Source organism: Candoia aspera, chromosome 2 (genome assembly GCF_035149785.1).
Source record: "Candoia aspera isolate rCanAsp1 chromosome 2, rCanAsp1.hap2, whole genome shotgun sequence".
Lineage (NCBI taxonomy): Eukaryota > Metazoa > Chordata > Lepidosauria > Squamata > Boidae > Candoia > Candoia aspera.
Window position 1 is genome coordinate 172,695,754 of NC_086154.1, and position 144,179 is coordinate 172,839,932.

Consider the following 144,179-nt stretch of genomic DNA (forward strand, 5'->3'; position numbering starts at 1 on the left):
TGTACCCTTCCTTTTTTCTGTCCATTTATACATGCACAAGCAGCTCTGGAAAGGAATCTAGAGAGAAGGAACATTTTAAAAAAGTGTGCCTTTCCTGCATTTCAGTGTTATGTGATAGAACTTTCTTTGATTGTTCTTTGGGTTGACTGTATTTATCCCGAGATCTGTCCTTCTGTGTTAACTTCCCTTTGGATTGCACTAATGTGTCTTTCTTTATGTTATGAAATATTGCTGTTACTTGTGTAGACTGCGTTGACAGTTGGAATGCATTGTGCTGCCTTTAAAAAATTTAAAGCTGCTTTTTCACACTCTTGTAAGTATCTGCTTGTTCTGCTGTAGATTTCCCTTTATATTGAGGCAGACGTAGGGAATGCGGCACTATGGGAGAAAACCTGGGGGAATATTGTTTAGTGATTATGTTTGTGTCACTGCTGTTAAGTTTACCATCTCACTGGTGGAGATGAAGCTTTTTAAAGAGTTGGTCAGTTTTTTTGGAAGAACTGCTTTGAGGAGATGGAAGGTGGTAAGCTAGCCTCACTCCCATTAAGCCTCATTGCAGGTTTACAGGTTTACAATTTGATCAACATAATGGTTCTCAGTTGAAGCTATTCAGGAGGTAGGATTTGTCCTTGAGTCCCTCAGCTGCTGGCTTCTGTTTTTAAGCCATAAGAAATTATCTACCTACATATTCAAGTGAATATGAAGGAGTGCTTAGTATTGAGTGGTTTAAATAGGAGAGTGTTGCTGTTGTGAAACTTGATATGGTCCTTCCATCTGCAGAGGGAAAGGTGTAGAGATGCGAAACTTAGAATGGGTGGCTTGGAGCATGGCTGAAGAGAGATCATTGGCAGTTCCAGTCCCTTACTATTTTAGATAAATTGATTGTATCCTAGATTGTCATTCAGAGTCATAGGTAAGGAGGAGTAAAACCAATTCTGAGTAGTATGGGTAGCTCTGGCTAGCCTTATCTACCAACCAGACTGAGGCAGTACTGCAGCAGTGGCTCAACAGAAAGGGGCTGGTGTGGGAAAGTGAGGCCAAAATGGAATGTTTGTCCTCCTGCAACTTCAGACTGTAGAGGCGAGTCAATTCATGATTGTGTGGATTCATTTGGAGGGCTGTGATATACGACACTTAAGAAAGTATACCGCTGGAATAACTTGAGTTGTTGCAGGTATGTACTGTAGATGATACTAGGAAAAGATGCTTGGCTGGACCTGACAATTGAGAAGTCAGTTCTGGAAATCTGGCTTTCAACATTGTCAGTCTTCTGAGCTGTTTTGGTAGCAGTGCCATGAAAATGAAATTACCATTGTCTCACAATAGAGTGGCCTTCCTTATTCAGATACCTCCACTTACAAAACAATATATCCTGCTATCTTGGCTCCCCTACATATTCTTGTCTGTACTGTATTAGCTCCTTGGAAGGACTTGCTTTATAGTTGTTTGGTGAGTTGCTTGGTGTTTTGGCCTGATCTTAAAATTTGTGCTTGGGGTTGGGAGCATTTTTGTATCATGCCTAAATTTTTGTGTTTTCTTTCGCCTACAAAAATGTTTATTTTAGACTACCAGATAAGGGAAAAGAATATAAATTTTGCTTTTAACCTCCATTAGGCAACATTGTCTACTTATAATGATTTGAGCTTTCTTTATCATTATTATGATGCAGCTGCCACTTTCTGAGATCCTAAGCATGTGTTCAACATATCCGTTACCATGTGTTTCAATAACAACTTGTTTGACTGTCCTGAGCTACCAAAATTACTTGTTTGTCACATTGCCAATGATATGTATTTTTTTTCTGTAAGAATACATTTCCAGGATTACTAGATATTAATTTCCCCAAACTATGATTTCTCACCATACTGCCATTGTAGTGATTTTAAAACCTATCTGTATGTAGATAAACAAGATAATAATGGTTATAAGTTCAGGTATCTTTTGGGGGGAGAGGGTTGGGATGTTTCCTCTCGGTCCGGAAGATGCTTCCAAGGCTACAAAACCAGTGTACAGTTGTTAAACAAGTTGTAAATAAAGGCTTCTATAAAATGTGTGGTGCTTTTTATTATAGGAGACCATTTATTACGTCACAACTAGCAGTCTTCTAAAGACCCTTTCCTATTTTTCTTTAGAAGAGTTCTCTGAGGAAGATAAGACAGCCAGTTGTCCAGAACAGCTTAATTTCCAGTACGGAATTTGAATTCCAGTTTGCTTTGGTTAAGTCCAGCACTATCAAATATGCTATCCTGTGTATTTGTATCAGAAGTTGTTCTTGGATCCACATTAAAGGCTGCTGTTGTACTTAATAAAAACCCTCAGAACGTATGTACAGGAACTCAAAGCCTACTTACAGGGGCTCTTGTAGGTATTATAGCAGATTTCTTTAAAGAAAATCACAAAGAAACTCTCCTTTCAGGGAGGAGCAAAGAAATGAGTGACAGTGAATACTGGGTCTTTATATTCCCTAGGATTTCTAATCAGTTTGGTGCAGGTATGTTCATAACATTCCTAGGACTCCCCAGCTACTATAATGGCAGGGAGTGGAAGTCTTGGTGTGGTAAGTGTTGGAAGGAAGCCAGCGATGCACTCTTTTGGGGTGGCAAAGCTTTGGGCTTCACTTGCTTTCTCGGCTACCTTCAAAGTGGCCTGCTGTAAGCATTTGCTCTCTTCTGTTAATGGAACAGAATGCTTCCATGCTGATCCTGCCAAGGCATTGAGAGCTGTGTGGCTCTAGGCAGTATGGCCACAAGGCTGGCCCTACCATTATGTCCTGCAGTTAGGGCAAGTTGAAATCTCACAATGAATGGGTGCAAAGCTGACAGAAGAACTGGCTCAATCTTTTCAGGAGTGGGTCCCAAGATGACAAAAGCGTTGCTCTGTAGCCTGCCTATCTCTGATAATATATCTCATTGTTTCACCCTGCTTCTTTGCCTCTCCTAACACTGAATATGGTGACAGAGACATAGCCAATTCCTGGCAGTGACAAGGGGGCCAAACGTGCCAACCAGCTATGACAGAAGCCTAGAAAACCTAATAAGCAGAGGCAGCAAAACTGCTCCACCTGGGAGGGGTGAATGAATTTTCCGTCTTGTCCAGAAGAGGTCATGTTTTCCCAGCAGCACCTCTTCAACTAGGCACTCTCAAGGCCGGTGAGTTATATTAGGCCGCCTACACCCATCAAATGGGCTCTTTGCAAGACAATTTGGAGGCTGTTATGCTGTCCTTTCTTCATCTCTCCTATTGATGCCCTAAAAAATATATGGGGTTATTTTAATTTGGGGGGAGGGCTAGAAACACCCTTGAAATTATCCAGCTGAAATGTAGCGCTAAAGGTTATTTTCATCACATTCAGCACCTTTAGGTTTTTGGATTTTTTTTTCCCTATTACAGCCTATGGATAAAACTTTTGAAATCAAATCTTGAATCTCAAGAGCAATTTTAACCAGGTTGCCATTAAACCTTGAATTTTAATCTCAAAACAGATCTTCAAATTTCCAATCTGAATTGAAGCAGAGCTGATTCACACAACCCACCATATACAGGTTTAATCCGATTGCCAAATATGCGGGAGTTTTAAAATGTTTATGGTGGCCGCACATAATTTACAAAACTAAATTCTGATTTAACTGTTCATTCCCATCTTATCAAGTTGTGAAATTACCAGTGCAAAATCCATGTCAGGCTTAAAATGCTTGTCTAAAAGCATTTGTTCCAAAAAAGCTGGACACCTGACAATGCAGGAAGTGAATTCTTTGGCCCTCAGTCAGGATTCAGGCTTGGATATGGGAATGAGAAAGCACTGACTGTACTCCTGGGTGACCTCTGGTGGGTGGTACATCTGTCCTTGCTCTTGCTGACCCTTAGCTGCTTTTGATACCATCAATCATGGTATCCTTCTGGACCAGCGTTGGGGGTGGGTGGTGCTATGTTGTGCTGGTTCTCTTCCTTCCTCCAGGCCTAGTTCCAGTCAGTATCAATAGGGGAGGCATGCCTAGCCCACAGCCCCTGCTTTGTGGAGTACAAAGCTTGGTACTCTTTCACCCAGCTCGATCAACATGAAGCCGCTGGGTGAGATGATCTGTCAATTCAGGGAGAGGTATTGTCAGTATGCAGATGATAGCTTTATGTCTCCACACTGGGCTGTTTGATGCCATGGAGGTCTCATCTCAGTGTCAAGAGGCCGTGGGGAGCCTGATGGGGAACAACAGGCTTTAACTCAACCCAAGCAAAACAGTGGTTCTGGGTTTTAGGACCCCTGGCTCTGGGGACCTTCCATCAAGTTCTGGATGGGGTTGCACAGCTACATGCTGTGCACCAATTGCACTGATTCCTGGACCAGGAGGCCCTGCTTAGTCACTCATGCCTTGGTCACCCCCCAATTAGACTTCTGAAACACGCTCTACATAGGGCTGCCTTTGAAGTGTATTTGGAAGCTTCAGCTGGTGCAAAATGCAGTGGTGTGGGATGGGTTCCTGTCATTCAGCACATGTGACAACTCTGCTCTGTGAAATGTAGTAGTTGCCAGTATGCCTCCGATTTCAGTTCAAAGTGCTGCCAAATTTTAAGCTTTAATGTGAAAAAAGGGAGAAATTTAAATAAAAATAAATAGTAACCTTATGTTCTGGCTACACCTACTCTTTGCTGTACATCACTGGTGCGTTATACAAAGAATGGTCCTTAACCGGAAATTTCCTTTGTTTCATGGCACAGGCTTGTAACTTCGGAGGCTTAATCCTACCCTTAAAGATGTCCAAATGGATTCAGATTATCTGTTCCTTGTGTACAAGATGTGAAGCCACTATCCTCATCACAAGAGAGAAGCTATTTGAAAGGCAGTGTAGGACAGAAATGAAGAATTAAGATTTGAACATGTTTACAATAGTGTTATGTACTCCTAACTGAAAAGCACAGATAAGAGCAAACAAGGCAAACTACCAACCTGAAGCCAGTATGAAATTAGAAAATATTTTCCATAGTAGGCAAAGTTCTAAAGAACAATGCAAAACCCATTTTCTTACTAAATTCATTCTATTTGAAATTGCCTTGCCAAATATGGATGGCAAATACATAAAATTATTATGAAAAACTAAATGGCCTTATCTTTGTAAATGGTCGGTGCACTCTTCTACATTACCTATGGCAACACCATGTTTTATTCATATTGCTTTGTAATGGTTGACTTAGGGCCAGTTACTCTACCTCACAGGGTTGACACCATGGGGGACAATAGCAGAAAGGGCTATATACACCAGTTTGCACTCTTGAATGAAAGGCAGGGCATAAATGTAACAAATAAGCAATCTTAATGGAATTTCAGAGATGCAAAACTAATGTGGTAGGTAACATGCTCCCAATTTACATCTTCAAAAGCATTTGATCTAAATTATTTGAGACAGCACTATACAATCACAAAGTATAGGTAAGATTTTTCTCTGCTTTCCATACATAGAAGTCATCCAAGGCTAGACAGATGTTGCTTTTGTAGGATGCTGCTGCTGCTGCTGCTGCTGGGGAGAACAAAACAAAAACTTGTGTTTGGTTGTAACTGAATCCTGTTGAAACCCACCATGTGCAAGGAGCTTAATTCACATATAATCTCTCTTGGGCCAATAAGATCAAAATAGAAGCTGCCAAAAGAGGAAATTATTACTTGCATTAAATGAAGATTAAAAAAAAAAAGGTCTTTTAACTTGCATTACTAGATTTTCTCTTATGCAGAATAGCAACATTTCTGAACCATTTTGTAAATAAAATCTATTTTAAAAAGTAACCCAGAGTCCTAAGGCTTCCCTTATACAGGTAAAAGCAAAAAGCTGTACTTTTAAGCAGAAAATAGTATGTATATCTAAACTGTGAAAAGTCATAGTAATTATGACAACCTTGCTTTGTGTAAAATTTTAAGTTGGTTAAATATTTTAACTGTCAAATATCAGATCAGTCTGAAATGAGGCATCAGACAGTATTGTACAGAACTGTCAAAAATAGGTGCCATTCATGGTGGTAATAGACAATAGAACCAACCACAGACCCAGTGTATAACCTAAGGATGTGTTAAACTCAATGAGTTCCTGTTAATTAAAAGTGAGCAGCTGAGCTTTTTCACATCTTTCCAATATGAGAATTTTACTTGCCCAATTTCTGCATGGCAAGCTACAATTAAAAAAAAACCACTAATAACCTGATAAAGTCAGTAGGATCTTTTGTGCCTTGTAACTCTCTAGAATTTGTTGAATGGCTCTGAGCCAATTCAAATCAGAAGAGCATCCAGTTAATTTTAGAGTAAACACCATCAGTGTCATGAATCAGCCCATTCATGATTTGAAGTTAGACAATACTGACTGATGGCTTTAAGTATAGCTCCGCATTTCTGAAACCCTCCTCAGGGAGAGTTACCTGGGGTTGACACTTAAGGCTTTTGCTTGGTATTCCAAGATTTCCCAATAAGCAAGACCCAATGTTACGCTACTTTGGTGAGGCTTTTATTGCCATTTCACTCTTTTTAAGAAACTGATTTTGACTGCATTCCAAAACAGGATACTAACTTATTTACAAAATTTTATGAAATAAAAGCCCCTAAACACTGAAACCTCCTGACCATTTAAGCTCCTACAACTTAGAAACACTTTAAATGAGCATATGGTGTTCATGTAGCATCCTAGTTTCAGTGTTATCTAGTGACTAAAGAAATAATGAAGCATTTGTGGTAAAAAACACCACTCCTCCATGGTCAGCAAGCCAGCCTCAACAAATTGTGTACCATCTTTTTTAATTATGTATTTTCCAATCTGTAACCAAGGTTTGAAATGAAGGTGTGTGTTCAGAGCGAGCCAGCAAGAGCACCAAGAAGTTCTCCAGTGTGAGCCTCATTAAAGCATCACTGCAGAGACCTGCCTAGAATCAATTTGTTTTGATAACACAGCAACATCAAAGAATCAACTGAACAAACAGTCTTGAAAATGCTTTATTGAACTGTGGGTCTTACTGTAATGTGCAGGTGTGTTTGAAAAGACTACAGCTTGAAAACTGGTTTTTAAAATCCTCAACATATTTTTAAAAAAAAAAAACCCTACTGGGTTAAACACCCAAGTTAACCAGAGGGCCGCTATAGCATTCCCCCCTTAGAACATTCAGTTTCAAAGAGTAAAGAGAAAAACCAATCTAGTACTGTATTTTATAAAGAAATAATTGGAGTCAAAATTGACAGCTGTCAATAGATTTTACCATTTTAGAGTAGCATCCATGTCAAGATTCTATCCTGCTATTTGAATCTGGATTTTTTATTCTAAAAAGCTTGTAACGTGGCAGAAGTGGAAGAATATACAGGCAAAAGAGGGGTGAAGGGAGAGAACCAGGCAGAAACATGATTGTGGTCTAAGCCTAGTTTAGATTTAACCAAAAGCGGTGTGCAATTTTGTCTTTATTGTCTAACTTTACATTCCCTTTCTCACCATCCCACCCTCCACCCCCCAAACCACAATACCCCCACCTGTCCCTGCCTTGGGGCTATTATGAAAGTCTATGCACAAAACACTGTACATTTTATACATACAGGATTAATAGTATAGGCATGTAGGTGGCATGATTCCATTAAAAGGCTTTTTAAAAAAAGGTTTTATGCCAGAAAAAAAATGAAGAAATAATAAATTAAAAGGTGCTGGAATTAGCATTAAGAATGCAGTTGCAATATACTGACAAAAGTCTGGGAATCATCTCAAGCTCTCCTGATACTGACAAGTCTCTGCAACTAGGAAGCAAATACATAAATAACTAAGCATATGACCAAGAGTGTGAATGTTTTAAAACGAAGACATCATCATCCAGGTTAACTTTTACTTTAAGACAGTGAATAAATGAACCATCTACACCTGAATAAAACATGGGTTAACAGTTTGAATTTTTTTTAAAAAACAACCATAAAAAGAAGGAAAAAAAAACCTTTAAACAAAGCTGAACAAGTATGCTGATTGTAGGGTACACAAAAGTTCCTGTTGCCAAGCTTGGCAGTGGTCTTACTTTTGTGTCTCCCAGCGATGCATAAAAACGAGGCTGATTTATTCCATACGTAAGTTTGGTGGTTAAAGAGGGCAACGCTAAGGGACACACCGAGCAAAATGCCACACCCTGAAAAACAACAAGCGGTCCCACTGCAGAGCTTGCATGATGTGCCAACAGCACACGAAAAAAGGTGGTTCCAATATACATTATTCAAAAGCTACTTGATGGTCACACGTCACTAAATGAGCACTAACGTCTTCGTCTTGTAACCTTTGAATAATAGGAAAGCTTTGGGGGAGGGAGTTGTTTGCAGTTTTACTCCTTGTATTTAAAAGTGTTTTTAAATGACAAGGTCACTAAAACTCATGCACGCTGCAAAAAACCTCATGCAGTAAAGGTAAACCATCCAAGCAGTTTTTATTCATTAATATTCATAAATACACACAGCAGCTTCATTAGAGATTTCGGTTTTTTTTCCTCTTCAGTTTGAATGTGAAGTATTAGGAGAGCCTTTTGCATGTCAAAAGTACAGAGCACAGAGGATTCCCCTCTGCACTGAAACCTACATTTACCTGCTAGAAGTAAAAATTATTTTAAGTGGAAATGATTATCATATATATCTTTTTCTCTTTTCCTTTGAATGTACACAATGTAACAAGAGTGACAGACCTGAAATTACAATCACCAAAACAAACCCAAGATAGTTGTTGTCCACTTTCATTGGCAAATACAGCACAGAGGACATTGTCTGCGAAGTGGGATGTCATCAAAGAGGAGGTGGAGGAGGCTCATTTCCTTTATTACTCTCTTTTAAATTTAGGTTTTCTAAAGCAACATCTAAAGGCATAATATCTACACAGCCCATAGCACCAAAATCGGCAACCTCCCCACGTTCATCCTCATCAGAGGATGAGCTTTCTTCCCGCATCAAAGTGGACAGTAGGAGCTCCTGAACAAACAGGCTGCGGTCAGCCCGCTCACTCTCCATTGACTGACGCTCTACTTCAGACATCTTGGGATCATTCAACCTGTATAAGAAATGGAACAGGATATAGCTGAAAAGGATCACGTGTAGGTAGGACTAGTAATTCTAAAACCCCATGGAAGCCTCCGGCGGTGTTAGAATTGTGGAAGTTTCACATTTGCACGTGTAACTCAAGGAGCCACCCAGAGTTGCGGTTTTAAGATGGACAGCCATACGAGTCTTTTGAATAAATTAAGGGGGATGGAGTCTGGAACAAAAAACAAATCCAAGGTTTATCTCCAGGCCTCTCTTGCATATTATTTCTACAAAGGAAAGGGAGCAACAGTAACCAAGTTAGTTGCTGCTTATGTCTAACACCCAGAGATGCTACGTCTGATCCTGTAAGATGATTACTGCTCAACAGTTGTGGTGCCAGGAGTTGAGGGAGATCTGGAGAAGATGTATTCTTTGGGGGGGGGGGCGCACTCCTTGCCCCTTGCACTTTCAGTACTCTGCTTACATTTCCTTGGCTTTTTCCTTCCAAGGTGAATTCAAGGTATTTATTTTGGTCTTCTTCTGTTTGAAGAAGGCTATCTTTCTATGACCTGAGATGAACTGGAACTCTAACCTTTCAGGCTGTTGGGCAGGATAAGGCTTTCTCATTGCTGGCCCCCTATCTCTGCAACTCCTTTCTTATGGAGATGCTTATGGTTTGCTTTTTAAAAATGTTCTGCATATATATTAATTCCAGACTACATGTAGTACTTAAGAAATGTTCAACTGCATGTTTTTAATTGCAGAACGTAAGAAAATACAATTAAAACTTGTAAATCGTCTTGCATCCCGAAAAACAAGAGATAATGAGCACAGTGGGGAGATACTGGACTTACACTGTAGAAACAAAGATTCAAGTTCCAGCTTAAGCATGGAACTCCCTGCATACTTTAGTTTAGGTGAATCATTCCTGCTCAATCCAACCTAACTCATGGGCTGGCTATTGTGGGGCTAAAGACATCCCACCATGAATGTGTACATCAGAGGCTCCTTGCGGGAATGTGAAAAATAATAATACAAAGAAAGAGGCTCACACACCTTAAAGAGTATACAAGCCTTCACAGCTAGCATTCATTGTGACACAAAGACAAACACACACACACACCTTGTAGAAGAAAAGTATCAGGATCATTCAGATTAAATCCAAAATGTATAGTGGGGGTTAACTGAAGTTTATTGAAAAGTCTGATTCTATTACTTTGAGCCTGAATGGTTATTCTTCGTGGTCTCTGTGCATCACTCATGGGTTTGTGCCTGCACAAACCATCATCCTGGAATGTTCCCCAGCTGAGCTTTTGGTGAAAATGCTGCTTCCTTCTTGCTCTGCACCCTGCACTTGGCTAAACTCCATTAGATCCTTTCTAACTGCTGCTATGGCACCAATTAAGAGAGGTGTCCTCTCTTCCTTTTGACTCCAAATAAGCTTGTTTTCATTTATTTTTATTTCCATTTATATACTTTCTTTCATTCTCCTATCTTAGTGTTTCCATTTTTCTCAGCATGTGTGCTCACTTAGAAAAAAACACTTAACTCTCATCCATTCTTTCCAAAATACAAGATAAACTCTCCTCTACAGATGGCCATTCCCACTGTTTATTGTGTCTTGGAGAGGGAAACAAAGCAAATATTTGTCCAAACTGTCAACAATGTATGCCTCTTACCTTCCAGACATTCTGAAATCAATCGTCCCAATTGAGAGCTTCTCTTTGGGAGCATGCACTAAGACTACAACATTTCTAGTCAAATAATCTAGTGATTCAAATTGGCCGACACTTGGCCTCTAAGATTGCAGCTCTTGAAATATCAAAACTGCAATCAGTATTGGAAGTCTGCACCACTCTCTTGTCAGCAAGGTCATCATCTTCAATTCTGAGACATTTTCTTTAACCAGTATTAATTCCAGTTGCCTCTGAACATGGTTGATCTCTCTCTGCTCTAGCTAGTGAAACATTAAAGTTAAAAAAAAAATTCTAAAGCTACTTCTTAGGAATGTCTTACCTGCCCCTTTCCAATTATTGTCTTCTTGCACTATTTTGTTATCAGCTGACAAACTTACCTGCTCCATCAGCTGTTCATGGTCACTTCACCAGAGCTACAGCAACTTCTGACTGCATTTCCTTGAGGAGTGCTTCTTCTCAACATATGTAGAGTTGCTGGCTTGTCCACACCTTCCATGTTTGTGAAACATTATCAGCTAGATATCCAAGTCAGAGCAGATGCTTATAGTTTTGCTATCATTTTAACACAATGGCAATCTGCCCTCCTCCTAAAGCTATACAAAGCTACCATAAGTTTGATAATGGATAACAACAGACCACATTCCTTTAACTGTAGCTCTTCCACTGATCATCTCTATATTCACAGAACCCATCCTCCTACACGACTGCAGATACCCCTTCCTTCACTGCATGTAGCAGCAGTGGAAATCTAGGAACTGAAGGAATTTAGCAAAGCCAAGGATTGTCTAAATATACATGAGGAGGGCAAGAGTGTCCTGCCAAGAAGCTCAGCTTAAATAGTTTCCCAAAATTCTCTGCATGGAGCAAACCCATGTGTGTGAAAGCACAGATGACCATTAAAAAGAACAAGCATCTTGTTTCTTATTAAAGTCTCAGACTTCATTACTATTGTGACCATCATGGGACTGTTTTCATATATACGAGCCCAACAAGAATTACAGATCACATTTTGACTTGGTTTAGATGGCAGAATAGATTGGGAGTGTGATGCTGGTGGCAGGAGAGGGTAAAGTGACATACTCCATCTTCACTGACAGATCATTCCCTAGTGAGATTTAAGTTGATTGAGCCTAAATCCTATAGAGTGAGTAGATCCATTAGGATAATCTGACCCAGACACTCAGGAAATCTTAAGACATTCCTGAATACTCTGGAGATTTTCCAGATGATGTGGCCAGAGATTCTATTGAGGCCCAAGAAAGCTAAGAGGGGCCACCAACACAACTGCTTCTGAGCATCTGTTGCTGTTATACTATATGGAATCCCTTTGGATTTGGAGGGAGCTTAAGATATTTTAGTAAATATCTAGCATAAGTGATATAAACGTTACAACAAATATGATTGGGCACAAAATGAAGCACGTAATAATTTCCGTTATTTGTTGGCAAAGTTTACTTCTCCAACATCCAAAGGTATCCTTTGCAGAACCTTTACAAGTGGAGGGAGACTGCTTAAATCTAGGAGCATGTCCATCTTATCAAAATAGTCGAAGTACTGTGAGAGTAAAGTCATCCATGTAAATTCCAGATCAGATGTAGTAAATAATACAGTATCTTCTGCATTTATTTATTTAGTCAGAACTGGAGGGCTGAGTTTCAATTAAAGCCAGACAAAGCAGACAAGTAGCTTGTAGGAATTAGGCAGAGTATGTCCTGATACTGATAACACCAGATTCCATTCAGTATGTCAACATAAGTGTATAAAATCTTAAATAATTTAGGACCACAATACTTAAAGTACTGCCACAGTATCAGATTATCTGTGGGTTGAGGCCCAATAGCTCTACTTGCAAATTTAAGATGATAGGTTTGTGAAAAATACCAATTTTCAGATTAATAGTAGAAATGTTTAAAAATGAAATATTTTCCTACTTGTTTCTGTATTATGAAATTCGTGATATTACATTTGATTCTTCATACTTGTCACTGAGACTGGTCTGTTTCCCTCCATAAAACACAAGTATTGCTAACAGGTGGTAGCATCTGGGCCCTTGATGCTGTTCTTAAATCCTGTAAAGTTGCTGTCCAAATAGATAAGGGACAGTAATTCACATATAGATTTGCTGCAGAGTATGATGCATCCCATACAGGTAATGCCTGTATCATTCTGATTATTGCTGTTGTATATAAAATAGTTGTCACATGCTATTTTTTAAATTTTATTATCATTTGACTCTACTTACAATTTTTTCTACACACACACACATATGCATGTGTACATGTTGAAATTTACTCTAATCCACAGAAGTTTACTCTTTAAAGTTGTTTTAGATGCTTCCATTCATATTACAAAAGGCTGTAAAACTCTGTGTGTGTGTGTGTGCACACGTGTTTCTCTTTCTCTTACATTGATCCCCAAATTTAGAAAGTGAGAAGTAAGGGGCAGATAACTGTTTTTTCTTAGATTTTCTAGATTTTAAAAAAAATAATACACAATACAACCGCAAAATTTACTATAAGTTGACACTGATACAGATCAATGAATATACCAATTCTTAAAAAAACATGCTACAGTAAACAAATGATTCGTATTTTGCACTTGTAATAGTATCTCCACAATATAAAGCATTCATACGTGTTTGTGTGTGGGCTTATTTGGTATATTTTGATCAATAACAACTACACACCCACAAAACCAAGCTGAATGAAATTCAAAGCGCAGCTTCACACAACTGCCAAACCTTTCATGTAAAATAGCCTTCAGACTGCTCAGTAATTCTCAAGACATATGTTCAGCCTCTAGTGTTACATTATAGTTTAAGCCATTTGCTGCTCTCTGGAATATAAGCACGCGCTCTCTCTCTATCACATACAAATAGTAACAGGAAAAGCACTCTCTCCATGTTAGCTAGTTCCATGCCGAACAAAAAGCAAGTTTCTGGGGGAAAGGATACCCAATATTACAATATACAAACTGCAAAAGCAGCTCTGAATGCATGGAGCAAAACAGAATCAAAAAGAATAATGACCATTTCTCTAGAATACATTACCTTGTAAGGAGAAATTGAGAGTTCTGGATAGCCTGCTGATTATTTTCTGCATTTGACGTGTTGGTTGTTGCTGTAGATTGTGTAACTGTGGTGGTGACACTGCTAGTATTCGTGCGCCTTGTTGCATTGCGTGCTGTCTCCAGTTGTTGCCTTGCTGCCTGTGCATGTTGTCTTTCTAACTGCAGCTGCATCTGCAGCTGCTGTAACTGAGACGCGGAAGGACCAGAGGAATTGAGCTGTCCCCCTGCAGAACGCCTTACACCAGACAGCTGAGATAAAAGCTCTGCCAACAAAAAAAGGGAAAAGAGCCTAAAATCTACTATAAAAAAATCAAGGCCTTGGCCAGTACCCAGAAAACACCTTTCCATTAACTTTTGATTTTACTACTAACGTATAAAACAGTCCTAAATACTGATAATCTTCAAGACATGGGCCCTCTTAGTAACTAATAATTTTAACGAACAATATTGAATACGACTGTTCCACAAGGTGCAGTAACACCGTATCACTAATATCCTTGGTTTATTAGAAAACAGTTTTGCTTGTTTCAAAACATGCCAATATGCAAGAAAAAGGTAATATGCAAACAATCATAACCCTTACCAGCTATAGGATCCATGGCTTCTCTATTGCTTGGAGAATACGAACTCTGTGATGATGAAAATCCACCAGTGGAACTGCTAGTAAAGTGCATGTTTGATCTACGTGCGCGAGGGCCACCCAATCCTCGACCTGGGTGAAACATTCTACGTACATGCCGAACACCGCTGGATTCATCGTCACCAGTGAGTTAAAGAAAAAGTGTCAACACACCGAGTTGCAAGCAAAGAAAACCTTCATGCTTCCCCCCCTGCCCAAAGTACTGTAAAGATCAGAAGGAAACCTATTTAAATGTTATTTCATAGATTCATTTTTAATTTACAGTTATACAATTAGACGGATCCTCAGACTAAGGCAGACCTATGCGATAAATAATTCTAATGAAATAGCAGATCAAACAGAGCCCCACCTTTATGTTTATAATACATCAAGCGTTCCATGGCCAATGACTTGACTTCCATGGCCCATATAAAATAGCCCTACTTACATCATGATAACATCACATACAAATTAAAGTTTGGGGGTGACATTCTGCTGTACTGTGCTCTTAAATACCTTGAAGTGCGACCAAGGAACATTCATTAACAACAAAGCCATAAAATTATCCTTACAGTTGAACAACTAGGCATCTTTATCTGAAGATCTCTCGATTAAACAATTGCTTTGTGTGCTTAAACAATATTCAGTAAATTAAACCACAGCAGTCAGATCGTTGTTGTTTCCTGTACCAAGAGCATGTTAACAATAGACATTTATTATAGTACACCTAGTTTAGATAATTATAACTAAACTGCAACACCACTTATTGGAAACTATTCACCTGAACAGCTCCCTAGGAACAATACTTCAAATAGGAATGTAGTAGTACACGTATACAGGTATTTCTCGACTTATGACCATTTCTTGAGCACTCGTTCAAAGTTACATCAACTCCCCCCCACCTATTTCCCCATCTATCCCCTTTTGACCCCCTGCACTCTGTGACCCCTGCCGCCCCAGCTGACCTTTGCCATCTTCTTGCTCCTGCTGCTCACAAAGCATGCCCAGTCTGGCCCTTTGCGAGGCAGCTGCTGGCTGTACGAGGCTTTCTTTCCAGGATTGCACATGGCGGTTTCCTCATAAGACCTGGGTAAGATGGCCTCACATGGCCAGCAGCTGCCTTGCGAAGGGCCAGGCCAGGCATGCCTTGTAGGCAGTGGGAGCAAGAAGATGGTGAAGGTCAGCTGGGGTGGTGGAGTGCAGGGTGGCAGGGGCCTCGGAGTGCAGGGTGGTGAGGGCGACTGCAGCTGGGACTGGGCTGGGGCAGCTGAGGCTTTGTGCTGTGCTGTTGGGGCTTCTCAGGGCACTGTGGCTTTGCACCATGACGCTGGCGTGGCTGGGGCTTTCTGGGGTGCTGTGGCTTTGCGCTGTGGGTCAGGAGCTGCTTGCCACCCTGCAAGGCAGGGTGCAGGGTGGCCAAAAGGGCAGAGATTGGGGGCGGGGGGAGATAGGTGGGTGGGGGGAGTTGAAGAGGAGGCAGTCCTTTATCTTATTGAGGCTTGGGGCTGGGAGGGACCAAGCCCAAAATGTCTTGGATGGGGGGGATCCTTGGCTAACAACCAATTCGAGTAATGACGGCAATGGGGAGTGTCAGGATTGCCACTGCTAAGCGACACAGTAACGTGACGTTACACTTTATGACTGCCTTGCTTAGCAATGGAAATTCTAGTCCCAATTACCATCGTAACTTGAGGACTACCTGTATTCCATCTTTCTTCTAGAAGTTCAAGATAGATCTCTTAGGAATCTTCCTAATTCCCACAATAATGTTGGGCTGAGAGGCAGTGACTTGCCAAAAGTCACCGAGGGAACAATGTGGTAAACTGGGGATTTTAATACGACTCTCCAATCCCAGTCTAATGCTTTAACCACACCTGTTTTGGTGACAAGTTTCAAAGTCTTTCTTTAAGGGTAAGAAAGTAAATTTATTATTTTATGGCTAACCATTAGTGATCCATTTGACACAAAGTGATCAACCACAGCTTCTTGGACATATCCAGCAACTCAAATCATGTTCACTTGGTCAGTGCCTATATGTTAATAGAATAATTTAGTTCAAAATTAACTCCTTTAATAAGTTCAACAATAATTATTTTGATGTTTCTTCTTGATTTAGGAAAGGATATTAAATCTCTAGGAGCTCTGTGTTCCAGTGTAAGATGAGCTGCGAAGTCATCTGTTACATGATTGGGATCTCCTCCAGGTAATGCTGCACATATTGGACAAATCTGAAAATGATAAAGTTTAGAAAGTCTACCTGCATTATGGTCTTCAACAACAAGAGATCTCTAGCAGAAGCTGCCATATTAAAGAGCACAAAGGACTTACAGTTCTAATCAACATTATTCAACCCCCATTGCAAATCAGGTTGATTGTCAAAACGTACAGACTTTCAGCTGTTTGCAATGAACAAATTTTTATTGTAAACCGCCCAGAGTCCCTCCTTTGAGGGGGAGATGGGCACTGATAAAAAATTGATAAATAAATAAATAAAATAAACAAATCAAACAACAGCAATTGAAATAGATCAACACAACGAATGTTTCAAGTGGTGTCCCCAAAGTCAACTGAAAATGCAACTTATCATGACTTCTCCAGTCTCAAAATTATTCAACCCCTTCATGGCAAGCATCTTCAGTACTTACTAGAGCACCCTTTTGCTGTTATGACCTGCTGCAAACGAGATGCATAGCCAGACACCAGCTTCTGGCAGCATTCCTGGGGAATCTTAGCCCATTCCTCATGAGTGATGGCCTCCAGTTCAGTAATATTCTTGGGTTTGCGTGCTGCAACCGCCTTCTTCAAATCCCATCAGAGATTTTCTATGGGGTTCAAGTCAGGTGACTGTGATGGCCACTGTAGAATCTTCCAGGACTACTTCTGCATCCAAGCCTTAGTGGAATTTGAGGTATGCTTGGGATCATTGTCCTGTTGGAAGCTCCAGTGACACCCAAGCTTCAGCTTCCTTATAGACGGCATGACGTTTTCTCCTAGGATTTCCTGATACTTCAATGAATCCATCTTGCCGTCCACACGCTGCAGGTTTCCAGTGCCAGAGGATGCTAAGCAGCCTCAGAGCATCACCGAGCCACCACCATGCTTAACTGTAGGCAGAGTGTTCTTTTCAGCGCATGTTTCATCCTTCTTCCTCCAGACATACCGCTGATCCATCAGGCCAAAAAGTTCCAGTTTTGTTTCATCGCTCCACAGAACAGAATCCTAAAACTTCTGTGGCTTATTTACATGATTTTGAGCATATTGGAGTCGACTTTTCTTATACTTTTGGGTCAGTAGTGGTGTACATCTTTTGAGTTCTGGCATGGGAACCTTCTGTGTTTAGTAAGCGCCTTACTGTGCTCACTGAAACCTCAGTGCCTGTTGCCACCAAGTCTTGCTGCAGGTCTTCTGCAGTCGCTCGAGGGTTTCTCTCTACCTGCCTTCTCAGAAATCTGGTTGCAGCCATTGACAGCTTCCTTTTTCTGCCCTGTCCAGGTAGTGTAACCACTGTTCCTTTAACTTTGAACTTGCGAACTATGCTTCCAACCATGTCTCAGGAACATTCAGTGCCTTTGCTACCTTTTTGTATCCTGTTCCTTGTTTGTGAAGGGCAATGATCTCTTCTCTTACTTTTTGGTCCATTCTTTTGATTTAGCCATACTGTATTTCTAACATGCAGTCAAATGTGACACTCAACAAACCCCTAGCCACTCAGGTATTTCAAATCAAATCAAATTTATTTGGTCAATGACGAGCAAAATTTAAAAGGAGAAAAGCAAAGTAAAACGAAGAAATACAATAATATACTACAAACTACTAAGATGTATCACATAATATAGCAGTCACTCTGCTCTTACTATATTAATACACGTTACCTTCGTGGGGTGAGCTAAGAAGATTAGGAATTATAAAATAAAAGTAAGAATATATATCCCCTGACAATTTATTAATTAAAATATTTCAAATTTACAAGTGCTTTTTAAAATGGGAGTTATTTCTTTGTCTGGCTTTGTCTTATTTTCATTGCAGCAACACAGAATTTAGCAACTGTACAACTTCAGGTATTTCATGTGTTCCAGCTCAAGCACACCTGGTGCAACTAATGAAGCCCTTGATTAGTTGCATCAGATGTGCTTGAGACAACACCTGTTTTGCGTGCTGTAAGTGTGCTGTTGTGATGGATTCTATTCAGGCAGTTGAATAATTTTGAGGCTAGAGAAGTTGCATTTTCAGTTGACTTTGGGGACATCACTTGAAGCATTCGTTGTGTTGAGCTATTTCAATTGCTTTGTTTGATTTGTTCATTGCAAACAGCTGAAAGTCTGTACATTTTGACAATCAACCTGATTTGCAATGGGGCTTGAATAATTTCAATTACAACTGTAAGTAAATTTGAAAAAAAACAGCACTCCTAAAACTCTATTTCTCCAGTAATAGTAACTAGCAAATCAATCTTGCAAACAATTATGGGGTGGCTATCCTGAACCTTCCTCTCACCCATTATACCTCTCCCACCTATCACCAGAACACATAGAGTTCTGCTTCTATTGACTGTCACAATTTCTTCACACCACAGTTCTATCAGCAGTTGTTTCTTTCCTGATTCCCAAACACAGTTTTAAAATCTTTACTTCTGAGAGGCCAAATATAGACTCCATGTCCTATTACCCTAGGCAAATATAACTGTACTGAATCATCTGATTCTCTGCCCAACTACTTAAAGCAATATTCCATAACATTTGTGCCCTCTAAATGTGTAGACTTCCATTCCCAGCATTCTCAGTAACAGCCATATTGACTGAGACTTCTGGGAGCTAAAGTCTATCCAGACTGGGCAAGTCTACATTTCCTATGGAGACAGTGGAATGTAATTACATGTTTTGATACTTTGGCAAGATATTTTACCTACTATAACAAAATCTTCCCTAAAAACAATACTTTATCAATGTCTACATTTACCTTTACTACATTCAGTAAGCTTCAAAGACTGTTTGTGAAAGACTGCTCAAGTTATGAGTTGGAACACTTTCAGAGATGAGGGGGAAAAAACCCTCAGTGCAAGTCTGAAATTCTGATACAAAGAATGCAAGGCCGCCAGCCTATGAAAGTTCAGTCTGGATCATCTCAACAGGAAAGCAGATATTAAGATGCTCATTATATCAGAAAATAGATTGAACAACATGTGTTGCACCATATACTAACTGGAAGTTTGATTCTGAACAACAGCCATGCTAAAGTTTATATACACATCCAGCTCATGATGGGAAGGAACAAGAAGGGACATGCCAGCCAGCATATTCTCCCTCTCTGTCTTCTGACAAAAAAAATTATCCTCTAGGCATACAGAAAGAAATCCTCCCCTCAACCATGCTTTTAGAATTAAAAGACACAGACACAAAGAGATTTCTGGAATTGCTTGGCCTGTAAAAAAAAAAAACCTTCTGAAAAGGAGCAAAAGAAAGGGCAATTGTACCCAGCAAGTCTTTTGCTATAACATGCAACTGTCATTGAATTAAAAACTAAATTGGGCTTTCACCTTTTACTAAATTTTGTGACAGTCTAGCAAACAGAAAAGCTCAGAATGAGGAAAATAGCCAAACAGAGGCCATGTTCTGCAATAATGTTTGCATTTTTAATTTTAATTAAAAGGTAAAAGGCTGCATTTTATGTGACTGAACATACTTTACTGAACTTCAGTGTATTTTCAAGTTGAATCTATGCAATCAGAAGCACAGCTGGTTTCAGTGGCATACTTCCAAGTAAGTATACAAAGAATATCCAGTCATATCTTACAGGTTTCATTACATAACATTATTTAGTGATTAGTTTTGGATAGCTGTTTTTAAAGGCACTCTTAACCACAGTGTATTAGCTTTCAGTACTAAAAGTTTAGAATACATTACATTTATGTGTGTGTGTGTGTGTGTGTGTGTGTGTATGTATGTAAAATTGTTATATATACCCACCATTTATTATAAGCCTCTCCTTTTCTCTATCCTGCTACAACTTATTTTAGGATTAAATAAAACAATATTGTCTCTGACTGATATGCAACATGAAATTTCATAAGTCTGTATCATTATTAATTATGCACATATTTCCTCGTGCTTTAATAAACTCATCATGGCACACGAGACTCCCATTAAAGTACTACTGATCTGGCTCAGGCCTGCACACTTTCAGCAAAATGCTGCTTCATATGCTTTTTGATTGTAGGTCTATAGAGGTACAACTGACCATTCATAACTAGTAGAAAAACTGGCTAGATGTGACATCATCCTCTTTTAGGCAAAAATAACAGAGTTCCTCATTTAGTGACTTGCATGCAATTTGAGAGAGTTGCATAAACTCTCCAGGAGAATGAATGCTTGATGAAAGGACTCTGGAAACTAACTTCAGTGTTGTTCTTATTTTGATGAAGTCTAACACAACGACTACTCATACTTCTAACAAAAACAGGCTTAAACTGCACATGTCTGAATGATCAGGGGTGGGGGGTGGGATGCTAAATTAAGAAACAAGTAATTGGGTGTGAGGGCAAGGAAGGTTAAAAATTAATGCATGCAAGACTAAATATGTCATATATCTTACTACCAATCTATGCATCAAATCTGATACATAAACTTTTATCCTATTCTGATTTTTTAGGCAAGGATCTAGCTATATTGCCACTCCTCCTGATTTCTGAAGTGACTTTGCTAAAGCATCAATGAACTAAAGTTTGGAACAGAGGAGGGGGAAAAAACCTCAGTAACCATTTATAAACAAACTGTCGGTTTTGCAGAGAATTCTAGATGGCTGTAGGAAAATGTGGCAGCTGCCTCTGACAGTTTCTGGAATGAGCCCATTTCCAATTGGGCTGCATTGTGATCTATTAATTTAGAAGTATGTGAATTTCTATTTTGAAGGAGAACAGAGCACTTGGGTTAGATGTTTTGGTATGATTACTCTTTGACATCACCATGCAGATTTTTATAACATTCAGTAGTTATGAAACATTACTGCCACCGAGTGGAGTCAAGCAAAACTCTTGAAAGCTGCAACTGCATAAACCAATAGATTAAAGATGAATCTGAGGTGGGGCTCAAAAAAAGCACTTGTATTTTTTAAGCATTAATGGTTCTGGTTTGTTTGCTTTTTTAATTTTAGGTTTCTATATATCCATTCATTATTAAGCCAAACAAAATGTTACTGGTACCGCTTTGCTGTGTTGATTGTGTACCTTTTTATTTTTATTTCCAGGGCATATTACAAAGTAAAACGTTAGCCTACACTAATTTCTCCATTTTCATTTTTTAAGAATTTCTCTAGGTTCATACAGGCCTCAGAGGTACTGAGAAAATGGTTGGCTCTTCCAATGTGCCCACCCTTCTGGTTTAAAGTAAATAGATAAAACAATCAAATTGGGAGAATGGCCTCTGTGCCTCCAAAGGGACTCTGTAGGAACTGCCATGCATGCAGACTTTGCATTAGAGACCTCAGGTATACTGTTAAAAAAAGAAATTTCAGAGGGGAAAAATCCCTCCTTAGAATCGCTATGCATGATAGAATCAGGCCTTAAAAGCAGCATTAAGGCTATGCCATTGCCTTTTTACTAAAATGCTCTTACAATAAAGAATGAATCAGGGAAATATTCAAAGGTAATAGCATTACAGAAATGGAAAGCTCAACATTTTTATTGTATTGATTTAATGTCTGTACTGAGAACAATAAAAAACACTATCATAATAAAACCACAGTGCTTAAAAAAAAGTGAATACAAAAATTAAAATCAAGGTAATTTTAAAAAAACCAGAAAAACAAAAGGGAAGCCAATTGCTTGGGTCTAGAATAAATGAAGTTGTACATCTCTCACGACAGAGTTCCATGACTGGTCTGCTGCTGTTGAGAAGGGCCTGTTCCTGGTCACCATGTCATGAGCCAAACCCATCGATGAAAATGATCTTACTGCATAGATAGTCTGGCACTGTGGGAGGCTATTTTTTAAATGCCAGAATCTTAAGCTGTTTAGGGCCTGATAATGTCATGCCCCTAAACTGGACCCTGCAGCACTAGTGTGGTGCCCCCAGGGCTGATATCCTATGAGCCATTTTAGCCATCCAATTTAATAACCGAGCAGCTGTTTTCCATACCAGCTGCACTTTGGGGTATTTCAGCAATCCAATCAAGAAATGATCAGTGCAAGTGTTACTGAGACTAAGCAATCCCAATATGGATAGGGTGGAAGCTGGTGTACCAGTCTAAGCTTGGCATAAGCCCTCCTTGCCATTCAGGCCATTTCTGCCTCTAATGATAGACCTGAATCAAGCAGAGCTTGCAAGCTATGTATCTGCTATTTCAGAAGGAGCACTATCTTGTTAACAGGAGACTTTCCAAATTCCCTGCTCTGAGAATTACCTATACACAGTACTTCTGACTTATCTAGGTTCTGGTTTCTTGCCCTTATCTGGTCCACCATTGCCTCCAGGCAACTTGCAAGCATCTGTACAGCCTTTCCTGGTTCAAATGGAAAGGAGAAATAGAGTTCAGTGCCATCAATATACTGATGACACAGTACTCCAAATCCCTGGATAACTGTTCCCAATGCCTTCATGTAGATATGAGCAGTAGGAGAAAAAGAACAGAATCAAGGCCAAAACATAAATGTCTCACTGCCATTCTCCGGTGGCAGCTCTGCAGATAGGAACACCACCACCTTAACAGATTCCTGTAATTCTCTACACACTGAGCCACACTGGAAATATCCTAACACTTTACTCATGCAGACGCATTAAATGCATGTTTGGGTTACAACAAGAAGATAACTTTCTAAATACCCCCAACAACTGGGACATAGATTAGCTGGTCATGGAAATGACCAGAAGACAGGTAGTCCTAAACTTAATCTACCCATCATCTTGGGTGGCTTTCAAGAAGGATTAGACAAAATCATGGACAATAAAAGCTATCAACAGGTAAGTCAAAATAGTTTTAAATTTCATCCCAGAATCAAAGGCTGTTTCAAATTTCACAAAGTAGAGAACATGTGTGGGAGAATGCTACTGCTCTCATGTCCTGTTTGTTGGCTTTAATGAGGCAGATAAGTGGGCATGATAAGTACAGAATTTTAAACTAGATGGCCTTTGAGCTAATTCAGCAGAGCTGTTCCTATAAGAAAGAAAGATGTTTCTTTCAAATAATGTATGTTATTTTCATAATACACATAGTTATATACAATTAAAAGGAAAGTGATTATTCAAGGAAGTTTTTTTTACTGACTGCCACTCAAATCCAATACTAAATTGTTTATTTGAAACCTGTATCTCTGTAGCACTTACCTATAAAGACTTTTGTTCTACTAAGCTATTTACATGCAAATAGACTGTAATGCGTGCAACACTAATACCTACTATTATTTCATTAGCTTTAACAAGATAAACAGTGTTCTTTTAAGCTCTTGCTTATAATAAAACAAAGAAACTATATGGATCTTAACGTAAACTAAATCAGAGAACCAAAATTTCTTCTGGATGCCCCACTCAAAAAATCACCAAATATTCAAGAACTATCATATATATGCACTATCCTTCTGTAAAGCACACAGTGAAACATGTGAGATGTCTAAATACAATAACATAGGGAAGGATAATATAGGCCTTACAGGATAATTGGAATGCCTAAGATAGCATTGCAAAGATACACACTTAGCTATACAGTAGCACTTTTCCTTATTCGATTTGACTGATTGATGTATCATCAAATTGGTGTTGACTCTTAAGTGACCATGTAGATAGACCTTCTCCATGATGATCCCTTGAGGTCCCCAAAGGTGCATTCACTGCTGGTCATCTTCTCTTTCCTCCCACCTTTCCCAGGATTACAGATTTCTCAAGTGAACTGAATCTTCATATAATGTGTCCAAATATGATAACTTGAGACTTGTCATTTGTGCCTCAAGTGAGAACTCTGCATTGATTTGTTTTGTGATCCATTTATTTGCTTTCTTGGCTATCCATAGTATTCTCAAGAGTCTTCTCCAACATCAATGTTCAAAAGCACAACCTTCTATCCCTGCTTCTTCAAAGTCCAACTTTTGTTTCCATAGAGGGCCACAGGAAAAACTATTGCCTGCATGATTCTGACATTTGCACATAAAAACATGTCATGACACTTGAATATCTTTTCCAAGGCTTTCACTGCTGCCTTACCAAGAGCTAGTCTGCATTTTTCACTGACTGCTCTATTCTAATGATAAACATATTTCCCATAAACTATACATTGTTTTGCACAGTAACAAGCCTTTACCTGGATCTAGAGTTAATTTATATTTTCCCATTTAGAAGCAATAGTTTGCTCCATCTACAGTTTGAGATGAATCAATATATTTTAAATGTAATGTTTGTTACCTATTTTTCTCCTAACAGAATAATATGAAACGTATGAGCTTTATATTGTTTTAAGGCATTTATATCTCATGCAGTATGCAAAGAAATCTGGGCAATTCACAATAAAAATATTAATTTCTGTTATTAATTCAGAAGAACTGCTGTTATATTTACCACTTCTGTTGATGTTTCTGCGTGTTCTGAAGTAACATGTTCTTGAAGAGATGTTTCCGTATAACCCATTTTTCCACAATATGGACAAGTAAAAGATTGTGGCTGCTCTACAGAGAAAGCTTCTCCACCATAGTACAAATCTGAAAATAATAAAGTATGTGAAACTACAGTCAAAACAAATTATCATGTTGGAAATATAGAAAATATTCTTTCTTTAAAAAGTGATGAGCTATTTAACTCAATGTACAATTTAATGGATTGATCTTTCTAAATATAAAATTACTAAAATGTAAGTATTCAAAGGCAAAAGCAAAATAAACCACATTTAATCTCAGCTAGCTAACAGTTATATCATCCTATTTTTTTCCACTCTGGTTACATGTTAGAATCATATCATTTTTAAACTACAAGAATCAAAGCTAATGTTATTTACAACCTGAATTTTTATACTACACAAATTAATCCAAGTAATACTCTGCTGAATAATGGTAGTATCTTAAAACTTCTCTACACTTCCTACATTGAGAGCACATGAATGTCAGCAACTATTAAGACATTCTGAAGTAATAATGTACATCATTATTTCCTCAAATTTTTGTAGCATTTAGACAATTTGACTCCTAGGGAAGTGGCCTTATCTAAACAAAGCCAAATAGAGAAAATTTCAAGCTGAAATATAAATAACTATTCTTCACCATTCTTCAAACTGAAATACTGTAAAACTCTTCTTAAAACATGCTGGGTACATATAAAAACTACTTCTCAATTCAACTCCAAGTAGAATTATTTGCTTTGCTCCTGACAAATGTAACAGTGAAAATTAACATACACCAGTAGTGGGCATTCTGTGGCTTGCCAGCCCTCTGCGGTTCTAAGCCATATTTTTTGCGGACCACAAAACTGCTTCAAATCTCACAATTTTTTTCTTTATCCAGGCTGTTAGTTTCCAGGATCTGCAACATGACTGCTATGTAGGAGAGAATGTATGTGAACCCTTACTGGCTACTAATGTGGCCAAAAAGACTGCCCAACTATAATGGCTTTCATATATCAGCTATATACCTGGTGGTCTGATCTCATGAATGGTAAGGCTACATATCCTCAATTGAAATAAATACAACAATAATTATACAATCAGCTCAATTGAAATAAGTATAATAATAATTATACAATCAACAATAATTCCAATCAACTAAAATTTAAAACCAGGATTATATCTGCTACTATCAAGGAAGAGCTAGGGAACTGGCCACTTTTAGCAGGGTAGAAGCACTGACTGCCTTTGCACAAGGCAAGAATTATTTTAATAATGTTTTATTGAATTAACCAACATCACTCTTGCAAATAGACATAATCATGGTTTGCCACCAGATCTTCATTTGTTTTACTACTACCTGAAGAATAAGCTACAATTCAGTGTATGTATGACACATTGTATCATGCCAGAGTTACATTAAGTAGGTCATCTAACCCTCCTTAGGCCCAATACTGTAATTAAGATTCTCTGTTGCAACCACAGTCAGGAATCATGGCTTACAGTTAGTTGTTATTCTGCATGCTATCCAAACTATGGAATTAAAAAATGATTAACTCTTGCTTCCTGCTGCTGGACCTTAGGTTAAGTGCTAGGAACAGATCCAAAAGAGAATCAATCTCTGCCCAGTATTTCCACTGCTTCCAGTTCTGATTAGCCATCTCTCTCACACTCACCCATGTACAATGGCTCTAGTCCCAATCAGGCCATCTGCCTATTTTTATATATAATCCCCTGCTGGTCAATCATAAGAGTTTCTGGGGTATCACGGGTGGGGGGAGGGGAAAATAGATGGAAACTATTATCAACAATGGTCTGCCTGAATCATTTTCTGAGTGTCTCATGATTAGCCAAAGCCAAGCACAGATGTACTGTGCACAAGTACCCAGTAGCAGGCTAGTGTTAAGATAATTTTTTAATGACACCATCATTAAAAAACAACAACAGTAAATTGTGGTTTCAAACTACACTGTTTTGCCAAATAATAAATGAAGATTTGATTTTGGTATGGCTTCACAGATTGTGCTAAGCCAAAAACAACCAATTATATTTCTACATGCCCACAGTACAAATCTGAAATCTTTTAATCATGTTGAAAAGTATTCATAAAATGGCTACAAGAAAGATTAAAGATAGAAAGAGATCAGTTGCTTTTTAAATTACAATCAGCCTTCCTTCCAGAATCAGTTGTTCTCTCAGTTTAACAGAACTGCAAGATTATTTTGGCCTCCACAGAAGCCATCAAAAACGGAACATTAAGCAATGTGTTTCCTATCTTCACATCGCTAACAGTTATTTATTGAAAGTGCTGAACTGACAATCATACTGTGAATTACAACAAAGACCCTAGATAAGCATATCAATAGCAGTAAACTGTGATACTCATAACAGTAAGGTAATAGCTCTCTCTATATATACAGCATGAGAAAGAGGTGCTGCTACGGCTAGAGCACTGAACGTAAGTCTAGAGGACCACAGGCATGTTCTCTCTCCACATTTTTTAAATTCGGCAAACGTCCTGCCCTTCCTAAAAACTCCTTAAAAATATAAACATGCTGGACACAGCTAAAACTTTGCTGTCTAAGATGCCTAATGTCTTTTAAAGTTTGCCTTTGGCTCATGCTGGGCCACCATCCAAACTGCCACCTCTTCCTTTCACATATAGGGAAGGCATGGCTGACAGAATTGAGAAACACCCTAGCTAGGCAGACACAGACCCTGCATTATGACAGGAACATTGTACATGGACAGCAAGAAGCATAATGACATTTGCAGTTATGAGTTGCACTGGAAGAACAAAACAAAACAAATTCTATTGGACTTGAGGTAGTGAGCTGGACAAATGCAGATTTCAATATAAAGTTAAATGAAAAATTAGATGAGATAAAGTAACTGAAAGGACAGTTACAGCTGTGATGAGATGCAAAAAGGTTGCCCATCAAGAAAGATACCCTCTTGCTTGATATGCTGGTTGATGGCATAATAGCAACCCTTAGGAAAATGCAGCCAGGTCCTGGCAGGCTGCCCAGGGCTCAATGGGTGTGTTTAAGTATTCCTTCACTGACTTGGGCAGGTAATGTGCAATGACTGGCTGAATGTCATCCTGGCAGATGGTCTGGCTGCTTCTCTCTCAGTAACTGTGCCTGTGCTCTGCTCCACAAACCCAATACCTTCAGCCAAGTTGCCCTGCTGGGAATACCATGAGGAGGATTGGGCCTTTCTTCTCCTCCCTTCTTGGCATTTCTTTGTCTGTTTCCCTTATTTTCTTTACAAACATGGTTCAGCAGGGTACTTTTTCTAATTTTCTGAACTACCTGCTCTGTAGTAATGGGATTTCTAGAAGGATTTTCTTTCACAGAACAGTAGGTATCCCATTCAATTTGATTACAAATTGAATGAGATAAATTCTATACAGCAGGACTAGACATTATTACAAAAGACTGGAAATAATTTAAAAATACAATTATGAATCGTTATGTAAAATCAAGGTGGAATTAAAAACACAACAACAAAGAGACTGTATGATCCACTGGTTAAAGCACTGGACCAGAAGTGGAGAGACCCAAGTTCTATTCCTGTTTTAAGCACAGACCAGCTGGGCAACTTCAGGCCAATCACTCTGCCTAGGAAGAAGGCAATGGAAAACCGCTTCTGAAAATGTTGCCAAGAAAACTACATGGACTTGTCCATGTAGTTTCCAGGAGTCAAAATTGACTCAAAGGAAAAAAGTCCTATCATTATTAGGAAAGACAGCAGTAATTAAAATGACTATCCTTCCAACATTTTTGCTTGTTTTACAAACACTCCCACCCTTTTAATATCAATGCTCAATATGAAATGACACTTTTTTCTAGTCATAAACTTAAAAAATAAATACTACACTAAGACAAGTCATCCAATATAAACGAGAGAGAGAGAGAAAGGCTTAGGAATAACACATTGTATATTTTTGAAGTAATTCAACACAGACAATTAATATTATTAGAAAGTTTAAATGTGTACAGAGGATATCAACCAAACCACCACCTTCTTTGGTTACAGCTAAATCATTTCAATGGATAGTAAGAAATTAATGAAAATGAACCCCCTACTTATACTCTCTAATTCAACTTCTCTTACCCCATTTTTTAAAAACCATCTACTATTAAAATATGAAGATAAATTCAACCAGTTCAAGAGATGGAAGGGTAGATGACTTTATCAAGTTAATTATCTAATTACAGCGAATAAAGTCATCACTATGGAATGCTGTATATACTGCAAAGGGAGTGAAAACAAGCCCCAAGCCCATTTCAGATCCAGGAAGTTCTAGTTTAGCGACTGCCTCATTTAGCAACCAATCGCAGTTATGATGGTGATGAAAAAGTAGCTTTGCAACCAGTCCTTGCATTTATGGCCTTTGCAAGTGTATAAAGCAAAGGAAAGCTGAAGTAAGATCATAAACACAGTTGCAGTTTCACTTAGTGACCACTTCACTTACTGATCGAGTTGCTGGTCCCAACTGTGGTCGCTAAACAAGGACTACCTGTACTGTCTTGTCTTCAAAAACATCATATAGGTCATATCTGATGAGTTTGCGGCAAGTATTTGAGAAGTAGTGCATCTTTCATTATTTTACTAGCAAAGGTACAGGTAGTTCTCGACTTATGACAGCAACTGGGACAGGAATTAAAGCCGGACTGCATCGCTTAGCGACAGCAATCCCTGTAGTCCCAGTTGCCATCGTCAACTGAGTCCCAGGATCATTAGGCGAAGCAACTTCCTGCCAGCTTCCCACAACCACAGTCAGTAGGGAAGTCAGTAGGAAGCTGTCAGTCCCAGGCCAGCAGGCAGGTAAGTACCCCACCTTGAGATGACTATGAAGATAGAGACACAGAGACAGAGAGAGAGAGAATAAAAATCTAATAATAAGGATGATAATAATAATAATAATGCTCTAATAAAATTAAATGCATTAATTGTAATCTTTCTTATGTAGGAAAAGGTATAGTAAAGCTGCAAACTGCTAATATTTGGTCTCTTCTGGGGTGACACAGAATCACTGCCTAAATTCCCACTATTACATCATCACAAGCCTAGAGGGCTTTTAAGGAGAAACATTTGTCTTCCGTTCCTCGCACAGAAGCACTGCTACCATCTCCTCTAAGGGAATAGTAGAGCTTTGAAAAGATCTCTGTGTGCTAGGCCACTGTATCATCAAACTCCCGAATATCTTTTTTGGTTCTTTTAGGTGAAACGTTCTCGCCTTTCCCCTCCAATGTCACTGCCAGGGTTTCTGTCCTTTTTCCCGGATCCCCTACAAAAAAAAAAAAAGAGTCCTCTTTGCAGGGAAGAGGTTTGTTACCCAACTCTTCAGAACTAGTGAGACCTTGTCATTTCTTCTCCTGTTTGTAAACAGTAAGAGTGTTATGTGCTCTTCAAAGTGCTTAAGCAAATTTAGTAAGAAACATATCACAGGGAATATATACTGAGAGGACGATGATGTAGGTAATTACAGCGATACAATATCGGCAGATATGCACACACTCATTAAGTAAAAGAACTGAAAATCTAGGGCAGAATTTGATACAAGATCAAAGTAACCCAATGAAGAGAGAAAAATCATGGTAAGGGTGTTTATATTGCTTATATAATTACATTCTAAAGAGGCACAAAATACAGGAATAGTAACAACAAATGAAACCTAATCTGAGGAAAGATTAGAAAGATTTCAAAAAGCAGAGTAAGGACTGACTGGAAAAATAAGAAAATTAGGAAGGTAAGTCACAAAATCCTCTGATTCTAAAATGCATTATACTTTCTTGTTCAGATGAGAGAACTGCAAAAACACGTTTAAAATAGCATTATGCGAAACACTTTTCCTCCCCAAAGCAGTATGATACAAAAGTCTCAATTAACCTTTTTCCTGCAACTAGAAAAAGGATTTTTCAAACACTCAAATCTTTCCTGTACATACACACCTAATTTTTATTACAGTCCAAGACCAGTACAAAAATAGTACCATGAATTAAATTTAATCGGTGTCTTAAGAAAAACCCCACAGACACTCCTAATACAATTTTCTGACAAAACATAGACTGAAGGCATCCACAGAACTACTGTTAAGCATCACACTAATCCATTGGAAGAGGCTCCTAGTTGCCATATTCTGCATATGCCTCAAAGGCCTTCAGGCTGGACAACTACAAACTTTTCTGTGTTTAATTAAAATTGATAGGTATACATTTTGTTGTGCTTTGTATCAAGGACTCTCAATGTCTCATTGCCATTTCCCATTGTGTTCTTGACCTGGAAAATAAAAAGAAAAGCTAATTTTAAGCTTACTGGGTGACTTTGAGCCAGTCACCTTCACCCAGCTATCCCCCAAGGTTGCTATTACAGGGAAAAACAGGAGAGAGAACTGTATACACCACCTTCAGCTTCTATACAAAAGGCAGGATATAATTCAAATAAATACATACATACATACATATTTTCCGCCAGTCTTCCCATATCTAGCACTTTCCACAAGTATTGAACTACATCTTCCAATTAACTCTTGCCAAGTGTTTTAAAACACGCCCATACTCCTCACTGATTTAATCAGGTTTAGCTACACCTTTCAATGTTCTTTTCAATGCCTTTAAGGAATAGGTATATTATAAGTGTATGTGTATATGTGTGTATATGTGTATGTAAGAGAGCCAGTTTGGTATAGTGGTTAGGGCATTGGGCTAGAAAACTGGAGACTGGGAGTTCTAGTCCTGCCTTAGGCATGAAGCCAGCTGGGTGACCTTAGGCCAGTCACTTTCTCTCGGCCCTGGGAAGGAGGCAATGGCAAACCACCTCTGAAAAACCTTGCCAAGAAAACTGCAGGGACTTGTTTGTGTAGTCTGTAGCAGTAAGGCTAACTCGAAGGTGCATCTGTGCACCTGCATTCATACAGAAATGTGTATGCATATATTTGTGTTTTATGTGTGTATATAGAGAGAAAGAGAAAGAAACAGTTTTGGAAGCTGTGTTTCATGGGGAGCCCACATTTTCTAATTAAAACAAGTTCCTAATGTCAAAAAATATGTATTTCTTCATAGGAGGCAAATTCTCACAGCCACATTGAATTAGTATTTGTGACATAACTTTTCTTGCCCTTCATTCTTGACTTTTTAAAAAAAAATCAAAATGACTACATCAGTTTAGATATTATAGGACACTGAAGCACAAATAGTGTGCTCTATCTGGATATCAACATTCCATTTTAGGAATTATAGAAAACACACATAGAAAAAGTGAAACAGGTATTTTTACACAAACTTTTTCCCAAAAAAGGAAAAGAAAAAGATATTATCAGATGGAAAAGAAAATGAAACAGGGTATGAAATACCTGCAATGAGTACGTAAACGCCATTTCTCAAGGAGAAGTTGTCTCTGGCTGATTAAAACATAGTGGCATTTTGTACTTTCTGAGAATTCACTGTTCCTTAATTAATTAATTAATTAATTTTATTTATTTTATTTATAGTTCAAATTTAGTCACCACCCATCTCACTCAGAGAGAGACTCTGGGCGGTTTACAATAAAATAATAAAACCTAATTAATTAGGTTGGTGGTATTATTCCCATTTCACAGAAGAAAGAATGTAACAATATGACATTGTAACAGGTGAGACTACTGTTATCAGCTTATCTACAAACATTAGACGAGCTCATGGCTGACATGACATTTGAACTGATCAGTTTCTGGCTTCAAAATTTAGGTATTTTTGAGCAATGCAGCAGTTGTAGCATGGTGCTCATGTATAAATGCTTTGACTGAGATCTTTAAACAGCAGTTGCCCATCACTTGAGGCACTACATTCATCTTAGACTTTCCTACCAATTAGCAACACTGACTTGTTGATTTTCCATGCAAACTCAGAAAGGTGACAAATAATACAATAGCTCAAGAAACCTGATATGCAGCAACCAGTAGTTTTTTAAAAAATTAGATACAAACCCTCTTAGATTGTTATAACATGTCCAATTCTGTGGCTAAGACTTGCAAGAGAAGTCAAGGTGCAATGGACACTTAACAAGAAAAAAGATAAAGCAAGCAAAGAAAGGCAGGGGTTTCACAGATGAAAGAGAAGGAAGGAAGGAAGGAAGGAAGGAAGGAAGGAAGATGTGAATGCATAGAAAAATGCACTGTAACATTTCATGGAAAAACAGAGGCACCATTTTCTTCTTTCTTTAAGCCCTTTTACAGTGAATTTTCTCCTAAAGAATTGGAAAAATAAAAAGTGGATGAGTTTTTTAAAAAAAATGGTAACTAATACAAGGTATTCTTATGCTGAAACACTTTACTCCTCACAAACAATCTCCAAAAACTGTGATAGGATGATTTTTTTGAAGACAGTCAATATAATTCTGATGTTGAAAGACAAGCAATTCTTGCAAGAGCAAAACGCATTTCTTGCTCCTGGGGCACTGGTGTTTCACAAGAGAAAGGACTCAGTACCTTCTTTGCTTGTGAACATTTCTAATTACTCTGTGGTGAATCTCTTTCCGAATTCCTCCCAGCCTGATTACGCCTCAAATTACTGGAAGAACAATGGTGTAGGCATCATTTATTTTGGATTACATTAGAAACAAGAAACTGATAACTTTGCTTTTATTTTTATCCTTTTATCCATTGTACCTTCACTTCTCTCGCAAGTCTTAGCCATAGAATTGAACAGAGCAAGTCTAAAAAATTTAAAGTTGGAAGAAACTCCTTTTGACCTTGAGATATATAAAAGAAACAGCATTGTATATTCTAAACTCAACATACTAACACACAACTCTACTGTGGCTAAAAAAGGTGTAGCAATTTTCCAAATCTACCTCCTTCCTATCCGTACCCTAAAAAAACATGTACAGTTATAATCGAAATTATTCAACCCCCATTGCAAATCAGGTTGATTGTCAAAATTTACAGACTTTCAGCTGTTTGCAATGAAAAAATCAAACAAAAGCAATTGAAATAGCTCAATACAATGAACACTTCAATTGGTGTCCACAAAGTCAACTGAAAATGCAACTTATAATGACTTCTCTAGTCTCAAAATTATTCAACCCCCTGAATAGAATCTGTCACAACAGCACACATGCAGTACACAAAACAGGTGTTCTCTCAAGCACACCTGATGCAACTAATCAAGGGCTTCATTAGCTGCACCAGGTGTGCTTGAGCTGGAATACATGAAATGCCTGAATGGGCTAGGGTTTTGTTGAGTGTCACACTTGACTGCATGTTAGAAATACAGTATGGCTAAGTCAAAAGAATGGTCCAAAAAGGTAAGAGAAGAGATCATTGCCCTTCACAAACAAGGAACAGGATACAAAAAGGTAGCGAAGGCATTGAATATTCCTAGAGACACCGTTGGAAGCATAGTTCGCAAGTTCAAAGTTAAAGGAACAGTGGTAACACTACCCGGACGGGGCAGAAAAAGGAAGCTGTCAATGGCTGCAACCAGATTTCTGAGAAGGCAGGTAGAGAGAAACCCTTGAGTGACTGCGGAAGACCTGCAGCAAGACTTGGTGGCAACAGGCACAGTGAGCACAGTAAGGCGCGTACTAAACACAGGAAGTTCTCATGCCAGAACTCCAAGACATACACCACTACTGACCAAAAGCACAAGAAAAGTTGGCTCCAATACGCTCAAAATCATGTAAATAAGCCACAGAAGTTTTAGGATTCTGTTCTGTGGAGTAATGAAACAAAACTGGAACTTTTTGGCCCAATGGATCAGCGGTATGTCTGGAGGAAGAAGGATGAGGCATATGCTGAAAAGAACACTCTGCCTACAGTTAAGCATGGTGGTGGCTCAGTGATGCTCTGAGGCTGCTTTGCATCCTCTGGCACTGGAAATCTGCAGCGTGTGGATGGCAAGATGGATTCATTGAAGTATCAGGAAATCCTAGGAGAAAACGTCATGCCATCTGTAAGGAAGCTGAAGCTTGGGCGTCACTGGACCTTCCAACAGGACAATGATCCCAAGCATACCTCAAATTCTACTAAGGCTTGGATGCAGAAGTAGTCCTGGAAGAGTCTACAGTGGCCATCACAGTCACCTGACTTGAACCCCATAGAAAATCTCTGGTGGGATTTGAAGGAGGAGGTTGCAGCACACAAACTCAAGAATATTACTGAACTGGAGGCCATTGCTCATGAGGAATGGGCTAAGATTCCTCAGGTACTCTGCCAGAAGCTGGTGTCTGGCTATGCATCTCATTTGCAGCAGGTCATAACAGCAAATGGGTGCTCTACTAAGTACTGAAGATGCTCACCATGAAGGGGTTGAATAATTTTGAGGCTAGAGAAGTTGCATTTTCAGTTGACTTTGGGGACACCACTTGAAGCATTCGTTGTGTTGAGCTACTTCAATTGCTTTTGTTTGATTTGTGCATTGCAAACAGCTGAAAGTCTGTACATTTTTACAATCAACCTGATTTGCAATGTGGGTTGGATAATTTCGATTACAACTGTATTTCTGAAGCTCAAGAACTCCATAAATTTTGCAACTCTAGGCAAGGAGATTGATTTTTAAAAAAGCAGCAGGAAACAAAATCATGGATGTGTTTCTACTGGTGGAATTTTTCTCCAGGAATTAAAGAATATTGCATGTACGATGTATAAAAGCCAAGTGAAGTCTGAAATAGGTGGCCAGGCAGGGACTATACTTTGGTCAACTTCACCCACTGTGGAAGACTGTCCAGACTATTAAAGGGACCACATCTGATTTTGTGGTCTCAGGGTCTGCTGGGGATTCCTCTCTGAATGGACGATTGCAAGGCTATGCTTCTCAGTTGGGAGGGCCATGGATATGAAATCACTGACTATGGAATATTTATTACAGGTACACTACTTTTCAGATCTGAAGCTGAAAGAGTGCTTAAGAGTTGTGCTTGATAGATCTATCGGCATCATCTTAAAGCAACTGTGTGGAAAGCTGTGCGAGCCCACGTAAATATGTGTTTGAAGTAAGGAGGCACTGACAACACACTCACATCTGCTTTGAAGCACCTTATAGCACCTGCCAGCATCTCCTTAATGTAAATGTGTATTTTCCTGGGATCACCATGCAAGCCCTAGAAAAGATGCAGCTCCTTAATGAGGTGCAGACTAACGTAACACGTGTGCCCATGCCTGCTCTGAAGCATATCTCTGTCTTCAGACCCAAAACACAGCATATCCCTACTTCTCATCCAAGTCCTCCACTACATATTTCACTGATCAAAAGCTGGAAATAGTTATATTCCAACCACATTTTATCTTCACAAAATCTGAACTCAGAGAAGTTGATTGGCTGAAGTTCACCTATCAAACTTTATGGAAATTTGAATCTAGGTCTTCCTATTTCTTGTTTCGTGATAACAATCTAGCACAGCACAAAATCATTCTTTCAGTAAGGGATAACAGAAAGACAGGAATATATTCATTGAACTTGCTGCAGAACACAAATCTATGTGCGTATGTATGTGTCATAAAGATGGCCCTAACCAATACCGTACAACCTTGATGCATGTCATATTTTTTCACATGACGTGAATAGAAATGTTTTGATATTAATGTGAGAGCCATCAAGCAGAGAATTAGCAAGCAGAATGCGAGCTATTTGCAGTAGCGACAATCCCTCTATTATCTACAATTCAAGAAATATTTGAAATAAAATAGTGTAAGCGCTATACAAATACCAAAGCCAATAATGAAATCTATCTCACAGCAATCCGTGTTGAATGTTCATTCTACTAATACATTTTCAAATTTGTTTCTATCATACTACTACTTTCTTTTTTAAATGGCACAATACTAATTTCTCACTTGTTCTTCCTTCTAATTTTAAACCACAAAAGCCCTAAGCAAATTTACAACTCAAACAGTAGAAGAAAAATACCCATCAACTTATATGGGATCATACATTTTTACTTAAGTGCATTGTTTTTTAAAGTATTGTGTATTGTTGACAAGTTGCTCTATCTTGCCCCTAACCTTTAGATGTAACTCTATGCATGTCTCCCTTGATTGTGTTCAAGAAGCCACACTCACAAATTAAGCTATAATGTTGTTTCTTTGGGTTTTGCTTAGCTTGTTGTATAAACTATAGTTCCTAAACCATTATTATGACAAAGAACAATGTTGTGAACAACACTAGTTCTGGATTACAATTAGAGCATGTATTAAGTTATTTGTGGACTTCTAGCCAACTTGGGTCAGTTTTCCTCCCTTTCAGATGATCTTGCTATGGAGAGGATAGAATCTGAAGCCACAAGCCAAAACAATATAAAACCCAAACAAACCAAAATCTGAAACAAACCATGCATCCCTGCTAACAAATCACACCAAGTTGCAGCTGCTATCTTTGAGTAAACACATACTATATATTAAGACATGCTTTCCCACTTTAAAACAAATCAAGCACTGATTCACATTATACTAAGTCACCCTCCCTCATATAATGTGCAACCTGAATCCCAGAGTCTAATTAGGTTGATTCCCAATTAAACGATATGGCAGCTTTAAATCATAAGTTGGCTAGAAGGACCTTAGTTTTAATTATTTTTGCAAAGATCTGTTTGTTGGTATATTGTTAGCACTAAACAAACTTCAAAAGTAAACCCTTTTTTCAAAACTGGGAAATCGAAGTCATCACGCAAATGCTGCCTTTACATACTTGCCTCCTGACATCCAACACAAGAACGCAAATCACAGCATTTGCATAATGGCGCAATCACGCACACATTCTCATCTGCCTTGCCTCCTATGTTCTCCCTGGGGATGCCAATGAATAAGAACAAACCCCGTGATGGGGCATACATCAGTCTACAACAAATTCAAGTTAGTCTGATAGAAGTTTAAAGTTACAGTCTGCAAAATCATAATATATGCATGATATTGGATTCTTGCATTTTTATTAGCTTTTATGTTTATTCTGTTTTTCTGTTTCTCTGTTTGCTTTGTGGTAAAATGCCGGAAGAAATTTTTGTTGAACCTATAAATACAGGAAAGTAGGTAGGTAGGTAGGTAGGTAGGTAGATAATAGACAGACAAGAATCATTTACCAAAATCTACCCTTGTTAGTATGCACTGCATTGGATGGTCAGTTGTATGCCTTGTTGTCGTTGCACCACTTTCATAACACGATGCACACAGATCGTAATCGTAGCAAATTAAACACTTGTATCTGCGACCTCGGAAATTTCCTTTTAAACATGCATCGCAGCTGACACCTGCAAACAAATAAATAGAAAACCATTAGCTATAAGTTATACATTTACATAAATATTGTACACCTGTGCAATTTTACTGAAATACCCGTGTTCTGAATTATTATCAGTTCAATTATCTTGTTCTTAACTGAAAATTAATAACATTCATGATCTCGTAATTATTCAAAGTATCCTGAACATGCTTCTCGTATTATAACAATCCACTAAAATACTGACTCTTCATGTTCTCAAGCAGGAGTCTCAAATGTGAGGCCAAGTCAATTTTATGGCCCATAACAATACTGACAAAGAGTAAGACCTCCAAAGCATGCTTATCAGATCAACCTCAAAAGAAGATTCTTGCCCATTTCAATGGCTGTAACATGTGAGACAACATCAAGAGAGAGGGAGATAGACTGACAGAGACTAGAAGGGATGGAAAAAGACAGTGCAAGCTTGCCTGCTGCCCAGAACAGAGAGCACCTCATTCATGGACCACAGCAAAACAGGAACTGCCAAAATCTTTAACCCTAATTCTAACCCTCCTCATCCCTGGAAACACTAGGAGACTAATGGAAATGGAATTCACCAGGTTTATCACAGAAACTGAGGCCCACAGCTGTACACTGGACAGAAAGCATTGGCCGCTGTCCAGGACAGAACAGGGCAGGCTGAAGGATGGCTGCATGTCTCGCCTCCTACTGATGTGCTATCAGAGCCAAGCTCAGCACTGAAGCCTGCTCTTTCCATTTGCCCGTTCCCTGCAACACTGCTGCAGCGCTTTCTTGTTATCAGCAGCTGCTGTCCAGAAACTCCTGTAGTGACTACAGGAGTTTATATCAACATACAAAGGTTTCAAAGTTGCAGCCCTCAAACTAATAAACTAGTCTTTCCTATGAAGAACTTGTGACGATTTGAGTTCGAGACCCTTGTTCTAAAGCCCAAAAACTTCCTACAGCCCATTATTTCACAGTTCACACTACCAAAGAAAAAAAGCAACTCTATACAAACCAGCAGATATAATTCTTGCAAGACATTTTATTCTGACCAGGGCATACTGACATAATACCCTTGTTTAATAAATGTGCCCTAACTACAAGCACTGTAAGTTAAAAAAAAAGAAAGAAAGAACAGAGACTGAGATTACTACTAAGCCTTGGTATGAAAGGAATCTGAACTAGTTGGTTCTAGTTATATGTCACTAAAGTTATCACTGGTTTGTCTATTAAAAGCTTATTGTTTAAAGCTGCCTAGGAAAGCAACGATAAAATATCTCAAGCACAGATTACTAAGAGCATAATATCAGATCTGAAGCAGATAAGGTATGGTATGAAAATCATACTGTGTATAAAAATATCCACATTAGCTTTGCAAATATTTCAAATAAAAAATTGAAAATGTTCTTGAATTTCAAAATCTTCAAAATCTTATTTTCTACTAATAAAAGCAGCTGATTTTTTTTTCCTTCTTCAAAAGCAGCTGAATTGAAGTATTTTATTGGAGGGGAAACCAAAGGTGTATTTACAATTTAATATATGTACGCTTACTCATTTCCTCAAATGTGAGTTTATTTGGGTTCAACAATACTCATTCTAAAGTACTTAACCCCTCCATTTAGGATTGCAATCTTGGTATGCTTAAAAGAGAATCATGGAATTGTAAGAACTGGAAGGGACCATTTAGAAACACCAAGACCACAACACACTTAATGCAAAAATTCAAATTAATCCCCCCCCCACTCAATCCAAAAATCTTCTGCTTGAAAGTATCCCACTACCTCTCTGAATAACTGGTGCCATTGCTGGGTTTTCTTCTTTAAAAAAAGAATTCAATCAAAATCTATTTTCCTGTAATTTAAATCCATTATTCCATGTTCTTAAATCCATTATTCCATGTTCTGAACTCCAGAACAATAGAGAACAGTTTTGATCTTCTATGTGACGTTTCAGGTGTTTGAACAGTGCTGTTCCCCATTCAGTTCTCCTTTCTCAATAAGACATACCCAGTTCCCTCAATCTTTCTTTTAGAATTTACTAGTCCTCTGTTCATCCTCACTGCCTTTCTCTGAACTTGTTCCAATTTCTCTGAATCCTTCTTGAATACTGCCCAGAACAGAATACTCAATCTAACCAAAGCAGAATAAAGTAGAACTGCCTGCTGTGATTTGCAAATTGTATCTGTTGATGCGGTCTAAAATTGTATTTGCCTTTTGCAGCCACACTGCACTTCTAATACTCTGTTTCCAGTCAACTACTATTCAAAGATCTCTTTTACAACTACCATTACCATCTTATACCCATAATTTGATCTTTGTTTCCTAGGTGAAAAACTTCGTGTTTTATTGTTATTTTCTCTGATCTGCAAAGATTACTTTGATTTTTTTATGTAATCTGCAAATCTCATTAGTATCTCCAGTTATTCATGCAACGCTAAAATTATTGTAAAACTCAGAAATTAGTATCAGCTACTCAAAGATGTCACTGTGTTTACAGATTCAATTTCAGAAGATGATCAAGAAAACAAATAACTGTGTACCGATTTGCAAGTGTGCACACCTTTCCTGACTGAAACTGGGCACTGGATTAAAGTTACAAATTTGCTCATCAATATGTTGTCATTTATCACCGTCTCTCTTAAGAGAGTATGGAGTTCAAATATTTGTTTATTTAATACCTTTATATGGCTGCTCCGCTCATTATATATATATATGATTGATTGATTGATTGATTCTGGGTGGCTAACAATTAAAAACAGAGTAAAAACATAACCAAAGTTGTAAAAACATAAATGGTATAAAATAGCAGTGATCAATAGAACCTCATCAATATGTTGTCATTTATCACTGTCTCTCTTAAGCGAGTATGGAGTTCAAATATTTGTTTATTTAATACCTTTATATGGCCGCTCCGCTCATTATATATATATATATATATATATATATGAATGAATGATTGATTGATTGATTGATTCTGGGTGGCTAACAATTAAAAACAGAGTAAAAACATAACCAAAGTTGTAAAAACATAAATGGTATAAAATAGCAGTGATCAATAGAACCAGGAAACGGGCTTACCCATCCTATCAGGCCCCCAGAATAACTGCTTGAATAGTAGTTATTCAACCAAATTGCTACTGGACAGATATAAAAGGAAATTATTTATTTGTGTATAAGAGCCTTCCAATAGAAGTGTGGAAATTCTCTCACAGTGAAAAGTAAACGTTATACCAGATCAGGTCTTTGCCAAAACAAGGAAAGATGGAAACTGTACCTCACCTCCAAAAGATATTGGCTTGTAACTTTTTTCATAGAATGGGTGGAAGAAAAAGGCACCAACAATTTGAATACTGATGTTATAAACAAAGTTCACATTTGATAAACAGCAGTCACTGGAATTATTTTGGTAATAGCTTCATAGTGCTGCTGCAATAAATCTGCTTATCTGAGCTTTCGTGTCCTGAAAATTTATTCTACAATGTTTTGCCTTGCCAGCCAAGATATGCCTGAAAAAAATGTTAAGCCTAACTCTATAATATTTGAAATGCTCTGCCCAATGTTCAGAACTGACTTTACAAAGTTACAATGCTGTTATGTAATAAATGCTGCAATCCTAATTATATATTTCATTTATATTATACTTTGCAGTATTTAATTTTCAGGATAGATTATCTCAATAATTTTACAAAAACTTTTTAGGTATGTCAGTATTTTCTTGTACTACAGGTAGTCCTCACTTAACGACTGATCGCTTAATAACCAAAGTTATGACGGCTTTGGAAAGGGTGCTTTACAGCCCATAAAGCACTTCGGGCTGTTGTGAAATGTCATGCCACCCCCGTGATCACATGACCGCATTTCAGGTGTTTGGCAACTGGGTCTCATTTATGACTGGTTGCCATGCACCCCGCCATCATGTGATCGCCACTGAATCTTCTCTGCCGGCTTCCCCAGAACGTCAATGGGGAAGCCAGCAGGGAAGGTCGCAAGTGGAGGGGACAGAACTCTTTGGAGCTCCTAAGAGGAGGCACGGTTGGCTTTGCGCTGCGCAGAGGAGGGGAAAAAAGGCAGCTTTCGGCTCTTTCCCCCTTCTTCAGAGCAAAAGCCCTCTTTGGAGCTCCTTACCTTACGTGTTGCCTCTCTGCTCAGGGGCTGAGAATCTTGGCTCTCAAGGCTGTTTCAAGAGCTCCCTGCCAAAGGATTCTCAGCCCCTGAGCAGAGAGGTGCGATAAGTAAGTAAGGAGCATGTGGTGCCTCCAGGGGTAGGTGGAATCCTTCGGCACCCCACACTCCTTACCTGGGACTCCGTCTGCTTAACGACCCGCAAGACTGCTTAATGACTGCAACTGGGAGAGCTGATATTGCGGTCGCTGAGCGAAGCAGTCATGTGCCATCTCACTTAATGACAGCTTCGCTCAACAACTGAGATTCTGGTCCCAATTGTGGTCTCTATACAGGTCGTATAGAGAACATGCACTGAGAAAATGTAGAAGTTTGCTATGCAGGGAACTTATAATGGAAAGGCATTATATATCTTGTTTTTAATGCCAACATAATTACACCTAGTAAATTATTGATAAATGATATATGAATGTCCATTAGTGACAACTCAATATAACTGCATTTGAAATCTGAGTTACACGAACCTTTTCATCTAATGCTCTTTCATCTTAATGGAAGCCTATAATACACATGAATGGTATGTTGTAAATAAAATTTACAACCAAGCCTTGAACCAATTTCTAAGGTTATTTTATACCTTCTTGTGCCCTCCCCGCTTATTACCCCAACAGTGTTGAAATGTCAATAGAAACAGGACACAATCTTTGAACATTATGACGTTAGAGAGTAGAATAGTAAGGATAAAAATGGCTCACCCTAATTTTGAAAATGTTGCTTCCCCAGGATGTTCTCACCTTTCTTGTGCTTCTGACTTCATATATGCATTTTTAAAAATTTAACACAGTATTCTTATATCCAGAAATGACAAGATAAAATAATTACAAACAAACTTACATTTATTTTCAGATAGGACATAAAGGCAAGCTTTCTGACAACCAAGGCCTGCAGGTAGCTTATTGCAATGCATAAATTGCATTATTTAAATTTTGTTAATCAGAGGTATGGAGCAGCAATTAATTTCATGGTTTTTTTTTGCCTTAACCTATTACAGTACTTCTATATTTTGGGGAAAAAAAGCATTAATATAATACGTCACAGAGACTACAGGGATGTGACACATATGAGCAGACAGACCTCCCTCACTGTATGGATAAGTCTTACACGGCTTATATTTCAAAAGGATTTTTTGGAATGAAGGGATATGCACAAAACGTAAAACTGTTTTTTTATTTCAAGTACAGAACAAAACAGTCCCACTCAAATGAATTCTATTGAAACATTTCAAGTTGGCTGTATTCCCTCAGAATAAAACTTGAAATGGCTTGAGTGTTCTCTGAGAACAAAACACAAAATATTTCAAGTGCACAGACCAACAATGAAGATTCAGGATCAGCTGCGTTCCCTTGTTTTTCATTCTAGGTCTGCAAAAGTGAAATGATACTCCATACTGAATGCACCCACCACCCAAACTGCAGAAAGTTTAACCAAGGGCATCATTGTTTAGATTAGTATGTTACAATTTATATTTACAATATAAATCCTCTTCAACAGAAAGAACAGACAGGTGTTTTTTCATTTTCTTTAAATAAACTCCAAGTTGCTCAGCTATCACATAATAGGACAAAAAGAGCAATTAAATTATTTAACATTCCTTTCAATTAGTACATCAAACTTAATGAGGTTTTCTCTTTCTCTCTTTGACCAATTTTCTATAGCCAACCTATCTATATAAAACAAATAAAAATTTGCTGTCTGTTTGCCAGGTGCAAAATCAACTATGTTATTCTTCCCCAATGCTGCTACTTGTGGAAAAGAGTAGCTGAAAGGAAAAAAACCCGCTGATGCTTCTTAACAGCATGAATAACATAAATATTACAAAACATAAGAGCACACACAGGCAGCATATAAACATTCATTCCCATGCAGTACCTGTCTGCAACATTCGTAGAACCCACCTATCTACTTGCATGAATTCTAATGTTTGTTGAAACAACAAAGTTTTATTTCGTCCTTGGAGCAAAAATGCTATTTTGTTTTATGCTCAGCAAACTAAAAAAGAATGAATACTTTGCAGTTGAAGTGTTCTACACATCTCAAGGGATGAACACATCTCAAGGGATGATCAAAATATTCTAAGCGGGAAATATTATTCTGTGCACTTTGAACATAAAACAGAACACCCATGCTGTGATAGCTTTACCCTGACCTCAAAACAAAATACACTGTTTTATTCTAAGAATCCTGTGATTGGCTTTAAAAAAAAATCCAGAATTGCAAATAAAATAGCATGGACAAGTCCAATCCTGTTACTACGGGCCAAGACTAAGCAAGGAGAGAAGCAGGTGGAGACTGTGATTAGGAAGAAATAGCAATTGTTTAAGGGTGTAAGAGGTAGAAGCAGAATATGATACTGTTCCTGGACCCCAGTCACTGAAATATCCAAATAAAACACTGTATCATATGTCAGGAATCAATCAATCGGTCAGGCTACACATTTTGGGTTCAGATGATGGTTTATCAGAGCAAAGACAATTCAGAAGACTCAACTCAAAAGTAAGCTTTGTAATCCTGGATTTTGTCTAGATGCTCCTAGTAATGAAAGAAGCCTCTAAATCAGAGTTTTTCAGCCTTACCAATTTTTAAGATGAGTGGACTTTAACTCCCAGAATTCCCTGGCCAGCCATGCTGGCTGAGGAAGTCTGGGAGTTGAAATCTACTCATCTTAAAGTTGCTAAGGTTGAAAAACCCTGCTCTAAATACAAGCACACTGCCCATTACATTCTAGCTATACATATGTATTCTGAAAGCAAAGAGAGACCAGGTAAGAACCTGGAGTCTCATGTTATTTGTGATTTTATCGCAGTATCAATTTGCCTGGAGGGGAAATGACAATGTCCCAACCCAAAACAAGCTTAGGGTTTAGTAAATGCATTTTCTTGAATGAATTTAAAACTTTAGGACCAGAAGAAATACAACCCAAGTTACTGAAAGAACTAACTGGTGGACCGGACATACACCAGAAATCCTGGAGAACTGGTGAAGTGCCTGATAGATGACTGGAATAGAGCAAATGTATCTCTCTTCAGAAAGAGGGGAAAGGAAGAACTACAGACTGATCAGTCTGACAGAGAAACCAACAGCCCAGAAAAGTGGTAGACTCCCCTTCATCAGATATATTCAAGCATCTGTCTAGGATGCAACAATTTGGGCTCCTGTACTAAGTAAGGGGTTGGATTTGAGGGCCTTAAATGTCCTCTTCCAACTCTATGATTCAAATGGAATATTTTCAAGAGAGAAAAAAAACACAATCTCATATACCAAGATAAATTATTTCTTAATTTTAGTTAATAAATCCGGTAGTGTCATCTTTTATATAGCTCCCTGTGATACCAAAAGCATGTATCAGAGGTTGGAAAAGTTATGCATAGAAAAAAGAAAAGCTAAATCTAGACAGAATTTAATCTTCCATAAAGTATTTGCTGTAATGCTAGCAAGATTTCCATAGTTCCATAAATAAGATCAAAGATCAAATGGAGTCACATTGTATCTTTAGAACGAAAGACAGACGAAATAGTATTTGCCTCCTTTCCTCAGCATATAACTTTCTCTGTATCTATATGCGATATTGAACAAGACACTGCAGAAGCCATTTGTTCCATTCAAATCCTGTCTCAACTGATTGAAGGAATGTACGCTTGAATCTAAAAGCTCAGCAATAGCCAAACACAACATTGCTGAGTTGCTCGGTAACATCAACATTCAATGCAGTATCTAAACTACAACAAAAGCACAACACGGCTGAAAAACCAATAAGCAAAAAATATGCTTATTCATTTCAAGGCTTTGTAAACAAGAATATTGTGAAATCTTTGATTCCACATTAATTTATGGGATTATTTTACTCCATTTCCAGATCATTTTCTTCTTTCATTGTTATACACTTGTCTTCAAAATTCTTTTTGAAATAATGGAAAATCAAGTTGAACAAATTGACTGGTGTCAAACTGATGCCAAGAAAATCTAGCTATCAACATTTGGTCATAATTCATTACTTTGGAAAAGAGTTTATATTATACAACTTCGTGATTTTTTTTAATATTGAGGTTATTGTGCCCTTCAATTTATCTACATGCAGAGTATTTTTAATCCACAGGCTCAGGAAAATACATGATTAAGTTAAGGAGGTGCTGACAACATGAAACTGCCTTCTGAACTTGAACACATATTTTCCTGACCCTATCCAGCTACTTTATAAGCCCAGGAAAAGGCACAGCCCCTTTGAAGAGCAGCCAACAGGTACCCTATTTCAAATCTTTATGAACAGAGGCTTTGGATAAAAGAGTAGCTATGTGCCATCATTTCCTAGTTGTAAGCTTCCTAAAGGCAACTGGTCACTACTTACATAGATGGGATACAGTCCAACTAGTATTCAAAGCATGTAGCACTAATAATGGTGCTTATTTTCAGCAAACATTAAATATAGTATCAAGAGCCTACCTGTTTCTTCCCAATTGCATATTTGAAAAAGAGCATCTCATTTTAGAAGTTAGTAGGGGAAACTGATTAAGGAAGAATATCAATACCCACTGCAGTAGCAAAAGATCTGCTACTGAGTACAGTACTTGCAGCAGCTCACAAGCATATTGGAGTTAAAAATCCATACCTGTTAGTAAAGGTTGTACATGGAAATTATATCCACCTGTTCTACTTGTCTCCCAAGATTCTACACACATGTAAAATACATTGTTTACCGTAGTATCTTGAAATGATAAAATATAGCAATGTTTTAAAAAAGAACTCTAAAATGCTTAATTTGTATTAGAGGCAGTCCTTGGCATTCAGTAAAATAGGCATTAGTAAGTACATTTAATCAAAACAGATGTTTAGTCTGAAAGGAGAAAGTAATTTAACTGGTTGTGCTAACCAGAATGTGGTACATTTGGTTTTAGCATGTTTCATGAATCCAGCTACTGTGGTTTATAATCCATGGTTAATGGATTAGTGTATTGCGTAATATTGGTTGAGTCAATAAATTACCATTAAGCATGTATGATCTCCTATCTTGGTCAAAATTCTTCAGACTCACTCAACCAATTCAGTTTACTAGTGCAATTCGCATGAAATGTAATTCTAAACTGAAATGCCAACTTTAATGGCAGGTGTTTTATCCATGTCTTTTAAAATAATAATATATGAATGTACAGTGCATTCAGAAAGTATTCAGACCCCCTTCACTTTTTTCAATTTTGTTATGTTGCAGCCTGATACAATTGTTCAAATTCATTTTTTTTCTCATTAATCTACACTCAGTACCCCATAATGACGAAGTGAAAACAGAATTTTAGAAATGTCTGTAAATTTATTAAAAAGGAAAAACTGAAATATCACATGTACGTAAGTATTCAGATCCTTTACTCAGTACTTTGTTGAAGCACCTTTGGCAGCAATTACAGCCTCGACTCTTTTTCGGTATGACGCGACAAGCTTTGCACACCTGGATTGAGGGATTTTCTGCCATTCTTCTTTGCAAATCCTCTCAAGCTCAATCAGGTTGGATGGGGACCGTTGGTGGACAGCCATTTTCAGGTATCTCCAGAGATGTTCAATAGGGTTCAGGTCAGGGGTCTGGATGGGCCACTCTAGGACATCCACAGAGTTGTCCCTAAGCCATTCCTGTGTTGTCTTGGCTGTGTGCTTAGGATCATTGCTGTGTTGGAAGGTGAACCTTTGGCCTAGTCTGAGGTCCTGAGCACTGTGGAACAGGTTTTCATTGAGGAGATCTCTGTACTTTGCTCCATTCAGCTTTCCCTCAACCCTGACCAGTCTCCCAGTCCCTGCTGCTGAAAAACACCCCCACAGCATGATGCTGCCACCACTATGCTTCACTGTTGGGATGGTATTGGGCAGGTGATGAGCAGTGCCTGGTGTCCTCCAGACATAATGTTTAGAATTGAGGCCAAACAGTTCAATCTTGGTTTCATCAGACTAGAGAACCTTGGTTTCATCAGACTAGAGAACCTTGTTCCTCACAGTCTGAGAGTCCTTTAGGTGTTTTGCAAACTCCAAGCGGGCTTTCATGTGTTTTGCACCGAGGAGAGGCTTCTGTCTAGCCACTCTGCCATGAAGCCCAGATCAGTGGAAGCTGCCCTTCTGGAACTTTGTCCCATGTCCACACAGGATCTCTGGAGCTCAGTCAGAGTGACCATCGGGTCTTGGTCATCTTACTAGGGCTCTTCTCACCTGATTGCTCAGTTTGGCCAGGTGACCAGCTCTTGGAAGGGTCCTGGTTGTGCCAAACTTCTTCCATTTGAGAATTATGGAGGCCACTGTGCTCTTGGGAACCTTCAGTGCAGCAAAAAAAATATTTGTATCCTTCCTCAGATCTGTGCCTTGCAATAATCCTGTCCCTGAGCTCTGCAGGCAGTTCCTCTGACCTCACAGCTTTTGCTCTGATACAGTATGCATTGTCAGCTGCAAGGCCTTCTATAGAGAGGTGTGTGCCTTTCCAAATCATGTCCAATCAATTTAATTTACCACAGGTAGACTCCAATCAAGGTGTAGAAACAGCTCAGCAACGATCAAGAGAAATGGGTGGCGCCTGAGCAAAATTTCAAGTGTTGTTGCAAAGGGTCTGAATACTTACGTACATGTGATATTTCAGTTTTTCCTTTTTAATAAATTTACAGACATTTCTAAAATTCTGTTTTCAGTTTGTCATTATGGGGTACTGAGTGTAGATTAATGAGAAAAAAATGAATTTGAACTATTGTAGTATCAGGCTGCAACATAACAAAATTGAAAAAAGTGAAGGGGATCTGAATACTTTCCGAATGCACTGCATATAATATATGTATGCCTAAACCCAATGAAGTGTGCTGAAAAAGTCCATTAAAACATGTTTGGTATTTCAGTTTCATAAGTTCCTTAACTTTAATTAATGGATATCAATTCCAAATAAACTATCAGATTATTAGCCACTGGAAACATTTCTGCTGCCTGAGTGTCCAGTTGAGGATCTACAGAGTTTTCATTAACTGCTTAATTTCCTTCTTATGACATTGGACCTTTGGATTAGCCTGGTTATATCTGGGATTTGCTGTTGTTTCTCCTGAATAGCTGCAAGGAATTCACCCTTTTTCCTATTGGAAGGCAGCAGGGTGACAGAGGCAAGAGACTTTCCAAATGAGACAGACAAGAGAGAGTCCTGGTGCAGATGTCACTCATAGCAGCTAACAATGTTCCCACCTGCTCGAGCAAAGTAATAAATCGGGGCCCAGCCAGAATGATAAAGCTCTAGGGCAGAGAAAGAGCAATTCCACTGACTTTTGGAATGGCTGTGTTAGCTGCGATGCTTGAAGGCTTAGTGAAGGAATTCATGGCGGCTTTTTCTTTTTCTCAACCTTCCAGATAATGAGCGCTCAACAGGTTGGGTGAGACATCTCAGGTTTGCATGAAGGACCTGCAATGCATTTCTGAGGCACCGATAGACTTTAGGTAGCACGCAGGAAGAGTAAGCAATGATTACATGGCATAACCACATTAGTACTTCAGAGTGAGTTGAAAAAGGACAGTGGAGGGACCCATCTTGACTCCAGATGAGCGCAGCTTGTCTGCTGCTCCACAAAGTGCTCAGTTGATCACTTCTGAGGGAGAAAAGACAGTCCACCATCGTAAGTGTTCATGCTTTTGAAGCCTGCCAGCATGCTGGGGTCTGGATGTCTGCTATCAGAATCCCAGCTATCAGAGAGGTCCTCCAACATAACTATTTCACAGGAGTAAGAAGAAAGTACATAGGAGAAACGAAATAAAAGCAAAGAAGGCATGAGGTCACAGAGATCTCAGTGGTATGTACATAATGGAGCCAACCACGGCCACAAGGACAACTAAAAGTTTGGTCCTACCTACCAGAGTGAATCAGAGGAATAACCCACAGTTGGATGTCCTTCCTCTGCCATATAAAATCTATGAATCAAAATATTTGTAATGCAAACAGTTTTCTATGCAAAATAACTTAAATTGCATAGGAAAAGAATCAGTTCAACATTTTCCAAACAAGATTGCATTAGTACTATAGCCTGCAATTATTAAATACTACTGACAGCATTTTAAAATAAATTATTAAAAATCTGATGGACAAGCAAACAAGTTAGCCTAATCCTTATTTCAAAATGGTTTTATAAGGTTAAGCTACATTTAGCTTATTAGTAGTTCAACTTAACAAGGAAAAACAGTAACAAGGTGCTTTGACGTTCCCTTTACATAAGCTAAAATGAAATACTTGGGGGTTTGGGGCTAAAGGGGGGAACAAAATAGTAACATGCCTGCTAAAAGATCAGTTCACATATTAATTCATTAGGTTAATAAACAAATACAATGATCATCCAAACAAGGCATGGATTTCTAGATCCCAAAATAGTTTTTACTACCCCACATTTTATACGTTACATTTTAACCAATATATTACTATCACCGCAATCATATTTATACATATATTTATACATATATAGTTTCAAGCTAGAAATAGTCAAGTAATTTTTGTTTCAGGCTGAATTTGCAATCAGGGTTGGAAGCTACTTTCAAGTCCTGGTTAACTGGAAAGAATACTTAGTATTAATAGTTAACATTTTCCTAACCCTTGAGATTAACATATCTGCACCAGCACAGTGCCTACTAATAGTTACTCTGAACTAATAAAAATTAGTGACATTGAAGGAAAAAAACATTCTTAATTTAGAGTGCTTGTACAATTAATTACACAAAAGCTGGAAATCAGATGTGACCACTTCTTGTATAGTTATTTTTAGTTTGGAAAATGTAAAAGATTGCTTATATATTTCAAGGACTGGATCTAATCTGTACATGTGCTCTTTCATAAGTGAGGATCAAAGTCTTCCAATGAAATGAAACAGTCAAGCAACTATGTATGAGCCCCATGCAAACAGAGACCATGTATTTATGTATTTAAGAATGTAAACTTAGCTAAAATGTCATAGTTGCTTGCAAGAACTGACAGAGTTACAGTAATGGTATTTTCACTGATATACCATCCAGTATCAAAGGTTTTTTTGTGTGTGTGTGCTTGTGCTTTCAAGTCATTCTTGATTCCTAGCAACTGCCTGGCAATTTTATATAGTTTGCTTGGTAACATTTTGGAAGTACTTAAGCATTTTATTTGTTTTAATACAATTTATGGTATTAATTCCCAAACAGTATACTGGAGCACATCTGCATTCTGAAAGAAAACTAATAACCTACTACAATATTATACAATTAAAGGTACTTGGGAGCCCAACGTGTTGTCCTCAAAGGTGTTTACTCATTTTACCAGAATGATTTTCTATTGAAGTGGATAAGTCTTCCTGCTCTCTTCATTCATCCCAATTAAGTCATTCAATACATCCCAAATAAATATATCAGAATAACCCACCCTCAGAGTCTGCCTATTGCAACTCTACATGAATCACTGAGCTGGACTGATCTCTTTTCACTCACAGTAGTTAACCCTTACATACTCTGAGATTTAACACTTTAAATTTAAGGCCTGATTACAAGAATTCTCTAGACAGCATACAGTCTGAAAAACCATTAAAAGAAACCACAACAGTAAGATCCCAGAATACATTAAGACTCAAACATACAGTATGGGTTTACATGTTATGCTAAGTCTGGTCTGTTAAATAAACCAGTAATAGCTGGATTTATTCTCTGTAAGTGAAACACTAGCTTCATGCATGGAACAAGACACATTCCTCTATAGTTCAGAACAGCGGTCCCCAACCTTTCTGGCACCAGGGACCAGTTTCGTGGAAGACAATTTTTCCACGGACCAGGTGTGGGGGATGGTTTTGGGATGATTCAAGCGCATTAGATTTATTGTGCACTTTATTTCTGCCGTTGCTGCAGAGCTCAGCACTTTTCCCGCCGCTGCTGCAAAACTCAGACTGCATTCTAACAGAGCATCTAATGCTACCACTGATCCGACAGGAGGCAGAGCTCAGGCGGTAACGCGAGCGATGGGGAGCGGCTGTAAATACAGATGAAGCTTGCCCACCACTCACCTCCTGCTGTGCGGCCCGGCTCCTAACAGGCCATGGACCGGTACCGGTCCACGGCCCAGGGGTTGTGGGCCCCTGGTTTAGAATATACGAACCCACTAAAATGGAGCAAAACATGCTAATCAAAGGCTCAAAAGTAAGATGTTAAAATATTACAATTATATTTAAACACATTGAAATATTTGGAAAAAAGGTAATTGTTGTCTGATGCTTGAAATAATGAGAGCAACAAGCAAGCTGTTCAAAGGTCCATCAATGACAAGATTCTCGTGTTTTATTTTTCAGCAATACAGGTAGTCCTTGCTTAGTGACCACAATTGGAACTGGAAACTCCATTACTAAGTGGAACATCACATGACAGTGACAGACTTACATCACTTTGTCTTTGGTTGTTAACGAGCCACCAGTTGTTAATTGAAACATCACATGACCACAGCCTGCAATTTTACTTCTGCGTTCTCCATTAACTCTGCTTGTCGCAAGCCAGTTGGAAAGCATGCAAATGGTGATCATGTGACTGGGAGATGCTGTGACGGTCATAAATGTGTGCTGGTTGCAAAGCAACTGAATGGCAATCACATGACCATGGGATACTGCAATGGTTGTAAATGTGAGGATTGGTCACAAAGCTTGGGTATTTTTACACCGGCATAACTTCAAATGGTCGCTAAGTGAGGCAGTCGGCAAGTGAGGACTACCTGTGTTAACTCAACAGTAGAGTAATTTAGTGGACTGCCGGTGTTAGTTCACATATAAATATTTTATTTATTTTTGTTTATCAAATTTTTATCACCGCCCATCTCCCCCAGATGGGGGACTCTGGGCAGTTCACAATAAAAACAATTAAAAATTCCATAAAATCATAAATATAGCCATTAATCAATCAGAATAAAATGCAGTAAAATCCAAGCCATGGCGGATCTAATTCAAACCATAAGGGCATAAAACTGGTCCCCACAGCACTAGGGAATCAGCCAGCCCCAAGAATGGCTCTTCCCCTCCCTATTCCAGGCAAGGCAGCAAAACCAGGTCTTCAGCTGTTTTCTGAGGTCCTGGAGGGAGGGGGCTAACCTCACTTCTGGGGGAAGGGTGTTCCAAAGGGCGGGAGCTGTTACAGAGAAGGCCCGCCTCCTGGACCCCGCCAGATGGAATTCTCTTGCAGATGGGGTCCGCAACATGCCCTCTCTGCACCATTGGGTGGGACGGGCTGATGTAATGGGGATAAGACGGTCCCTTAGGTAACCTGGACCCGTGCCATGTAGGGCTTTAAAGGTGATAACCAACATCTTGAATTGGACCCAGAAGCATACTGGCGACCAATGCAGCTCGCGCAGTAGGGGTGTTACGTGTGCTGATCTCGGAGCACTCATCACTGTTTGCGCGGCCGCATTTTGAACCAACTGCAGCTTCCTGATAGTCTTCAAGGGTAGCCCCATGTAGAGCGCATTGCAGTAGTCTATCTGGGAGATGACCAGGGCTTGAGTGACCGTTCGAAGGGCCTCTCGCTCCAGGAAGGGGTGTAACTGGCGCACAACACGAAGTTGTGCAAAGGACCTTCTGGCCATGGCTGCCACCTGCTCTTTGAGCAGGAGTCGTGAGTCCAAGAGGACCCCCAAGTTATGCACCAAATCTGAATGGGGCAGTGCAACCCCATCCAGAACTAAAGATGGCAAGTTCCTAGGAGCTGAGGGGCTGTTAACCCATAGCCACTCCATCTTACTAGGGTTCAGCTGAAGCCTGTTGTTCCCCATCCAGACCCCAACAGCCCCCAGGCATCTGGAAAGGACAGCTACAGCACCACTTACTTCCCCTGGGATGGAAATGTATAGCTGAGTATCATCAGCATACTGATGATACCTCACCCCATGGGGACGGATGATCTCACCCAGCGGTTTCATGTAGATGTTAAATAGGAGGGGAGAGAGTACTGAACCCTGTGGCACCCCACAGAGGAGGGGCCGTGGGCCCAACCTCTCCTCCCCTACTAACACTGACTGGGACTGGCCCTGGAGGAAGGAGGTGAACCAGTGTAAGACTACCCCACCCACCCCCAACTCCCTGAGCCGCCCCAAAAGGATACCATGGTCGATGATATCTAAAGCCGCTGAGAGATCAAGGAGAGCTAGGATGGATGTGCTGCCTCCATCCTGCTCCCGCCAGAGATCATCCGTAAGTGCGACCAATGCCGTTTCTGTTCCATATCTGGGCCTGAATCCTGACTGAAAGGGGTCTAGATAATCCGTTTCCTCCAAGAACTTCCGGAGCTGCAATGCCACCACCTTCTCAACCATCTTCCCCATAAAGGGGAGGTGGGAGACTGGACGAAAATTATCCAGTATAGTAGGATATGCCTCTGATATATCAGAAGATTAGGATGTATTACTTCCAAGGCCTATGCAGACATGAAAAGTAGCCTACAGTTTAACTATGTATGACGTATACAACACAACATACAACTTTGAAGTAGTATTATTCCTGCTAAAATAGTAAGACTTTCAAATTTAATTATCAGGTAATTATCAAATTAAACATCAACAGTCATGATTATGAAATAATTATAGTATTTATAAAGACTATTAAAATGGATCAAATTTTATTTTATACTTCAGTTCAAAAGTCAACAATGCATAATTTTGTGTGACAAAGTACAATGGCTAAAAATGATCACAGCCAGCTTACCTACTGTATCAGAGCAGCTCATATAACTAGGCTTTTAACTCTAGCTCAGGAATAAAATCTTTAGAAGCAGCAAAGACGCAACAAAATCAGCATCTTAAGTATAACAAACTGTTCTGTAGAGATCATTACGCTGTCCACCATGCTACTCCCCACTTCAATAGGCATTCATCAAACATAATGGTTCAGCTATAATGCATTATATTAAGTTACTGAGAAATAAAAACTCATTAGTACTCTGTTGCTAATCAAAATTCTTTCAGTGAGGTGATGTCAACAGATAAATTGTATGGATTTCAGTAGGTAGAATATATACACATTTTTTGCTGCAACATTTATAATAAAAATACAAAAAGCTTGAAAACCTACTACTAAATATTTTATGACTTGCTACACCAATAATTGTGAAAAAGAATGACTATAACCTGCTCTCAAATATGTGGGCTTGACCCCAAAGAGTAGGCACACCTGCCATATACAAAGCAAAGAATCAGAGATCCCTTTTGTAATACAAAAGGTCAAATTCGCATATAAACCACATTAGAATAATGAAGATTTTTGACTTACTCAGAAAATAGCTGGTGCATGGGTGGCTGGCTATTCATGGTTTCTTTAGTTTCATGTAATAACTAGGAATTCTGCCCTGCTTCTTACCTAAAAAGTCAGAATCATCTACCATGTTTTTTTCTTCTATTGGAATGTTTCCAATAAGCCAAGCCAAGCCAAGCTTAATAAAAATACTAGAAACTAGTAAAGTCAAGAAACTAGTCAGTGTGGCTTCAGGACTAAAATACAGCAGAGGTATAAAAGGCGTATTGAAGAAACTATAGACAAGCTAAATAAATGATCCGTATTAACGTTCACTCCACAGGATACTAGAAAATTTTCAAACAATGCATCTACAGAATGTTAAAAATATATTCAAAGATGAGGTTTCAGAAATTACCTTTTAAAAATTCTACAAGCTAGGATTAATTTAATTCAGTAGCTCTTTAATAATTAAAATGTGAAATGGTTCTCATTAACAACTGTAAGTTGTTGACTTTATCAAAAGATCTGAGAATATCTAATGTAATGTGAATCTAAAAAATATTTGTGAGGCAAACTTAAAATGTATCAGGTAAACTAGTGGCAAGTAAAATGAAGATCATAATTTTTAATGATAGTTAATCAAGGTTTTGCTGAAGGAATCAAAGGAGTGCCTGCAAAGAGAAATCTTGCTTCCAAAGCCTTTTAGGATTCTATTTCATTAAAAAAACAACTAATGCTCGCTCTCAAAAAGACTGACAGAGTTCCTTACCAAAGACTTCTAAAGAAACCAGGCCATTACCCAATAAAAGAATGGGTTATCTTAAGAATCACTATGTGTTTTTAAACAGGTAGAACTACAAAGTAAAACTAAATGTACACTTTTCAAAATGATATGGGCGCCCACCCAATCTATACTAGAGTGGTGGTCATTTACATTATTTTAAACTGAAACAAAAAAACTCAAACTTTAAAAGTATACAGAAACTGCCAACTTTAGAAAGACCAAATAAGAGGAAAAAAATGTTAGAACTATGGACAAAGTTCACTGAGAAATATCTCAGTATTTTAAAATAATAATTAAAAAAATGAAATTCATTGTTAGAAGCTGAAAATCAAAAGTGTATCATGGTTTAGCCACCACCACCCCGCCAAACAGAAAGAAATTATACTGGGTTGAAACTAATCCACTGTAGATGTATTATCTACATGGACAGAAAGGTCCGTGTAGAAAGCACTGGAACTCAAATTCTCTCTTCCCCCAAAAGCCCAAATTCAGGATCATGTATTCCTGGAGTGAGGCACAGGCACATTATTGGGATGAGAGGCTTCCCATCAAATCTGCCCCATTCCCAAATCTCTCCTGGAATTTTCAACTATGGTATCCTTCTAAGACATGATGGGATATAAATAGACACGCACACACTATAATGAAGTAGTTGTGCTCATTTCTGGAGGATCAAGCCCAAGACATGATGCTGGGAAACTGCAATATTAGCCAAAGTCTAAAAGGATTCACAAGGTTCCAAGTTACTGTTTCGTATTTTTCAATATTCATGGTTTCAAGGAAGCAAAGGATAAAATAAACCAGTGCTAAAAATCAGTTTAGGAGCTGATGAAGGTAAACAATTAACAATCCAGTTAAGACAGAGATACCGCTGATCAGAGATTTCAGACCCATTACTTTCTTATGGGGGAAAAAGGAGATTGCAACAAGGAGTATCTTTCACCAGCTTTATCTGTCTTGTTGATAGCAGAACTCTTGAAAGAAAATGGAGTTGATTATCCATGCGCTAGTTACTTCCAGATTGGGCTACCACAATCTCTTATATGTGGATCTATTTTTTTTTAAGCTAGAGATTTCATTATCTGAAAATACTGGTGCCAGATTGCTGGCTGGCAGTCTTGGGTCAATGTATACAGCATCTCATCTGCACTGTTTTCCTATTTGCTCCCAGATTCAAACTAAAGTGCCAGTAAAAATAAAGTCTCTTGAAGCTGAGCTCAACTCCTAGTTAACTTCATAGACTCATAGTTTCCAGGTTGGGTGTTTTAGCAAATCATCCATCCATCCATCCATCCGCATACTTCCTTTCTTCACTGAGATGCAGTCCTCAACCAAGTGGAAGAAGAGAATTTATAGGACACGTGTTCACAAATACTTTCAAAGGAAGCAAAAGAAAGTATTTGTGAACACGTGTCCTATAAATCTTGATGTCTTTCTTCGCTCCAGGATTAATATAAACATACCTTCAAAGTTATCTACACCTTTCTCTTCTATATTGCTGCTCTTAAATATTAATATAAGGATATAAAATTCTTATATACTTATGTATCCCTGTCTCTTACCTTTGTTCATTAAGAATTACTACCTCAGCACAGCAAAACTGTTTTTCCTAAATGGATTTATGCTACCTCTTATACCTGGAAATGCCTTCCATAATACCTGTGTAGTGTTTCTCCCTTCACATTTTTCCTTCTTAAAACCATTTTTTCTGTGAAAACTTTGGTATAATATTTAGTTCCTATATTTCACTATTTCTCTCTAATAAACAATAAATCATGTAAATGTTTCATTTTCTCTCCATTCTCTGATACATTGCAAGCTCTTGATTTAGCACTTTATGAAAGATGACAATTCCCTAAGTATACATATTAATAACACAGGTTTCTTACTTCTTGAAACAGTGTTCTTTTAGCTATGTTCACAAAAAATAAGCTACTTTCTTAATTATTGTTTATTGAATAAGTCACAACTGCCTGGGTTCAGACAACATACTAAACCATGATTTATAAATCACAATAGCTAGGTACACACAAACTTCTAAACCAAACCAAACCAAACCACATTATGGCTTACTATATTTTGTGGATGTAGCCACTGAGTGCTTATTAGGACCAGATCATAACAGAACCATGCTCTGTTATGCACAGTTCCTAATGGGCTTAAGCTGTTTCTCTTTTAGTGTATTAGAACTTAAAGTTAGCCAAGCAGAAGAAATTTATTGCTTCAAGATACAGAACCCTCAAGGTTAATGACATTAAGAACAGGCTTACTAGCTTTCAATGAATACTAAGTCAGAGAATTAAAAATGGAATTTGGTAACCCAAGATAATAAGCCATTGAGTACTGTAAGAGGCACATGTCCATCATGCTCTGTTTATGAATTTCCCATGGTCATCACATTAGGTGCCATTCAAAACAAATAACCAAATTAGATGGATATTGACTGATCCTGTAAGGATGTTCTCAACATGTAGATATAGCAGATATTGAAGCAGGACATAATGAATACAACAGCTGGAACAATATACAAAAAAGCAGTATGGTAATTCAGTGGTTCAACTTTACGTATCTGTGGATCTCTGCACCTCAGGAGAATACCATATTTTTAACCTGCTTATCTCTGAGGCTGTACTGTACAGTAATGTTTTGAAAACTTTGAGCTAAACATTGTTTTAAAAGTGTAGAATTCAGATAGGTAAAGGCTACTCCTAGCTCAAACTTCAGTCACTGGAGATTGATATTCAAAGTGTTATAGGGAGATAGAGAATAGTTCACAGTGAAAGGAACTGTCAACACCAGAACTTCTATAGACCCAAGATCTCAGTATGAATTATATATGTAAATGTCAGACAAATTGCAGTATTTTCTTCCTCCCAATGGATGTCCCTATAAGCTCTTGGCCAGGACCAATACTACTATAACCCAAAGAAGTCCATCAGATCTTGGCCCAGAAATGGAACTATTAAACAAGTACAATAAAAAGAGTAGCCAATGTAGGTGAAGCACAGATGTTAATCAGTTTTCCTGAGAAAAGAATAAAGCCAGTTGCAGCACAACGGCTTCATCTGGATAAACTCCAGCAAAGATCTCAGCAGCCAGAATATATAAAGAGGTTGTTATACTAATACAGAATTCAGATGCTTTGCTGCCTGTAAGCAACCCTGAACAATGTGGCCCTGATAGCCTGTGGCCTACAAGATTATCAACTGCTGGCTCTCTGCCTCCCATTCCCTATGTTAGCTGTCAAACAACAAAAACAATCAACTTTGAAAGATGCATTTCCACCAACAATATTACTTGCTTGCTGATGATAACTGTCTAAAACATAAGGACCAGACATTTATTTAAGGGAATCAGCTTCTAAAATCAATGTTTCTAAGAGAATTTTGCGACACAGATTCTCCAGCAGATAGAGTATTGTTGAATACATTGAAAATAGCAGCACAGCTATGTTTGCATCATGGCTTCAATAATCTTTCTCTTATGAATTGCTGAGGTTAAGAACCTCAATCGAAATTATTTACATAAAAAACCCTAAGCAAATATCAACACTTCGTAAAAATGTTCAGAACAACATTTTCTCCACCACCAAAATCTACTGAAGCTAATACACTAACTTTAAGATTGCAGTCTCTTGAACACTGACTTGGCACCTCTGAATTAATAAGCATAGGATTCAGCTGCAAAACTAAAGACATTTACAAATTACAAAAGCAATTTCAAATTGTTTTTCCACTTTATTGTATGCTTACAATGTCTCCAAGATCTCACTATCAAGCTTTTTTTAAAAAAAGAAAAATCCACTATTATTGCTGTTTATAGAGAAAGCTCTCAGATGTTGAAGAACTGGTATCAACAGGATATATACAAACCTCACAAGTACTTGGCATCTCTCCTTTATAATTTTAATCAGCATAGCTATAATGGAGCTTTATTCTACTAGCATGTTTTAAATCTGCATATAACTTGATTGCAGCCCTTAAAAACAATTTAAACACCATTCCTCCAAAAGACGACAGTAGGGTAACTTACTACTCATTTTACTAAGAACAGCTTTACTGAAACAGACCAAGAATTTAACTACTGTAGTCCAGTATCACTTCCAGCAGTGACCAGACAAAAGCTCCCATGAAAATTAAAAGAGGAGGGCAATAGTCCTCTGTTATCATTTGGCTCCAAGTAAATTGTATTCAATGGTATTTTGCTTTTGAACATGGAAGTTCCATTAACCTATAATGGCTAATAATTATGATAGCGCTGCCTTTCATGAATTCCCTTATTAAGCTATTTAAACTATGAAGGATAACTATATTTTTGTATGAAATTCCATCAACTGATGGAATTCCAACTATGAAAAGGCAATAACCAAAGCAAAAGATTGAAAATCTTTGTTCAAATACATAGCTAACATCTTCAATTACCTTTAAACATAGAAGTGCTGTTTTGTCATTGCTACTTCATTACGCAGTACGAATACCTGATGTGTATTTCTACAACAATATTTCAGACCCATTGGCAATTAAGTGTGTACTTTGCTTTCCCTAATATTGAACTTGCCGAAATCTGGCCAAAAGTTGTTTGAATAAGTAATTTCTCCTGATTCACTCTCATCTTAAAAATATGAGGACAATGATCCATCAGTCATGCATATAGTTTTTCTTCTTCTTAGGGATATTCTTTTTCAAATTCTCCTTATTTCAAAAATGAAAATACAGAGAAAACTGAACTATCACTTTTGTAAGTAAAGTGAAGGATAGCATTATATTCTATCAACAGAAAGATTTTTAAGGATCCATTCTTATTTAAAAAAAAATTACTTGCCAATATGTATAAAGTACCAGAAGATCCAAGGATGCTTGATGAGGTAAGTACTTAAAAGAGTGGAAATTCATTACTAGACAAATGGCTATCTATAAAACTTTAAGCTTGCTGGAAATCATTTAAAAACTCCCAAACTCAACTTGCATTCTCAGCCAATTGAGTATTCCACATATACATCCATCGATAGTTACATATTGCACTTGATCTGTCTCTCTCTCATGTATCTTTCTCAATTTGAAATTATTTTCCACTCTTCATGGCTATTATGCCTTTTTCTGGAATTCAAGAAAGTGTGCATTCCCTGAAATATGTGAACTTTATGCAAGTTCAGTATCAACTTCCTCTTCGAAACTCACATGTTCATGTGCACACACTGAACCTTAGTACAACTGTCTCTGAACACACTTTTTCCTTAAGGACACAAGGTACACTCCCCACTTTTCGGGCCTATGATCTCTGACCGTTAACCTCCCTCCCCAATATGCATTTCCAGTAGCCCTGCTGCAAGTCGTTCTCCACCCTAGCTTGTCTCTTTCCCCAACTCACAGCTTTAACCGGCTACGGGAGGGGTTTTTTTCCCGGTTACCCATTCCCCTCCAGCAAATACAACGTCAGCTAGTACCTTAGCCCTCACATCTTTCCCAACATCTGCCCTTCGTACACATTCACATTTGCCCAGGAAACTTTTCCTTCTATGTGGCCTACCAAGCTGTAACCCCTCCGATGTAATTCGGCAACACTCTCCGCCGTTAACCCTTCAAATCTAGGCACGTCATTCCCACGTGCCCCATAACAACCCTCAACTCTGACCAATATGCGAGCCACCCCGAAGCCCATCCTTTCTACCCGAGTCATTTCTACCCCTGCCATCTGGCTCTTGCCGATTCAGAGCCCCTTCCCTCCTCTATCAATGACGCCCACCCTAAATGCAGAGCTCGTCCCGGAAACCGGGGAAACCTTCGCCCCGTAACTATTCCCTAGGGTGGGGCCGGGGCCGGCCCGGAGGCTCCTAGAACGGCCTCGGCCCGGTTTTTAGGCCGCACCTCAGACCACTCGTGGATCGGGGCGAAAGAGTTGTTGTAACGGACATAGGCCCCATGACAATGCAAAGCGGGGCCGGCCCGCCCTTCTGCCGCTGTGGCTCGCCGCCTCGGACGGGCTCGACTACCAGCTTCTTCCCAGCCGACTTACTACTCCCATCACCACTCCTAGTGCAGCGTCGGCGGCGCCATGATGAGCCACCACTGCCTCGCTCCTCTCCCCCTTCCCGGCTCGTATCGCCCAGGCCCGGCCTGCTCCGGCCTCGCACTCACCTTCATGTCGGGACATCCTAGTTCAGAGGAGAAGAAGGCGGCAGCGGCCTGTCCCGGCCCAGCCCAGGCCCGTCCCGGGCTCCAGTTCCCCCCTCCCTCCCACCCCCCGCTCTTGGCTGCTCGGCGCCCGCTCTGCAGCCTGGGCCCGGCCCGTCTTGGCCTAGCCTGGGCCCCCAAGTCGCCCCTCCGTGTGCACGTCTCGGGAGGGCTCGCTGGGGCGCGCGCGGAGGGAGGAGACTCGGTTCCGGTGGCGGCGGCGGAGACGAAGGCGGCGATGGTGGCAGCAGCGGCGAGGCCTTTCCGGGTAAGAGAAGCGGCGGCGGCGGCAGTTTTCCCCCCTTCCCCAGCAGCAGCAATGAGGCAGGCGGGCGGGCGGGTGCCGCCGCCGTGACACGGTGACTTCGTAAGCTCGCTCAGCCCCAGGCCAGCTTCTAGCGCCGCCCCCCCGCTCGACCACGACAGCGGCGGCGGCTCTCGTCGGCCTCTCCCGCCTTAGTCCCCTCCCCGCGCCATCCGCGCGCGCGCGCGCGCGCTCACACACGCGCGCGCTCACACACACGGGGAGAGCGAGAGAAAGAGAGAGTGTGTGAGGCTTTCGGCAATAACAGCGCTACCGCGACCTTCTCCTCCAGCCCAACCCAGCCTTCCTCCCTCCCCTTCTTTCTCTCCCGCGGAGAGGAAGTGGAAATCACCCAGCGGGAGCGAGGGAGAGGGAGAAAAGAACCGGCCGGCTGAGCAGCGCCGGGAAGGCCCCTTCTCTCGGTCTCTCTCTTCCAGCCCCACAAACTCCGGTCTCCTTGGTCGTCGTTTTCCCGCTCACCCCGAGGACAAGCTAGGATCGTGGGAACAGAGAAAGGCGAGGCCTCGCCCTCCGCCCTTAAGTCGGTGTTAGAAGAGGTGCCTCTGTAGGATTAACCGATTGTCTGAACTCTGATAAAGCACCGATTTTTTTTCTCTCTCTCTCTCTCTTTCTCTGTCTCCTCCATCATGGAATTTTTGGAGCCTAGCGGCATAGCTCTGCCCTAACTTGCTACTACAGTATTCATATTTTCAGGTGAGGAAGGTTTTTGAACACACCAGATTGGAGCTAAATTGGGCACACACGACTACATGTGGGAAGCTTCATAGTCTTTCTTCCCATCGTCTTCAATCCAGTTTCAGAATTTCCTGTTGTACAAACATTACTGGTGGTTACCCGCATTTTTAATTTCCTGGCTTTCTTGGGACTGTAAGGTACACTGAAAATAGTATTTTTCCTCATTATATACCCAGTTCTCCAAAATTCTCTTAAAATCCTGGCCAACTTTTCTGAACTCCCTATGGTATACTGAAATTCCACATTAGCACAAGTATTTAAGCTGGATAGTCCTGTACTGTAAGAACACAATACTGTACTGTATGGATGTGTTCTAGTAATGAGCAATGGTAGGGAGGATCAAAGATGTGGGCAGAATTGTGTAATTGCTGCTCAGAGGCTGCCTTGTATCACTTCCTCCTCGAGCAATTTTCCTGCAGAAGCAGGCTGTTTCATCAACATTGGTAGGTTCAAGATTTCACTGAGAAGGGCTTGACTGCCTAAAGGAAAGTGATAGTGGAACAGATACACATTACAAGTTCTCTCCTTCCTGGAAGAGAAAAGAGAATATTGTCTGTAAAGATGCCCCCGTCCCTCTTTTAATGGTTACACGTAAGGAAACTAGATTTCCAAAGTGCATTTTGAAGAGCCAATACAGTGGGGGAAAAACGGCTTGTGCTGCTTAATTATTTATATTTAATCTTCATCAACTACTGAAGGTTCAGAGTCTAAATCGGCATCCTTGTGGGTTTATTATGTCTATGAATTAACATTTTAGTGAAAGAAGTGAGGAAAACTGGTAATAGAACTTTTGGAACCACCTCTTATTTTTCAAAAAGTTCCTCCATAAAAACTAGCTACAGACAAAGGACACAGCATTTCTTCATCTTTTTTGTCTCTAAATTAATGGCCACTGCAGGATTTGGACTGCTATAAAGTACTTTAAGAATAGAAAATTTGAAATCGCTAAGTCAGTGATTGCTGATTTTTCTATGCTACTGCACCGTTTATTTTATATACAATAGAAAATCACTCCTCCTCTCCTTGAGCAGCAATAACACAAAATGGGTTTCTTTCCCCCCTAAGGCAAATTATTAAATTGGGAGAGAGAGAATGGTGGTGATCCACCACAGCTTTTGACAGCGCCTTACACTTGGTTGTTGCTATCGTTATTTGGCACCAGAGATGCTTCCGAGGAGGAGAAGAGCAACTAAACAAAACTAAGTGAACATTTGCTGCCTTTTAAATAAAGGGGCTCCCATTGTTTTGGGGTAGAGGGCACATTTGGAATTTTGAAAAGGCGTTGTGGGTGCTATCATAAAATGGCTGCACTGTGGGAGAGCCCATTCATAGCTATCATAATGATTGCTGTTATTCTTTAAAATGCCTTTCCATAGAAAGGCAAATAGTGAATGTAAAAGATAAGTAATTCTTCAAATCCTGAATAAAATGCACAAATGGTGTCAGACGTTCATAAGGCAAGCTCCCTCTGAATTCACAATTCTCAACTCCAGTAAAACTCTAATAGCCTATTTTATCGTGCCAGCTAGGTGACCTTGAGTAATCTTGAAAAGCCAAGCAGGGACAGGCTTGATAATTCTTGGACAGGAGACTGCCCGGAAATTCTGTGGATTTTCTCATCTTTTACTCCCAGTGTACAACCTCATTTCATTTCATGTTAGCTCTTTAAGAAACACTCCTCCCACATTGCCATACACATCCAAAGCACACATTCCATACAAGTCCATTTTATTTTGTCTCGCCTTTACTTTGCCCCCCTGCCCTGCTCTCCGCAACTATCCATACCCTAAGTCTTCTTCCTGTGGTTTGGGCCGTCTGCAGCCCTCATCCACCACCACTTTATTTTAAAGGAGCTAGGAATCTCCTGTCCATGATTGCCAAACATTAGCAGTGTGCTCTTTCACAATTTTGGTTAAGAAACAAAAATTAGAGTGTACATCCTAAAATAGGCTTATCTTTTTTAAAAAGAAAAATCAAGGGCTACCCAATCTAGAAAAAAATGGAAAATCCGGATTTGTCCACTTTGCATCATGTTCCATCCAATGTGGCTCTCAGCCCACGCAAAAATGTCCACCCACAGAAGGTTAATTAAGGACAAAAAAGAGATGGTAGGATTAAATTGCAATCTTTTCTTCACTAGTAGCCTAGACAAGGTAGATTGTCAGAATAGAGCTATGGATACAAGTTCATTTCTGCTGGTGGGAGAATTTTATGAACTCGTTTCTGCTCATTGGCTACTCTGATTTTCAGAAAAAACACAAAAGTGTCCTTTCTGTTTCCTGTTTTCATTGCAGCCCTCTCCCCTCTGTGTTAAAATACTTCTGGAATTACAGTAGATCAGCAAAAGTCACCGCCTCCTGCATTCATTACTGAGATCCTCTGCTGGATTAAAGTCTTTGTCTGAGGGAATGAAGAACCAAACCCCACTTTTTGTACCCAAGTGTACACATTTGTAGAGTAATCTGCAACCTGTAGATTAGATAACTCTACTTGTTTTTCCTTGAATGGATAAGTTTCTCCTAACTCTGATAGTAGGATATAATTTTTAAGTATTTTTTTTTCTTAAGCTGAATGCCAGATACAAGAACAAAAAAAAATTCCCTTAATATTAAAAGCACTCTGAAAGAAAACAATTAAGACTGCTGTTACAGTGATCTGTCTTTCCTTTCCCATATCCCTGCAGAGAAGAAGGAAGAAAATGAAGAGTTCCAAAGATGAAGAATTTTTAAAAGGGGAGAATGAGAGAAAACCTCTAGCCTTTTCCTATGAAGTGGTTGGTTTTTTCTGGCTTTCAGGGGGTACTTTATACCTAACAAATGCTTCAACTTCTACATTTATTTATTAAACACATTTACTGAGAAGTAAACCCCATTGATTTCATTGGGGCTTGTATCCAAGGGTTTTGGATAGGATTTAGGATTGCAACTTTAATAAAGTTTTATGTAATTTCCTTGGAAACTCTTTAGAACCAAATGATACAATTCAATTTGTTAATATAACAGGATAGATGTCCTACGTACCATTGTGCCATGTGTCCACGGATATAATTTTTCTTCACACTGTAATCTCCAGCTGTGCTATGCATTTCATATATACTTGCATGCTATCTTAACTCAGTTGTATATATTTCTTCACAGTACAATTCCGTTTTTTTCCCATTGTCACCGTACACTGACTGCAATTTTCCACATTACTCCTTTCCTCCCCAATTTCCTGCCTACAGAATCCAGAAAGCAACCATCTTTTCTGAGGGCATTTTTGCTTCTGACTCAAATGGTAATAGTGGTGGCAATCCTTATTGCTGATAGCCAGGCTTTATGCAAAGAATAAATAGAGAGTCGCTATTTTTATTCAGTGGAAGTGTGGGACTGAGAATGATTTGAAGTCATTTTTTTTGGGTAGGAATAAATATTGGGAAAAATAGAAAACATTACATATTAAAAATAATCTAGTATCTCAAATATAGGAAAGATATTTTCTTCAGTCTCATGGTTTTATTACCATAAATAACTGGCTGAGGGAAGCAAGCTGTTTTGTTCAAATGTAAACATACTTTTTTGGAGAATATTCAAATTTATGTTATTTCAGTATGTCCACTTTTTAAAAGAAAAATGTACTATAATGAGCAGAAACTTTGGGATGTATCTTACTAGATTGGAGCAGGGAGGCCTATGAAAGGATAACTGTAGACTTTTATCTTCAAGGTGTTATGAGATTAAAAGTTGAGGCTGTGAGTTCTAGTCCCGCCTTAGGCATGAAAGCCGGCTGGGTGACCTTGAGCCAGTCCCTCTCTCTCAGCCCAACTCACAGGCTTGTTGTTGTGGGGAAAATAGGAGGAGGAAGGAGCACTAGGAATACTTTTATAAGTAACTGCCTTGAGTTACTTATAAAAATAATAAAGGCAGGATACAAATAAATAAGGGGGAAAAAACATGCTTATCTGGGCTTCATGAAATAAGTTTTTGCCTCAAAGGAGAATTATACTATATACAGTGTCACGAGGATACCAGTAATCCAGTTGTTGGCTTAGCTTCTTACATACTAGTCTGGTGCAAATCCAAATAAGAAAGGGAACAGTAATATTCTTTCTTGGTTTGTTAAATATAAGTGAGAGCTCAACTTTATAATACTTTCAATAACCCCATACACTCAGTTTTACTGATCCCATATTGCTTTTTGGGAACTGAGCCTGAAAGATACTGGCTTGCCTAAAAGTTTTGCCATGAGAACAAACTTCCAGGCCTTGTTCCAAAGACTCATATCTGTGCTGAGCATTACACAGAGTAAATGTGCTGCAGGGCTAGAGGGTACCAAGTTTAGGCATTTCTCCCATCTTCAGAACTGGCAAAAGATTCACTTCTACAACACAGTCCACCATTCTTATTTCTTACCATTCTCAAGATGGCCAGGGACAGCACGAGATTTGTGTGGTGTAAGTCCTCTAGAGAATCTATGGAGGGAACCGTGTCTACGAGGCCTCAAACCCCAGATCTGTCACCAATTGATGCTGTTCTTCCTCTTAATTCTCAGTGGACTTAATGTCTTTGTGCCAAGAGTAGGAACTCTACTTTTGAATTCATGACAAAGAAACTCTTGACTTGGCACTTTTTAGCTCATACACCAGCTGCTATGCTGTAGCAGCTTTCATGGAAGAGTTACAGCTGTGTAAATGTTTCATAGAATGAAGATGGGGGGGGGGGCGGTTTATCCACCATTCAGAATTTTCTGACATCACATTAGCTTTCACTCTCAAATATTTGACAATCCGGTAATGAAGTTAGAGCTGCTTTCTTGCGGGCAGCACTCTTTGATTTCCAGAATTGGAATGGTAAAATCTCTTGTACAAGAAATCCATATATAATAATGCTTATTCACTTAAGTGTAAAGGCAGCTCAGGGTTGTCACTGTAAAGTGGCATGCTGAATATTTACTGTATTAAGATCAAAACCAAAGCTAAGAGGTTCCCCAAGTAAAGTAGGTCAATTTCTGCACCAGAAATTTGTCCAAGTTACATACTCATTTATTTTTTATTAAATCATCTATTTAATTATAAACTGATGAAAGGTAAAGTTTAGTTTGTTCAGTTTATTTTTGTTCAGTTTATTTTTTGACAAAAAAATTTGCATGATTCTTCATACACAGGAAGAAAAATGCTTAAGGTTTAAGAATATGAATGGGAAAAAAAGCAAAACTGACAGGTTCATTCACAAACTTTGGTTACTTAGCTTATAGAAGATCATGTTTGAATCCCTGTTGAATTCATCTGGTAAAAATGGATGGAATTTTATGTTTTAAATTGGTTTTACCTTTTTTTAGTGTTCTAAATTTGCAGAACTTTTCAAAAGAAAGAATTAGATTATCTTTTAAAATAAATTTGGACGTAGGGAAAATTAACCAGATTTGGCCATCCTAATTTCAGAAACAGTTGGAAAAAAACTTGAAACAATTACTATGGTATTGGTGAATTGGCTTTAAATATTAACATAAACAACAAAGAAGTAGTGTTTCTGTGCAGATATAGATATATCTGTCTTAAATATATTACAAGGTACCAGTATTCCCCACTTGCAAGAAACCAGCCAGGAAAATAGAGATAAAGACTTAACTATGTCAACTACTGTCAAAGACTATTCATTCTAGGTATACTGTAAAGGTGATTTAATAATCTTTGTATAGTGTATGGGTCTTGGGCCACACTGGAAACCCTCACTCGCCACGGCCCCATTCTGACATCCTTGCTCTAGAAAATAGAACAAAGCCATTAAATTCTTGTACAAGTACAGTATTTATATCTTTATTACAAATTATTGATGGCACTAGTTGGATACAATGAAAACACAGTCAATGTTGCATAGCTGCTCCAATGTACAACTGCATATTTTCCATATTGTAACTTATGTTAAGTTAGCCTGTATGTCCACTATACGGAAGATCTCTGCAGTCCAACCCAATTACATTCAGAGTCTCACATGCACTTACTTTATGAGAAAAAGGGCCACTTTAAAATTTAGGATAGTAAAACTGCTAGTACAGCTTTATTCATATACTGTATAGAAAAACAAGTTTATTTCTTTCTTTCTGGTACAAATCAAGTAATTACGAAGTGTTCTTTAAATGCACAGTGCTTTAGACTACCCCATAGCTAATGTGTGTAGCAGCAATAACCGTGGGTCAGTTTGTTATACAGAACACTTTGCACTCTCAATGTGGTTAGAAGCAATACCTCTGCAATAAATGTATAGTTACAACATATTTTGGAAAGAAGGGGAACACTCTATTAATTGCCAGCCTAGCTTAGAGATTTTGTAAAATACACAGAAGCTGAATGCTGTTATCATTTCTCCTTAGCATGAAGTTAATGCTGATCATTTTCTGTTGGCACATTCTTCTCCTCATTTGGGCTGTGTTTACTTTTAAGGGATCTTCCAATGTATCTCCAGTATTCTTTCCGTATAATGTCTTTTTCCTTAGCGAGGATTTCACACAACTATGAAAAGGAAAATTACAATTTTGCTTATATTTATATTCCCTTCAGTATGCACAGTATTTTACAGAATAACAGGAAGGGAGGGAGGGAATTCTATATTGAGATCTTACAGTAAAGCAGGAGACACTACTGTAAATTATCAGCAGGACTAGAGGTCAAAAGCCAGTGAACAGGGTACCTATATTCACTCTGAATTCTCCATTATTAAATATTCAACCATCTTACTCCAGGCTGAACTTGTATATTTCCAGGTCAGTCCCTTAAACATCTTACAGTGTTTAATTGATTTGGGTCAGGGTGAACAAGATAAAATGTCTATAATGAAAAAGAAGGCACTTAACTACGTTGCTTGAAATATAATATGCTAGAAGATGGCAATTTTTAGATACACAACTAAAGTGAGAACAGTGATTATAAATATTTTATTTGGTGCTGCCAGTGTCAAAATCTGCATACTATTTTATAGTAACAGTATACCCAATCAGCTGCAGTTTTAAGGAATACCCCCCCATCCTATTATTTACCCATGTTCATTTCCCTTCTCTTTCCCTTTTCTCTACATATTTAGCTTGTACACACTTTTAAGTCAGGGATCCGTCTTTTCAAAATATTGATAGCACTGTTCAAATAAATTTTGAGATTGAAAGTATAGTGATTTATCAAAACTTAATGAAGCTTTCAGCTTCTCAGAATGCAGTACTTTCTTCAGATAATTTGGTAGATTAGTCTGACTTTTAAATAAATTCTAAGATCAGGCCTCTTAATGAACACTAAATAAATACAGCTTTCCAACATGGAACTTCCAAAATGACACTTCACCTAGACAGGCAACCAGCTGAAAGACAATCTTCCTAATCCTATCACCTACTGTATGTATTAAGCAATATTGGCAGGCTTGAAGCAGACAGTAACTATTTCTGATACAGGAAGTTACTTTTGAAATGGAAGTACATTGCTTCTTCAAGTGAAATAATATATGGGAAAGAATAGTTTATAAAGTAAGATCCCGGAGGTCAAATGATTAATGTATTTTATTATACTTGACATGAAACACCATTGTTATTAGCATGTATGAAATCCACAATAGTAAATGTATAACACATTACATGCATGGCATTTTCTCCATCTTTTTGAAAATATAGTTCTGTATAAATTATATAGTCAGGACCAGAAATATTGGAACAAGGATAACTGTTTTGGCATTTGGCCTCTTGTTTACCACCACACTGAAGTTGAAAGGAAACACACCCAGATGGGAGCGAAGTCAGGACTTTCAGCTGTAATTCCAGGGGTTTGACAAAAGTGGGGCACTAACCATTCAGGAAGTACAGCCAGTGGCATACACACACCCCATCATTGGTGGCTCATAAGTAATGGAACAAACCAACATTACAAACAAGGATTGCCTTTAATACCTGGATGAAAATCTTTTGCAGTCAATAACCCCTGAAGTCTGGAACCCATGGACATGACCAAATGCTGAGTTTCCTCCCTCAAGACGCTTTGCCAGGCCTTTACTGCAGCTGCCTTCAGCTGCTGCTTGTTTGTGGGTCTTTCTGCCTTCAGTCTTGTCTTCAGTAAGTGAAAAGCATGCTCTGTTGGGTTGAGATCAGGTGACTGACCTGGCCATTGAAGAACATCCCACTCCTTTGCCTTGAGAAACTCTTGGGTAGCTTTTGCTGTATGTTTTGGGTCATTATCCATCTGCAATATGAAGCGGTGTCCTATCAGTTTGGCAGCATTTGGCTGAATATGAGCAGAAAGTACAGCTCTATACACTTCAGAATTCATCCTGCTTTTATCAGCAGTCAGGTCATCAATAAACACCAGTGACCCACTTCCATTGGCAGCCATACATGCCCATGCCATAACATGTTTGACAGATGATTTGGTACGCTTTGGATCATGAGCTGTGCCTTTCCTTCTCCATACTTTTCTCTTCCCATCATTCTGGTGCAAGTTAATCTTGGTTTCATCAGTCCAAAGAATCTTATTCCAGAACTGGGCAGGCTTTTTTAGATGTTTGCTGGCAAAGTCTAATCTGGCCTTTCTGTTCTTGAGCGTTACCAGTGGTTTGCACCTTGTTGTGAAGTCTCTGTATTTACATTCATAAAGCTGTCTCTTGACTGTAGATGTTGACAATGACATGCCTACCTCCTCAAGAGTGTTCTTGACCTGGCTAGATGTTGTGAAAGGGTTCCTCTTCACCATAAGCAGAATTCTGCAGTCATCCACTTTAGTTGTCTTCCATGGTCTTCCAGGCCTTTTGCTGTTGCTGAGCTTGCCAGTTAATTCCTTCTTTTTCAGGATGTTCCAAACTGTTGTATTGGCCACTCCCAATGTTTTTGCTATCTCTCTGATGCGTTTATTTTCTCAGCCTAATGATGGCCTCCTTCACTCGCATGGAAGCCTCTTTGGACCTCATGTTGAGAGTTCCAGTGAACAGCTACCAAATGCAAATGTAACACTCAGAACCACCTCCAGGCCTTTTATCTGCTTGATTGGTCATGGGGTACCCAGGAAATAGGCCACACCTGGCCATGCAGCTGCTTGTCATCCATTTGTTCCATTACTTATGAGCCACCAACAATGGGGGGGGGGGTGTATGCCAGTGGCTGCATTTCCTGAATGGTTAGTGCCCCACTTTTGTCAAACCCCTTAAACTACAGCTGAAAGTCCTGACTTCACTCCCATCTAGGTTGTTTCCTTTCAACCTCACGTGGTGGTGTAGAGGCCAAATGCCAAAACAGTTATCCTTGTTCCAATATTTCTGGTCCTGACTGTACTTTGATGACTTAGCTTTAATTTTTTAAAAGTCAACTGTATTTGCAATCAGTTAGTACACCAGTATTAGCAATATGAAGTCAGTTCTGAGTATTTCTTGATTTCTTTAATACCACCAACACACACACACACACACACATGAGCCTGATATGATTTTGAGGCCCCCCAAAATGTTGACTTTAATGGCTTTATCCCTATCCAAAAAGGGAACTGACCATGCTTGATGGAGATTATGGGGATTTATTATAACTTGTTAAGGACTCCAGGTTGGGAACAGCTATTACAAAAAACTTTAAAGAACTAACCTCTAATGCTTTGTTGAGGGTTTCTTCCTTGTTTTCACACTGGTTTTCTAACATGTCTTCATATATGTCCACCAAGAAGGCAATTAGATAGGGGGAACTATGACTTGGCTGCAATTCTAGTAGCTGTTCTAGCAGGTCTGGATATTTCGAAAGGCCACGATCTTGCAAAATCCTGAAACAAAAAGGGTCCATGAACATTGTATTAAATTTCAATCATCTTGCCATTTTTTTAATTTAAAAATTCCTAGAAACATGGAGATCCTAGCTCCAGTCCCATGTTCTATTTGCTCATCTTAATAGTGGCAGAAGAAGGGAGAACACAAAGATGTAACTAAGCAAAGAGGTATTCGATGTTTTAATTAAAGTTGAGCAGCAGTGCACTTCCCTCATACTTTCAACTCTTGAAACATAAACCCAATGTTTCCTCATGGACAGAACTTCTGCCCACTTGCTGCAATTTCTGAGGGATGCCCTAAGTGGTGAAATGTGATCTTTTAATGGAAGGACCATTAAATCCAGGGCCTAAAATTAGCTAACTATAGTACTACGGTATTTTAAGCATTAAAAGGATTTATACCACTCTAGTTTGGCCATGGAAAGGACACAACCTACCCAATATAAAGAAGCATAGAATTTTTTAAAAATCACGTTCCATGCTGTTAGCTGATTGAACATTTATTTTTTTTTATTATTCAATTTACATCTCATCTTTATTTTGTTCAACTCAAGGTGGTGTACATAATGCTCTCGCCTCCCATTTTCCCCATAACAAACCTGTGAGGTGTGTTAAGCTCAGAGAGAATGACTGGCCCAAAGTCACTCAGGTGACTTCTGTGCCTAACGGAGGACTAGAACTCATAGTCTCCCAGTTTCTAGACCAGCACCTTAACCAGTACACCATACTGGTACTACTTGCTTCATAAGGTGTTCTTTCTATTGGAACTATCAGCAGGAAATGCTCTGGAGTAAGTGTCTTTACAATCTTTCCTATGGAAAACCCTTTTCACATGGAACAAACAGAGCCCTATGTATTCTTCCAGAGAATCCCAGGAAAGGATTTTTTTTTAGATTTTTTTATCCTGCCGTTATTTTTTTTCTAAATAGCTCAAAGCGGGGAACATTCCCAGTACTCCTTCCTCCTCCTCTTTTCCCCACAACAGCAACCCTGTGAGGTGAGTTGGGCTGAGAGTGACTGGCCCAAAGTCACCCAGCCAGCTTTCATGCCTGGGGTGGGACTAGAACTCACAGCTTCCTGGTTTTTAGCCTGGTGCCTTAACCACTAAAATCAAATGATAAAATGACAGTTTTTGCATGGTTTCTTTCTGGATTTGCTGGTATTCAGAGAGGGCAGGAAAGTTCCATCTCCTCTCACCATCTAAATAAATTTTGTTTAGTGAAACAAAACAGTGGCTTCTATGGCTTCTGCTAGAGATTGCCCACATATTTTCAAACATCTTTTTACAATCCAAAAGGTCAGAAACACTTCACAATCATGCTGTAATATTCTTAGCTGAATCCTAACTTGATACCAAACTCCCTTCTTTCCGTGCATTACATTTGCAACATACAGTGGCATTAAACATATAAGTCAAACAATCTCACCCTTTCAGGTAATTCCACGCACTTTCATTATGAGGTACCATCTTGATCATTTCTAGGGTGTACCTGAAAAGGAAACACAAACTGGATAAGGAAGCTATGGAACAACCTATTTGTCAAGATACAGTAGCATAAATCCTGAATGGTGGACACAGACATACAAATCTATTGAGTGAAACACTGATTTTCTTTGCTTATGGATATTAGATATAAAATATTCTAGGTTTAGAACATCAGCCTGAGCATTCTGCACATGTCTCAAGGAGTCTGTCATCTTGCAATTACCTTAAAAAAAATCCTCCAATCTATGGAGATTTGAAGACTGCTTTAGCCAATAGCAGGCAAGATTCCATCCCTATTGCCATTGGCTGGAGATAGTTTAATATTTTTAAAACTATCTCCTTGGACAATTTTAATCCAGATAGTACTCAGCATGGATTATCATATCATCTGCTTTTATGGTCTTTATTAAAGCACAAAAGGAAAAAAGGGGGCTTTTAAAAAATTCACATGGTTCCTTATAATGGAAATGTTTTAAGTTTGCTTCCATTAATACAATAATCCAGTGGGGCTGTTCTGTTCCATACTTGGGACAAATCTTGTTTGTTTCAGACTTACTCCTAATGATGCATTTATGAATCCAAGCATATTCTATATGGATGAAAGAGAGAAAAACCATTCCTCAAGTAGATTTATTTCACAAGATGTACAATGCCCAAAGTATTTTCAATTTTTTAAAGTTAACCTGCATTATTGTCTTTAGGTAATGATAAAACACTCCCAAAACAAAAACTAAAGTTAAGTCACGCAAGACATTTTTACAGCATGGAGTTTCTGTTGCAAATTCCAGGTTCTCCATCATATCTCCCCACCTTCCCTGCTTTTATTTCTTTCCACTCCATGAGCTTCACTGGGCTTTTTCAGGAGGGCTCCCCAGAAGGATAGGGGTTAGGGATTTTATTAAAATATATTTTGTACTTCTACAACTCAGGATTACCACTCCTCTTGTGTGTGGCTATGTCAAGCTGTGCTTGGAAAACTGAAGTGACCATAATCCAGAGACATAGTATGCAGTGCCTATGTTAGCAAAAGGAGTCTAAAAAATCCACTGGGGATGGTGCAACTGTCCATAATAAAATATACATGGCATTATATACTTGTATACATGGCACAAGATAAAACCCACTAAAACATTACATACTGAATTTCTCTCTCTAGAACAGCAGGATCATTGTAACCAGTTGTGTTTGAAATCACGAAGTGTCTTTGGTTCCAGACGGAATTATTTCTGACATCTTCTTTCAAAAGTTGCTCAACATACTCCAGTTCATCATCCCACAGCTTAAACTCCTAAACACATAAAATTGAAGGAAACCCTGAGAGACTGCATTAGGAGAACTGTCTCATCCCTATTAGTTCCCCTGAAACAATTATAGATTTAAGTGTTAGTGAACATAACTTCTGAAATGATTGTAGCAATTACAGAAGCAATAATATGACTGTCAACATACCATGTCTGATGTTCCAAAACCAAATAAACCATAAGCTAAATATTAGATATTTATAATATACCTTGTATACCATTTATAGGAGAAAGTATTACAGATGTGAATTAACAACCTGACCTGCTTGAAGTATACTAATGCAATAATCAGAACACACAAAATCACTTCCGAATCTTCTGTCATAAACGACAAACATGAAATCCAGAATGGGATTCAGACCACATCCATCTGCATCCCTTCATTTTCTCAGCAGATAAATGAATGGTCGCCACTCATTCCTTTTGGGAAAAAAAATGAAGCAAAACAAAAACTTGAACTTCTCCTTTCATAAGCTTCCTGCTCAGGATAACAATGAGCATTTGTTAATAAGACCTAAAAAGAAATACCTGAATGACCCATTGTCTATGTTGCCAAGCATGGTAGTTCTTGGCATCCTGGTTAAGAATGTCTGCAATAAATTCAAGTTCTTGTGATGGGTCCTTCAACCACTCTACCAAAACCCGCCTGTGGTGCCTAAAAATCAAGAATGTTAAGAAACAGTAGTTAGTGTGTGTTTTGTTCTTTAGGACATGGATGATAAACCTATAATCCACCCAGTATTTCTAACGTACTGGACCCAGTATAATTCTCTACTGGTCAAGTTGGCAACAGCTGCAGTTTGGCATCTTCTGGTGGTCCCCATGTTCTCTGGTCCTGGTGGAGTATCAACATCATCACCATCAAACCATCATTCCATGGAGGTTAGTATTTACCAGAGAACAGCAGTTTAATCAAATAATACCTGAAGAATTAGTGTAATAGCTTGTAAACCAGGATTGTACCCTTCAAATTCAAGAACTACAAATTCCAGAATTCCCAGCTAGAGGACTCTGGGTATAGTAGTCCCAAAACATCTGAAGGGCATTTGTTGAGGAGTGCTATTACAGATTGCTGCATTTGGATGTTCTGTATATTACATTCTAAACTGTGTTTACACAACACATTTAACAGTACAGCGGTGCGTTGCTTCTGATTCAATTCCAGAAAAGGGCTTCTTAGGGCATGGAGGCATGAATGTGGTATGTTCATGCCCCCAGTACACCCCCAAGCACCTTCCAGGAACTGAACCAGAAGCATTGCACAGCCCTATTTAACTGTAGCCTCTCAAATGCCCCTGCCAGGAAAATGAGATGCTGAGCCTGGTTATTTTTAAGCTTAAATAGGATTTTTATATTAGTGCAGTGTTTTTTAAAAAAAATTTCTTTCAGGACCCCTCCCCACTTTTAAAAAATATGGATGACCTCAAAAGAGCTTTTATTTGTATGGGTTATCAATACTTATATTAAAAATTAAAATTGACACATTCACTGCCACTACCACTTCTCATGGTTGCTTGATGGGATTTTAATATTTTCTTATTTTTCAACATAGGCTGGCAAATCATTTTGATTTTGCAAACTCCTAGGAGGGTCTTGGAGACCTCCTAAGGGTCCTAGGACCACACTTTAAGAAACACTGTATTTGTGGGTTAGACAAACCCAGTTTATTTCATTAATTTATGGTTCAGTGTACTGTGCAAACCCAGAAAATGTTTTCATTCAGTAACCAGGTTAATTGAATTGTGTGAACAGAACCAAGGGATTGTCAGTTCAGCAGAGGCTGAGTTCTTACACCATTTGACAACGTGACCTGCATGCATCCACTAAAAAATAGTATGTTTTAGTTGATACTAGATGGTAAGAAATTTCTCCTTGTAATGATAGCTTTATAACAGCTTATTTGTGTGCCCAAACTATCATTCGATGCCTCAGAAATGCCTGCAAACATATGTCATATTCACTAAAACTGCCTCTTAAGTTGATAATCACATGGATAATAAAACCCATTGCATAAGAAAAGTGGCAATGGTACATTAAAGAGTGTATTAGGAAAGCAAGGTTAAGTATAGTGAAATAAGGCCATTCATACAAAGGATAAGAGGGAACACCCAAGCATATAAAAGCACAAACACAGATTATCCATCAAAGCACAGCAGTGGAGTCACTAAACTGTTGCTGTTGTGGATCCCCTGCTGTATTTTCCTCTTTAGCAGATGCAGCTCCTGCATCTTACATGATTCCATGCTTTGTTTAAATATCCTTGTTTTGCTCTAGCAGTAACTGAAATATATTATTTACATCACATTGTACTAGTGTAATATACAAAGAATAGCCAACATCGTAATATCTTGCCATTGTTATTTTTACCTTTAAAAACCAAGAACATCACATGGGAGTACTTTAGATCATTATGTACATCAGTATCATCATACCAACAAAATGCTCCTCAGCTTGAAGAACTCTTGCTATAACTAGAACTTCTGCGTAAGTCTTTGTGTGACAATTGAACTTCTGCGTAACAGTCTTTGTGTGACAATTCTGCACCACGTATTCAGAGGAGAAACACAAGGAATCAAGCATTTCTTTACATAGGAAATAACTTTTGTTATCAAAGAAGCCAGGCTTACCAGACTTGATAATTCTTTGGCTGATCTTCAATGATAGCGGTGATGTAATTGAGTTCCTCATGTAAGTCTTTCTTCAAGGACTGCAGAAGTACCCTACGGAAATGCCTACAGGGAAAAAAGGGCAGTGTAATGGTTGCCTATTGCAGGCATTCTTGATTGCGGGTTTAGCTCCTTCCCCATATTCCTGTCTATTCCTGTCAGTACTTCAAAAGTGATCATTTCAAAACAAATAATAGTTCTGACTGGGCATTTTTTCTTTGAGAAACAGACCCCCAAACCTGTAAGATGGGAAGACTAGTTTGCTAAAGTTCAGGGATAGCCTTTTAGCTCTTGCTGAACTCCCAAAGAACCCATAATAGTTAGGAATGATAGAAGTTGCAGTCTAATAGCATTAAAAAGACCTCACACTGAAGAATCCCTGCTATAGCTAATGTAATACACACTTCCTTGACAAGCTCTTTGACTTGATAAATGAATGAACTGCATCCAATCAGTAAGAATATGAGCCACAAATAAATACAGCCCATCCCATGAAAGAAAATAACTATGCACTAAGTGGCCTGTTCATATTTGGGTGATATTAACACATTCAAAACCTTGCTTACTGGATGCTCAGAATTCATATAATATAAACATGAAGTTCAGAAAGCCAATACTTTTTCTTAGCATTCACTGTTCTGTTTTCCTGTTGGGTTGTCAAGGTGATTTTTTATACAAAACACAGACAAGGAAGCATAGTAACCAAAAGGGATTAAAGCATCATCAAACAGGCCCACAGATACTGACTACACCATCCATCATGGCTTAGTCAAGAATGAATTTCAGATTTTAACTAAAAAGCAGTATGAGAAGGCCTCTGTTATACTCATACCATACAAAGCAATTCTTGCTAATGGTAAAGACAGTACTCCTACGTTTTGTCATTTTTTGGCCAGTATGCTGTAAGGGCAAACAAAACTGAGTTTTATCCCAGGGACGCCCACATTATTGTATGCAAGTTATGATCTTGAATGCAGAGACTGCCTTGCAAACCCACATATTGTTGCTTGAATCTCACTAAGAGTACCATACTCACTCAGAATACCATACTGATTCTACATTAAACAAACAATTTAAAGCAGTACTGAAACTAGTAATTTTATTTCCCCTATAAAATAACAGTGGGTTTTACAACCAAGTTAGTTGTCCTTGGAGAAGGACCTCCAATATTCACCTGAAAAAATTCTAGTGAGCTGCCATCTCTGTTGCCAAAAAAAAAATAAAAAATGGTACTGTATGTTGAAAAAGACTCTTAGGCAGATGGTCCAACCCTGGTTAATATATAAATATGTGTCTTGTATACAGATTGTTTAAAGCTTTAAAGATGAACACCCACACTCTGAATGGAGCCTAGAAATAAAAACTAAAAACTTCAGCTATTTTATAGGCCCTCCGCACTACTATAAGCAACTCTAGCTATGATACTTTGAATCTGCTGCAGTTTCTAGACAGTTTTCAAAAGTCAGTTACGTACTGAGATTATTGTAGAAATCCATTCTAGTGATACCATCCATCAGGGCAGGAAAGCCTCATAAAAATAAAGTGCTGCCCTGACACTCTGAAACATGCTTCCCCTGCCAACATCTGACAGCTCCCCACTCTAGTCACCTTCTGAAAAACTGTCAAAACATGGATGTTCTGCAAGCCTGCAGTGATTATCATTTGCACACTCTATGTTACCTGATCGGTAGTACGCTATTTTAATTTTCACTGACTTTGCTATTATGAGGATTGTTATGGCTTTTGTGTATTATGACTTGGCTTTATGAACTGTTTAAAGTTGTAGGCAGTTTGTAACTTAGGCAGCATTCACACAATGGAAAAAACAGTAGGTCTTTGGCATTTTGCTCACTTGCTGAATTATTATGATAATGCTGTTCATCTAAAAGCCACTTAAGCCTAGAGTCGCTTGAGTCGGCGGTACACAATACTTGTAACAAACACATAAATAAATAAAATGTTTGCAAATATCACACCAAAAGGCAAACTGTAACTAATCTGAATGGCCTCAGTATTTTAAATTCTCATCTGGAATTTCTGAAAAGGACAAAAAAATTAAATTCTCAGGATTACTACATACCATACTGTGTAGTTAGCAGCATTAAGGTCAATGGCATCCCCTGTTAACTTGAGAGCTCTTTCACTCCTTTCATCACGTTGCAGAACAGCCCGGAAGTAATCATATACATCTTTAACTAGGCAGAAAAAATTAGTTTGTCAAATCTGTTTTTGACCTTTCTTTGCCACATTTACTCTTTTTCAGATTCAAAACTGTTTTTCCTTCATGCCCCATGCTTAGCCCAAACTACTGGTGCCCTTAGTTTTAGAGCTCTCTGTATCTTTTCCCCACATTTTCTCTATCAATATTTCCTGCTAGATTCCTGGCTCTCACCTTCATTTTCTTGCACCCTCAGAATTCACCACTTCCAAATCCTCTCCACTCATCCTCTCTTATTGCCTATTCACCTCTGTCCCAGAAGTCTCACAGATTTTCTGATTCTTTTACTTGAAGTCCTCCTTCAAAATTGCCACTTTAATTTTTAACTTTCACTGAATTTATGCAGCTGGATTTGCTGACATTGATCACATACTACTTTTATTTTTCTTTCTATCCTGTCTTCCATTCCACTGTTCTCCCAAGGACAAGAAACAAGAAACAGCCCCTTGCCCCACACCTTTATTTCAAATCACCATGAGTCCATTCAGGGCAAGGTAGGTAATAATATTCTAAAAAAATGCCTAGAATTGAAGTCAGAAAAGCAAATACAGACTTTGCCTTGTTTGTTAGGATTCTGTTCTTTGAAAACCTCAGATAAAGCGAAGTCACATAAAGTGAGACACTGGAAAAAAAGAGGTTGTGAGGTATGGTGTCAAATTTTGTACCTCAAATATATTGAGAAATCTGCTCATAAATTTTTAGAGCCCTATTCTTAAGCACTGCATTATTCAGACATGTTTTCATCCTTGTCTCCTATTCTGTGTAGAATGAAAACATTTTTCCACCTTTTCTACAGATGGGTTTCTAATATGTGTGGTTATCAAGAGTAGAATGTATTACAGCACTATGAATTTTATTTGCATTCTTTGTTATGTTGGCACACCAATGCGCCCAGGTTAAAAGCTTGTCCTGGGGCTGAGGATCCTTCACCAGCTGTTTTTGTTGTTGTTTATTCGTTTAGTCGCTTCCGACTCTTCGTGACTTCATGGACCAGCCCACGCCAGAGCTTCCTGTCGGTCGTCAACACCCCCAGCTCCCCCAGGGACGAGTCCGTCACCTCTAGAATATCATCCATCCAACTTGCCCTTGGTTGGCCCCTCTTCCTTTTGCCTTCCACTCTCCCTAGCATCAGCATCTTCTCCAGGGTGTCCTGTCTTCTCATTATGTGGCCAAAGTATTTCAGTTTTGCCTTTAATATCATTCCCTCAAGTGAGCAGTCTGGCTTTATTTCCTGGAGGATGGACTGGTTGGATCTTCTTGCAGTCCAAGGCACTCTCAGAATTTTCCTCCAACACCACAGTTCAAAAGCATCGATCTTCCTTCGCTCAGCCTTCCTTATGGTCCAGCTCTCGCAGCCATATGTTACTACAGGGAACACCATTGCTTTAACTATGCGGGCCTTTGTTGTCAGTGTGATGTCTCTGCTCTTAACTATTTTATCGAGATTTGTCATTGCTCTTCTCCCAAGGATTAAGCGTCTTCTGATTTCCTGACTGCAGTCAGCATCTGCAGTAATCTTTGCACCTAGGAATACAAAGTCTTTCACTGCTTCTACATTTTCTCCCTCTATTTGCCAGTTATCAATCAAGCTGGTTGCCATAATCTTGGTTTTTTTGAGGTTTAGCTGCAAGCCAGCTTTTGCACTTTCTTCTTTCACCTTCATTATAAGGCTCCTCAGTTCCTCTTCACTTTCAGCCATCAAAGTGGTATCATCTGCATATCTGAGATTGTTAATGTTTCTTCCAGCGATTTTAACTCCAGCCTTGGATTCCTCAAGCCCAGCATGTCGCATGATGTGTTCTGCGTACAAGTTGAATAGGTAGGGTGAGAGTATACAGCCCTGCCGTACTCCTTTCCCAATCTTAAACCAGTCCGTTGTTCCGTGGTCTGTTCTTACTGTTGCTACTTGGTCGTTATACAGATTCTTCAGGAGGCACACAAGATGACTTGGTATCCCCATACCACTAAGAACTTGCCACAATTTGTTATGGTCCACACAGTCAAAGGCTTTAGAATAGTCAATAAAACAGAAATAGATGTTTTTCTGAAACTCCCTGGCTTTTTCCATTATCCAGCGGATATTGGCAATTTGGTCTCTAGTTCCTCTGCCTTTTCTAAACCCAGCTTGTACAGCTGGCAATTCTCGCTCCATGAACTGCTGAAGTCTACCTTGCAGGATCTTGAGCATTGCCTTACTGGCATGTGAAATGAGTGCCACTGTTCGATAGTTTGAACATTCTTTAGTGTTTCCCTTTTTTGGTATGGGGATATAAGTTGATTTTTTCCAATCTGATGGCCATTCTTGTGTTTTCCAAATTTGCTGGCATATAGCATGCATTACCTTGACAGCATCATCTTGCAAGATTTTGAACAGTTCAGCTGGGATGCCGTCGTCTCCTGCTGCCTTGTTATTAGCAATGCTTCTTAAGGCCCACTCAACCTCACTCTTCAGGATGTCTGGCTCTAGCTCACTGACCACACCGTCAAAGCTATCCCCGATATTGTTATCCTTCCTATACAGGTCTTCTGTATATTCTTGCCACCTTTTCTTGATCTCTTCTGCTTCTGTTAGGTCCTTGCCATCTTTGTTTTTGATCATCACCAGCTGTGGTGCAACTTAATATGTCCAACCTTGTTTTCGGTGTTAAAAAGGTCCTTTTCCTTTTGGGTAAGGAGTTGAACCTCCGCAAAGGATCGTTACCTTGTCGTGGTGCTGGAGCTTGAGCACCTCAATGATGCCATGAGCTAAACCGTGAAGGGCCACCCAAGACGGGAAGGTCATGACAGAGAGGTCAGACTAAATGCGATCCCTGGGGAAGGTAATGGCAACCCACCCCAGTATTCTTGCCGTGAAAACTAAATGGATCAGTACAACCAGAGATATGTCGGTATACCATCGGAAGATGAGACCCCCAGGTCGGAAGATGGTCAAAATGCTACTGGGGAGGAACAGAGGATGAGCTCAACTAGCCCCAGTCGTGATGACGCAGCTAGCTCAAAGCCGAAAGGACGGTTAGCGGCCGACGGTGCTGGTGGTGAACGGCGAATCCGATGTTCTAAGGATCAACACACCATTGGAACCTGGAATGTAAGATCTATGAGCCAGGGCAAATTGGATGTAGTTATTGATGAGATGTCAAGATTAAAGATAGACATTCTGGGCGTCAGTGAACTGAAATGGACTGGAATGGGCCACTTCACATCAAATGACCACCAGATCTACTACTGCGGACAAGAGGACCACAGAAGAAATGGAGTAGCCTTCATAATTAATAGTAAAGTGGCTAAAGCAGTGCTTGGATACAACCCCAAAAACGACAGAATGATCTCAATTCAAATTCAGGGCAAGCCATCTAACATCACAGTGATCCAAATATACGCCCCAACCACAAATGCTGAAGAAGCTGAAGTAGAGCAGTTCTATGAGGATCTGCAGCACCTACTGGACAACACGCCTAAAAGAGATGTTATTTTCATCACAGGAGACTGGAATGCTAAGGTGGGCAGTCAAATGACACCTCGAATTACAGGTAAGTATGGCCTGGGAGAACAAAACGAAGCAGGACATAGGCTGATAGAATTTTGCCAAGACAATTCACTCTGCATAACAAACACTCTCTTCCAACAACCTAAGAGACGGCTTTACACATGGACTTCACCAGATGGACAACACCGAAATCAGATTGATTACATCCTTTGCAGCCAAAGGTGGCGGACATTTGTACAGTCGGTAAAAACAAGGCCTGGAGCTGACTGTAGTTCAGATCACGAACTTCTTCTTGCACAATTTAGGATCAGACTAAAGAGATTAGGGAAGACCCACAGATCAGCTAGATATGAGCTCACTAATATTCCTAAGGAATATGCAGTGGAGGTGAAGAATCGATTTAAGGGACTGGACTTAGTAGATAGGGTCCCGGAAGAACTCTGGACAGAAGTTGGCAGCATTGTTCAGGAGGCGGCAACAAAATACATCCCAAAGAAAGAGAAAACCAAGAAGGCAAAATGGCTGTCTGCTGAGACACTAGAAGTAGCCCAAGAAAGAAGGAAAGCAAAAGGCAACAGCGATAGGGGGAGATATGCCCAATTAAATGCAAAATTCCAGAGGTTAGCCAGAAGAGATAAGGAATTATTTTTAAACAAGCAATGCGCGGAAGTGGAAGAAGACAATAGAATAGGAAGGACAAGAGACCTCTTCCAGAAAATTAGAAACATTGGAGGTAAATTCCAGGCAAAAATGGGTATGATCAAAAACAAAGATGGCAAGGACCTAACAGAAGAAGAAGAGATCAAGAAAAGGTGGCAAGAATATACAGAAGACCTGTATAGGAAGGATAACAATATCGGGGATAGCTTTGACGGTGTGGTCAGTGAGCTAGAGCCAGACATCCTGAAGAGTGAGGTTGAGTGGGCCTTAAGAAGCATTGCTAATAACAAGGCAGCAGGAGACGACGGCATCCCAGCTGAACTGTTCAAAATCTTGCAAGATGATGCTGTCAAGGTAATGCATGCTATATGCCAGCAAATTTGGAAAACACAAGAATGGCCATCAGATTGGAAAAGATCAACTTATATCCCCATACCAAAAAAGGGAAACACTAAAGAATGTTCAAACTATCGAACAGTGGCACTCATTTCACATGCCAGTAAGGTAATGCTCAAGATCCTGCAAGGTAGACTTGCCATGCAGTTCATGGAGCGAGAATTGCCAGATGTACAGGCTGGGTTTAGAAAAGGCAGAGGAACTAGAGACCAAATTGCCAATATCCGCTGGATAATGGAAAAAGCCAGGGAGTTTCAGAAAAACATCTATTTCTGTTTTATTGACTATTCTAAAGCCTTTGACTGTGTGGACCATAACAAATTGTGGCAAGTTCTTAGTGGTATGGGGATACCAAGTCATCTTGTATGCCTCCTGAAGAATCTGTATAACAACCAAGTAGCAACAGTAAGAACAGACCACGGAACAACGGACTGGTTTAAGATTGGGAAAGGAGTACGGCAGGGCTGTATACTCTCACCCTACCTATTCAACTTGTATGCAGAACACATCATGCGACAAGCTGGGCTTGAGGAATCCAAGGCTGGAGTTAAAATCTCTGGAAGAAACATTAACAATCTCAGATATGCAGATGATACCACTTTGATGGCTGAAAGTGAAGAGGAACTGAGGAGCCTTATGATGAAGGTGAAAGAAGAAAGTGCAAAAGGTTTAACTTGCAGCTAAACCTCAAAAAAACCAAGATTATGGCAACCAGCTTGATTGATAACTGGCAAATAGAGGGAGAAAATATAGAAGCAGTGAAAGACTTTGTATTCCTAGGTGCAAAGATTACTGCAGATGCTGACTGCAGTCAGGAAATCAGAAGACGCTTAATCCTTGGGAGAAGAGCAATGACAAATCTCGATAAAATAGTTAAGAGCAGAGACATCACACTGACAACAAAGGCCCGCATAGTTAAAGCAATGGTGTTCCCTGTAGTAACATATGGCTGCGAGAGCTGGACCATAAGGAAGGCTGAGCGAAGGAAGATCGATGCTTTTGAACTGTGGTGTTGGAGGAAAATTCTGAGAGTGCCTTGGACTGCAAGAAGATCCAACCAGTCCATCCTCCAGGAAATAAAGCCAGACTGCTCACTTGAGGGAATGATATTAAAGACAAAACTGAAATACTTTGGCCACATAATGAGAAGACAGGACACCCTGGAGAAGATGCTGATGCTAGGGAGAGTGGAAGGCAAAAGGAAGAGGGGCCGACCAAGGGCAAGATGGATGGATGATATTCTAGAGGTGACGGACTCGTCCCTGGGGGAGCTGGGGATGTTGACGACCGACAGGAAGCTCTGGCGTGGGCTGGTCCATGAAGTCACGAAGAGTCGGAAGCGACTAAACGAATAAACAACAAAAGGAGTTGAACAAGATGTTGATAGCCATTTGGACCCCATAGTAACAGTAGTAGCTACTGCAGGTATGGAATTAAGTGGAACACACAACTAGAACAACCACACAACACAATGTTAAATGCGTGAGTGAGGGCAGAAAGGGGTTTTGATGGGAAAATGTTCAAGTGGTTTTGGCAGGAACAAGTCTTGGCATGTTTCCAGACATTTGGCACAAATTGACTATGCTGGTCCCAATTACATAGTAAAATTTTTTTTCACATAAAGTGAATTCTAGGACAAAAATAACCACTCACATAATAGAAAATTTGCATAAAGAATGGGAATCCTGTAGTCTTCTGATGCTTCTGAGTACGACACAGTACATTTCATAGATATAATTGTTTTCTGATGTGATAATCTGCTGCTGTTAATTTGTTTGCACTTAACATTGACTGATGGAAAAACAACCTACCTTTCGGAACTGAGTTTTAAAGTACAAAATTCATACTTCTGGGGTTATCTACTAAGTAGATAAACTTCTAATTAACTTCAGCCTCATGTAATAGCTTAAAGCAAGCACAGTTCTAATCTTAGTTTCTTTCCTGTCTTGAATGATCTAATCATCTGTTTCATCTTTGAATTCCAATGAAGAACACACTACAGATTCTTATCATTATGAAATCCAGTTTGGTCTAGTGGTTAAGGTACCAGGCTAGAAACCAGGAGACTGTGAGTTTTAGTCCCACCATAGGCATGAAAGCTGGCTGGGTGACTTTGGACCAGTCACTCGCTCTCAGCGCAACGCACCTCACAGAGTTGTGGGGAAACGAGGAGGAAGGAGTATTAGGTACATTCCCACCCTGAGTTATTTATAAAAATAATAAAGGCAGGATACAAAAATCTAAAAAAAAAAAATCCTACAAATATTTATTCCAAAGTCAACCTCATAGTGTTTAGCTGAGCTGACTCCCACAGAAGCCTGCAAAAATTTGTAATTTTAATTTATGCTGTTGAGTGATGGGTCAGCCAGTACAACTCAATTGGAAATACAATGGAGTAACAGTGACAGAACTCAAAAAGCAAAAACACACACTAAGGCAAATTAGGAACCTATGGCCCTTTAGTTGTTATTGAACTACAATTCCCCACCAACATACACAACTGGTCACGCTGGATTGTGCTGTTGAGATTGTAATCTAGTAAACTCTGGAGTGCCAGAGATCCTGGCTAAAGCAATACAAGGTAGAGTAAAACCAGTTGAGAAGATAAACTTAGATGGTCCATTTATTCAGGGACAATCCATTTTTATGGCCATATTTCCATGTCTATCCATACTATTGAGAAGAGTCCTCCCACTTTTTTATCAATTTCTTCTAAACTTACATTTTTCACTATATATGATCTGAACTACAGGATGTGGCCCATCATCTTGAGGAACTGGTTCAATATCGGCCCATTCCTTCCTGTTCCTGTAAAAAACAGGTCAGCAGGTAGCAAATGCAAGAACATTTCAAAGAGACATACAGTTCAAGGATATCTTCTAGATACCAAAGACTCATTCATATATGTTATAGTACAGCATAGTTCCTTGCTGAGAATTTTCTTTAGTTAAATTGTATTTTAGTTAAATTAGAAGGGCAGAATTGTGTGTAAAACAAATCTTTGATCAGTTTCAAACACTCCTACTACTATGCTCTCTATAAACACGTAAGAATGCATCATCACAAGGAGCCTTACCTGCAGAAACACAGGAAAGAGCACTTTTCCCCAACTAAGTACCTTATTGATGCGTTGGGTTAAACAGATGGCACACAGAATTCTGGGACTTGTAGTCTAACACATTTGGGGAATATCAAGTTGCAGAAGCTGGATAACAATAAAAAATCAACCATACAAACTTGATGTGGTGATAATACCCCAAAAATCTGACAGCTGTGTATAGATAGCATTATTTGCAACTTATTATTTATTCAATTTGTATGGCTGTCCATCTCATCTAAGTGACTCTGGGTGGCTAATAGGTAAAAATCCAATAAAAACAAGTTAAAAACCAATATACAAACATATAAAAACTGTCCATAATCAATTTAAAAAACAGAAAATCATGATCATCAGTTACATGGTCTAGGTTTTTTATTTCTACCAGTTTATGTATATACACCAAGAATTTCATTTTTTTCTGGGCTCATTCCCAGACATACATGCTCAACTACATGCTGGAACTTACAAAATCAGCATTGATAGAGCAAGTTATGAAAAGCATTCTCTTCTCCCCTGAGACCCAACATATTTAAGGTGAAGAATTTCCAGATCAGGAAAGTTATATTGTGGGTGAGGATTTAAGTCTTTAAACTTCAGGAAACACTAAGCTTCCTCTAAAAGTACTTGCTGTGGTTTTTATTTCCAAGATTTTTTAAAATTCAAAACACTTCTCCTCCACGCTGAACAAGCATCCCTGGGTATCCTGGATTAGGATTGTGAAGGAATGGCTGGAGGGGGGACCTATTTTTTCCTAGATGGACTTGACCCTTCCCTCATCTCCCCACATCTCCGAATAGGAGACTATTCACTTGATTTAGTTGCCTATTTACACCACCCAGTCCAACGTGAAGAAGTGTGAAGTTTCTTGCAATGAATTCACGACACAGTTAAGGACAGAGTAAGCAATGTAAGGGACCTCCTAACACGGCAAGCCTTCCCCAACTTACTAGCAAAGTTAAGTCATGCACTGATGATGTTGCCTAGTCGGGCATCGAAACGTCTGCGAGCAAACCACCAAGCTCAGAGAGCACCAAGGACTCCACGGTTCAACCCTGAGCTACGGATACTCTCTTCCATTGAAAGTTAAATCAGCCCACCCGAGTTCCCGGGAAGCGGCTTCTAATCGGATTGCGCCGCCGAGGTCGAGGAGAGCCATACCTGTACAGCACGTAGCCAGCGGAGTCCAAGGGTTCGCCGCACTCCAGCAGCTCTCTGTCCCCCGCGGCTTCGGCTTCCGCCCCCAGCCGAGGCGCGCAACCCTCCGGGTTCCCTCTCTCTTCCTCGTCCGCCATCATCGTCGGCGCCTCCGCCCACCCCGGAAGAAACAAAACGAGGAGGATCCTATGAAAAACAAAAAGCCGGCCCTCCCCGCACCATAGAGTTGCATTCAGAAGCCTAGACCTCTCCAGAAGGAAAGGCTGCACGGCGGAAACGGGGTTGATCCCGCGCGGACGCGCTCTTTCTCCCGCCGGTTTCTGTGTTGCAAAGCTGGGTGGGAGGTTAAGCGTCTGCTCTGCATCTAGATATAGAAATCGAGAAGACTTCCCAGTCTTCTGAGAGCAATTCTGAGATTATGCTAACATTAGTACGTGGTAATCTAATTCCACCAGGCGACATGTTAGACAGAGCAGCAAAATTCGGCAATCGGCGTTTCTTGTTTCTACCAGTCTCTCCATAGAATCCTGGTTATGTCTCGACCCGTCGGTAAACGCAACTTGTTCGTACACTGAATGCAGCGCCCAACTACTGCGATGTCCTTCTGCTTATGCTGATTGACTGCGCAATTAACCTTCACAATAAATGGAAAAGTAGGTGCTGTCCCTGAGAAGAATAGTTGAGGGGCTGCACATTATTAATTTTCATCACTGCCAAAAAAAAAGAGAACCATCTAAGCTGCTAATTCTGTATTTTCCATGCATATGTCTGACTGAAAGAACAGGACATTATAAATCTTTCTGATTGGCAGGATGTTATAAATCTTTCTGATATTTGGGTATAAAAACATTTTCCATTTGGAAGGTATGAAATCTCTTTCTCTGTTCCTGAATTTGTTCTGGTAAAGATGTTCCAGTCATCCTTGGACTCTTCTATCAGACGCAGGAAAATAAAGCCACAGAAGTGATCCCAATTTTGCAAAACTAATGGGCTGGCAATGGGTACCACACCCCAAAGTGACAGATGGTCTCCCCCAGGGTCTTCATGTAGATGATAAAAAGTAGGGGCAGAGGGCACTCCATGAGCAAGCCTGAAGACTTCTAGATAGTCCAAAAGTGAACTAGTGAAAGGCATAGTGCCATAGTGCCATAGTAAAAGGCACGGAAGACCATTGAGAGTTCTAGCAGGACCAGGAGAGGTGCCCACTCCCCATCCCGGTCCCGACAAGTCACCCCACAGCACATCCCATGCTGGTTCTGTCCCTATGCCTACATGTGAACTATGATCGAAAGGGTTACATTTCATTCATTCTTCTAGATATATGCCATGACGCTTTGCTTTGCCAAAGAAGCTGCATTAAGCATGAAACTTAGTTTTGCTACAGTATAACTTTTAAAGAGCATTTAAAAAAAAAAAACCTCCCTCCAACTTTCTTTCCTTCATTCCTGTATACCTTTCCAGGTTTGGCAGCTGAGTTGATAGAAGACACTAAAGTAGACAGCCAGTAACTAATCACCACCACCAAGTTGATGCAAGATACTGGCACAGATGGAAAAATTCAGAAAAGAACACAAGGCCACCTTCTGTATGGAGAAATGGGGTAAAGAACCAAGGAGAGGAATGGGCTCAGATATGAAAGATGGGGCCGGGGAAGATAATTTTGGTCTCGCCTCCAGTGCTGTCGATTCCCCCTTTCTATAGCACCCCTTCTCCACCTGACCCTGTGTCTTAAGAGAACAACCAAACATTACAGGACTTTTCAATGGATGGTGAGAATTTAATACCAGCCTAGAGTTTAAGTAATCAGGGCAACCTTAAGAGACTTCTCCCCTTCCCCACCCTGCTTCCCACTTTTCCCTTCCCTCTTTCTCTCTCCCTTTTCTTAAGCTAGGATTCTTAACTTTGTAATCACTTACCAAACTTCGGAGGCTGAACTCTATAATTAATTATCAAACCTTAGATATGCAAATTTGTAATCTTTTTATTAGCAAATTAAAGAAACATCAAAAGAACCAAACTCAGTCTGTTCCTTAGGTACCCGGTTTAATCCAAGAACATGATAAGGTGTAATCTGGATGTGTATGTAGCATGGCCATGTCTGGTGGAACAACATGTGGATGTTTGAATAGGTGGTCATCCTAGAGGGCAGAAGACAACCCTCAGTCAAATGAAATTGGTGGTCCCCAGCCAGTGGCGAGAAGATAATAAATCCTTCTGTGATTAGAAATTCCTCAGAGGGCAGACAATTGATGGTTCCTAGCAGAGAGAAGAAAACCATCAATTCCCCAGGGAGACTCATGAATGGTGGCCAAAGAAAGTGAGCAGATTCACTCTAACCCCAGGGTGGGCATAGCACCAGGGCACTGTGTAACTGACTTCCTACCTACCCTCCTTTCAAAAGCCTTCCTTAAAAGGGAAGATTGGAGATTGGGCAGTAGTTGTCCAGTATTGCCAGATCCAAGGAGGGCCTCTTTAGATGGGGTTGTATCATAGACTCCTTCTAGGTTGCAGCCATCAGCCCTTTGTGAAGTGAGAGGTTGACCATCTCCCAGACCCAGCCAACCCTACACAAGAACCACAGGGGCAGGTATCTAGCCAAACGCCATTCCAGAGATTGCCCTGTTCACTTCATCAAAGTCTGCAGGCTCAAAGGAATCCAACCCAACATGGCAATCATTACAATTGATTCTGGCTATGAAAAGAAGTCTTGGGTGAATTGGAGAAATTCTGTGCAAATGGATACAATGTTAAGCCATAATGGTTGGTTTGCTCTTGGCGTAGCTTGAAGCGTGAATCAATTGTGCCTTGATTTTATATGCAACCAGACTACCACAGCTTGTTCCACCAGTCATGGTAAAAATAGATAAATAAATAAATCAGTTGCTCGTTTGAGGTTGCTCTAAGAATTTTTCTAAGAATTTTGAGAAAAAGAAATCGTACCTTATTGTAACCTCATGCTGGTGAATGCCTCAGAATTAAAAATCAGGCGAATAATACTAATCATGTTTCTTTAACCTTGGATATTTCCAGTCAGATAGTTCCTAGTTTTACCAGTCAAAAGCCACTGCAGAGCTATTTCATCATTTTCTCCTGAATGGATTTCTTTCTTAGTTTTCTGGTTGATAAAAATAAGTGGTGAAAAAACCAAAGAGAACACATGAGAAAGTAACAAATAGAAAGCAGCAGCATCTGAATCCCTGTAACTTGTTGGATGGAAGAAGAAGAGAATTGTATAATGAAATCCTTCACTGTAAATTTCTTCTAGGGTTGAAACAGTATAGTTGGAGAAAGGAGATTTCCTTTATCAATTTCCTTTTACAAAACATAAATGGTTATATTTTTGGTAACCTCAACAGAATACCATCTGGCATTTCTGTAGCATGTTAGCGTTTGCGAAGTGTTTCATACACATTACTTCAGTAATCCATACATCAGTACTAACATAACATCAGCCCATATTTATATTACTGGTATGAGGCTCAGAGCGAGGGAGGGAGGGAGGGAGGGAGGGAGAGAGAGAGAGATAGAGAGAGAGAGAGAGAGAGAGAACATGAAAGTATGTTTGTAAGGCTTGAAAAGACAGTTTTCTGATCTGTATTTCAGCCACTGCTGAGGATAGCATTCTTCTAAGCTCCACTTATTTCCACTGTCATTGATTTATATCTTTGCCTCTGAGATACGAACAGGACCTGAAAGTGCTTAATTTTAGTTAAGGAAAGAGGTCTTCCAGTTTATTTTAATTTATAAAAACTTTATTATATCACATTGCTCTAAAAAGGACCACTTGGACAGTTAAACGACAAAACTAATTAATACATTAAAACAGAAAAGCATTAAAACCCTAATTAATACAAGCAAAGCAAGCAAGTTTATAATTGGTCACATTAAAATAGAGTAGAAGCCTAGCAGAATTCTATTTCTCCTGTCCACGTAAAATGAGAGAAATGTCACAAAACATCCATTTTTTAATTCTTAGTCCACCATATCAAAATACCTTCTGATTGTTTAAAACTAGCAGCAGCCATAAAAACACATCTCTATAAGTAATAACACATGATTCTACTTAGAACATAGTTGTTTAAATGCAGGATTACTGACTGTGTTTACGTCAGTCCTTTTCATTGCTTTTATAATTTAATTTGTTGTCTTTGCTACTTTTTAATAATTTAAGTTTGCTTCTTAATCAACTGGTATCTCCTCCACTCAAAACTGATGATCACATATAATTTCACGTTTAGCATCTAACATGCTGATTACACTTTTATTCATATTGAGTTTACATTTTCCAGGCTTGTTTTCTCAAAGGCTCAAACGGTCTAGTATGGTTTTAGCTTAGCTTCATGGTGTGAACCCAGCTAATACAGAAATTGAATGTTCTATGTACCAACTTCATCTTCCTTCTCTTTCTCCATTAAGGCTTTGTCATGATATCCACAGTTCTACAAAATCAACATTTGCAACTTTTCCTAGAAGAAGCTGAAATAGTCTATCATGCAAAAGAAGGCTTATTGATTCTTAACAGTGTATTGTGTAAGATAAAGTTGTGTACACTTCAAAAATAATTCAGGAGACGTGGTTCAGGCTAATGCAAACTCAGCAACAGATAATCTAAAAGAGGAGACTTTAAAGCAAAATATTGAAGATAATTAAGGTACGAGATGTTCTTCTCTTCAGCTCTGAAATATTGGATGAAATGTGATGGAGGGGCTCTCATTCTAGAGATTCCTCCAACCGTTTACAGTATGTCCGATCTGGATGGCCACTAGATGGCAGCCACGAGTAAGGGTCTCATGTATCAAGTCTTAGCTGCCATCTCGTGGTCATAAGGAGTTGTGCAGCTCCGTTACGGTAGCTCTTGTTATGAACGGCGACACGCAATTATTTCTAATAGACAACCATGTTAAAAGTTTTATAACGTGAAGTATGCAATTAATTCACATTGAGCCTTTTTTTTTTTACTCTCTCGGGCGGTGTGTGAATGTGCCTGACGCAGTTTACTCTCAGATTACTGCATTATGCTAAAACGAGTTGGCAATCGCCCTGCAAAGGCTATGGAAACCACGATCACTATTTTTTTTAATGCGCTCCCAAAACGGAAAGCTTGAAACCTTCCCCTAGAAACCAGATAAATTACTGCTGAATTTATTATTTTTTTCCACCCTTTTTGGCTGAGATCCTTTCGCTCGGGACGTTCTGGAAGAGATGGGTGTCTCCACTGAAAAGATGCCACGCTGGGCGTAATCAGACCAACTTTGCTTTACAGAAACCCAGGAACGTTCTATTTTCCAAAGTGGGATCCGGGGAACCCTGGAAGGTGGATACCCGGGATCTGGTTCTCCCAGATGCTCCTCCGTATGGATAATTCGGGAGAGGAGCGCTGCGATCCGCTGCAGGCTTTACTATCAGCCTGGGGGAGGGGGTGGTAGAGGTACAAATTGAAAGTAAAAAGAGCTTTGCAACAACCGGGAAGAAGAACAGAGACCTGGGTGAGTATTTTTATTTCCTATGGGACGCATTCCGGTAGTTTTCCTGTTAGCCATGCAAGGCTGCAAAAGACGTGAAAAGGCGCCTGTAGGTCTTAAGAAGAAAGACTATCCTTATTCGGTGTACTTTTGGTCTATGCAAAGAAGCATTTACAATTGGAAACGAACGAACAAGCGATCCAATAGATAACAATAGAAGGGGAAACTTGTTACCGAGACGCGTGAACTCTTTTAACTAAAACTGCCAGTTTAATGTTGCAGCCCCGCCCCTCAGGTTTTAGCATAAAGGAGACAGGAAGAACCTCGGGCCTGTTCAGCAGAAGCGGCTTCAACAGTTTCCCCCTTTCTTTTAATTTCTAAACGTTCGTTTATCTTCCTAGAGCAAAAGCTTTTAGAATAATATGCGGTGTAAAAAAATTAAATTCAAATTAAATTAAGCAACAGTAAGTTAAAACAGAGATTTAAGAACATTTTCTTTTAAAGCTGCTTCAGTACTGTTGAAGGAGAGAAGCAGAGGCAACTTTTTTAAAAAGGCAAAGTTGGTTCTGGAAGATTTTCCTATTCCCACCAATCCCCCTTTTCCTGTCTCACTTCACATTTTGGGGAGAACCTTACAAACCTTTATCAAATATTGGTGCTAATATTATCCTTAACACTTCAGGGAAAGAGATTCTGTAATTGTCTTGTGTCACATTTCCATTAGTAATTATATATTTGATGCATGTGTGCTTTGGTCTAAAATAAACTAGAGATGCCTCAGATCAGTTCCTACAATTACACAAATTCTGTGCTGCAAAATGAATGTAAACTTGCATATATTTATTATGTAACGTTCGAAAACATGCAAATGTGAGTAGATTAATAGGTACCGCTTTGGCGGGCAGGTAACAGCATTCCATTTAGTCATGCTGGCCACATGACCACGGAAGCGTCTACGGACAAACGCCGGCTCTTTGGCTTTGAAACGGAGATGAGCACCGCCCCCTAGAGTCGGACACGACTGGACTTAATGTCAAGGGAAACCTTTACCTTTAACGTTACTGTATGCTATATAGAACAAAGCATTCTCTCCTGTTCACTCTGCCCCAAACACTGTAATTAGTAGATACGTTACTTATGTGTTTACTGCAAAAAGACAAAATTTCTCAGCTAAATTCCACATGTGAAATCTTAATTCGATCCTGTTTTATACTTGCATATAGTACAGAGCTGTGATAGTAATTAAACGTAGGTGTATCCAGGTTCCTTCTGGTATAATGTGACCTTTTTCTTTCTTCTCTACTGCCCTGCTGTTTCCAAGGTCTCCTACTCTGTGTTGAATCAAAACTCTGATTATCCAGAGCCAGCAAAATCCACATCATCTTGTTGCAGATTAATGGAAATGTAATGTAGGACAGTGGTCCCCAAGCTGTGGTTTGTGGACCACTAATGCTCTACTAGTAAATAAAAATTTAATTAAATTTAATTAAAATTTAATTTAATTTAATTTTAAATGACTATAATCTCACAGGCTTGTCCCAATATTGGATTCTGAGATTTGGCAGCCTCAGAAGCTTTGGGCCTTAAAAGAAATAATTTGTATTTAATGTTGGGGTCTTGTGGATCCCACTTGGGAAGGGGCCACATGTGTCGTAGTACCCACGCATACAGTGTTGCTAACTCTTGGCTTATGTGGTTCTCAAAAGCTTTTGATGGGGAAGTGATCATCCACCACATCAGAAAGACTGGGACTGGCTTCCTAGCACATATGCCAGCACAGGCTGGAGAATGTGCCTCTGACCTGTATCTTTTCACTTAGCAGGTGCCTTAACTCCAAGAAATCCCTGATTCAGGAAGCTACAGTAATACAAAATCAAGGATCGACTCAGGTTTGATGGCATTTCTTCCCCCATCAGTGATGACAATGGAGAGGAACATGGATTTCTAGGGAGAATACAGTTGGACCACTCAGGGGGCATGTTGAGGATTCGCGAGCCCCAAACATGAATGCTTTGTATGCCTGACCGTAAGGCATGAAAACAATTAGGAAGAAAAGATTTTGGGCATCCTGCTTCTGCTTTATGGCTCTCTTTTTTCTCCTGATCACTTTCCAGGTACCAAAGATACTCAGGATGGAGCTAAATATATTCAGAAATACCATAAGGAGAGGAGGGAATAGGACTGCTCTATGTACAGTAGTGCAAAGCTTTAGGAGAGGGAATGGGGACACTGCTGTATCAGCTTCAGAACTGGGGGGTTCAGCCCAGTGTTTGGGGTTTGATTATGTACTTAACCAGTGCTCCCAAATCTCTGCTCCTTTCTACTGGTTTCTCAGCACTGATGGGTTTTCACCAGTAAAGGACAATACATGCAAACAGTAGAAAATACAGGGCAAGTCATTTTTCTCAAGTAAACAAACATCCCCATTCTCATTATTCTGGTTCATGAATTATTCTATCTTATAATGTCACAGCATGGCTCCTCTTGTAAGACTGTGAGCTGATGCAGTAAAAAAAGGAGAAACCAGATCAGAGGTAACTCTGTCATGGATCAGAATTGCTTCTAATGGGTCCTGTGGAAGACTGTACATTTTTTCATGTGAAGTAGTAGTATGAAATTAAATTTAAACCCCAAAGAGGATCTGCTGTTGCAGGCTTGAATCCAGGTTGGATGGGGTTAGCAGACTTCTTAGCTTCTGTGTTAATGCCTTCATTCCTCATTTCTAGGACATCAACTTAGTTACACCAAGGCTGGGGAATCTGGAGAACAGGATAGGTCATGGTTTACAGACAAGGGAAATTCCTAAAAGTCAGAAGGAAACACTTTCCACAAGCATCCTAGAAGTTTTTGAATAAATCAGTTTTCTGCAAATTATAAGGTTATTTATTTTATAGTTTTTATTGCCTGCCCAACTCAAAAGACTTAAAATCATAAATGGAACAAGAAAATAAACAAAAAATAACAAAAAAGAGTAATAAGAAATCAACCCTCTCCCAAAATGTATGCCAATAAATTTTCAGTAGAATTGAAGGCCTGATGAAATAAAAGTATCTTTAAAGATCTTCTGGAAACAATGAGGAAGGGACTAGACAGCGATAGTCCAATATAATTAATGATATGACTAGAATAAGTTCACAATCCAGAAATAGTACACCCCATCACAGCCTCATTGAACACATGCTAGAAAGTGTGTGTGTGTGTGTGTGTGTACCTTCAAGTCAGTGTTGACTCCTGGTGACTGCCTGGACTAGTCCCTGCAGTTTTCTTGGCAAAATTTTGGAAGTGGTTTGCCATGGCCTTCTTCCTAGGGCTGAGAAGGAGTGACTGGCTGAAAGTCACCCAGCAGGCTTTGTGCCCAAGACAGGACCAGAATTTATAGTCTCTCAGTTTCTAGCCTAGTGCCTTAACCACCACGCCAAACTGGCTCTCACTAGAAAGTCTAAGACCATTTAAAGTTGATAATCAGTGCATACTGTCTTAAAACAAATTTTCATGCCTTATTTCTTAAGCCTTCAGTAATTATTTTTCTTTGCTTTCAAAAGGTGATTGTAGAACTTGGCAAGTCTGAACAGTTGACAACAAAAAACTCAGTTTCACAAAATGATGCTTCCAAAGAAGATGAGTTCCAGAAATATCCTTCTCTGTTTTTCAAAAGGCCAAAACTTGACCACAATACAGGAAAAAAATTGAACAAAGACAGGTATCCCATCTTGCTGTGGTGGTCCCCGCTCACAGGAGAGTCTGGACGGCAGGCTCAGTGTGGCCAGGATGCATGTTTCTTTACCATCAACAGGACTTATCAACATAATCCTATGACTAAAGCCTTCCTTTTCTATGGTAAGGGGCTAGTTATGGTTTTGGAAAGGTTATTGAGTGATCTTTTACTCCCCTTGTTCTTACGTAATTTACATCCTGATTTGTGTATAAAGAAAAAAGTGGCACCAGCTGGGAATATGGCTATTTAGATTGCAGTCACTTCCACTTGTTCTTTTGTTTTTCTGTTCCCCCATCCCAAACAGTCAGCATTTCATGGCCGCTGAGCATGCTGAGTCCTGATTGGATTGTTTTCAGGTTTGTTCCTCCCCTTAGTTGCAGTGTCCCATGATCACGTGATCACCATTTGTGACCTTCACTGCCGCTTCTGACGAGCAAAGTCAACGCCGCAAATGACAATCACGTGACCACAGGACGGCAACTGGAACTGCTACAACTGCCATTGTAAGTCGGCGCAGTCATATGATGTTGTGCTTTCTGACCACATCACTTAGTGATGGAGTTGCCAGTCCCAATTACCATGTTAAGCGAGGACTACCTGTCAATCTTACCAGATAAACCAGACAGGAAACACGACCAGGTAAGCTAATTCTACTTTATTGTAAAGCTACATTAACAAAAACCTGCAAGTCTGAAAGCACAATTCTCTCCCCGCTATCTCCTTTACAGTGGAGAAATTAGGGAGGGTCCTTCTGAGCCTCTTGCCCCTCCCATTATGCAGCTGTGGGGTATGCTGTCCTTTATCTGACCATTCCTTAGGTAGCATCTCTCTGCTCTGTCTCCCAAGGTCTTTCCCACATACCATTATATCACTTGTATCCTCAGTGGCTACCCATGCTGTCTGGTGGCTGAGGGAAAAAAAGCTCAAAAACGGGGCAAGGGTGGAGGAATGAATACAGTAAGGTATCTTCGAAGAAAGCAATGCCAGCTGGCTTTCATCTTTAAGAAGAACGTTCTGCAACATCTGTTGCAATTTCCACTTAGTATGAAGCTTACGATTGGAGGATGTCTACTTTATTGGTGATTATCACACTACCTTGATAATGAGCTATTTATACTATCAAAGAATGTGCATCTAATTTCACCTGAATTTAATTAAAAGGAATGTGCTATATTTTTCAACACCTAGGTACTGATTTCAGCATAGACAGCTTACCTCTGCCCCGTGCAGACTATCATGACTGGGCCCTTTTCCATGAGGAGTCCCCTAAAAACAACTACAAGCTTTTCCAGGCTCCCACCATCACTTTGTTCAACCACACAGCCACGTTCAGCCGCCACTCGCACCTACCACTTACCACCCAGTACCTTGAAAGTATTGAGGCCTTAAAGTCCCTGAAATACACAGTTTCTTTGCAAGAAAAGAACAGCTTGCGGAAGAGACTTGCGCCCCTTGTCTACGTACAGTCTGACTGTGATCCTCCCTCTGACAGAGACAGCTACATAAAGGAGCTGATGGCTCACATTGAAATTGATTCCTATGGGGCATGTCTGCATAATAGAGATCTTCCTGAGCATCTCCGAAATCTGGCTTCCATGGACAGCAATGGTTTCTACGAGATACTTGCTCAGTATAAATTTGTCCTGGCTTTTGAGAATGCAGTCTGTGAAGATTATATCACTGAAAAACTCTGGAGGCCACTAAAGCTGGGAGTAGTCCCAATTTATTATGGCTCTCCCACTATTCAGGACTGGCTTCCAAGCAACAAGAGCGCCATTCTCATCACAGAATTTTCACACCCGAAGGAGCTGGCTCAATATATCAAAGCTCTGGATGTAGATGACAAGGAATATGCGGCCTACCTTGAATGGAAGCTGAAAGGTGACATTTCCAACGAACAGCTGCTTGCTGTTATCAGAGAACGCACGTGGGGAGTGCAAGATATCATGAAGGACAATTACATAGATGCCTTTGAGTGCATGGTGTGCACCAGGGTATGGGAAAATATCAGGAGACAAGCAAAGGTAAGTATAAATATGTCTCTCCCTAGTGACTTGGGGTCACTAAGTCAATTGCTGTCTCTTGATCTTCAAGCAGAATCAGTGTAGGAAGTCTAAAGTGTAACAGGCAGACCAAGTCTGCAGAACTGCAGAGTTCCCACAGAAAGAAGATGTTGCCATGAGAGAGGTCCATGAGTCATTCTGTGATTCATAGATGTTGGGAGGTAGTTAGAGCACGCTGGCTTCACTCTGCTATCATGCCCATTGCTCTCTATTCTTCCATTCCAAGGAGACGGAAGTACATCTGAAGGAGGTGAAGCCTCTTGAACGTACGCAGGCTAAAACCCTTTCAAGAAAGAAGTAGTCCTTGCTTAACAACCGTTTGTTCAGCAACTGTTCAAAGTTATGTCGGCACTGAACGAATGGTATTTACACCCTGTCCTTGAAGTTATGGCCGTTGGAGCTCCCCTGTAGTCACATGATCAAAATTTGGGTGCTTGACTGCCTGCCTGCCTGCCTGCCTTTATGACCACAGGGTGTGCTTCAACAACCCCCACCCACCTATTTCCCCCCATCACTGCCTTTTCGGCCCCCTGCACTCCACCGCCCCCAACTGACCTCCTCCATCGCCTGTTTCCTGCTGCTGATGAGGTGCGCTCAGCGTGGCCCTTCACAGGGTAGCTGCTGGCCGTGCAAGGCCTTTTTCCCGAGGTTGTACACAGCCTTCCTGAGGTCTCACGAGGTTTCCTCAGCAGCGGGAGCAAGAAGACAGTGAAGGTCAGCTAGTGTGGTGGAGCACAGGGCATCAGGGACTTCAGAGTTCAGGGTGGCGAGGGGCTTCGCGCTGTGGGGCTGAGCTGGAGCGGCTGCGGCTTCAAATTGGGCTGGGGTGGCTGGGGTTTTACGAAGGACCAGGCCAGGTATGCCTCAGTAGTGGGAGGAAGGAGAGAGCGAAGGTCAGTTGGGGGCTGTAGGGGCAGCAGAGCGTAGGGCTGTTTGTGCACCCTCCGACCCCTGGCAGCAGCCACCCCGGCCTGGCAGCAGCCTCCTCGGTCCAGCTTCACTCATGCCGGGCTGTGGCAACCACTTACCCACCTGCTGGCCTGCTTGTGTTTTTATTTTTTGCCAGGGAATGCTACCAAGAAGGTGGAAGGCAGAGGCAAACCATCTGAGCTGCCCCAGACCTCAAGCATTTGCTTTTTCTCCTCTCAGTGTGCAGAGAACAGTTCTGCAGGAGGTGTGGCGATCAAGCTTTGAACAGTCTAAGAGAGAAGCTCATGCGCTGCAGCAGCTGGTAGAAAGGAACAGGAATTTCACAACCCTGGAGTTTTGGACTCTGGTTTTTAGAGAGTAGTTTAGAAAACAAGGAATACTTACCTCGAGGTAGGAAAAACAGCAACCAGAAAAAGCCGGTAGCGAAAAATCATTGTTTAAAATAAAGTAGGAAGTGACTTGTAACAACTGAATGTATGAAGATATGATATTTAGTGACTATTTATCATGACCTCATCTTGTAATACATGCTTTTACTGATGATACTAAGACAGTATCTTTAACATGTGTAGATTAATACGAGAATATAATAAAATCCATGCCTTTCCCTCTTGGTGTGCATCTGGCTGCTTCTGCTAGGTTTTACATTCAAGCACATTTGCAAAAGATGCCTGGCTGAATCCTCAGCATTTCCAGGTGAGACTGGAAAAAATGAAATTCCTGGCTGAATCCCTGGAGAGCTTCTGCCCATCCCTTCCAACAATGGTGGGCTAGATAGACGAGTGCTCTGACTCAGAACCAAGACGCTTTCTATGTTCCTGGCACATTTATGAGCAGTTGAAGTAATAGACTTCCCTGTTCAAAGGAATGGGCATTGATGTTTGTATGTAAGTAAGTGTGTGTGTTTGTGTGTCTGTGTCTATCCAAAAGAAATACATTACATGAAACACGAAATATTTACATGAAACCCATGGAAGGAAGAACTACAGAGCCATGACAAGAACAAAAAGAAAGATACATAGCAAGGAAATCTTAGAAAGATTATCTCACCCAAACATTATTTCATATGACTGAAACGTCGTTACTCCCTACTACTCATACGTACAGCAGGTAGAACATTTTCTTAGCATGATGTCTGCGGTTTAAAACTTGCACAAAGACAGATAGTCAGAACTTGAATTAGGATTGGAATCATTTGCTTGAATAATTTGCCTGGCTCCAAGGTTTCGGAGTCTTCATCAAGCACAGAAATTAATAAGCCATGCAGTATAAACCTAATACTGGCATGCTTTACAAAGGCACTGGAATGACCGACCCAGTTAGAAGTGTTGGATTCTGCTGGGCTGCTACTGTTGGGGGTGTAGGATAGAACCTGGTGTCCTCCAGATGTGTTAGACTTCAGAGTTTCCATAATTCCTCAACCTCCACAGCCTTTATGGTGTCGGAGGATTATGTGAAGCCCAATATATCTGCAGGGCATCAGATGAAGAAGGTTGCTGTATAGCCTCAGTAAAGGAAGCCTAAACTGAACAAAACCCTTGCAACTACCCATAGCCTAGTCTGGATCTGCAGTTATCAGAAATGCAGATACTGCAACCTCTTTCTGCAGGTTGAATATAAAAAAAAAGGGGGGGACTTTAACCAACTGAATTGTGCTAGTTCTTCTTTATTTTTTAAAAAGCCCCTTGCCAGAAATAAAGCTGGCAATGGTATATACTATATGTAGACGATTGATGTTAAGATGCTGGCACCATTAGACAGAATTAGGACCACTTGGGAGCAAATGCTTTGGCAGCATCAAGAGCAAATAAGCTTGCATACCAAGAAGTGGCTGCCTGCTGACCATGCATTTTGTCCATAACAAGCAGCTGTTTCCTTGCCCTGAAAGGCTGTGTACCTGCTGCTGATCGCTGTCATGAAACCCCTCAGAGAAGGAGATGGGAGATGGGAGCATTTCTGGTGCATCTCTCTACATTGCCAACCTTTTCAGCATCAGCAGCTTTAGTTAAAACCTGGCAACTTCAAATTCCCTGACACAGAAGATGAATGTAAAATGCATTAGCATTTGGCACTTGTATGCTGACATAAAAATAAATATCCTAATCAAAGTTTACCCATCACCCACTTTTAAAACAGGGAACATTAAAAATTATGTCACAAAAAGAAGTGCCACAGTCCAAAACATCAGGAATACCTCCCTATAACAGAACACTTTCTCCAAGCATCATATCTTTACAATGCTATTTGCAATGCTATACCAATGCCATCCTATTCAATTCACTAAGGCTTGCTCCTAGTCCAGTCTCTATAGGATTTCAGGTTTCCTATTACTTGTCAATGGAAGACATACAGTAATGACTTGTTAAATGAAAGAGAACCTACATAGCAGCTTCAATCTTTGGCAACAGAGTAAAGGTGAAGGTGACATTGTTCATTTCTGTCCTTAAAGAGATCTGCTGGCATTCTTAGTTCCAAAAGATCTTCTCCCTTTAACTTCTTTGGTTAATAATGGCTAGAAAGATGGATTTGTCCCAGAGCCCTCCAATGGTTGATTTCTGCTATGGAGCTCCAAAAATGGCCATTGTTTGGTGCTGTATAGAAAGACACATGAAATTACGTACAAGAACTTCCACCCTAAATGCTAAAAGAGTTCCTCTAAATATATTTCTATCATTTAAAGTTAAATTCTGACCCAGTTACAGGGGCAATGGGTGCACCATTGGAAGACCTGAAACACCAGGTTAGGGACAGATCGTAATAGAGAAAATCTATCTATGGGGTCACTAATAGTTGACAGTGACTTGATGGCACATAATCAAGGTTAAATTCCACCAGTATTTAAACCTATCAGCCCAGCAGCCGATTTTTAAACAGATATACCCCCATATAAAAACATTACTGAAGTGTAGCTACTTCCTAATAAGTACACAATGTTGTAGTCTGACATTGTGGAAATTTATTTAGGAATAAAGTCCACCACTTTCAGTGGAGTTTGCTTCCATGTCAGATTGCACAGAATGGGCTTTAACTAATTAGATTTTCACTGTACTCCTATACATGTCAACTCAAAAGGATGTCCCCCTGAGTTTAATGACGTTTACTCCCAATAGCTGAGTCAAAGATTGCACACTTATGTGCACTTCTTCCTGTTAGGCAAATCTAATTTATTTCTGAAACGAGTACACTCAAATGCATCTAATTCTGAGTAGGATAAAGCTATTTATTCATTTCTGATTAAAAACAGGAGTTGCATTAGGTTGTAAGAAGCTTAAATGCAAGCAAGTTGCTTCCAGTAGTTTCTAAAGACAGACTTGAAGGTGTATTCAGTCCTCCATTAACCAGCCTTCTTCAACTTGCTGCCTCCCATCTTTTTAACAAATATTGTTATTATTTGTATATACTAGAATACAAGAAAAAGAAGTGGTAAAAGAAAAAACAACAACCACATATTCTCTAAAAGGAGAGTAAAACAAAATACATCAGAACATGTCTGTAAAATACAATCCCATTGTAAAGTGAATCACTTTTTTAACAACAAATTGAATTATGACCGACAATGTCTTGGAGTCATATTGATCAGTTTTTCCATTAAGCCTATAAAGGGCCAGTTCAAAGGCTAAAAGTGAACACATTTCTTGAGTCCAAGATTTTACAGCAGGCGCTGTAATTTCTTTCCAGCCATGCATTACTATCTTTTTGCTGACCTAAAGTCTGATATACCCAAGTTCTAACAGACTGACAAATTCCAAAGTTTCAGTACATTGTTTAATATTACATTCATATCTTTAAATCTTAATTCTCTTTTTAACACCATGTTAATAAAAATAGAAATATTAAACCAACAAGAGGTAACCAAAAAGCAAGTCCAAACCATATGTGTTAAGGTTCCTTCAAACGTGTTTCACTGATATAAAAAATTAAGACAGACAATCTTTCTTGAACATCTGCTGGGTTGTTCAATCAATATGAAAAATACCTATTTATAATTAATTTTACTCCTTTGAAAACTTGGCAAGTGCTTGGTTTTAACTTTAGCTGACACTCTGTTATTTTGCCCACTTTAAAGACAGCAAGACATATTGGAAAGATTCTGGAATGAAGGTTTTGTTTGATCCTGACCCTTCCAGGTAACCCTAATTTAAAAATGGTTAGTAAAAGTTTTGTTTGTTTCAGAGAAAACAGGAAAGGAATGAATACTTCAGATCAATTGATTGTTAAAGAGTCTTAAAGATACCGAGTCTCTCCAAAAAGAATTTGGATTACCTAAAATTGTTCAGTAGCAAGATATCCAATTAAAATATTTGTTGATTTCTCAATTTGGCATTGGTAGAGTCCTTCAGGATTGTGGAAGTATATAAATGTGATAAATAAACAAATAAACCTCTGAAACTTCTAAATTATTAATCATGTTAGAAAAAGTGTTGGTGGAGCCTAAATCCATAGCTCAGTTACAGATAAATATTGAAAATTCAAAGAAGGTTGGAATAAAGAGCTGGAATATCCTATTTGATCAAACCAATGGTTTTACCAAAGAATGTTAGGTAAGCATCCTATGAACTCAAGATGGGATTAATTCTTGTTCCCCACAGGAAAGTTGAATTTCATCTTCCATAATTCCCAACAAAAGTTGCCTGTGCCAAATTCTAGGAGCTGTTGTGCTACCGTAAGTCATAGTATGCTAATCTTAATCATGGGTGCTCTGAATACTGGTAAAATACATATTTCTTCCAAACTCTATGACTTCATCTAGGGAGGAAATTCCATAGGCCCCTAAAACCAAAGTATTTCGCTGTTAGCAGATACCCTACTGATCAATTACATAAAGCTCAAAAGGATTTGAAATTAATTATAACATTTTTGACCTTCAGTTGGACTCCTTTCCATTATTCTACAGATTTAACTGATCTGATATTTGATGACGATTGCTTCCTATTGAACTTGAGCGTTGACATTTTTCAGAAACTGGCAAACATTATGCTTAGTAAAGGTCTCATCATAAATACAAAATACAAAAATAAGAGCTATGTTTCTTGCTCAGGCTGGAATGCTTTTGTGTAAAAAGCTTTAAATCTATAATAGGAAGGACACTGAAGAGCATTTAAAAGACTTAAAAGACATTAAGGTTGTACAAAGGAGTGTTCAAATGCAAGTGAACTCTCATGTGGGCCATCCTTCAAGGGTCATATTTCCAACCTTTAAACCAAAGCAATTCTTTTGCTTCAGGTAAGTTGGACATTTTCTTTATTTTTTCTCCTTGCTCCTTTTCCTACCCCATGCTTTGTTCAGTACTTACAGTACATTTTTATTAAACCATATGCTGTTTATATTTTGAAATCTGTTTAAATTGAGAAGAAATAGTAGCTTAATGATTGACCCAAGTCCAACTAATCAGAGAAAATATAGGCTGCTTCGTGATTGATGTAGGGCTACTGTGTCAATACAGATTTTACTCTAAACTAGAATTACATATTTCCCCCCTCAAGTCTAATTCTTAGAAAATGCGTATCAACCATCCTAACTTGGGTGCTTAACTCCCAGAATTCTCAAGAACGGCCATGCTAGTTGGCATACCCTGGAGGTTGAAGTGCACATTTCTGAAGAGCACCCAGCTTCGGGAAAGCTGATGTGGCTTTATGGTGAGTTCACTACTACAGCAGGTTCATAAAGTACAATATATACACAGGAGGAGAAAAATGCCTCCCTTCTTTGGCTTGCAGTGTTAAGGTATGAAATAGCAGTCTTTTCCATGCTGGAGTCTGACAGATGTACTGGGAGGAACCAACCATGCTGTTTGGAATTTTCTAGAGGTAGAGTTGTATCTGGAAGATACATATGAGGAAGATGATCATCCAGAGTTAATGTGAACTACATTTCTTATAGCAAGCTAACCCTCTTTCTTCCCCCTTCCATTGAAAATATTTATGACTGACCTTTTTTACATAAATACTAAAACAGTAGTCTTTAAATTTTATAGTAATACTTACTTTTAACTGAAAGCTCAAAAAGATCAGTGCATTTTTTTCTTGATCTTACATTCTCATAAAATGTTATCATGAAACAACTACCATACTGCAAGAATGAGCAGCTTGTGGCCTTGATCACATTTCTTGCTTAAATCTGTTCTTAGGATCCTGAGATCCCATTCTCCCCCTTTCTTCTCTCTCTTGAATTTTAATTTTTTTAATAAAGATTTTAAATATAATAGTAAAAGCAAATACAAATTAAACTCAGAAAAAGAGGTAGAAAGAATAAAAAGTGCAAAGAAAGAAAAAGAAAAATAGAAAAAAAGGAAAGAAGTACAATAAAGAAAAAGAAAATAAATATGTAAAGAAGTGATTTCCAGTCTTCATCACAAGTAAAAACAAATTTGATCACCCCTTATAAAGTTACAAACAAATATTTCTTCTTCCCATAACCTATCCCTTCCTTATGCAAAACCATAAATCATCAACTTTTCAGTCCTGGTGTCAGCAAAAAGTCCGTAAAGGGTTACCAGAGCTTTATAAAAACTTGTCTTAACCTACTGTAGATCAAACAAACCAACTTTATATTCCTTTCTTTTACTTCTAACAATCTTCATCTTCAATTCATTCAGATGTTGTCTTTCTTTTTCCTTTCCAAAGACTTCTTCAAGGCTTTAACAGACCTCTTTTGTAAATCCAGTGGAAAGTCATTATCCAGGTCATTGTCTTGGTTTGTCTTTTGTATTTCCTCTTCGATTTTCAAAGTTTTAACCAGATTCTTTTGTGTATTCAGTAAAAAGTCTTTATCAGGGTCATTCTCTTGGCACTTCTCTATCTTGTAATTCACACTTTTTCTTCTCATTTGTATTTCCAATTTGTATTGTATTGTATTGTATTGTATTGTATTGTATTGTATTGTATTGTATTGTATTGTATTGTATTATCCACATTTTTTATCTAGTATTTCTGATTCCACTATTTCTGCATCAAGCAAAATTTGTTTCACATCTATCATTCCTTCACTAACCTCTTTTAGACATAGTCTAGCCATAGAAGCATTGTTACTGATATTGTTGATACTGTGGCAACTGATTTCTGGCCCCATTCTTTGAAGATTTCCTTTAATATTTCAAATGTTGTAGTATTTTGTGTCATTTTGTAAATTCCAATCCTAAAGGCAAGCTGTTTTTTCTTTTTTTCCTGGACTTTAGTCCCCCCTAGTGTCCAATTTCAATCGAAAAGTCTCTTATCTCTGTTATGGCCTGTGGTAGTCAAAATAATTCTTGTTCTCACAAAAAGCTGTTTATTTTATACAGTGAATTCCAAAATCTTATAGTAAAAGTTTCAGTGAGATGGGTGGTGACAATATTCGAAATAAATAAATATTCCAAATTTGTCTGGACCCTTTTTTAGTTCAAAATCTTGTTTAGCTTTTTGCTGTTTATTTCAAGTTCTTTAAGTTCTTAAACTTACAGTTAATTTTTATTTTGTTCAGGAATAAAGATAACATTCACCAGGTGACTTTTCAGACGTGCCATTCCGAAGACCTCTAATAGCCTTAAGATATTTAAATCAGCAATTTCCAAAAGTGATTAGAAGTGAGGTTAGCAAAATTAGTGTCCTTTAAAACAGGGGTCCCCAACCCCCGGGCCACAGACTGGTACCAGTCTGTGGCCTGTTAGGAACTGGGCCACACAGCAGGAGGTGAGCGGTGGGCGAGCGAGTGAATTTACAGCCTGAGTATTTACAGCCACTCCCCATTGCTTGCATTACCTCCTGAGCTCCGCCTCTTGTGAGAGAAAGCAAGCCCATTGGCTGCTATCTCCAAACAGTGCAAAGAAAAAAGAATAAAAGGTCAGGAAAAAGAGGAAGCGCTTGAATCATCCCGAAACCATCCCCCACCCACCCGTCCTTGGAAAAATTCCACGAAACCGGTGTCTGGTGCCAAAAAGGTTGGGGACCACTGCTTTAAAAGGCACCAGCTTCAGTTGTGAGCTTGATGATTAACCCTTCATCTTCTGCACTCAGACTGGCTGGAGACTGCTATCCTGCATTCTCCTTGTGAGGAGCAGCTGTATAGGGCACACGTGGGTGATCTCCCATCCTTTCATTATCTGGAGAGGCTCTGAAGAACTGGTCTACTCACCGGTTCCTCGGTCTTTGCCACAGTTGTCATCCCCACTCTCCACGGAGATGTCTTTAGCTCACCATGTCTCTGCCGGAACTTCCTCTCCCTCTCTTCTCTCTCCAAAGGTATTCTCACTGTTGCCCATGCCTACCCCTTACACTTAGTGAGTGTTAGTGATTGTAGAGAGGCTGGAAAGCAATGGAAGGGAGATTAGACACAACCAAAAGACAGAGAGGGAATCTCTTGGGTCTCTGCTGTTTAGCTTGTTAGCTTCGAACCTGTCACTGAGCCCTGGGAAGACGTGTTTCAAGTCACTGAAGAGACTCCATCTTAATGAACTCACTGTGAAGGAGGGTTGGAAATTCCTCTCACCATTTTCAAGCACCTCACTGAAATTTTGGTAATTCTTGCTTTCTTGATCTTGCCCAGTTATGGAGGTCTGGACAGTGAGAAGGAATGTTCTTGCTTCCCTCAAATACTTGTGGGGACTTTAGAGTTGCTCCTGACTGAACATTCCAGCCAAGCTGCCTTTCAAATTGCTCCCCATGTTCAAAATATCCCCCACCTATGCAATCTGGAACATCTCACCATTTTTCCTCCTCTCTGGCTATTTTCCTTTGCTCCCTTCAGCCACATACCATTTATCCTCACTTACCCTCCAGTCCAGCATCTCTTTCCATTCTCCTGCCTGAATGGGATTTACGCTCTGCATTTGGCAAAGCAGCCAAAGTACTCGAACTCCTTTGTGGCCTGAGCTGCAAGTGGAAGGATCTGCCTTGTGCACTGATTCATTGGCGGCCTCTGTGTGGGTCTGTGGAATAGGTAAAAGGGGCTCTAGCATGCATTCTCAAGTTAAAAAAATACAGAAGACTCCAGTAACCAAACTATACAGAAACAGAAGTTTGGGAAGCATTGCACACATTCCTTACTATGTTTATTCTATGTTTATTCTTACATCGGAACAAAAGTCACCCGGTGAATCTTACAGAACACTGAAATTAAGGAGTGAAGGGTGTTCACACTCTCCGCTGGGAGAAATTTACCTCATTGTCTGTTTGCTTATCTCTTTGGTCGATGTCTTCATTCAAAGGGACTCACTCTAACAAAAACTAAAATTCAGCAGAACAGCAAACAGAAGCATAAGACCAAGGCAAAGGAAACTACAGTAGAAAAAGAGGTGGAACTGATTCCACTAAAAGCTTCTGAATAAAACCATCTCTATCAGCTGAGAGGAAAATGGCAGGCATAGAACTAGATTGGTCTCCCTTGGTTCAACATCTCAGAAGCAGCTATTGTAAAGGCCCTTACCTTAAACTCATGCCAGAGCTTTAGATATAAGAAGAACAGAGCTATTTATATTGTTTTTCAATTGAATCTTCGAGGCAGTTCACAACATTTATAACATTCAGTGTATGTATTACGGACCAGAACAGCTGGCATTTGAACCTCTGAAATTCTCTCCTTGAATAGTTTTCATAGAGCAGCTGCTGGCCGACCTGTTTTTGTGTACTAGAATTAGACACAAGATAACACTTTGGCTGTAAGGAAGACAAAAGGTCAGTAACACATTGGCCTTTCTTCATAAAACAAATTGCTGCTTTCAAGCAACCACTTGAAGCTTGCCTCTCCCTTTGATCTTCTGCTTTTTAGTGCTACCTCCTGTTTTCCTTTGCTAAAAACCAGTCCTAGATACAGCTGTTGCTTTACATTCCAGAAGCAGTGCAGGATCTTGAAGCCCCCAAAGACCACTGCACCTGATCATTCAGATGGGTCCACAACCCCATCCAGAAAAGGAAATGGGATCCATCAACCCTCAGATCATACTATCTCCCTTTATAAATACCTTCAACTCATCTTTGCTTTATTCACTCTCACCCAACTCATCTTTTTAGATGTACAGTACGTTTGAAAATGCCCACTGCTTCTCCTTTTTCTGTTTAAAGAAGGCACAGAAGAAATACATATCACGAGTACCAGGGTGTGCAAAACATTTCAAATGCAATATATTTTGAGCTGGAAACATTTCTGGAGTGTTTCTGTCTCTTTTCAGTCTTGCATTTTGAGCTCAAGACGTTTCATATTTGAGTTGTTTTGCATACCTCTTATATATGCTGTCCCAGAACCATACCTTGGCTCTCAAGTTGACCTATAAACTCCCAAATAAAAGTACAATTTGATTCCTTTGTTCAAAGAAAAGTTCCCAGAAGATCAGAACGTTGAATGCTTGAATTGACTGAAAAGATCATCCATTCTGTTTTCTCTTTGTTATGACAAATAGGTCAAAGGTGTTCATGTATTAATTCACTGCAAACAACTCTCCTGGGGTTCTGGAAAGCTTTGAAACCCTGGCTTTGGTCCCAGGCCTGGGGTTGATGTTTTATTATTTGTCTAGGGCCCCTGTTTTGTTTGATTTTGCCATCTATAAGATTATTTTAGCCTCGGCTGTCCAACTGATTTGATGTTTTTATCTGTTTTTATGGGGTTTTTTTTCTAGTTTTGTACACCACCCAGAGTCCATTGGAGTTGGCGCACTGGGGGCGGGGGCGGCTGGGGCTTTGCGCTGGGGTGCTGGGGTGGCTGGCCACAGTGTGGGGCTTCAGGTGGCACTCCTCAGTGGCGGTGGCAGCGCTGGGGCTGAAGTAGAAGCCTGGGGGGGGGGGTGTGGCCGGATGAGACTGCTGAAGGCCCCGGGCCTCTACTTCAGCCCCAGCACTGCCACCGCAGAGGAGTGCTGCTATGCAGGGCGTCCAAAAGGACAGAGATGGGGGGAGATAGGCAGGTGTGGGGAGTCGAAGCACCCCTGCTTTAATTGCAGACTGAGAGTTTTGTGGAAGGATATCTTCAGGTGTATCGATCTGCCCCTTGGCTGAAGAGCTGCTAAGGCCGGCTGAGTGGAACCTTTGTGGTTCTCTTTGATGTGTACATGCATCAAGAGAAAAGAAACAAGATCAAAACAGCAGTTATTGCACTGGGTGATTTTTTTAAAAAAAAGCAAACAGCTTAAAAAGCAAATGAGTGGGAGGAGAGTATGAATTATTAATTTACTGTGTGTTTTTGTATTTATGGTCTCTGAAAAATTGGATGCAGTGAAAGGGGAGGTTTTGTGACACACCATTTGAAAACCTGATTGCTGAAAACCTGATTGATCAGCTGGTGGGGACTGGTGATTGGCTGATGGCAATCTGAACATTTTCATCCTCTGCAACTGGAATTAAGAGGATTGCCTGGGCTGCTTCAAAATGGAAGAACTGGAGAGCTGAACTGATGTCATATTGACTATTGCATTTACAGGTCTATTTCTTTTAATGCCAATGAGTCTTTTGCCCTCTTAAATGGCTTTTAGACAGATGAGGTGAAAGATCTTCACATGCTGAACCCAGTATCTCTTTCTCAGGTGGCTTATTGTTAGTTCTGAGAGTTTTTGTAAAAGACATAAGGGGAATTTTCCCCCTCTCTTTTCCTCAAGCTGAAGTTTAGATAGAAATAAGGCTTTCCTATACTATGTGCTTCTTAGTAAATCTAGCTTTTATGTCAAATGCAATGAATATCTACTGGCATTCACTGATAATTGGTCTAAAATGATACTCTGACAATTATATTATGAACATTTTTAGTTTTCTTTCAGTGGGATGTTCTGCTATTTAAATGCTACTTATGTTCAGGAGCACATCTTCTAGCAAGGGCTCCTTGTTTAAAACTCCAACAACTGTGATCAGTTTTATTTTGGCTGGATTGTTTTTCTGCTGCTCGTTTAAATTTGTTTATCAGTAAGTTGAAATTTTGTCAACATCCTCCTCCTCCTTGCCTTTACTGCAAATAATATTTTAATGTCCTCTTATTCCTCTGTCCCTATTCCTCTCCTTTCTTCTTTGATTGCAATTCTTATTTCTTGCTTCCCCTGCTTCTTTCCATCTTGGAAGGTAGCATTCATAGGTTATCATAGATAATTTAGTTGTGGCCCATAAAGATATGATAACAAATTGGTGAAGGTGATCTAAATCACTTTTAGGGTAGAACTGTCTGCAGGATCTGATGTGTTTGTCAAAACAATGAAAGTAGCATTGTACCTTCATGTCACAAGCTCTGTCCCTTTCATGTATACCGAAGGGTGGAGCTTGCATTGTGATGTCACAACAGTACTTCTATCATCTGACAATCCCTTGATCTCCCCTGCGGACACATTTGGTTCAGTGGATGGGATTTACGCATACAAATGACTCATCCTAGGAAAACAGTGGGCATTGAATGGAGCCACCTTCCTAAAAGGCAGCATTCCTTCTCTCGGAGTTGTTGTTTTTATTAAGAAATAGGAACTTTGACAAGTGTTTTTTAGGAATAATCTAGGTACAATATAGGTATAGACTACCCTATTTGGGAGTAGGATTGATAGTGAAGTACATTATCCATTTGATCAGATTCTGGCTGGATACAGGCAAGAGTTTTTTATGCAAGAATTACAAGTGTTTTGACATAGGAGTTGCTTCCAGTGTGCATGTACATTTCTTTGGTCCCATATTCTCTTGTCCCATTGATTCATTTGATCAAAGAGAATTAAGCATTCTGTTCAATAGTCCTGCTGCTGAATTATCAAAGGTAAAAATTCAGCAGGGATATCTCTTTAACTATCTTCTACTCTCTAGAAGAAGAACTGGGGGGAAATTATAATTACTCTTTAGTTGCTTTCATGCAAAGAGTTCAAACAAAGTTTTGTTTATCTGGTGAAAACAGTTGCTCAGAGCCACAGTTTCAACAGTGGAAAACCTATATTCCCTGTATATGATCTTAAAAACTCTTCTGATTTTACTCCACATTAATGTCATTTGTATATCAACAGTGATTGGTGATAGATGCTTTAGTACCATAAAAAGAAATGTTTTCTAAACCTATGGTTATTTGACTTGTGACACCCCTCTTTCCTGCTGGAAGTTTCTTCACACATTTGACTTCTGCAGAAAGGTGTTGTCAACCTTAAAATATAGGTATGGTGTAGAAAGAGCTTACAGAACATGTATAGAACTTTCATTGCTGATTGGACCTGAAAGCATTCCCTTTCAAGTAGTGTTAGAGTGACTGTCTTCTTAAGGAAGCTTCTTAAGGAAGTCTGCCATAATATATCTTTTCTCAGAGGACCCTCCTGAAAACCTTCTGAGGCATCCCAGAGTTTCCATTGATGTAAGCTTCAGATGATCTGGTGGAGTTAGGCTTCATTTCTAAACTCCTTCTTAGGTGTCATTACTTTTCAGTAGACTTGTATAAAAGTGTTCTCTGAGTGGCCCCTCTTGTATGTTTAAACTTGGTTTAAGACAGTTTTCTCCAACCTGATGCCTTCCAGGTGTGTTGGATGTCAACTCTCATCATTCCCATACAATGCAGACCTGCTAGGTAGAAATTAAGGGGTTTGAAGGCTAGTGTGTCCTATTTGTCTAGCACAGGGTCCCACGAAGTGGTCAGTATCAACCCCCAAGGGTCAACGGGACTATCCCTTTTTGTTGTTGTTGTTGTTGTTGTTGTCATCGTCGTCATTTGCAGTACTCTTCGTTAATGTAGTATTAAATTATTTTCATGTAATAAATGTTTGGGAGTCGATGAACTTTCTGAAACTTCATGAAGGGGTCGATGAGCTGAAGAGTTAGGGGATCCCGAGTCTAGCACCTCTCATTAATTTAATCTAGCAGCTCTGAAGAAAACATAGTAAGTCATTGTTCCTTTACTTCATTGATAATTCTGGATATGTAAAATACCCTGCTGTTTTGGGTATGTGTGTTTACCCAAAAGCTCAGGAATAAGACAGTGGTGACTAGCTTCCCCATTTGAAAGACTGCAAATCAGCTACAGTAGTTTTGGCCAACCAGTGTAGGACTGTGTCTGAATTATTGGAAAGTATGACCAATGGTCTTGCTGTCATGTTTACTAGGGTTGAATATTGACATTTTCTCCTATGGAAAATGAGTAGCCTTACAGGCTCTTTTCAGTCCCTAACCTTCACCCTGTTGGGACCTCAGAATACCTTTTATTCTAGTCTTGGATATGGGGAAAGACACATTCTTTGTGTGTGTCTGGGATACGAAATATTCCTGCTGTATGTCACAGAAATGTGTTTCATTACCCTCAGGCTCCCCAATTACATTCTTTGGAGTACTGAGGTCCTCCTTCGTTTTAGGACTTTTGAATTTGTTTTATGATGCAGATCTTCAATTGAATAATCATGGATGGCTCTTGAGTATTAAAAAGGATTAGAGTTTGGCCTGATGCTTTCCCACAATTTTTAATGTCAAAATAGCAATTTATTCCCTTTGACCTGGAACCTCTTCAGTGCCATACTTTTCTCAACTTTTTGCTTATTGATTCTTCTCCCCCGCCCCCCAACCTGTCTGCTTCTTGCTCTCCACTTTCCCCTGGGAATTAATCCTAGCCAGTCCAGGTTTGCTAATAAATCCAATTAAAAATGAAAGCAGTGCCCATTCACATCAATTAGCAATCCAACTAACCAACAGAAAAGACAGACATTGAAGTCCTTCAAGAATGCAAAAATAAACAAATGAACTTTGAAAAAAAAAGCTGGTGAAGCATCCTTTTGCTTACCATGGGAAAATCCTATGAATATTTATCTAATTTTAAATTGGAAAAAAAACCCCTCCACTAAAATGGTATGGTGTAAATTATTCAAAGGCATTTTTTCATAATCAGTTCATCAGTTTTTGGAACTACAGGTCATAATAAACACAAAACCACCACCCAGTTAGAGTACAGTATTGCTAGATACTTCCCTAGCACTAATTGGGTCTCTCTAATCAACCCAGTTTTCATAGTGCAACCTGCAACTTTTTGCAATAAATAAATCAATACTTTAATTCTGGAATGTTTATTCACTTGTATAATGCACTTCTATTATATGTTCCAACCACATCCTAAGGATCAATACTGAAATGAAACTGCCAGGTCTCTCTCCCTTGTCTCTTAAGAGGCCTTAAGGCAGAAAACTTGCCCCATTTCTTAATTTCACAAATTGTGCAGTCTGCATTTACACCACCAGATGTCGCTGTGGTGCAGGGCATCATCTCATGCTTCAAGACTGTTCTGTTTTTAAAACATTTGGACTTTTGTGTTCAGTCTCAGATTTATATATTTATAGGCAATTTCATAGTTGAGAAGTTTGGGTACCCCTCTTCATCAAGGCAAAAAAATCACCACTGTGCATCTGCAACTCCATTTCTGTCACTAAATGCAACCTTTCTCTTGGGTTTACTATTTAGCCTACAATGGAAGATTCTAGAACAATCTGGACTGGGTGCAGTTCCCTTCTGTTTGTGTGCAACATTAGGAAGAAGGTCACTGACCCAAGAGTTACTGTAGACTGGAATTCCTTCTTTCCCTTTCAAGGAAGCCTTTCACTGAAAGTCAGGGGAGCGTTAAAGAACCTGGCAGGACTTGTGCGGCTTGCTTTTATCTCCTCTGTGAATAAACAGAGGGCTTAGGTTTCCTTAGCTATCGATCCAGCACCTTTTTCATGATCAAATACTAGTATTGTATCCTGTCCTAGGAAAGCCTCTTCAGAAATCTTTTTTTAAGAAGGTTACAGTTTTCTCTCACTCACTCACTCACTCACCCACCCACACAAATACATTCTCTCTCCTCTATCTATCTAGCTATCTATTCATCCCTCCCCATCTACCCTTACTTATCCAAGCAAACAGTGATAAATATATGTATCACCATTGCCAGGGCCTCCTGCTCCAGGTAGGGCTGCAACTGCAGAACAGTTGAAACTGGGCAAAGTCCCCTTGCTCATGGCTTCCACCTCCCTATCTAGCAATAGTCCAGGAAACCCGCAAGCTGGGGACCCACTCCTCCAGAGGAAATGCCACCCCATCCAGAGTTAGCACCAGAGCTGCCAGAGAACCTCTTTGCATAAACCTCAGCTCTGTCATTTGGGGAGCCAATTCAACCTATTCCATCCCATCCAGACTTCAAGAGCCTCCAAGGATCAGATTATCTTCCATGACATTTCTGGCTTGGCCTGGGATCAACGTTAGAGCTGTGTATCATCAGCATGCTGATGATATCTCAGCCTGAACTGAGAGATGACCTCTCCCATAAGTTTCATGTGGAAGTTAAACAGCAAAGGAGACAAGATCAAGTTCTGTAGCAAGTAAATGCTCACCAGGCTGAGCTCTTTTTCTCCACCATTACTGACTGGACCCATTGATGCATAGTGCCCCCAACTCTGAACCTTTGTAGGCAATCCAGGAGAATCTCATAGCTGACAGTCTTAAACACCCCTCAACTATCTACAGTAAAGGGACCAGCAAGGGTCCTCTCATCCGTCCCCAATGGTCATTGAGCAGAACAAACAATATTCCTGGTCTATGCTCAGGCCTGAATCCAGACTGAAAGGAAACCAGATAATCCATGTACTCTAGGACACTCTTTAAGTGACTCCCCTCTCTCAACAACTTCCCTAAAAAGGAAAATGCCCTGTGTCTCAAAAATATATTGACACACACACCCTGGGAGCTTGAAGGAGTTAGGAGAGGTATGGGTCAAACCCTCAGGTGGCATAGATTGAGTCAGTGTCCACTGGCTGAAAGGGGTGCCAAATAATATTGCAAGATATTGCTCCAGATTCTGCTCATGAAGAGTCAAAGTTACAGTGAGCAACAGATAGGTGGCTGATCTTACCTGTCCTTCCTTCGTAGGGTACAGGCAGCATTAAACAAGGCTGCTGGATAGCAACCTGCTAATGTGATAAGAGCTGACAAATACATGCAGTTTGCTACTTATATCTCCACAGTATAGGTCTGAACATGAGCTCATACCCATGCTCTGTCAGATTCACTTTTTATCTTTTTCCACCAGTGTTCTGGTGTCACTTCTCCTGGGATCAGCCGAGAGAGAGAGAGAGAGAGAGAGAGAGAGAGAGAGAGAGAGACACACACAGACAGACAGACAGACAGAGACAGACAGAGACAGACAGACAGACAGACTGCTGGGAAATAATCATGTCAAGTGCTCTGGCTGTTTCCTGATTCCAGGAGTCTATCACTTACTCAACTGAACTGCCTGTCAGGTTGTTGGGAAACTCCCTTAGCATCCTCTGAATCCATTAAGCATCTGAGATGGACTACCTTAATGGCTCCATCCACTCTTTGGAAGCAATGGGCAGCAACAAATCTCATCTGGACCAGGAAGAGATCTGACCTTCTAGAGTTAGTCTGATGTTCTCCATATCCAAACCACATGATTGGGCTGTCCATGATCATTCCAGGTGGCACCAGTTACCCATAGTGGCCTCAGACAACATCTTGTTGACATTCCATTCAGCCCCATTCCCACCTATGCAGGCTTATCTCACATAGCCTTGGGACCTTGTTTCTGTTAGTTATGTCTGTTTTGTATGCTATCAGCACCTTCAAATCCAGGGCTTTGCTTAAACCTTGTTGAGCAATAGGGACAGGTTGAAGGTCCTGCTCATGTACTGGCTTCTCCTGGTTTCCTTCCTGAACTCCTGGACCTTGTTGCTGGGTTGATTCTGGATTTTCCTAATTAGTGATGCTGTGGGACTTCAATCTCCATGTCTTTACAGGCATTGGTTTTCTAGTCTGGTCTAACCAGGCATAGGAGAAGAGCCTAGTGGGCTGAAATGCAGTATTGGCCTAAGACATCAAAACTGCCTTCCCATGAGTGGCTCACCCCCAGTCACTCTCTATATCTCCCTCTGCCCATCACCACTGAAACATTACTGGCTGCCCCCTCCAACCCAGCACACCAGCACACCCTACCATATCACCCATCCTCCAAACCAGAGGGCACCATTCAAACTAGAAGCTGACAGCTAACTACCTCTTCCAGCTGGTCAAACTAGTTCCTATGGATCACTTCTGACCTGGCATTCAGCAATCCTCAGGTACAATTGGCCAGCTGGTAGAGCTTTCCACCTCCTGCCTGAGAGCACCTCAGAGATATCTGGCCACTTTGAGAAAGAAAATTTGGACAAAGAAGGCCTTAGTCTGATCACCAGAGCTATTTTTATATCTTTATGTTCTGGTGGTTGGCTTTGAAACCAAGTTCACTAGTATATTTTCTGCTTGTCTTTTTCACTGCTGTTATTGAAGGATGAATTTGTGATAGGGCACTATTTTTCCCCATTTAAGCAAACTAAATTGAGGTAGGCTAACCCAGTATGATTATTTTCTCTTTTTGCAGTAAACATATGCTGCCATCTTGATTTTTCTCCTTAAAAAATATTAAGTACGCAATGCAAATATTTGGGTTACTTAGCCATCTTAAAAAGGTTGGCCGCATCCTTATTTTCAAAACTGGCAGAAAGCAGAACATGTATCCAACTATCTTGCAAGTGAGCTTATCAGATTGGCAAAGGACATTCTAGGTATTATTAAAATGCCATACATTTTTTTTCTCTTAAAATCAGGCAATTCCCGCTATGAACCTGCACAGGAGAAGTCTTTTGAAAGGTCCCCCTTGTCTGAGAGGTTCATTTATCTGGCCCACAAGAGAGATTTTCCTGCCTTGTTGTCATTGTCTTGATGTAATTGCGGCTTTCAGGCTGTGGAATGCACATTCTGGGGACAGGAGTTGCAAATATTTAGAGCATTTGTAAACCTGTTTTTCTTTCTCTAGGCTTGGGTTAATTCAGTTTCTTTTGAATTTTATTCCATGTTTTTAGATATTTGAATTCTGTTTTTTAATTTGCTTAGCTACATTGAGGGCTTCCTTGAGTAGACAGACGAGGCACAAATCCAGTCAATTATTGTCAAAGCAACCAACCAAACACAGTCAACAGTCCCTTGATTTGGATCAGTTCACATTCCAGGGAGTGAGGTCCAGCTACATTGCCATCTCAGTTCAGCCTGTCCTCCCCATCTTGAGCTACTCTTAGCTGCAGAGGATAAAAACACAGGAACAAAGTCAACCAGTGTGATTTGAACTATTAATTCCTTCCTGCTGCTGCTTATTGATTTTGGATTGCAACGTCTAGCACTCCCAGTCAGCAAGGACTACAGACCCCCAGAATTTATTCACTAACAATCATGCTGGCTGAGAATTTTGGGAGTTGTAGTCAAACACATCTGATAAACACAAGTTGGGGAAAATTGGTATATACAGAATCTACAGTATTTGCCGCAGGTCTTCCTCCAGGTAGAACTTTCTTTAGCCAGGGATGCACATGCTTCCAGGTTTTATGGTGATTTTTAACTATATCAGGAATAATAAATAGGTGGCACCATTATTGTAAAACAATACTATTTTATATTCCATAGACCTTTCCATTGGTCTGGACATTCAAGTAAATGTGGGGAAAGTTTAGGAACCCTGGTTGGAATCCTTCTATTCATTCATTGAGGTCATGTGTGGGTGAGTAGAAAGAAGCTCATTAAGAGTATTTACAAGCAGATGCTTAAGTCCTAAACCAGAAATAAAGTTTATTAAGGAGCTTACATGCTCCAGTAGTCAGCCTGCATTTCTGAACTTTCTGTCTTCATGATGCAGAAAGAATGAAGTATTCTGTTCTTCCCAGATGAAAGAACCTAAACTTATTAGTCTTGGATTTAGGAGAAAACAAAGCTGAGACAGAGGAAGGAAAAAGAGTTCCTAGCTTGCTATCTCTTTTCATGATCTTAATGGTCAATAGGATAAAAGATACAAAGAGCTGGTTCTGGAATTGCATCTCCAAGTGGAAGAAGGCTAGAACAAATATTTATAAACTGGGAATAGTTATGTATATAATATGGGTATGGGTATATGCAATATGTTTCTAAGCCTATCTCATCTCAGAACTGTGGAAGGCCTAAATCCAACAGCTCTAACTCTTCAGCACCTCATAACTGCAGACCTGGAGAAGGCAGCATACTGGCATCCATGGAGAAAGGGGTCAAAACCTGCAAGATGGCAGGCATGCTGGCATGATGCAAATCCCCCCTCTTTTGTACATGCGCATGAGTGCAAATGAGGCAGTTCTTGTATCATGATGTTGTGCCCATTATCTTGCAGATTTTGTATCCATATTGAGAGGCAGTGGGGTGCATCTGGAGAGTTAAGGATTTCCTCAGTGTCCCTCTTTGTCCCCCACTTTGCCTGCCCTTTGATTCAAAGATTGCTAATCTGAGTCTGCTTCCTTCTGCCTTTCTTTCTACACACACGTGCTTTTTGACTTTCTCCCTGGTAGGATATACTAAGTGCAAGCTTTGCCTATCTCTATCATGCATTTCCTGCAAATAAATCTCCTTTTGACCTCCAACAAGAACGATCTATTCTTGTTGGAACATACTGTAGCTGTCAATTTCAAAAATTAGCCCTGGGCCTATCGGATCAGATGATGTTGGTGACTGTTGTGCATTGGGTTGGCTTTTCTCTACCTCTGTATCAGTTTATTTGAAAGCAGAGCAAAGCTAGTCTCTTTTCTTGAGCTTGTGGGGAGTTCATTCTCCCACTGGTGGATGTTCTTGTCTCTCTGCCTCCTGGCTGCTGGGCTCAAGTGAGCCATTCTTTTTCAAGCAGTTGCTTAAAAAGTCCTCAAGGAGTTTGATAGTTTGCATTCCAGCTGGTTCTCTGCCAAACCAAAGGAGAAACAGCCAGAAACTCTTGTCAATTTCATCCCTGTCTGCTTTGCCTGGGCTCTTCTGGGAAGAATTGGAAGGATCTGGGAAGAACCTGGATCAAACCCAGCTGCATTTTAAAGTGGAATTATTTCTGGAGCCTGTTTGCACAGTTTAGGATCTATTTCCTGCTCTCCCCCACTCCATCTGTTACAGCCGAATGCACCCACAGTTAGAGATACTGAGAAAAGCAACTGATTGCAAGCTTGCCAATATATTGTCACACCTTCAGATGCTTTTATAGGCAAAACAGAGATGTGACCAAATGATTTGGACATTTCCTTTCTTGACAAACCATCATTCCTCCTCTAGTTTGCTGCAATAGCAATATAGGTATGAATGTGGTTAGAATCAATCTTATTTCTTTTGTTCTATGTGGAGTGGAAGAGAGGAGATTTCTGTTGCTTTAGAACTCCAGCTCAGAGTCCAAAGTACAAAATGAACCAGGGTTTTTGTGCTCCTGTCTTGTTCAGCTAGAGGAAACAATGATTGGGTTTTGGTGATCTCAGCAGAAAAATTAGTGCCAAAATAGGACCATCATCTCCTGTCTGTAGGAGCCACAGGATGTGGCAGTTTTATGAATGCTGCTACAATTCCCATAGAGAATTTGGTACTCTGAACTTTTCATCCATGCTGCTATGATAATAATTCAATCTGTGTTCACACAAACTTTTTGAGAGGTATCTGCACAACCAGAAATCAGGGCTGATATATTCAGAAGTATGGGTGAGTGCCACATGGTGAAAAGGGCGTGGAATGAACCACTTCCGTAAAGTCTAATTCAGCTTCCTCAATCTGGTGCCCTCCAGATGTGTTGGATTGCTATTCCAATCACTACCAGCCAGGATTTCCCAAAATTCTCCCTTCAAATGTTAGTAAATAACAGCTGTTTGCCAGATCACTGCTGTGATGATGTCACCTATGGCAATAATGCAGTTTTGCAATGAAACTGTCCTTCCCGCAACAGGAAATTATGTGTACAGCTTGACAATATACAACTTATCTCAGCAGGGCAGCAGCAACACAAATACTCCTTTGTACTAGAAAAATGTTGCTGGAATTCAGAATGGAATTCCTTTGGGGAAAGGTACTTTAACCCTTTCCTCCTGCATCATTTCTCTAGTGAAATTTATATGCTTTAACTGCCTCTGTGAGGATATCTGTATAATTTGAACTGAATAAAAATGGAATGACTTTGTTTCCTTTTAATACATTTATTTATTGCAAATGCTTCTATGCCACTTCAGTCACACAGCTCTAAGCAGCTTACGATGCGACACAGAATACATGTAACACATTACAGTAAATGAAAATGTATTGACATTATATAACAGTCATAATAATTATTATAAATGCTAACAACTAATAATAATTACTAAAAACCAAAATGCAACATCATTATTTATTTATTTGTCCAATTTATATGGCTGCCCATCTCAGCAAGGGATTCTGGGCAGCGAACAGCATTAAAATAGAATAAAAACAATTACAAACATTACAAACATTAAAATGCAAAGCAGCCAAGAAATATCAAACCCAGTTCACTAATACAACCAAGAAGCGGGTCCCTGCACACACTCAGGGCCCCAGGCCTGGGCACAGAACCAGGTTTTTAGGGCCTTATGAAAGGCCATCATCACATCATCATAAAACCTAATTATAATACTAAGCACCCAGATTCATCTTAGTTCAGGCACATCTGTCATCCTCACCTCACTCCTCAAATGCATGTTAAAAAGCCACATTTCAGAGCTTCCTGGATTCTAGAAGTGAAGCTGTGGTTCTTCTACTCAGGGGGAGGACATTCTGTAACAAGGGAGCTCTTGCAGAGAAGGCTTCTGAGTCTCCTCTTGTCTCATTTTTTGGGAGGCAGGGACTCTCAGCAGACTCTCTCCATAAGCACATCGGTGGGAGGGGACCAATTATGTAACTAGCTAAGTAGGACATTAAAGCTGATCATCAGCACTTTGAATGGCTCCCAGAGACAAACTGTCAACCAATGCAGCTCCCACAATATTGGTGTTGTATGACACTACCTAGTTGTCCCAGTTAATATGCAGGCCACTACATTTTATACTAGTTGTATTTTCCAGGTAGTTTTCAAGGGTTGGCTGATGTAGAATGCATTACAGTGGCCCATTTGTGAGATGAGAAGGGCATGAGCCAGTGCCATCTGCTCCAGGAACAGTCTCAACAGTCTCTCCTGGCCACACCTTCTAGCAGGAGCTGAGGGTTTAGGATTGATTGTGTGGCTGATTATATGCCATCAGTTCAGTGTCAACTCTTAGTGACCACATAGATAGATTTTCTCCAGGATGACCTGTCCCCAGCTTTTCCTTCAGGTCTTGAAATGGTGCACTCATTGCCACAGTAACTGAGTCCATCCACCTTGCTGTTGGTCTTCCTCTTCTCTTTCCCTCCAGAATGAGCACTCCTAAATTACGTGGCAGCTTTTTCTGGGGAGACACAAGCCCATCTAGAGCTACAGTTGGTATTGTCCCAGAGGCAGATTGTCTGCTGTGTTACTCAACATTGGTAGAGAATTGCAAAAACTTCTGATTTAAATAGCTACAGATACTTATTACAAAAGATTGGCATCTTTTGGCAATCAGTTTAACTGGCATCAGTTAAAGAGAATGATTACCTTCTTTTGTGAAAGATAAAAAATAAATTAAATCATGGTACTTATTTTGAAGAACAGCTGGAATGAAAACAACTATTCTTCATATAATTTTATTCTTTTTCAAATACTTCCAATTCCCTAGCTTACTTGGTTTTGTAAATAACATAGAATTATTTCATTTATATATAATTATAAACAAACTAGGGTCATGTGAACCATACAAATACTGTATAAGCAAAAGGAGGGTGAAAGCTTGGGTATACCAAATATGAATCATTACTTTGATGCTTTTCCATTATAATAATTAAATGCTTTTCAGTTAAAATGCTTTTCAATTAAAACAATTAAATCATATTATTTGTCCCTCAAAGGATGTGAGACTGAAAAGGGGGTGGGGTTGGGGAGAAAATCATGTATGATGCCTTAAGCTCTTTATGGAAATGCAGGATAGAAATTAACAACACCAAACATTGCAACAGGGTATACAAAACAGGAATACATCTGTCTACCCATCAAATCCAGAGCATGGGTCTGCTTCCACCCACTGAAATTAGAGAGAGCATTACTGTATGCAGAATCCAAGGAAACATGTCTCATGAGGAGCTTGCAGTATGCACTATATATATATATATATTTGGTATACTGTATACTGTGACGTCCCTAAAATATAGATTTTAGTATATTCCTTTATTACCAAACTGGGCCCTCCAGATGCAGCTGGGAATTCAGGGAGTTAAAGTCCCAACATCTGAAGAAAACTTGGTTGGGGAGGGTCCTCTTGGTCCTGTTACAACTTCTGTAGCCAGCTAGAAGCTGAGTTTTCATAACAATTTTCTGAACTCAACAGATCAGGCAAAACTGAAAGCTACTACTAGGTGCACACCCACTTCAGCTATGACTTCAGATCAGCTGTTAACTAGATCACAACATCAGTTTTTCAGAGTTCAGCTATGTTTTTGGAAGGCGCAGAGATAATGTTCAGTTCCTCTCACTCAAAGTTGGATGAAAATCTAGTCTTTGCATTTATGTCTGACCTGGATGGAAGCCGAGGAGCAGAAATTACAGGCACAGACTCTGCATTCCGTGCAGAAAATGAATAGGAAGCCAGACCTAGGGGATTATAGATCCTATAAGGCATTATGATGAATCCTTTCCCAGCCAATCAGATGATACTGAGGCTGGGGGCTTGTGAAAGGAAGACATTTGACTCTTCCTTCGTGTTTTCCATTGGAACAAGTATTCATGCAGTGAATGTTGTTACCCAAATGGTTTGATTTCCTTGTATGTCCTTGTATGATCTGAGTTCTTATTGGAGGAGAATCACATGTTCCGGCTCCTGTAAGGTCACTGAAAAGATGCTCTGGCTAGTCTGAGCGAAGGAACCCAAAGGCATACCTCCCGCCTCTGTCATTTTCAAGGGGTGGGATGTATGCAAGCAGAATGGCACACATTTATTTTCTTTTATTGCTTTGAAGAAGAAGCGGGGGGTGGGGATTAGGCACAAATCCAAGGAGGGGCAAGCAGTTATTACTAAATGGCTTCTGAGTACTGATTGGTTGGCAATTCCTAACATGAAAATACGTCACATCCTCATAGTGTTCTTACGTTGTTTGAGAGATATGTTGGAATTAAAAGGGTTTGGGAATGGAAAGAGTGGTCATCTGGAAGTCTCCTAAGATACCTTTGGGAACAGGGGTGTCTGCAGGGAAGGTAAAAAAAAGTCAGTGTGACAGTTTCAGTTGCACAAAGCCCTGTCCCTTTTTCACATGCACGGTACCCATGACCTATGCTTAAAGGTTATATATTGTCATGTTCACCGTTCCAGTGTTTGTCTACATCGTAACGGTTCACTTGCCAAGGTGCTGATACGTGTCCGGGCTGGGAGGGTGCTGCTGAGAGCCTTGTACAGGAGATGTGATGGACTGTGCCAGGAGGAATGTGTTTAGGCTATCTCTGAAATGTCAAGGTCGTTTTGCCTGTTGATCAGCAGAGCTCGTTAGGAGCACCTGGGAATGTGGGGCGAACTGTATGTGAGGGAGGGGGTGGGTTGTTGTTTGCAAAGATGCTATTTAGTTTGAGTTTAGGCGCACTTTTCTCATTCTCAGCTTTTTACCTGTTTGCACTCTCTTCTAAATAAATCCAGAACCTGAATTGCCATTCTGAGTCTGAGAGTTTTATTTAGAGTAAGGCAATCATCACATAAAGCTGAGAATCATTTTTTCAAACCAACCTTGCTACTCTTTACCGGAAAATTTTCTTGTGAAAGAGGAATTAGCGATGGCTGAAGGGGGAAAGGATCCCACAGAGTTCAAGGAGCAGGCGGAACAGCTCCCTGAGTCAACATTCCTGAGCAGGGAGCCAAGCCCTGTCCCAGCCCAAGCAACACCTCAGTCGGTGGACTCCTACTCTACCGCAGGGTCGAAGAAACCCCCGCCAGATGATGTGGTGGCACAGGAACAATTTCTATGGGATGCCCTGGTGGACCCCCAACCTGGCATGTCCTGCTCCACATGGAAGCTCCGCTGGCCTGACACTCTGAGGGAGATGCACCCAGATGTGTCAGGGAGCCCACCACCGGAAGGTCCAGCGCTGGAGGACTCCGCTACACCTGACAGGATTGGGGTCCTGGAATCCAAGATCAACTCCATGGAACACATCTTGCGTTCTATGTCGGCTGCCTTTGGGGACCTAGTAAGAATCGTCCAAGGTCCCGGGGCAATGAGGCCACCTAGCCTCCTCCCCTCACAGGCTACTGGAGGAGGAACCCCACCATGAGTCTTTCCAGTGGGTCCGCGTGGATCCACTCCCATAGGGGTGGCCCCGAGACAGCCATCAGGTGGGGTCCCGCTGGTTGGGGAACCCCCCAGGACTTCCTGGTGAAGTTTGATGGTGACCCCGCCAACCTGTCCTTCTTTCTCACCAATGCCGCCAGTTTCATGCGACGGCATGGGCACCTCTTTCCTTCGGAAGAAGAGAAGATAGCTGCAGTGGCCACGAAGTTGAAAGGCAGGGCTGCTGACTGGTATGTACAACTATCGGAGATTGGGGCGCCTGCCCTGGCCACATTCGATGCCTTTTTGGCTGCGCTGAAGCGCTACTTTGAAGATCCCTTGGCTAAAGAGAGGGCTAAGGACGCTCTTAAAGAACTGGTTCAGGGGCAAAAGCCTGTGGCTGACTATGCACTTGAATTCAAGGTTTTGGCAGGTAAAGTTCCTGAATGGTCCGAGGCCACCTTAATCGATCGTTTTAAGGATGGACTCAATCGTGAAGTCTTGCGCTGGGCACTTGGGTGGGATGATCCCAACTCATTACATGATTGGATTTGCCTCGCTGGTAAAGCAGAACATGCCCAGCGCACTTTTATGATGGCCACCAAAGAAGACAAGCCTGTCACCACTACCCGAGCTCCGGTTCTTCCATCAACCTCGAGATGGGATGCAGAGAAGCAACACCGCTTTGTCCGTGGGCAATGTATCACCTGTGGAAAACCGGGTCACCGCGCTGTTGACTGCCCCAAAGCTAAGGCACTGGATCGTTCCACAAAAGTGCCTCAAAAACCAACCAAAAAGCCGACCAACCCTCCTCGTCGGTTGACGGGGGTGCTGGCTACTGCGGACAATGATGATATCTACACCCCGGGAGAAGAATTAGAGGCTTTGGAACAGCTGGCGGGAAACGACTTCCACCTGTCTTAACTGGCGCCGCGGGGCAGGTGGTTCGATCCGGGCGCAACCCTAACATGGTGAGTGCTGATTGCCCTATCCTCGCTGTCAAAATTGAATTGGGATTTCAGTCCAAATCCCTCGAGGTCTGGGCTTTATTGGACTCAGGCTGTTCTTGATGTCTAATCCATCCTGACTTAGTCAAGGCATTGGATTTGCCCTGCTTCCCTCTCCCAAAGCCACTGCTTTTTCAACAGCTTGATGGCTCCACAGCGGGGGGGGGGGGGGGGGCGGCTACCCATTTTACTGGGGAGGTCGCTTTGCGTATGGGATCCCATTTTGAACTCATTCAGTTCATCGTGACCCTGGTAGGGAATCCTTTGGTTGTGTTAGGGGTTCCCTGGTTCACCTCGCATAATCCCTACATCAATTGGCGATCCCGCTCCATTACCTTTGAGGATGGCTTCTATCAAGCTCCTCTTCTGGGGCGTGCCATGCCTCCGACGGCAGGGCAAGCAGAGGTTATTGATTCACTGCCTTCCCCGTCCCCCTTGGAAGGTCTTCCAGCCACATACTCGGACTTTGCTGATGTTTTTGGGGAGGAGGAGGCCGACCAGTTACCCCCCCATCGCAAGACTGACTGTTCCATTGAACTTCTTCTGGACGTCCCTTTGCCGAAGCCAAAGATTTACCCTATGACTAAGAAAGAACTTGCCGCTTTGCAGGAGTCCATTGACAAAAACCTGGCTCGTGGCTTCATTGAGCCGGCAAACTCGCCAGTCGGGGCTCCTGTTTTGTTTCGAGAGAAGAAGGATGGCAGCCTGAGACTTTGCACGGACTACCGCGGATTAAATTCCGCCTCCCTTTCCAACAAGTACCCTCTGCCTCTCATCAAAGACATGCTTGCACATCTGTCCACTGGCAGGGTTTTCTCTAAGTTGGATCTCCCCGAAGCCTACTACTGCATTCGCATTCGGGAGGGGGATGAATGGAAAACGGCTTTTAATTGCCCTTTGGGCTCTTTTCAGTATAAGGTTCTCCCTTTTGGTCTGGCGGGGGCGCCGGGGGTATTTCTGCAGCTGATCAATGAAGTTTTGCATGACCACTTGTTTAAGGGGGTATTGGTCTATTTGGATGATGTACTCATGTATACTAGGACCTTACAGGAACATGAACGACTGCTTAAACAGGTTCTTACCAAGCTTAGAGATACCAAGTTTTATGCTAAGCTTTCTAAATGTGAGTTCCATAAGTCTCGCTTGGATTACCTGGGTTACAGGATTTCCGATAAGGGCATTGAAATGGATCCTGTTAAGATTCACACTGTGCTTACTTGGGAACGACCCAGAACCCAGCGCCAACTTCAAAGTTTCCTTGGGTTTGCCAATTTTTACCAATCCTTTGTCAGGGGGTTCACTGAAATTGCCCTGCCCCTAACTGATTTGTTACGTACAAAGGGGGTGGGGAAGACCGGAAAAGTCAAGAACCTGAGAGCCATGCTCAATTGGACTCCTCCTTGTCAGGCTGCCTTTGATCGGCTGAAGGCTCTTTTTACTGAAGAGCCCATCCTCTCCCACCCTGACCCTGACCGTCCTTTCGTCGTACAGGTTGATGCCTCTGATTTTTCAATTGGAGCTATTTTGTTGCAGAAAGATTCTGCTGGAGTTTTAAAGCCCTGTGCGTATCTGTCTTGCAAATTTTCTGAGACGGAGAGGCGCTGGCATGTTTGGGAAAAGGAGGCTTTTGCTGTTAAAGCTGCCTTGGAGGCTTGGAGGCATCTGTTGGAAGGTGCTTCCTCCCCTTTTGAGGTTTGGACAGATCACTGCAACCTCGAGGCGCTCCGTACACTCAGGCACCTCAGCCCTAAGCAGATTCGATGGGCTCAATTTTTCAGCCGTTTTAATTTCCAACTTAAATTTATACCTGGCAAAAAGAATTTTCTGGCTGATGCCCTTTCCAGATTGCCACAGGATGAGAGCCTGGGTTCCGATGTAATTGGCACTGTCCTATCGGGGCCGCAACTGGGTTTGGTGGCTGTCACGCGTAGCAGCGCTCAGGGCCAGCCCCCACCTCCTTCCCCGCCGCCTCACAAGCTGCCTCCATTGTCCGCTGCATTGCGCTCTACTTTTGTATCTGCGCTGCGGTCTGATCCCTGGCTGCTTGCTAATCCTGACAAGGTGTCCATTGAGCACGACCTCGCTTGGGTTAAGGGGCGGTTATATGTGCCTGACTCTCAATGTCCTGCTGTTCTGGCTCGTTCTCATGACAGCAAGCAAGCTGGTCAGCACTTTGGTTTTCTGAAGTCCCTACATTTGATCCGAAGACAATTTTGATGACCCACCCTACGTAAGGATGTCAAAGCCTATGTGGCTTCTTGTCCTGTCTGTGCGATGTCCAAACGTTCTCTTGGTAAACCACAAGGGCTCCTACAGCCAGTGGCTGACCCTGCACACCCTTGGGATGTAATTTCCATGGATTTCATTGTAGACTTGCCCTCCAGTCAGAAGAAAACTGTCATTTGGGTGGTCAAAGACTATTTTTCTAAGCAAGCTCATTTCGTGCCCTGCGCTTCTATTCCCTCGGCACAACAGCTTGCTAAACTTTTTTTGGTACACGTGTACCGTCCTCATGGCTGCCCCTCTCATTTGGTGACCGATAGGGGCACACAATTTACCTCGAAGTTTTGGCGGACTTTTTTAAAATTGATTGGCACTGAGCGGGCTTTGTTGACCTCTTGGCATCCCCAGACTGACGGATCCACTGAGGTCCTTAATGCCACTTTGGAGCAGTTCCTTCGCTCTTACATAAACTATCATCAGGATGATTGGGTTGACTTGCTCCCTTTCGCTGAAGTGGCTTACAATAATGCTGTTCACCAGAGCACGGGACAAACCCCTTTTTGCATTGTTTCTGGTAGGGATTTTGTTCCCATTCCGGAGTTTCCCCAGCCTCCTGCTCTGGCTGTTGCCGCCTGTGATTGGGGCTCTAGGCTGGCTGATTCATGGCCCGTTATTCGGACCGCTCTTCGGGAGAAGCAAGAGGCTTATAAATGACATGCTGATAAGCACCGCCGTTGCCAGCCGGATTTTCGAGTAGGGGATTTGGTCTATCTTTCTACTAAGTTTATAAAATCCCCACAGCCCTCTAGGAAGCTTGCTCCCATGTTCATTGGGCCATTTCCAATTACTGCTGTGCTCAATCCTGTCACTGTTCGTTTGGATTTGCCTCATAATTTGAAGCACTTGCATCCTGTTTTTCACTGCAGTTTGCTCAAGCCTGCTCAGGATTCGGCTCGCTGGCATCCCCGCTCGCCTCCCCCTCCACCGATCATGATTGATGACCAGCAACACTTTGAGGTTAAAGAAGTGCTCGACTCGCGGCGACTACGGGGATCTCTGCAGCACCTCGTCTGCTGGAAACACTTTCCCCATCCTGAATGGGTTGCTGCACGCGATGTTCTTGCCCCTGATTTAACATGCGCTTTTCATGTTGCCTACCCTTCCAAACCCTCTGATAAATAATTTTTTTTTTAAGGGGGGGTGGTATGTCATGTTCACCATTCCGGTGTTTGTCTACATCATAACGGTTCACTTGCCAAGGTGCTGATACGTGTCCAGGCTGGGAGGGTGCTGCTGAGAGCCTTGTATGGGAGACGTGATGGACTGTGCCAGGAGGAATGTGTTTAGGCTATCTCTGAAATGTCAAGGTCGTTTTGCCCGTTGATCAGCAGAGCTCGTTAGGAGCACCTGGGAATGTGGGGCGAACTGTATGTGAGGGAGGGGGTGGGTTGCTGTTTGCAAAGACGCTATTTAGTTTGAGTTTAGGCGCGCTTTTCTCATTCTCAGCTTTTTACCTGTTTGCACTCTCTTCTAAATAAATCCAGAACCTGAATTGCCATTCTGAGTCTGAGAGTTTTATTTAGAGTAAGGCAATCATCACATATATTAAATTATAGCCATCTATATTTTTTTTACACACACAGATACACACCTTGGACACTTTTGCCTGGACACCTAGGCTTCCCTTCCTGAGGGTTTTGAAAGCAGCTTCAACAAGTTACAAGTACACTATGTGTACATTTGACTTGCAGTCACCTGCTCGTGCTCGATTTCTTATTTTTTGGCCCAATATTCCTCCGAAAGGTAATAAAGTAAGGGGGAAAGTAGAGAGGTATTGCTTATGAAGCCCTTTACAGCACAGTGTTGGATTCCATTAGATACCACTTGCCAAAATTGACTCCACCCATCCAGTCCAGTCATCTTGTGGGGCCTGCTCAGTGTCCTGGGACCTGGGCAAGATATCAGGCTGTTCTCTGTAATGTGCCCCGTCCTTTGGAATATGCTTCCCCTAGAAGCTTCAGCAGCCTATCTCTTATCTTTTGAAAGACTGTCAGAGCCTTCCTTTTTTGTTCTATTTGACTGAACAGGGGCTCCTTCCTCCCCCTACCTACCTACCTACCTATCTTAGAATCCCACCTTTATTATTTTTATAAATAACTCAAGGTGGTGAACATACCAAATACTCCTTCCTCCTGCTATTTTCCTCACAGCAACAACCCTGTGAGGTGAGTTGGGCTGAGAGAGAGTCCAGAATCATATGATCGGGTCTCTTAGCACCCCTTTTGAGCATCACAGAATTTTAGTTTCCCATCTTTTTGAAGCAGAAAACAGTTGAAAACGACTCCCTCAATATTGCTCCATTATCATGTTTTAGGCAGACCTTCCTCCCCAGCTCGCACGCAATATAGAAAATGTTCAAGCACATATTTGCAACTGTCATCTCATAATGCTATAATTCAACAGCAGGTTCTATAAGACCGTAAGTCTGATATCCCAAAATAGCAGCAGACATGAAAAGGCAGGCAAGTAATGTAATACTCTCACAAGTAACAACAGCATTAACTTTGGGGATGTGACATCTAAGGGCAGATACACACAATGCTGCATCAAGAGATTTATTGGAATATTAGAGGCCAACGTTTGGTGACTCAGCAGTTTTAAAAGTCCTGAGGGGCATGCTAATAAGATAGGAATCATGCAAGGAATAAGAAGATGCTTCAAGTATGAGCCACAGGATGTCCTAGGCTCAGTACAAACTGAAACACAAAATGGACATTACAGTTTATAGCATGTAGGGACAGAAATACTTAATTATGATTATAGTAAATTATAGTAAATTATATGTACTATTTGAGCTGGCTTTCCAGCCGGGTAAGAACTTGTTCTAAATAATGAGAACATTAGATCAGACGAGAGGCACTGGTGCAACTCCTTCACTGGTCTCATACATGTGCTTACTATGGTAGTAAAGCATACGTAAATCCATAAACACTGCTGGTAAGGAAAAAAATGGAGACAGGCAGCTTTTAAAACAGCAGCACCCTATTAATCTGAACAGTGCCAACCCAGAATTTTAGGTAAAGATAAACTCTCCTTCAAGTCAGCTTGGTTACTTCATGGCCAGATCCATGTAGCTTTCTTGGCAAAGGTATGAAAAAGGACTTCCCATTGCCTCTTCCCAGGATGTTTTTTTCAAATTCTCGTCCTAGGTTTTTTTTTCATTCATATTTCTACATGTTAGTTATAATAAACCCTGAGATAATACAGATCCTTCCTTCCTTCCTTCCTTCCTTCCTTCCTTCCTTCCTTCCCCTCCAGCTTCCCCTTACAAAAAAGTAAATTCTTATTAAAGTACATAAATATAAAGCAGAAATATATAGCAGAGATATATACAGAAACACAGAGAGAGAGAGAGAAATATAAAGCAGAGTTTTATACCAAATACAGAGTTCCCTGTACCCCAAGCTGTCCAGACAGCCAAATTCTCTGGATGGAAGAACAGCCAGGGGCCACTGGGACAGCACCCATGCATGAGACTTCCTGAATGTCAAGGGGTGTTCCTGTGGGGTGCATTAATAAGATTTTTATGATATAAATGGCAAAGCTGGTGTGTTAAAAAAAAAGATCAATCAAAATAACAACCTGCACAAACGTGCACTTTGACATGTCTGAGCTATTTGGCACCAGAGGGTGATTACTTTTGAATTTCAGAGCAGGTTGCCTGAAAGCAGCAATGAGATCATTTTATATCAGTGCCAGCAAGTGAGGTGCTGTACACAATGAGGCTTAAACTAATTTTTCCAAAGTGGGGAGAGTAGATGTTAGCTCTTTTTCTGGAATGGCCGGGTACATGAGATTAGCTACCCTGCGTTCTTAAACCTGGTTGTGTCCCTGACGTACAAAGCAGGCAGGCCTGCAGGGTGGGGCAGGGGTGGGATGGAAATTGCACACAGTAAATAGTAGGAGGGGAGATGCCTATCCCTTGATTGAGAAAGCCAGTCTTAGAATCATGCTGTGTGGAAAACTGTTTGTCTGAATGTGGGCTTGTTTGTGTGTAAGGTAAATCCCTCACCTTTTGCCCTCTCATTTCTTCCTTGCTAAAAACCAGACCCTACCACTGAACAACAGTTATCAACAGGAATGGCCTGGATCTGCATGGCTTATTGGGTAGTGGTTCCTTACTGGAGGAAAAACATGAAAGGGTGTGGCTGGCCTAGGGCTCACAGATTTGGACTGCAAAACTCTAGAGGACCACTAGATGGAGCCTAGGAATCAGTTTTTTTGTATACCTTTGTTGCCATCTAGTAGACTTCTGGAGTACTGCAGCTCAAATCTGATAAACCTGGGTTTCTTCTCTGCCCATTTATGCCTTCAGGTCCTTTGTCATGGTCAAAGGGCCAGTTGCTGATCCAGTTGGCTTTTGTCACTGAAATGGAATAGGTGCTTTCTTGATTTTTGCCCCAGGAAGCAAAATGACTTGGAGAGGCCTTGTCAAGGGCCTCTCTTGCTCCTGCTGTGCAGGTTCAAAAGCAAAACAGCAGGCTTGTGGCAGGACTGCCACACCCCAGTGGGTAAATGGTGCACTGCACAAGGGTGCCATTTGACAAGGGCACCAGCTGACATTTTTTAATGGCAGGCAACTGGGATACATGCATGTGACTGGAATATTTTAAACTTCGTTTTTTTTGGCAGGCTGCTATGTGGAATTCTGCACACCAAACTTCTATTTCTGCTCCAGGAACAGCTTTGGGCTTTCCTGTATGAATTATTATTGCTCCTTAACTATCTTTCAGGCTGGAAAATATTTAGAGGAAAAGGGAAAATGGGGGAGACAGCAGATGAAAGGGGATAGTCAACCACTTCTTGTATTCATGCCTTGAACAGCCTGGTATGCAAATTTTAGCATTAAATGCTAAAGACACAAAATGTCCAGCTGAAAAATGGATAAACCATGAATGAGGTAAGGTGGGAGCTGGATGGGAAATGACTAAATGATGAATATACGTATATACATTAACCCCTTTTTCACTGGGGATGAGAATTAGAGGCTATATGAGAAAGGTGTGTTTTCTGAAAAACTTGCAAGGAGATGAAACAGCTGATCTGGTTGAAACATTCTTCTCTTAAGAAGTCCAGACCAAGGAATTCCTGAGAGAACATCCTCTACAGGTTTTCATGTTTTTCTACAGGGGACTGTTAATGATTTGTCATAATGTAAAGGAAGAGAATTTTAAAAAAAAGCAGGAGGGAGCTATTTTTAAGTGGAATGCATTTTTCCAATCACTACAGCTTTCAGATTTAATTTACAAAAGAGGAAAATTAAGAGAAAGATTCAAATATTGCTAGGAATTGTCTATTTTCTTAGGGCTTGCGTCTTCAAAGCCTTTGGCTTTGACCATACCTACCATAGCTTATTGTCTGCAGAATATGAAGAAATTCAGAAATGTAATTAACCTAAAATATACAAAATGAGTTGCTGGTTGTTTTCCCAATATTTTCTCCAGGTGACATTGGAAGACCTAAGGAAGCCTAATCTGGTATAGCAAAAATGTAAATGAAATTTACACTGTGTTTAAATAGAAATTATCCATTCATCTGAAGATTGAACTAAAAATTTGATAATGTTTCAGAGATGGGTGTGTATAAATTATCCTAGAAAATCAGTACCCATTGGCCAAAATACTGTAACCCAGGAGCAACTTTATTTAATGAGCATCTAACAGCATATCACTTGGATGCTTTTATTTATATAACCATAAGTAAAGAGGTCTAGGGGATTCCTTTTAAAAAAGATAAAAAGTCAAAAAGTAGCTACAATTTCATATGATGTGCTCCCTGGCTACATCTTCAAAAGTTATACCCCTTTTTCTCTGAGCAAAGTCTTTATCTGGATTGGATTTTCCTGCAAGGCTTCCAAGCTCAAGTTCATAGTGGCTTCTTCACTGCTGATTGGTCAGCAACTCAGACACAGCATATTCTAACTGCTGCAATTTTGTTCCCCACCCCCCATTTATTAGCACCAGTTACCAGTGCTCACTGAAGCAGTTCTCTCCTAGCATCAGTGTTAATGAAAGAAACATTTCAACTCAACCTCTACTAGAGATCTAGAGAAAAGATCATCTCCTTCCAGTTGTAGCAGCCTTCTTTCTCTCAATATTTCAGACTCAGTTTCCTGTCTCATCTGAATGTTTGTGTATTGCTGGTATCTTTCTTGCCAAGTCGGATTACACAAATGGAGTGGATTATCTGTAAAGCCTGCATTTCAGATACAGCTTCTGCAGGCACACGATTGGTCAAGGAACCAATTCTGCAGGCTTTACCCAGTTCAATAAATAATAACCCTCTGACAGAGTGGTGCATTGCTGAAGTGCAGCGTAAACCTCTATGCAAGAAGCTAGAAAAAAATTAAGTGGAAGGGCCAAGAGCTTTCTAAGGGAATGGAAAATTAATGACTAGCACTTAGGCTTATCAGGGTTTAAAATAGGGAAGAGAAACTGTACAGAGCCCTTCAATTATCTTCTTTTTCACTTGTCTCCGGAGATGTTTCAATGTATTAGCAGGTCATATGTAAGATTTTATAGAGTTTTTTCTTTTTTGCAGTGGAGGTCATTTTGATCACAGGTATGTTTCGGTTCCCCTCCAGCTGGCAAAGGGCTTCTCAAATTGAAATTTTAATTACTGGAAATTGGTAGTAATTTGGTATTTATTTAGCATTAGCCATATGCAGGATAAAAAACTCTAGGCAAAGCGTTTGGAATAGTGAATAGTCTCAGGGACCGGTGTGTTTGCTGGATAGCCTCTGATGACTCTTTCCACTTACTATCTTGATAGAAGAGAGGGCTCTAGCTGTGGCAATAGACTAGGCTAGGATCTCATTGGGGGGATCCTTCTCTTTCTCTTCTTCTAAAGTGACATTAGATAGAAAAAGGGGGAAAAAGAATGGCAGCTGTTGGTCACTGAAAATACCGAGTGGGATGTGGAAAAGAAATGTTGGGCAGATGTCTTATCTATCAGTATGGAACTCAGTTGCTAACATTCTACGCTGTTCTTCCAACTTTCCATCATGAATTCATGGCATGAAGAAAAAGAACTCAGGAAAAAATGACAAAGACTTGATTCCTCATGCTTGGTCTCAACATAGGCAAATGGACTTCCCATACTGGCATGACCCTAAGTGTTTCCCATCCCAACCTATGGAGAAAAGAAAAAATTAAGCACTTTAGGGGCCCTGGTGGAGAGGGAAAAAAAATCCTCCATCATGGTACTGGCTCTTTCAGGGCTTCTACAGACCATCCATTCAACAGGTCTCGTGACCACTATAATATGGGCCTGCCTTCTGTCAGCACCAGAGGCCTTTTTTTGGTTAATTGTGATGAGAAGAATGCATGTTCCTGAACTGCTACATTTGGATGTGTAAATGTATTCAGAATCCAAGGAATTGCATTATGATGCTACAACTGGGAGCAGGCAGTCTGGGACACCCTCCCTCCTATGTCCTTTCACCATTCCTGTAACTCCTGCCAAAATTGGTATGGAAATTCAGCAGTATAGGTTGCTCCCCAGGTTAGGTGGCAATGTGTGTCTTCTCCTCCCCCACAAAAATGTAATGCTTTAGAAGTCCTAAATATCACGAGGGAGTTTTTTTTTTTCTGAAGAAGCTAACATGCTTGGTTTGCTTTTTCAAAGCAGTCCATAGCACTATACATAGGTGAAGTCTAACCATCAGCCAGAAACTGGTTGCCCGCTCCTGTTCTGTCTATCAGCTTTGCGTGCCTCCTTATTTTAGATTTCCAGGTAAATGACCTCATTTCTTATTTCTTTGTTTCATCCACCTTCCCCAGGCCTTGGATGTACCGTACAGATTATCCTCTGGATGGGTACCATCCTGTATGAACAATAGGCTAGGTTAGACTACATCTTACTCTTTGCAAAGCAAACACAATGTTACATTCCCACATTTAATTTGGGACACCAAGCCACAGCTGCTTCACAGTGGGAGGATGAACATGAAAGAATTGCTAAGTGATTAATGAGTACCTTACCAGAAGCTTTTAATGAAATTAAAATAAAGCCTCCACTGGCACTTATCCCTTTTTTCACCAGCACGTGCCCTCACACTTCTCCAATGAGTGCCAGTTAATGCAATAAGAGAATTAGATATGCAGAGCTTGTTTTCTTGTTCTTGAAAGTTCACACATACTATTACCAGTTTTAAAAGAGGCAAGGAAGGAGAAGGAAATAGATTGTTTGACAACATGCAAACTTCACTTGGAAAATAGCTCTTTCTGATGAGCCTCCTTCTTCAAAATGTGCATTGGAAGAGCATAGTTTTTATCTACTTTAGGGAAGCATGGGAGTCATTTGGCAACCACAGCCATTACTCGTTTTAAGAATTATCCAGTTCTGATGACTCCCACCAGATAATATCAAATTAAAAATTAAGTTATATCTATGACAAATTACTATATTAAGGAGGTTTATGCTAGCATTTTGAAATTTTCTCTTTGCATAAACAAAATATTGCTTATCATTGTGTATGTATACATAGACAAGTGTGAGCATTTGACAGAAATTGTAAAATTTCTAAAAGCTGCTGTAGGGCAGAAGTTAGTGATAGATTATTTCAGCGGGGTTGCAGAGTGTTGGACTCATTTAAGTTCAGAATTCAGACATGCAGTCAAATTTGTGCATTTCTTTCCCATGGGCACCCTAAAGGAATTAATGATCTTGTGAGGAAAAATTGTTTGCTGTCTCTAAAATACTAAAGTGTTTATATTAACAAGCTGCTTTATAAAGGAATTGCAGAACGCGTCATACTCAAGGACAGAATATTAACTGATGTTATGTAGAATAAAGTATAACCCTCTAGACATGCTTGAAATAAGCTATATTGGAAAATTACAGATTACTTTTGGAGTAACTGAGCTGGGCCAGAGCTACTGTATAAAATGGTAAAGAGCTAAACATGATTATATTAACAAAAGTACTAACCAGTGAAAACGAACACTTAAATCCATTTGAGTCTCCATCAAAGTCTTTATGGAACAATGATTAATTTGATCCTGAGTGTACACTGCATCTAGTTCCTGGTGGATGGGATGTGGGCAACTCTAGGTAATATTTAAATTACTGGTCCTAGCTTGTATAGAACATGCTTGATATGAAACTAGGCTTTGGTCATGCTGTGTCATACTGACCAAAATGTGCCCAGACTAACTCTGGAGCCTATTCTCACCAGATCCAGATCCCAGTAGAATTATTCCTCCTCTTCCTCCTCCTCCTCCTCCTCCTCCCACATCCACTATAGGCAAAGTGTTAGATTTCTATAACCTCTTCCTATCATTCCTAGGGCTCTAGGATCTTCTCACTGCACTCTTATTCCCAGGGCCACAACTAGGGGGGGGGCAACTGGGGCATGTGCCCTGGGGAACCCCACTGGGGGGGGTGCCAAAATGAGCACTGGGTGTGTGTGTGTGTGCCAAAATGGGCCTGGAATCCATGTTTGCCCCGGGTGACACAGACCCTAGTTGTGGCCCTGCTTATTCCAGGGAGGTGATCTTTCTGCTTACCACTCAGGGAGTTAAGATGTGAAAGCTGAAAAGAAAACATAAGCCTTTATGAAAACGTACTAGAAGATAGATTCATTTCCTAACAGAATGAATGGATAATGGACATAAAAAAAGAATATATGTAAGCTGTTTAGAACAGAGTGAAAATAATTATGTTACAAAGATGGGTGCTAAACGATGCTTGCTGGAATGATGGAATGAAGGAGGCTGTGGATGATTGGAGAATGCACATGAGAATGATTGCTGCAAAAAAAATATTGTATGATATGTATATAGAGAAAAGATTGTTGCCAAGAATAGTAAACAAATGGTTAAAATCAGAAGAGGCAGCAAAATGCTGAGTGATTTTGTTGGAAATAAAAATACCTTTTTGGAAGTGGTTGAAAAGGGCTAAACAAAAAGCTTCTAGCAAAGTGAATGGAATAAAAAAATACTTGTGATGAACTGCTGGAGCTGAAATGAGGGGATTCTAGATGAAGCATCTTAGATATTTGGATGGGAATGCTAGCAATCTGTAGATGTGAGGGATTGAAACAAATGCTACAAATATTAGGATGAGAGAAAAAGTTGATGAATAGGAAGTCTTAAATGCTATGAGAAAGTAAAAATATGGTAAGGCTGCAAGTGTAGATAGTATAACTGAAGATATGTTACAATGTGGATATAGTTCGTTTATAGAGTGGCTACTTGTTAGATGTATATTTGAAGAGTGCATCCAAGCCTGATGACTGGAAAATGTTATAATTGTTCATTATACAAATGGAAAGACAATAAGGATGAATAGAAAAGGATTATGTGTTTGTTAATTGTCCCTGGGAAGGTGTTTACCAGAGGCCAAGGGTATAAGAGAAGGCAGTGAGCAAAATCTGAGGAGTGCAGTGTGACTTTATACCACAAAGGTGTGTGTGCAGAGCAGAATTTTGCTCAGCAGGTCACTAAGAAATTTATGAATGTAAGAAAGAACATTTATTATATATTTGTCGGTTTAGAGAAGTAAATAATCTTGAATTATGGAATACTTTCCATTAATATAGAATTGAATGGGGTGGCTCACAGTTTATTAAAGCCATTCAGTAGCACTTCCCTAAAAATGAAAGCTATAAAAACAACAGAACAATTCTAACCAAAGCCAGATAAATAACTCACACCTGCAATCATTCAGCCAGGCTCAGCTAACATCCCAGGCAAATGCCTGAGAGAACAGCCAGGTTTTTAAGAAGACTTACAAGAACAGGGCCAACTGAACCTCTGTGGGAATGCTGTTCCAGAGGGCAGGCAGTACAAAGAGAAGCCACATTTTCAGGGTCCTACTAGATGATATTGCTTTGCAGAAGGGACTAGACCATACCTACCCTGCAGGAGCTGGTCAGACAAGCAGAAACAAAGATAGGCAATTTCATAAATAACTTGTGCAGGTTATTACCTATAAAGCCATCTATCCGGGCTTTATAGGTAATAACCAGCATCTTGAATTGCACCTGGAAGCCTAGTGGAAGTAATGAAGCTCAAGGATTTCTCCTCACTGACTGGAAACAGCCTGGAAGGAAGGAGGAGAACTGCTATAGAACAATGTTCCCCACTCCCAACCCTCTAAGCCTGTCCAGAAAAACACCATTAACAATGGTATTAAAAACCACTAAGAGATCACAGAGGGCCAGTACAGATGTACCACTCCCATCCCATGCTTGCCAGAGACCATTGACAAGTCTGATCTGAACCTACGTTGACTGAAAAGGATCCAGATAATCTGTTTCCTCCAGAGCCCTCTGGAGCTGCAAGCCAACCACCTTCTCAACAACTTAGGTAGACAAGGTAGGAGGGACACTATGAAAATTGTCTGCTGTATCCAGCAAGGGCTTGCTGAGAAAAGAAGAGACAAATGCCTTCTTAATAATCAGCAGAACTGCCCCCTTCTTCAAAAAACTATTAACCACCACATGGATCCCTTGGGAGGCCTTAATTAACCAGGAGAGACCTAGTTCCAACATACAGATAGCTGAACTTAGAACTGAAGACACTGCACTTCTGCACTTTATCAAGACTAACAGACTCTTCCCAGATAACCAGGTAAGGCCGTTTTCCAACTGGTGTCCAACTTTGACCAAATCTGGGTGACTTTAGCAGACAGATGCCAAGAATAATCTTACAGTGGCCCTTTGAATACTCCCCTGGTTCCTCCTTAGCCAGGCATCACCTTGAACAGGGCTGCCGGGTAGCTCTCCGCAGATGCAAAAAAAGCCATCAAATAATAGCATTTTGCCATTTTTATTGCCTTGAGGTAATTCTTAAGAACCACTCTTACCTTTGTTCAGTTGGGTTCTCTGCTCATTTTCCTCTAGCAGCTTTCTAGGCATCTCTTGTGCCACTTCATCACATCGAGGAATTCCTCTGAAAGCTACGGGCTCTCCATAATCCACCCTTACAGTGATTCCATCCAAGGACAATCTTGTCCAAGGCCATCATTGCCCTCTCATTCCAAATAGCAAGTAACAACTTGACTGAGCCAGGCATCAGAACCCCAGAAATCCATTTTCTAATGATGAGAACAATGGACAAGGATGTCCTAGGAAATGAAGAATTCTCCTTTGCTGAAGGTATTTAAATAAGGCCTGGATGGCCCTGTGCTGGGGATGCTATGGTAGTGGATTTGGGTGCTGGACGGGACATTGGACTAGGTGATCTTTAAGGTCTCTTCCAACCCATACATTCTACAATTAAGAGTAAAGCAGAAATGAAGAGAAGTTGGGGTCCACTAACCATACATCTAGCTTTCTGTCATGTTCACCATTCCAATGTTACCGTTGCATCGTAACGTTTCGCATGTCATTTGGCTGATGCGTGTTTCGTCTGGGAGGGGATGAGGATTCCATCTCGTGGGATTGTTATATGTTAGCAGCTGGATTGGAATGTGTTTGGGTTATCTCCTGTGTTCAAGGTTCCTTTCCCAGGACATCAGCAGAAACGGTTACCAGCACCTGGGGGGGGGGGGGGAGTTTGCAACGGCAGGGCGAGGGGAGGGATTACGTTTGAGCCGAGAGTTTTTAGTTTGTATTTGGCACGCTTTTGCTCATTCTCAGCTTTCTCTGTATTTGCATACTATTCTTTAATAAATCAGATATATTAAGTTCCTGCTTGTGAGTCTGAGTCTATTAAGGTAGGCAATCCTTACACTTTCATCAATATAAAAGTGTTACAACTATTCAGACTTGAAATGGTAGTAAGTCTACTACAGTAATAGCAAGAATTTTAAAAATTGCTATGATTCAGAAAGATCACTTGAAAACAGGTATGAAATAATTCAAGGGAAACTTTATCTGATTTCTCAAGTAACATCAGAAGTAGGCAA

At 40.2% G+C, this 144,179-nt stretch overlaps 3 protein-coding genes across 6 annotated transcripts; 1 reads left to right on the forward strand and 2 right to left on the reverse strand.

Annotated features, from left to right (window-relative positions):
- Positions 1-8,395: 8,395 nt before the first annotated feature.
- KCMF1 (potassium channel modulatory factor 1) lies at positions 8,396-62,546 on the reverse strand. Its single transcript, XM_063294894.1, has 7 exons — positions 62,450-62,546; positions 38,006-38,173; positions 24,916-25,055; positions 16,507-16,608; positions 14,345-14,519; positions 13,742-14,024; positions 8,396-9,023 (listed from the first exon to the last, which is right to left on the reverse strand). The coding sequence occupies exons 1-7, from the start codon at positions 62,463-62,465 to the stop codon at positions 8,762-8,764; spliced, it is 1,146 nt and encodes a 381-aa protein (XP_063150964.1). The 5' UTR covers positions 62,466-62,546; the 3' UTR covers positions 8,396-8,761.
- Positions 62,547-68,615: 6,069 nt separating this feature from the next.
- On the reverse strand, positions 68,616-89,935 carry FNTA (farnesyltransferase, CAAX box, alpha). Of its 2 annotated transcripts, none has more exons than XM_063294888.1 (9): positions 89,769-89,935; positions 88,233-88,318; positions 80,830-80,944; positions 78,711-78,815; positions 76,612-76,738; positions 75,922-76,070; positions 74,724-74,786; positions 73,122-73,293; positions 68,616-68,808 (listed from the first exon to the last, which is right to left on the reverse strand). In XM_063294888.1, exons 1-9 carry the CDS (start codon positions 89,903-89,905, stop codon positions 68,782-68,784), a joined length of 981 nt encoding a protein of 326 aa, XP_063150958.1. In that variant the 5' UTR covers positions 89,906-89,935; the 3' UTR covers positions 68,616-68,781. The 2 variants fall into 2 exon arrangements, with proteins under 2 accessions (XP_063150958.1, XP_063150957.1); XM_063294887.1 differs by lacking the exon at positions 68,616-68,808 and adding an exon at positions 69,312-70,032.
- Positions 89,936-94,765: 4,830 nt separating this feature from the next.
- On the forward strand, positions 94,766-102,542 carry FUT10 (fucosyltransferase 10). Of its 3 annotated transcripts, none has more exons than XM_063294903.1 (5): positions 94,766-95,251; positions 97,047-97,341; positions 98,770-99,064; positions 100,131-100,966; positions 102,155-102,542. In XM_063294903.1, the coding sequence occupies exons 2-5, from the start codon at positions 97,261-97,263 to the stop codon at positions 102,197-102,199; spliced, it is 1,257 nt and encodes a 418-aa protein (XP_063150973.1). In that variant the 5' UTR covers positions 94,766-95,251; positions 97,047-97,260; the 3' UTR covers positions 102,200-102,542. The 3 variants fall into 3 exon arrangements, with proteins under 3 accessions (XP_063150973.1, XP_063150971.1, XP_063150972.1); XM_063294901.1 differs by having other exon boundaries at positions 94,767-95,251; positions 102,072-102,542; XM_063294902.1 differs by having other exon boundaries at positions 94,767-95,251; positions 97,050-97,341; positions 102,072-102,542.
- Positions 102,543-144,179: the final 41,637 nt, after the last annotated feature.

Coding starts and splice junctions, on each gene's coding strand:
- KCMF1 (XM_063294894.1), bottom strand. Junction 25,056..38,005: donor ACTAACAAGGGTAGATTTTG/GTAAATGATTCT, acceptor TATTATTTTCAG/ATTTGTACTATGGTGGAGAA. Junction 14,025..14,344: donor AGCCATGGATCCTATAGCTG/GTAAGGGTTATG, acceptor TTTTGTTGGCAG/AGCTTTTATCTCAGCTGTCT.
- FNTA (XM_063294887.1), bottom strand. CDS start 89,905: ATGATGGCGGACGAGGAAGAGAGAGGGAACCCGGAGGGTTGCGCGCCT. Junction 76,739..78,710: donor CCAAAGAATTATCAAGTCTG/GTAAGCCTGGCT, acceptor CTTGATTTTTAG/GCACCACAGGCGGGTTTTGG. Junction 73,294..74,723: donor GCGTGGAATTACCTGAAAGG/GTGAGATTGTTT, acceptor TTTTTGTTTCAG/GATTTTGCAAGATCGTGGCC.
- FUT10 (XM_063294901.1), top strand. CDS start 97,261: ATGAAAACAATTAGGAAGAAAAGATTTTGGGCATCCTGCTTCTGCTTT. Junction 99,065..100,130: donor TAAAGCCTTCCTTTTCTATG/GTAAGGGGCTAG, acceptor TTCAACACCTAG/GTACTGATTTCAGCATAGAC. Junction 100,967..102,071: donor ATATCAGGAGACAAGCAAAG/GTAAGTATAAAT, acceptor ATTTTTTGCCAG/GGAATGCTACCAAGAAGGTG.